Raw genomic sequence first — 144179 nt, 5'->3', positions numbered from 1 at the left:
AGGTCAGTAAAACGAGGACACATATTGTTGGGGTCAATATGCTGACTCTGTAAACCACTTAGAGAAGGCTGTAAAGCACTATGAAGTGGTATTTAAGGGTTAGTGCTAGTGCTAGTGCTAAATGGCTCAAAACCAAGTATATAGTTTAGATTTACTCAGATTCACCTTTCTTACAATCACCTAGCTGGAAATTTTAGGACTTATTAGGCACCTAGACTCTTTAAAACTGCTAATGAAACTGACTGCATATTGTAATTGAAAATATTACCTAGACTTTATGGAATGATGAATTGTGTCTGAAAATCAAAAGCCTTGCAATTTCCTATATGAGTCTCTTACCCTGACTGTTTCCATTTTGCCTCTTTTTATTAAATCCCAGTACCATAAAGGTGAAAATAACAGTACCATCATAGCAGGCCACATTCTCACAAAAATCTGATTTTAAGTAAGATATAAGTCTTTTACTGCAAACCAAAGATTTAATAAAATGATCTATCTGCTATTAATAGTGAACTCTTTTGTAGACTATTCAAAACATTTAACAATTATTTGAAAAACATTTTTTTAAAAAACAAAACTTTACTTTTATTTTTAGGATTCAGATGGTTAGTGAAATCTCATTTCTGTCAATCTCAACAGATGTTACAATTCCTACAGCTGATTTAAGATGGATAAACTATCTAGCTATATCTATCTATCTATCCATCCACCCATCTATTCCTATATCTATATATAGATAGCACTGATGATGTTACCGAGTTAGGATAATGACATGTCTGCAAGAAAACAAGCAAGCTCAGAGAGCACCAAAGACCCCACATATATCTATATCTATCATTATCATCATCATCATCATCAATCAATCAATCAATCATCTATCTACCTCATCTTGAATTAATCCATTGCAGGACTGAAGATTGCATATGCACCATAATCTATATGCTGGTCAAATACAGTTTGTATAAATGTTTTCCAACCTCTCAATCTAAAGCTAAAAGAGGATGACCAGCCCAAAGTAGCCAGACAGCTTTCATCAGTGTTAGAACCTGACTCTTCTGCTGCTAATCCAGCATTTTAAATGCTACATCACATTAAATCAGATTTTGATCTAGCCTTTACCACCCAAGACTGAACTAATGGGCCTACAGATGTTGCTGAATTACAACTTTCATGGCTCCAAATATAATAGTCTACAAGGAGGACAGTGAGATTTGTAGTTTAAGACTTTGGAGGGTCACAGATTCCACACCTAATTCACACTGAGATCTGTTAGTATCGTATGACATCAAAAAACTGGAGGACACCATAAAGTACTTACTTGGAGAATTGGTTCTATGGGTGTATGGATTTGGATAAGGGGCAGGACGGTGATTTCTTAACGATGGATACCTTTCACAACTGTGAGCAGGAGAGAGTGACAGAGATGTGCCAAATTGGGAATGAGGACTGGCAGGAGGACAAAGAGTCCCTGTTCCAGGAATTAGCCAACCGCCTACTGTAAAAATATGAATAATATCATTTCACCAATATATAGCAGGATTATTTGTCCAAGATGACAGCAGCTTGTTTGCACACATCAATCCTGAAATGTCAAACCTATTTTTAACTCACACTGAAACAATACAAATGGATTTCAAGCTCTTCTTGTCTCCCCCAGTAACTTGTGGCTATAAATAGCTTTGTTGTGGTGCCATTACGGTGTATTTACCCATCTCTGCTGATCAATGATGTGCCATAAGTGAAACATTGCAACAATAACATTCCTACACATTAAAGCAAGAAAACTCAAAACGAAAGTACCATCAGGAATAATTTCAAGTCACGAACATAAGATTATTATACCCTCACATCTCTTATTGCTATATCCTAATCTGGGAGATAATCAGAAGAAATAATTAAACTGTAATCTTTTGTATCTAATAGCTTTGAAGAAGCAATGTGAAAACAGCAAAACATCCTAGTAAACTTACATTTGAATAAATGGTAGTCATGGCTCTCTATGGAGAGAAGGGTGGAAGAATGACACAGTCTGTGTCACGGTGGAAACCATCTTAGTTACATTCTGTGTGGAACTTTACTATATTGGTATGAAAGAATGGGAATTAAGCCTGTAATGTCAGACTATCTTCTGTCATTTATTACATCGCTGTAATTACAAGGGAGATATTCAGAAAGCAGCTTGGTAATTCTGGATATTCAGAGTGTGAAACTTCGATAAAGGGAAGGGTTCTGCTAATATTTCTAATTAACCTAATCAAGATTCTGATCTTTTTAAAACTTTGTGCTGTTGTCAACAATCCCTGTCTCAAAGATTATTGAACTCTGTCTGGAAAACATCAGTGAGATTTCAGTGGGGATATTCCAGATTTTGCATGGATTGATACATCTGACCAGTTGATTGATACCTTTGAACAAATTACACCAGCTTTTTTTTTATCCCACTTAATTTCAATAAGAGAGACACAGAAAACAATCTTGTTTCATGGCTAATATTTTAGGTGCTTTAAGAGAATAGCTTTCCTACTTTTATAAGTATAAAATCCTATTTTTTTGAAATGCACATGAGGAAAACAGCAGAGATCGAGTTTCTGCAATTCCAAGTCACACTTTTAGTCCATATCACATGGTATTTTCAACACTGGTTAATGGTGGTTTTCCCAAATTAGCAGGAATCTTTCCAATTCTACTTGAAATGACAGTAATTGAACCAGGGACTTGCAGCACGCAAAGTATATATTCAACTACTGTGCTATAAGTCCATTCAAAATCAGAATACATTTCATTGCTTAATCATCTGATACCCTAAAACAGTGCTTCTCAATTTTGGCAACTTCAAGCTATGTGCTGACTGGGGAATTCTGGGAATTGAAGTCCACCTAGCTTAACGTTGCCAAGGTTCAAAAGCACTGCCCTAAAATATCAAGAGATCCAGGAATGCGGAATCTCCCACAGTCCTTTGTCTCTGATATTTTTTTCTTGGTTCTCAATGTTCAGTAAGAGAAATAGGTTGAGGACATTACAGTATTTACAGTCTTCGGCATCAGGAATGTAAAAGTATAATACCACTTCTCAGGCTGAAGTAAATTGCAGTACACATTTTTTTTAAAAAAAGAAAGCCTTCTAAAAGATACAAATTGTTGGCGAAGATTATATTTTATGAAATATATATTCATGCATTTTATATTCATAACAAAATACAACTGATACTGGAACAAAACTGCTTTGAGAGTTTTCCATATGGCAATGGTATAACAAAAATATAACTTTCAGAAGAGAGTTTAGACATACATTGTGAATATTGTGATTGCTGACTGTCTCCCATTTCATCCATCATGTCTTTGTGATCACTTCTGTCAAAGAAACACAATTTGTTAGCAAAAGTATTAAACAGTCTAATGAAATGCAGTCTGTAAATGCTATTAAAAGCAAACAACGGATCTCACCTTTCTTTTGCATCAAGGAAAGCTTTTGCAAAGGGGTTATATTTTATCTTTAATGCTGTTATCTACAAAAAATGAAGAAAATATTTCAAATTCAGATGTAATTTTAATTATTTCATTGTTAATTGAAAAGATAATTCAGCAGCATTACTGTTAATTCCAGTAAGGTTTTTGCAATTAATTCTGGTGGGAAAAAGCCCAGAATGAAATTATTAAAACTACCAAGGCTGCAAGAGGAGGCTTTGAAATCCTCTACAATGTCTCCTCTTTGCCTTACTAAGATGCCTGGTTTTATTATCCTATTAAGGAAGTACATAAAAGGGACGTAGAGTGGAGGGAGGATACACTAAAAACAGTTATAAAAAGTGTCAGGTTCCGGGTAAAAAGGGGATAATATATTGGAAGAACAAATGATTATTTTATTAAGAAATGAGCTATTGTTTCAGCATGGAGAATTTAAATGCAAAGGATTTATATCATAGTTCTACCCATTGTTCAATGAAATATAGACCCACCCTAAAAATTTGAAACAATTATGTATAAACAATTAAGAGAAGATTAATTAACTACTTGATCTTGCTAGACTTTAGCATGCTATACATTAATATGATTTTTAAAAATTAGGTGGTAATCATTAGCACTTAACTAATTTAAGTGCTTTACCTCATTACAATTCATCATATAGGCTTCAACACGGAAGTTGTGTTTACAGACAAGAACTTTATTTCTCTCTCTGGAGGACCTAAACATTTATTCAGAATCTATTAAAGCATAATGAGTTACTGTATAATCAATGCTGAACCCGCTATGTGTTTTGATGGAATCAAAGTGGGCAGTAATAAATATTAGAAGCTAATGCAGGCACAAAACAGCAGATAGAAAAAAAGTGTTTTACAAAAAAATTAATGGTTATTATTTTTATAGGAGGATCACAACATGACAAAGAATAAGAGTTCAATAAGTGTATCTATGTAGGTTTCCTATTACTTCATTGATATATTAGCTGATTAGGACAATTCAGTTGTATATTTAAAAATGTAGGTTTTAAACAATCTTTCAGTTTGTATATTATGATAAATTGCTTAGTGCTGTCAATAATCAAGGCTGTTTGGATTCAAAGTACTTTTTAAAAAATGATTTGCATAATACAGCTATTTTTTACATTAAATAATGATAGTATGTATTGAGAATCAATACACTTTCATTATCTTTTCATCAGACTCATTGAATAAGCCCATTATGTCTCAGATCCTGGTCCTGTCTAAATCTTCTTGGAAATCAATTCCATATAATCAAGTGGTGTTAAGTTGCAATTAAATTGTGTTTAGTAATATAAACAAAATAAGGAGGTGATTACTGATAAAGTCTTGAGGTTAACTGAAACATTTTCCAAACAAGCAAAAATATCAGAAGACCTCTTTTCTTTTCTTTTTACTCAAAGAGCAGAATGCTTCCAGTTGAAACGATCACTTTATATTCTCCTGAAAGTATAACAAGAGTAGTTCTTTTTTTTAATGGCCAAAATAAACCAATATCGAAGAATTGTATCTACCTTACTTCATTGCTACAATCTTTTTATGCTTAAGACATTTCTCCTACTTTCTAGCAATTCCATTTCTTTAAGTACTCACTGGAAGTGAACAATTACTGCATCTCCTTTGTAGCATCTTTTAAAATTCTTGCAAACAGCCAGCATACCCCTAATTTTAACATCCCCCTTCTCACTCCATGTCCCTTTACTACTTTGAAGGAGAGCAATCCATGCAGGCTCTTCCACACTTTATGCCTACCTCTTCGTTCTGGTAAGCGGTCACAGCTATAAACTGTGTTTCTGGGAAGGAATGGCTGGTGATCATTCGCTGAGGGCCACCAACTCTCACTATGTGAATCCTAGGCTCATACTTGTGCAAGGAGTTCAACATGATCTGTTGGTGTAAAGAACAACAGAAACAAGCATTGAAAGAGTGATAAACAACACTATTCTAAGACAGCAACATCAATTATAGCCAATGGTTTTGGCTTTTTAATAAGAAGAGAACAAATTTGTTGACTTAAATCTAAAAAAAAAAAAGTAAGAGTCCAGACCTCAGTGGCTATTTTACCTTTTGTCTTTCCAGATGAACAATCAAAACAGGAACATTATATCTACGCTTACTTTTCAATTTTATCCCAAGGTAGGAAAGCAACATTAATAGTCTTGAAATAAACTAAGATATTAAATCATTTAAAATTGATTTATTATCTTGGATTATTTCAAAACTGATAATTACATTTTGCCAAACTCTAATTAAATGTTTATAATTTGATTTTCATCTTTCATTATTGAGGGAGGAATGAAAGAATTCCATGCACAGAGCTTTATTCATTTCTCAGAAAGTATTCATTTCTCATAAAAGCTACCACTGCAACATTTTATAAATTGACCATAATACAAAATACCCATAAAACTGATCCGTTGTTTTTTTTATGCAGACAATTTAAGTAATACATTTTCCTAGTAAAGTAAGGGGAAACTTCTTTTTTAGCTGAGTTCCTTAATGACTGTCATAGCAGTCACTAAACATTCACTCAATAAAGGAAATATTAGCTTTGGAATCTCATCAGAACCAAAGTCTTTTTAATAACAACAACAAACTATAACCAACCAAAAGGCCCTTTGGGATCATGTTTGGTGCCTATCACACCCTATAGGATTATTTTTAAAGATTTTTTTAATCCTGCATTTATTATTTTTATAAGTAACTGAAGGCAGCAAACACACCTCTTTCCTCTTCCTATTTCCCCCTATAACAACCCTGTGAAGTGAATTGGGCTGAGAGAAAGTGACTGGCCCAAAGTCAGCCAAATCAGCTTTCATGTCTAAGGCAGAATTAGCATTCAGTCTCCTGGTTAATAGCCTGGTGCCTTAACTTATTTCATTTTTTTTTTCTTTTATAAGAAACTTAAACTACTAAAATGCATAATTAGCTGGTGCTAACAATAATAATAATTGGAGAACAATAATAATGTGTAGTCTTGGTTAAGAGAAGGGAATGGTTCCTCTGTAATTAAAACTATAACTTTTAACTTTGTTTTTTAACTAGCACAGTACATGGCATATTCATGCCCACTACTGGAACAAACATCATACAAACTACACAGGTTACTAGTTAGGCATCTCATTTTACTATCAGATTTAACAATTTCGCTAATATATATTATGGTATCAGAAATACTGTTGAGAATCAGGCTGAAAATGTACATTTGTACTACAATATACAACTAAATCTTTCTAAATATCAGTGATCAGCATGCTACTGTAAGTGACTTGAAAAATGTATCTGAAAATTGATTGAAACTTTCTTGTTGCCAGATTGAATGCTAACCTGTCATCTTTGTCTCTTAAAAAAATACAGGTATTAGCCACTGAAATATTTATATAACAGTTTCACATGACTAACTTTCCATGCCTGGTATACATCTTTATGACGAAAGGACAATGAACAGAAAAATAGCTATTAACATGCCCTATGATCACAATAAGTGAATGTGAATTGTCAATGAAAACATGCTTTGACATTTCCAAAATTTTACTAGCTGTTGGTCCTACAACTAGTTTTTTTCTGTTCACAAAGAGAAACATATTAATAAAATTATCATTAAGATTTTCTCAGCAATCATATATTCTGTTGCTGCCATTATTACATATTGCCATATTACCCCCAAACTCTTAGTAAATTGGCCTTGGATTATCACTTTGGTTAGTCTTTATGTGGCTTGCAAATATGCTGAGAAAGGGGCATGTCACACACCACTTTCTCCAAATTGTCTTTATACTTATTTCGGGATAACACCCTAGGTCTAAGCATGTTGACCCTGACAGAAATATGCAGCACCAGATTTTGGCACCCAACCATTGCATCCATTTTCTGCATTAATATTAAAACTGTGTAAGAAAACACTACAGAAGTTTCCTCTGTGGCTAATTTTGTCCTATAAAAATACAAGTTAAATAGAGCATCCCTCCAGTCCAGAACAGGAGACAATTTTGTTAAAATATTTTCAAGCCATGCCTTTTTTTCTTATGGAGTTCCCAAGAAAATTTGTGCTATATGATCTTGTTTTGCATTACACTGCCACACAGACAACACAAGACTCTGGTTCAAAATTTAATTTGATAGCAATTAGGGTAAGAGTTCCAGGATTCAGGACTGGCGCAAGATACCTGGTTGCTCAAAAAAAAGAATTCTAAATGTCCATGAAAAATAATAAACAATTACAAATCATTGGTTTTAAATCAAATCAATTGCTGAGGGCAGGCTATTTCACTTTTCTTAATTATAGGACTAGAATACCAAGTAATTTCTAGGTACCAGCCTCCAAATTGGTTAAATCAGGTCTCCTTACAAATATACATAAGTGCATCTACAAAAGTGAGTTTTGTAGATGCCAATTCTCTGGGTCTCAAACATACAAATAGCTGAGACTGAGTTTCATTCTAAGAAAGAAATACAAACACACATTGCCAGTACATTATCTTTTGACACACACCCCTCCAAATTTTTATTGTGTCATTGTTGCTGCATGCTGTTTAAGTTCCTAACACACCTGAATCCAGGTTTTAAATGATCTTAAATTTATACATTGTCTCAAAAATTGAGCAACACAGAACACAGAAGCTGAAGAACATTTAAAGTTTTCTTGGATGACAGTCCATTTCAACAGTCAATGCAATATCCTACATTGGCCAATGAATAATATTTAACACCTCTGATGGACATACTTGTTTATAGCTTATGCCTTACTAAAATATGTTCAATTTCTCATTTTTTTCAAGCTTGTAATACTAGTTTTGGATTTCCTTTTCTGCTCAACAGACCCCATCACCCTCTTGCAAATTGCGCACGCACTATATTTGTAAGCATGAATCTATCTTGAGAGCTCCAGATGAAAAGAGAACAGTCAATTTCAGATCCATAAGATTGTGTGCAAAGCACCAGCCTTTCGAGGCAAGTACCCAGATATGACAAATTTACAAAGAGGGTCTATAAATCCAGGCTACAGAACCCAGGACACAAGAACAAAACACATTTCTCCCAATCTCCTTTAGGCCACACATCCCCTTACACAGAATAAAACAGTTGAAGTTGGTTTCCTAGGATGCTTTCGCAGGGAAGGGGACGCTCAGAAAGCAGCCAAAAGGGTTAAGAAGACCACAACCAGGGACCTCTGTAAAATATTTTCCAGATTTCTAAACTGAAAAATAAAAGGCGGCTGAAGCTTTAAGAATGGCTATTTAAAAGGCAACTCTCCCAAAATCTCAGGACTGGCGCTTTACAAGCGCTACACATTCGGCCTTCGTTTCTTCTGCAGCAGCCTAACCCTACGGAGTGAACTGGACCTGCGGCCCTCTCCCCAAAACACCTTGCACCTTCTTCTGCCCCCAGCCCGTGGTTGTTTGGGTGCCCACTCCTGCCCGCAGGAATCCTTCCCTTCCATTTCCACGCGCGCCTTCCTCACCTGGCCTCCCCCGTTGAGCTTATTGGTGAGCTTGACCTTGCTGAAGGACACGGGCGCCTTCATCCAATGGGCGCCAAAGTTGGGCGAATCCGGGTGGATGTAGACGCAGCTCGGGGCCTGCGGTTCAGGCTTACCGCCCGGCACCCATTCGCCGTTTACGTACTTCCAGCGGTGATTGTCTGCAGCCACAAAATCCAGCAGGAAGGAGTACATGGCGTTGGGGTCGAGGCCGGAGACGCTGGCCTTCAACACGGGGAACATTCGCCTGCAGGGAGGAAGACGCAAGGAGCGAGGAAAGGCGGGAGAAGACGCCGGCGGCGCGGCCTTTCGAGCCAGGCCTAGGCGGCTGACGTCGAAGGCCTTTTCTGCCCAAAAAACAGACCCTCCTCCGCCCCAAGTCGAGCAGGCCTCGCCGTGCCTTTGGAATCCAATGTAAAGGGAAACCCGCTTCGGTTTGCAGCCCGCTTTCCGGCTGCTTTCAAACTACCATTACATACGAGCGCAGGCGATTGAACTCCTCCGGTTGGATTCCCAAATGAACACGCATTGGGAGGACTCGGTATAAACGGTGAGGGGATTCCCATCTCACCCTTAGAAAAGAGGCCTTTGAAATCCATGGGACCAGGGCCGGATTTTCCTAAAGGCTAACTAGGCTTCAGCCTAGGGCTTCAAGATCAAGAGGGGCCTACATTCAAATTGTTAGCAAAATTAAAATTACACTTTCACTATAGGTGAAAGGGCCTCATAAGTGGAATAGCCTAGGGCCTCTTTTCATCTAAACCCGGCCCTGCATGGGACATAACTAGTGAATGGCATTAATTTGGAAGGAGGCTCCTCCCTGGCCAAATGACAAGTGAGGGTGTCTTACATGGATTCTATCTTTTTGTTTCTTAGGAATAAACAGTTTTAGGGATGAGATGCAAATGCTGAAAAATGTAGCCCTGTAGGATATGGCCACCAAAGCCACGCTTTGTTCTCAGGTTGTGGAAGTAAATTCCGATTTAAGTCATTTTGAAGGATGCACTTTGATCCTCCCTTTGATTTGGGAGAGTCCTCTCCACTTCGGGGAAATTCACTTGCATATTAGAGGCACAGGTTCGTAGATTTATACTTTGGATTACAAAAAGGGGAAATTTTGGTTTTAATTTCCTTTTTTTTAGTAGTCTTCCATTGGTTGTGATTGCAAGCTTTCAAAAACAGGCTAGAAGGCCCACATAATTTTTTTAAATGGAGACATCGTCAGAGTTCAAATTAATCATGGAATGGTAACGGTAATCTTCAAAAAAGACTGATGGAATCTTACTAGAGCGGAAATTCTGACACCACAATAAAATCCTGTACCCCACTAGGAAAATGAGTGTTGCTGCCTTCGCATGAGGGAGTTTCTCATATCTTGAATGGAAACTCAGGCTGCGGTCCTCCTGCTTTACAAATTGACTGGACAGGATTGCATAGGTTAAGGGCTACAAGAGGAGAGGAAGGGGAAGGGAATAAAGAAGACTGAGAGACTGCAGGATGACTGGTGGACAGATTGTAGAAGAGACCGTGAAGGGGTGCCAATGGTCAAGGGACAAAAGGGAGACATTAAGGGGGTATGTCCCAAGAAAAAAATGGGACTTGGGAAAGATCACTGAGGGGATTTCCTCTATTAGCTACTATAAGCAATTGGGAGCACAAGACTTCCAATGCCTTTGGGTGACTGATTTCCTGAAGTCCAGGGCAACAATTGAATGAACACAGGAGAAAGCAAAGGGGGAAGGGGGAAAGTATCCCCCAGAAGCAACCTGAAAGCATCAATACATTACTGTCTTTCCTCCTACCTGCCATTTTTGGTGACAATCATCTCATTGGTGAGTTCTTTGAAGCGCAACCACAGTTCGCTGTCCTCCAGAGTGACTCGCAGCTCCCTCTCGGTAGGATCCCCCTTTTCTCTGCCAGCCTGTAACTCATTCTCCACGGCGCTCAACAGATGATCCACTTGATACTGCAGACTCTTTCCAGAGCTGTCCGTGGTTGGAGACCCCATCTTACTGACCACCCACCAAGCCCCCTTTAATACCAAGATCCTTCTCCAGTCTTTTGGTACCAGCTCTCCGCCTTGGAAAAATTGTCAGAAGAAGCCCCACAACAGGCTGTAGTGAGGGAGGTCAAAAGCACCCTAAAAGTAGACGGTGGGGCGTGGGACAGGTCTGCAGTTTGGGGGCAGAAGGGTTAATTCCACTTGACCTCTCTGGTCCACGCCACTTGAAACGAAACTAGTTAAACAGGGGAGCAATTAAGCTCCTGGTATAAATATCCTTGTGACATCACAATGCCAGTAGGGGGCTCACCTGATTGGAGGACAGTCCCTTTGATGTGTCTGTCCCGCCCACCTGATTGGCTCCCTGCGGCCATATCAGAACGGAGCCCAGGGAAAGCCTGTGATGTTAATTGCAGCCAGTGGGATTAAACGCAGCTATTTTATGTAAATCTGCCTCCAAATGTTTGCACCTCTATCAAAGCCACCGAGCTGCAGTTTCAGTAGCCAAAGAAGGAAATGGCCCAGGTCAGTAAGAGAGCCATAACCGGTAGGCGCTCCGCATTCCCTTTGCTTATTCCAGTAGCACCATTTACCCATCCAAAGATGTGTCTTACTACTCCTGCAAAGAGCAGGATGGTTTGGATCAAATCCTTGTGGGTAGGGGTATACCATGAGAATGTTAATAGCCATGGATCCATCACCCCAAACTTTGGTCACCAGTGACCGGATCTTATAAGCTCACCTATTTGCATATCAAGGTTGTTCAGATCAGTGGGACTTTGATGTAAAATGAGCTGCATCTGTGGCATGAGGAAAAATGGTTATTTACTGCCAAGAATCCATTTTAAACATGCTGTCCATTTACCAAAGGAGACCAAATCAGGAAAACTTTATGTCCAATTTTTGAGAGCCTTTTAATGATGTATTAACGGGAATCCTCACATATTTTCAAGGTTCATATGCTCAAGGTTGATTCAGCCTTCCATCCTTTCTAAAATAGGTAAAATGAGGACCCGGATTGTGGGGGCAATAAGATGACTTTGTATAAATACACAAAAGTATGAAGGCTATTGCTTAACACATTGTAAGCCGCCCTGAGTCTCCAGAGAAGAGCGGCATATAAATCAAATTTTTTAAAAAATTAAATGTGTAAGAGTGAGGGTTTTTGGTCCCTTTGGTGCTAAAACCCTAATGAAATTAAAACAAACTGCAACAGTGAAAGATTCTTCTCTTTCCATAATACAAAAACAACTCCCTCTTCCAAAGAACTGTAATTATAAATAAAAACTAATTAAAACTTGGTTTTAAAAACCAAGTACAAATATATGGAGAGAAAGCGGCTCCAATTTTGAAAGAAAAACTAAGTGTCAATTAATCTCTGAAAATTTATGGTTGAGTGATATGTTCCAGCTAAACAGAGTTTTGCAGCTTTATGGATGTGGGTATTGGATAGGATAGGCCCTACATCTCAGCACTTTTTAGTTTTTATGGGGGACTTAGTCAGGATTAAAATTACTTCCTCCAACATTCTTTGTTGTTTTATACTCTGAAACAGATTGGGCAACAACTAAGATATATGTGCTCGCCACAACTGGAATAAATAATTGCTGTAAGTTGAATAACTTAGAAGTGTGCTCTGAACTTCAAGTCTGTATGACAAGCAACAGGGCAAGAAAGTTGACAGAGCCTTGGGATCAAAGAGATATAACAATACCTTTTTAATTATTTCAACAAGTAGCATATAAACATGCTCTTACTGCATATAATTTAATTTATGTTGTAAAAAGTAAGGAATCCAACATAAATCCGAAGTCAAGGATGGAAAGTTGTGGAGCTGGTGCTGCTATCTGAAATCCAAGCTGTTTAGACAGAGACATTTCAGTCAGCTAACTCAGATAAAGGATACCGACAGTCTTACAGATCTTAATAGATGACTTTAATGGCCTGGAGGATATAATGTTATGGTAATTTCAGTCCTTTTCAGAGAAAATTGAATCAGTAGGGTTTGGGAACTCTCTTTTGAGGTATCTCCTGTCTCATTTCATATGCTTTTAACAACTATATATGGCACAGAAGAAGAACATTTTATGTCTTAACTGTTGTAAACAAGATGCATTAAGGAAACAAACAGACTTGGGGGAAAGAGTGATATTTCTTCTCCACTTTTGGTCCTTAGCAGCTGGTGTTCAAGGTTGTCTGCCTGTGAATCCAAGGGCTAGAAAACAGACATCAATACTTCCTTTGCAGTTGTCCAGTTCCTTTTTAAAACTCTCCTAATTGGCCATCACCACATCTGATGACAGCAAATTCCACGGGGCCATCTATGCTTTGCGTAATCCCAGGGAGGCTGTGGGCTTTCTGAACAGATGTCCAGAAGCAAATTGGGGATGGATGAGAGCAAACAAGTTGCAGTTTCATCCAAGTAAAATGGCGATGCCCGGGTGTGAAAATGGAGTAATCAGAATGGGGTGCCTTTGAAGATGATTCAGAAACTTCAGCTAGTGCTAAGTGTGGTTGCCCAAATGTTTATGGATGCTAAGCATCAAAACATGCCACTTTGGTATTATATCAATTGTACAACCTACAAATTTGCTTCCATGCCTATTTCACAGCAAGGTGTTTTTTTTTTTTTTTTTTTTGTCTTTTTAATGGTATCACAATTTAAAATCTCATAATTCCTCACACACATTTAAGCTTTCCTGGGACTAAATCAGTAGGTACATTCAAGCTGGTGGGTTGTGAAAGAAGGATTTATTAGAGATGGGCCACTTTTTGGAACTTCCTCCTGAGAATTATGTCTAGACATTGCTGTTAGTGCTGCAGTTTCAGAAATGCCTCTGGCAATATTTGATTGGATGATACTTTAATTTACCTTTTAGTTTCAGAATGTTTTTAACTCTTAGGCTTATGTAAATAATGGTATCTTTAATGTGGTTCTCTAAGTTGTCAGAAGTTTAACTTGTCTGGTTTTTCCATTGGACTTATGTATATCTTGATATTCCTTATTGCTCATTGCTGAGTCATTTTGCAAAAACTCAAACAATGGCATAAAGGACCTTTTCTGTAAAACTGATAATCCCAGAAAGAAAGAACTGAGCTTTTGTATATCATTTTTAAAGAGTTCCCACCGAAAGAAGATTGAGCTATAAAGGATAGGAGATCAAGGGTCCCGGGCATATATTTACTGGAAAAATCCTGTCCTCGGTGGAATTTAGCTTCAGAATGAACTTAGATGGGAGAATTAGCAAGGTTACAATCCTAAACAGGTCTCCTCTCTGGAATGAAGCGGACTTCGTGCCAGAATGCAGAATAATAAGAGCGGCCGATGGCCTTTAGGATAATCATTTTCGAAGATGCTGAGAAGGCCGACCTATTGCATGGCGTTTGAACTGGGAGTCGCTTCTGTTTTGGTCCGACGCTGCTCCCGTTTAACGAGATCTTTATTGTTCTTCCAGAAGCCCAAGCAAACCATTTCCTGTCCATTGTCACCTCTCGCTCCCCCCCACGCCCGGCCTCATCCTCCTTCTGGTCAGAGATTCCCACCGCAAGGTAATAAAGTCGCCCCTACTAAGAACCGAAACGGCGGCGGCGACCCGACAGTTCCCTCGGATTCCTCTTTTGGGACTGCTGCGGCTGAAACTAAGCCTCGGCTTCGGAGGACACCCCCCCCCCCAAATCGTCCTCCGGAGTTGACTTTTATTTTTGAGAAAGAACCCCTAGGGTTGCTTTTGTGGTTCGAAACCCGAGTTCGCGCGACACGCAAATAAATCAGCCCTGCCTTGTTCCCACGTTCAACTTTTAGCCCCGCTTGTAGGAGCTAAAAGATGAGCGTGAAAACAGTTCGTGTTTCACATCACTGGCTCGAATAAATCACAGTCTGCCTTAGGACGTCGTTTCAGAGCAGTTGCGTGTTTGTAGCTATTGTTGTAAATATCATATAGGTGCACGTCACGATGTTTACCAAGGGAAGAGCTAAGGAGTTTCTTATCTAGCCTATGCCGGCGAACAACAGAAGTCTAGACGGGTCTATTCTGACGTAAGCTCTGTTGATTTCAGAGGGACCTATTCCTAAAGAAGATAGGTAAATGATTCCCACTTAAAATTTATCTTCAAAAAGACTTCGCGATTGTCTGGTAGGGGCCACTGTAAGCTGTACTTCACGCTCGATAAGCGCTTCTGCATTTCTCTTACAATGCCTAAAAGATCGCACGCTCTCAATCTTCCCAACTGGGACCGCTCTCATTTTTTCTAGCAAAGGAAAATCAGAGTTAGTGACTGCTAGGAAAAATATGAACCTGTTTAAAATTTAAATTCCCGTGGAGGGGGGGAGTTCACACTGTAACAGCCCTAGGCATGGTTAACCATCTCCCTCCTTCCGGTGTTTGCCCCCCCCCTACCCCCACCAATCACAGTCTTTTCCCAAGAATTCTTTTCACGTAGGATGAAAGAGTGGGAGGTGGGTGTTTCCTCAACAGTTTTGAGGAGGAGAGACTTAACAATCTTCTTAAATAACCCCCCAACAGACTGGTTCCTCATTGTCTTAGCTCAAAGTTCCGCTGAACTCCGTGGCGAATCTCTGCCAACACCTTAAGCCAAACCACGTTTTCATTCAGCAGCCTGTTTTGCGAATCCAGCCCGAACGGTTTCTAAAACATAGCTTTGGGCGGTGTAAGAATCCAGACAGGGGATCTCTGAAGAAACCCCAACGGCTTTAGCCACTTAATCCGGATTCCTTTGGTTGTGTTCATGCCACATGAGTGGCTAATTTAGCCATGACTGAAATCCAGGTTTTAGTAGTGCCTTTACCACAGTAAATGGGTGCACGCTGTCTCTAGCCTCAGATGGGCTCGACTAGTTTGGGTGGGGATGCAAAGGTCACCCACGCGTCCTGGGGACAAGGCAGCTCCTCGGAAAAAAGTAATTTGCTTGTCACTGAGGTTCCATCAGCGTTCAAACACAACTTCCATAATCCACCAGTGCTGCGGATCTCTAGCGGGCTGGGAATGAGGATCCAAAGCTTCGAAAGAGCGCCGCCAGGTTGGGAAAGCTGGTCTCTAGAATCACTGGGGTTTTCATCCAAAAACTTATCGTCCAAAAGGCGACGGTTTTGAGAAAGTGGGAGGTAGACGAAAAAAGGAGGGACCCCTAACTGGCATAAATGTCCCCATTTGCCGGTCCCTGTCCCATCTTTCCTAAACTTCAAGGGAGCACGGCCAACACGGGCGTGCTAGTTTGGAGGGCGCCAGGTTGCCGAACTACGGCTCTGTCCACACTTGCACCTAGCTCGGCCTTAAGGCCCGGAAACCGCTGCGGTGGGTGAAGGATCGGCGCTGTCAGCCTTTTCTTCTCCTGGGTCCCTTATCGATTCTCAGTTGCCTGAGAGATGCTATGCCTGAAGTCTCCTTGCTGAACCAAAATGAAAACATCAATAATTGCCTCCGCACTATTTTACCCTTGTCGAAGCCTCTTTCCGTCGAATGGTTTCCGAATGAAGTCTTTCATTCAGAGGCTTATTTGATGGAAAGAGGCTTCGACAAGAGTTAAAACATGCCTGCCGTTCTCTACCCGCAATTTCTTTCCCTTTTTTGGAAGAAAAGCTCCTTTCCAGTCCTCTGGTAGTTCTCCGGTGCTCCAGGATTTTTGAAAGATGTGGTCCAGTGGTTCTGAGATGACATCTGCCAGCTCCTTTAGAACTCTGGGATGTAATCCGTCAGGTCCCGGTGATTTATATTAATCAAGATCAGACAGGTCTTCTCTTACCTTTTTTATTTTTTTCTTACTTTAACTTTTATTTCTAGTCTATATGTTTTCGGTAGGTTGGCCTTCTCCAAGAGGCCAGGACACGGATCAGGCCTCCAGAGGGACTCGGGGAGATCGTAGGGCAGACATCTAGCTCCCCACACCCAAAATACACTACCGGACACCCAATTCAGCACTCATTGTGAGTGGGTCCTTCCTCAAAGTCTTCTCACTGGGATCAAATACACCGAGTTTAAAGTTCGGAGTGTGTGCTGGAGGGGGGAGCGGAGGGGAGAATAAATATATTTATTTATTTATATATAAATACTGTAGAAGGTCAATTTCTCAGCAGAGCAATACTTAGCACTGCTAACTATTGGAACTTGCACGTAAGGACTCCGATTCCGCCTAGGCTGACTCTTGAAAGTCGAGCGCTGAAATGCAACGGGTGCCTTTCTTCTGAATAAAGAAGATCCGGCAGTAAAATCCCTGCCGGGCGCAGATTCTTCCCGCTGTCGCCTCTGACGTCCATCTTTGCTACCGCAGTCTTAACTGCTCTAAGAAAGCAGGAACGAGCCTAGTATCTCCATTGCCTTTAATTTAGATTTCCAGGGGATTAGCGTCGCGGATCTCCAGATCCTCTTTAATTTAAGCTGGTGAAATCGCGATTGCTAAAAAAGGTGGAAAGTGAATGGGAATAAACTGAGGTTTAGACCCAGGAGAACTACCCGAGCTGGTTGAAACTGAAATAAATCGTCGCATTAATCTTCTATGAAATGGGCTCAGGACTCCGTGAGTTTTAACTAGCTTCTTCAGCTTGGGAGGTCCAGCTACATCTTACTGTCATTCCCCATCCATCACCAGTACACCTGCGCGCAGATGCACCCTTGAAGGACATCAGATTTGGAGAAGGTGGTTTAAACCTTTAGCTCAGTGTTTCTTAATCTTAGCAACTTTAAGATGTGTGGTGTGGATGCTGGTTGGGGAATTCTGGAAGTTGAAGTCCAAAAGTTGCCAAGGTTGAGAAATACTAATTTAGCTCTTTCTAGAACTAGGTTTAAAGTCCCCCCCCCTCCTCCAGCAGTAAGTTCAGTATAGCCCATTGGTATTGCTTCCCCCTCTTTCTTTTTTTTTTTTTTCTGGCCGCACCGCTCACTACGATTGTGGTGCTGTTTTATATTTTACATGGTAATTTCTCTACCTGAACCTACGAGAATTGTTTTGATTGCGATGGACGGAAATAAGTTTAACAGTCCAATAAACAAATAATACCGAACAAACATAGCTGGAAATGTAAATCAAATAGGTGGGAACGCGCCATTGAATAGAATAACAGAGTTGGAAGGGACCTTAGAGGTCTTCTAGTCCAACCCCCTGCTTAGGCAGGAAACCCTACACCACTTCAGACAAATGGTTATCTAATCTCTTCTTTAAAAAGTCCAGTGTTGGAGCATTTACAACTTCTGGAGGCAAGTAGTTACACTGATTAATTGTTCTAACTGTCAGGAAATTTCTCCTTAGTTCTAAGTTGCTTCTCTCTTTCTTCTCTATTGGGTAGATATGATCCTCACTCATCCTAGAACGGACCGAAAATTATACCAGCATCAGCTCTGCTAATCTATTGCCTCTATTGCCTTTCTTGGCAGGCGGTGTCCGGCTCTTAGTTTCTCTTCCACCAACAATGAAGAAAGCCGAACAGGTGTGAGACACCTTGAGGGTCTCCTTAGATGGTTCTGAATAATCGAGGGAGAAAGACGACGGCTTAAAAAGAGCCCTGAAGAAATTGTTCTGTCTCACTCGTGGATTGGAGACAATCCGCAAACCACTTCATGGAGACGCTGCAATAACCACCACCACAAGGAAGTTTGCGCCTACAAAACCGGATCCATCTCGCCCTAACAGTCAGTCAGATAAACGTTTCTGTTTATTGCAATTGAATCGTCTTCCTGGTTTGCATAGAAATGCAGCTTCCCGCAGGAGTCATTCGCCGGGGCCGTAAACAGTCCCATCAATGTGGAAGGTGTCATTAGCGGGTCTTAACAGCATTATTTATTAACCCTTTTGATTTATTTATCTCACCAGAAGTGACTCTGAGCGCCTGGCTCTATGCATAAATGAATAGATGGATGGATGGATGGATGAATGAATGAATAAATGGGGGAAAATGGCGGTAGATTACCCTCCCCTTGCAATTAAATTGCCATCTTTTGAATCGGAGTTTTCCCCAGTTGCCAAATTTACTAAATGGTTGTTCTAGGGTTTGAGGGCAAGGAAAAGACTAAACGCCAGGACAAACTTAATAGAAATGTTGCCAATGGTTACAACCGGACATATTTCATGATATTATATATGACACATAAGATCAACATCTCATGATTATTATACTTTTCCAGCACACTAGCAAGATACGTAATCCGTACTATCGTACTATCCGGATATGTAATTCCTCAGCAAGGCTGACTGGGGAATTCGAGGAGTTGAAGTTCACACGTCTTATAGTTGCCAAGACTGGCCTGGAATGAATATTGAAGGTTTCCATAGCGTTGGCAAGAAAAACCAAAACACCATTCGATCCAGCACGGCTTTGGCTTCCCAATATTTGCTTCTCCCTGCCCTACGCCGATTAATATTCAGCGGCAGACCAGAGACCCAAACTTCCCTTCCCTTCTGCCCCTCGTCGTAGAATACAGCGCTCGCTTTGTTAAATGGCACCGTCAAGAGCTTCCCTCCATAGCCCTCAGCGCATCGGAGTCCGCGCCTGCGCGTTTGGGTTCAGCCGGATTGAAGGGAATGAGAATTGCAGAAGCTACGTGGGAAGAGAAGTGGAAGAAGTCCCGTCTCTTCTTCATCCCCCCCACAGCCACATCAGTTTTTAGGAGAGGAGATTCCCTGCACTTTTCTAGGCCTTTTCCGGGCGATTTTAAATATACTCCGATCCTCAGGAAAAGACAAGCAAAGCCCCCGCGCTTCTCTCCATCTTTTAGCGGGAGCTACTGCGCATGGCAGTTTTTAGCCAAAACGTTCCTTCAAGCCAGAGCTATAAAACTTTCGGACTTGGAGCAAAGCTCCTTTGAGGGACCTGGGATCCGGTTTTTTTTTTTTTTTTTCACCTTCCAGGGCAGGGTTTACCCAAGGAGCCTGAGTGGCGTAGGAGGCTAATGCCTCCTACTAAGGCAGCATTTAACATCCAGCTGCCTGCAATTACTGCGAGTTCAATTGTCACCAGGCTCAAGGTCGACTCAGCCTTCCATCCTTTCTAAGGTGGGTAAAATGAGGACCCGGTTTGTGGGGGCAATAAGCTGACTTTGTATAAAATATACAAAAGTATGAAGGCTATTGCTTAACGCATTGTAAGCCGCCCTGAGTCTCCGGAGAAGGGCAGCATATAAAAATAAATTAAAAAAATAATAATAAACCCTCATGGGGATTGTTTGATTTTGTCTTAGCTCTATTCTACTTTATTCACTAAGCAGATTCTGGCTTCTCTTGGTGGGTGGTTGTATTTGCATAGGAGCCCTGCTTCCAAAAAAAAAAAAAAAGTGAATTAATGTTATGTTTTCTGTCCTGATATTTAGGAACCTTTTTGCAAAGAATCTCTGCATCCCAAGAGGGACTGCATCCACCAAGCATCCACTAAGCTTGTTTGATCTTCAAGGTAGTGGGAGGATTCCCTTGGATTTTTCAACCCCAAACAATGCAGACAAGGATGAATAAAAATAGGTCAGATGATTTTTTTAAAAAAGATACTTTTTAGAAAGATAGCTTTTTTTTTAATTTATTTTTTATATGCCGCCCTTCTCCGGAGACTCAGGGCAGCTTACAATGCGTTAAGCAATAGCCTTCATACTGGGCAGCCACGTCTGAAATGCTATAGGGCCGTGATGGCGAACCTATGGCATGCATGCCACAGGTGGCACACGGAGCCATATCGGTGGGCATGCAAGCATTGCCCTAGCTCAGCCTTCCAGGCCCACTGGAAGTTGGGAAACAGGCTGTTTCCAGCCTCCGGAGGGCCTCCGGGGGGGGGAGGCCCTTTTTTCACTCTCCCCAGGCTCCAGAGGCTTTCTAGGAGCCTGGGGAGGGCGAAAACTGCCTTCCCCTCCCCTCCTGGAGGCCCTCCAGAGGCCAGAAATGGCCCCGCTGGGAGTTGCGTGGACATGCGCAGGGGACACATTGAATTATGGGTGTGGGCACGCCTGCATGTGACGCCCCCATGCTCCCCACGCTTTTGGCACATGACGGCAAAAAGGTTAGCCATCACTGCTATAGGGTATCCTGCTTGAGCAGAGTATTGGACTGGAAGACCTCCAAGGTCTCTTCCACCTCTGTTATTCTCGGACTTGTTTGACGTTACTAATCTTCCCACGGATAAAATATTACTAAAGGACAATCCATGAATATGTAAGAGTTATGTGTGTAGGCCAATAGGCACAGCTTTCTTTGGAATAAGTGAATTTTTTTTTTTTCTGTAATGACAAGAATTATGCAAAGAAAATAATTGCAGTAAGTATTAGGGATGAACAGAAGAGAAGTTGGAAAAAAATTGGGAAAAGCATCATGAGTAAGACTTTTAAAGTGGTTGTCAAGGTGATGTAGGAATGAGAAACCATCTTGCATATTATTATGTAGAAATGTATATTGTATGTTAAAACTTGGAGGTGTCCTGGACAGGAATTTAAAAACTGCTGCCCTGTTACAGTTAATGATGGAAACCTCAACCATGATCCATGCAGTTTAATTTGCCAGTAAATATAATTACATTTATTTATTAACCTGTATGCCTGTATGGATAGATACCTATTATCAATCACTCAATCACTCAACCAATTAATCATTTATTTATCATCCTTGTCTCTCTCCAAGGGACTGATTAAAAATATCATGTCATTCTTCCTAAGTATTATTCCATTGTATTGATGCTTTTTGCAGAATTAAGTTACAAATTGAAGACCAATACAAAGCAGCAAAAGTGAAATTTGATGCAGAAAGGATCCTGAAGTACATATACTCCAATAGGACTGCTTTGTGAAATGAATGATCCAAAATGATAGGAATGTTTTTCATGAAATGAGATTTATTTATTGCATGTTATCTTTTTCAAAACCTATTTTGAAAAGTGCTGATGCATTAAGATACCTAGTTTATTGAATTTTCTAAATGCTTAAAACCAGGTTTAAAAAAACAATATTTTCAAGCATAAAAGATTTGTGACTGAAATTTGTTGGATTTTAAGAGGACATTTTGAAATGGAAAACCTGGAGTTGGTTTGTTTCGATTCTATGGAACTTTGCGGTTTACGCGTATTTGTTTTTCCATTCTGTGAAATGTTGTGATTTTCACTTTTTAAGCAATATAACTTCAGTCTACTGTGTCTTAAGCAGCTGAATTAACTCTATATACAACCTAGATCAATCTTTTTCAATTGGGGTTCTGTGTAACCCTAGGGCTCTGTGGGAGGTCACTAGGGGTTCCACAAGAGAGCATTATTGAGAAAAGAATTGTTTTTGATAGATTAACAGAGTTGGAAGGGACCTTGTTAGTCTTCTAGTCCAACCCCCACCCGCCCAAGCAGGAGACCCTACAACATTTCTGAAAAATGGCAGTCCAGTCTCTTCTTGAACTTTGCACATTAGGCAATGATAGTGCTTGTGAGCTGTAGATATAATAATTGTTTATTTATTTATCAAATTTGCATAGCTGCCCATTTTACAGAAAATAGCTTTGGGTGACATACAACAATTACCTGGGACCTGAATTTTATTTCCTCCTATTAAAAAAGGTTGAGAAAGGCTAATCTAAGTTGAACACATGGATGGGTTGATAAGTACATATGCAGCAGATTACTGTATTTTGTGCTTGGCAAAACAGCAAGCTTCTTCAAGTGCTTGAAACAGTTTAGTTTAGTTTATTAAAGTTTAGTTTATTAAACTTCTATACTGCCCTTCTCCCAAAGGACTCAGGGCGGTGTACAGCCATGTTAAAACACACATAAACTCACAAAATTTAAAAACAATTTAAAATGAATATATAAAATTTGGCCCATAAAATTAAAAATTGACAAACAACCCAATTTAAAATTCATATTCTAAGCCAGCCCCGCCTGTTGAAACAAAAGGGTCTTAAGGGCACAGCAAAAGGTACAAAGGTCGGGGATCATACGAACCTCCAGGGGCAGGTCATTCAAGAGGGCAGGTGCCCCCACAGAGAAGGCTGTCCCCCTGGGTGTCGCCAGTTGGCATTGTTTGGCCGATGGCACCCTGAGGAGTCCCTTTCTGTGGGAGCGTATTGGCCAGTGGGAGGCTACCGGTGGCAGAAGGCGATCTCATACATACCCAGGTCCTAAACCATGGAGCGCTTTAAAGGTGGTAACCAGCACCTTGAATTGCACCCAGAAGATCACCGGGAGCCAGTACAGCTCGCGCAGGAGAGGTGTTACATGGTGCACCGTGTTGCACCCATAATTACCCACATGGCTGCATTCTGGACCAGTTGGAGCCTCCGGGTGCTCTTCAAGGGGAGCCCCATGTAGAGAGCATTACAGTAGTCCAGACGTGACATGACGAGGGCGTGAATGACCATGCGTAAGGCGTCCCGGTCCAGAAAGGGATGCAACTGGTAAATCAGATGAACCTGATAGAAAGCTCCCCTGGCCACAGCTGTCATGTGGTCTTCTAAAGACAGCCGTGCATCCAGGAGAACACCCAAGTTGCGAGCCCTCTCTGAGGGGGTCAGGATCTCGCCCCTAATAGTCAGCGATGGAGCTAGCTGGCTATATCGGGATGCCGGAAACCACAGGCGGCACAATCCGGAAACCACTACCCTTCCACAATCTTGGAAGGGTAACATTAAATCTTACTGAAGCTGGTTGAATGGCCTAGGTTCAAAATCCAGCTCCTTCTTTTTAGTTTTCTGATGGCTCTTGGTGATCTTCCTTAGTCCCACCCCTGTTCATCAAATCAGCTGGAACATAACTTTTTTTTTGCAAAGTTTATTTAATTTCTGAGAGAGAGTTTTAAAACACCTGGGCTTTCTATTTTTGATACTTTTCCCCAAGGCTTTGGGTCACCAGTGCTTTGCAAAACATTTGAAAGAGGAGAGAGAGAAGGGGGGGGTGCGGTGATTAAGGAGAATCTCTGAATCTTCACCTTTTGGCTGTCTCAAGTACTTGTCTGCTTTAAAGCTTAATACAATGCAATTAATGAACAACTATCCTCTACCCTTCCTGCCTTGTCTCGTGACAAATGTGCTGGTAGAATGGCACATCCAAAAAAGATTAAATATCTGATCATTCATATCACTACAGCAGCGAGAATTGTACTTGCACCAACTTTGGAAAATGTCCACTATACCGACAGATTGTGTAATAATCCAGAAAATTTTTGAGTGTGCAGAAATGGACAAACTTACTATAGAATTAAATAATAAGGAAGACTCAGAATATTACTTAACTTGGGAAAACTGGTATCAATGGATAGAAAATAAAAATAGGAAATATATAGATCAAAACAAGACATAAATTGTGTTTACACATACTTGATCAAGTAGGAAAATCTGGGAATGTATGAACAGAGTTAAGATTTGTGTACTGTCAGAACGACGTTGAATTGTACAATTATTACAGACGTATTTTTGTTACAGATGTATTTGTATTTTAATATTTTAAACTTTAATAAAAGTTCTTTGAAAAGAAAAAAGAAAAAAGAGGCAAAATACACATGAAATTATCTGAAAAATTGTTAGCCTCCATTGCAAATGTCTACAAATGTTCATAAGTAGAGACATGGCCAAACATCTGTCAAAATCTAGAGAAGCTAATGATGCTGTTATCTTTTTTTAATATTTGCAATTATTGTTACTCCTGGAACAGAAACAATAATATATAGGAATATGTAAGTATTCTGAAGTATTTATTACTTTTTAACAACCTCCAATAACATTAAATATGTTGCTATCTTATTTTTTCAGCTAAAATGCACACTGTAACTGAAAAGTAACTACAGATACTTTGTTACATTTTTTTGTTTCTATTCTTTTAGAAGCCACATATGTGCAGAATGATTATTATTTTTAGATCATACTATACATTTTGCAACAGAATAGACCAATATAAACTATTGTTCTATGGCATCAGAATGTTTTCAGACATATCAAGATGTTAGAATACTTCTCCCTCTCTAAATACTAACACTACATACTAAAATATTTTTTAAAAAACCCAAACAAATAGTCACAGTGGTGCACTAAAATAATTATATAAACAGATTGAAGGAAAAGTGGATAACAATAAAACTTGGCAATGGTTTAACAATTGAATACTACAAAAAGAAACTGAAGGCTTGATTTTGGCTACTCAAAAACTATTTGAATTATTACAATCAAGACCAGAATTGAAAAATCAAATGATTCAGAGGGAAGTTTGTGCAAAGAAGCAGAAGAAACAATAGATCATATATACTCATTACACGCAAGAAGATCACATAAACTAATTATAAACAACAACAGAACAGTCCCCAAAATGATTCACTAGAATTTCTGTAAGAAATTGTATGTGCCAGTAATGAAAAATTGGTGGAATATACAGTTGAAAAAGTAATTGAAATGAGCAACATGCTGTAGGCTTTCAAAAGGCAAACTGATAAAGTTTGGATAACATACCAATAACTGATACACCAGATCTAATAGTAGAATAGAAAAATTGGAGAAGATCACAAAGTATCAAGAACTGAAAATTGAAGTTAAAAAGTTTACGGCATAAGTTGTGGTGGTCCCAGTGGTTATTGGTGCAGTGGGTGTCATATCAAAAAAATATTGGATGGTGTTTAGAAAACATGCATATGGACAAAATTTCCATCTGTGAATTACAAAAGGCCATATTGTTTAGATCTGCACATATCTAAGGCCAATACATTATGAAATTCTAGGTTCTTGGGAGGATCTTGAAGTGTGAAGGCCAACACCAGCTAAAGAACTGGCAGCTGTGATTTCAGGTTGTTGTGTATATAATAGTAATCATAATAGGTAACAGAATCAATAGCTAAATAGCACATAAAGATCAGCGTAAGTGGCACAAAGAAGTACATTGGCTTGCCATTATCAGGGCTAAGATTTACACACTGTATTAAGCCAGAGCATGATTTGTTTGTAACAGAGCCCATTGTGTGAGTCCAGCCATTGTTGTTTTGTTAACTACAATTGACAGCTTAGCATTATGCATGAATCTTGACTATCACCACTTAGCAAGCTGTGGATAAAGCTTGGTTAAAATGACATCTAAAACCAGGTATTAGGAATTTTAGCTCCATCATTCTTGTTGAATACACCTTGAGATCCTTAAAAGTTTCTACCTTCCATGATCACTGTATATCCTAAGGTTCCAGGAGGGAAGTGGGAATTCTAGCACAGTGACTACCATTTATTGTTTAAACATGCCTGAATTTTTTTGAGGGGGGTGGTGTTCCTTCAAATTGGTATTGATTCCTGGAAACTGCATCAACTAGCTCCTTTCAGGGAGCAAGGTTTCAGAAAGGGTTTGCCCTTGCCTTTTTCTCAGAGCTGAGAGTGACTGGCCCAGATCATCCAACTGGCTTTCTACCTAAGGTGGGATTTGAATTCACATTCTCCAGGTTTGTAGCCTGCTACCCTAACCACTACACCAAATTGGCTCTCTTAGTGTATCTCACTGGTACAGCATACCAAAATAAAAATGCAATGAACCTACTACAAAATATAAAAAAAATAAAATAAGCTAAGAATTGTAATATATTTTGCTTCTCCTATACGTCTGTGTTGTTTGCTATCTGTTCCTGTCTTGGTTAAGTAAGGTTTGGATAATCCAAGTGTCTATGGAGATTCTCAATCATCCAGGCCATGGTTCAGAAGAAGCTTCTTGAATGAGAAGCAAAACATTTTCGGGGGGAAAACCAAAAAAGGCCAGTTGTCTTTTGGAAAAGCATCTTTGGATAATCCAAGGCACATGGTTTTCCCTTGTGCAATGAACGAAACAATACAAATTCTTTGCTACTTTATCATTTTGCCTGTCCAAAGCATTGTCATCTTGCCCGCTATAGAGATATCACATAGCTTCAGATAGCCATTCTCATCCTAGTCACCACAAGATTCTATTACTGCAAGGCTGTCCTTGGAAATGACTCACAAACTTCAGTTAATTAGAATGCAGCAGTGTTGGCAATGATAGTCATGCCTCACAATGCCAATATGACACCCTTACTTCATGAGCTGATTGGCACTATGTTTCTGGGTGCAACTGAAGGTGCTGGTCATCTTACATAAAGCTACATGGCATTAGGCCAAGTATCTGAGGGACTACCAATCTCTCATGCCCTGCTGGTATGTGCTGGCAGAGTTGGTGTGTTCAGGGTTCCTTTATCAAATAGGAGCATGCATCAAGAGTCAGGTAGCACCCGCCCTTTGGCATAAGATTCTCCCTGAAATCCACATGGCTGCCATCCTGATGTTTTTCTGTATGGTTTTGAAGATCTGGCCAGCCTTTGGATTGAGAAGTATGGGGCACCTTGTTGGATATGTTTTCTCTGTGATTTTGTATAAAGCAGTCAGATCCTATTGTGTTTCATTTTCTATTGTATCTTTAAGGTTCATTATATGGCCAGCCACCCAAGTCAGTTTGCAGTGCAGCAGTGTCCAAACTGAATTAAATAAATAGGTCTGGCAGCAGGATTAAGTGTCTGGATTTGCACTGAAAGCTACAGCATGCATGCATCCTATCGAATTAAGTCTCTCAGGTATACCAGTTACATTAAAGTTGATGGAGTGGTATTTCTAGCAATTTTTAATACTGAACTATAACTTCAACTTGGATATTAAGGAGCTAGATATGAAGCAGAGGAAAGTGGGAGTAAATCAGATTTCTCTGCAATGCAGGGAAAAAAAAGGGATTGATTTACACCTTGATAAATTTATACAGGATTGTAGGACAAGAACTTCCAAAGCACTCAAATATCCACATTTCATCCTAGCGGGAGCTCCTCTACCTATTTCCCAGTTATTTCCCTATTTTACAGTGCAGAGCACACACCCAAGGAGAAAGCCATTGTTCTCAGAGAATCCTAGGTATATCTTCAAATAGCCTTGTAAAATTTCAAAGATTACACTTCCATGCTTGACTGAAAAGTGTACTGATTCAAGTTCTATTAATAGAAAGTATTGCTGAGCTAAAGAAGACTGAATATTATGACACACATACACCCACACATCTGCCTTGTACATTTCATTACTTTATGAAGATAATATTTTCAAAGGAAAAGAGCATACAAATGCAAAGAATAGAATCTTTTTGCTGTGGGGAAGGTAAGTCCAGCTGTCCTCCCCTCTTCTTTCTAACAAAGTAGCCACCTACATTTACCACAAGGATGTATGCAGTTGGCTCTAAGGAGCTATTGCTTTAAATACTTTGGACTTTATTAAATATGCCGCTCTCAGTTATTTCAGTGATGTTGACACTGAAACTGTGCTGCTCCTGTACCACAGGTTTAAGCATTTTTATATGCAAGTGGGTAATGGAAAAGCCCAAGAATTTAGAATCAAGAGAACAACTTGGTTGCTCTGGTTCTAAGTTCTCCCAGTTACAGATGATTTGTGAATATGCAAGTTGCATATTCCTTCTGCAAGACCTACATGGTGTGAAGAAGCTTAAGTCTAACTGATCTATGTCACACAACATTTCTCACTTCCTTCGTATCTGAACTCCAGCCATTTACACCCTTCTCTGTCTTTTTAACAATCTGAGCTTAATCTTTATGAATGTTGCTGCAAGCATTTAACCATGTACTCCAAAACATTTCTAACAACTTTAATATCGCCTTTATTCTTCAGACGTTGTGACCCAATTGTGCATATATTCTTTTTGAATTACCCTTTGTTAATTTTGATAAATGCCTTAGGATTGTAGGAACCATTTTTAATCAGCATTCCAAAAATGACTTCTCACTTGCTTTCCAAAGGGTGCCTCATTAATGTTAAGAACTTGAATAGCACCCAGGAGGAAGTTGTCAGTTAAATTCTCTTATAATACTCTAAATCTCTCACATAAATAATTCATTATCATAGTGGGTAGTTGAAAGATTCCACTTCTAAGAACTTTTTCAAAGTGTGAGAACCCCAGAAGTCCCTTCTCCCCACCCCCACCCCAATGTTTAACAACTTGCTGTAGTAGAATGAAACCTTGGTGTGATAAAAGAGGAACAGAATATATGCTGCTTCTAGAAATAATCACATTTTATCTTTGGAAATTTTAAAATTAGCGACATGCATTCCTGAGCTGGAAAATAACTCACAGCTTTAGTACTGAATGATGATGATGATTGCTTATTATGTTGATGCAATTTATCTACATGTGCTCTTTGCTAAATTTTTGTTTGGTGTATTGCTGTTCTATCACTGATGTTGGCATTAGATTCTTAGTTAAATCACATTCACTGCTCCTTCTACCAATGTAAAGCCGAAGGTTGAAAAAAAGTTTGCCTTTTGTTACTGTCAATGAAAATCACATGCTTTTACACCCATGCCTTTTGGGTTTGTCTACCGATATATTTCCATTGTCCTGCTCCAAATGAAGCCAAAATGAACTTGGCTCCCGATTACTGGGTGGTAGAGAGGGAGGGGTGAGCGAAGTTTGGTAGTCTTGGAACAGTGGCAACCTACCAAATTAGATGATGTGGAAACAGGAAAGTCAGGGAGCAAAACAGGGAAAGTGAGGCTTTAATTACAGGAAACAGCCAGGAAGTTTTAAAGTACTTAACATACCCGGAGGGCAATATACTGCCAAACCTTCACACATCTCTAGGATCTAGGGATGGTTTCAGATGTATTCCCGAGAAGGACTTCTTTTTCAAGGGCTACTTAAGAAATATTCATAAAGGAGAGTTTAAGAAAAGTAGGATTCTTTTTCTGCATTTATCAGTGCGTAGTGCAAACAGATGACACCAGTGTTGCTGTTTTGGAAAAAAATAGGTTCACAAACTCTGCTGCATAATAGTTAAAAGGCTTATTTGATGGAAAGATTACGCAAACGTAGATTGGGGAAAAAAAGCTGGGGGAGGAGAAAAGCCAGCAGTCTGAAATAGCTTTCTGGGAGAAGCTTTTCTTTCACATGGGTTTTAATCTCTTAACAAATTTGTTATGTTATATTGCATGTTATTTTATTGGGACTCCTACCTAGTAAATACCATTTGATGCGAGTCAAAAAAAATGAAAGAGGTGCAAAAAGTTTACTATTCAAGATTTTCACTGAGAGAACCATTGAGTCAAAACTTCGGATTATTTTAATCATTGTCACATCATCCTGGGAGATTTGCATGCATATTTTGATTATACGGTTTGAATTAATATTCTGCAATACATCTGACCATCTTGGGTAAGATATCCAAGACTCAGTATGAAGATGAAATTGTTACATAATCCAACAACAAAAATAAAAAACAACTCAATGATACAGCCCTCCAACAGCAGCAATTAGTTATAGCTGGAAAGGCAGTAATTCAATGGAACCAGAACAGCAGCTTGCTGTCTACAAATTTTAGCTGGATTTTAATTTGGCCAAGAAGTGTAAGAAATGATACACACAATTATACTCAAATATAGCCATTTAGCTTTCTAAAACAACTTTTTTCCTTTATTGGAAAATTGGGGTAGAAGCATTAATTAGCCCGAAAGGGGAAAAAAGCATTTAAATAGAATACTCAACTGAACATTAGCAACAAAGGGATGATAGTAGGTGAACAATAGTGGAGTAGATTATAAGTAATAAATGATGGAACACAGTCCCAATAGCAGTGGTTAAGACTCTTAAGTTAAAATATGTAATCTCTAATACTTTCTAATTTTTTTAAACATATAATTTAACAAATATGTAATACTTTTCTAGGCTGAATTGCAGGCAGTGGGAATGGGGTTTCTTAGCCAAATGAATAATTGTTCATTACATAATTTTAAATTGATTTATTTTGTTAATTAAGAAAAATAATTTCTCTTTATTGTGTTCTTTTATAATGCAGAAACAACAGAAGGTAAGGGGGGGGGAATCCCAGAGAGTAGATATTTCTTCCACCCCAGTCATCAAACTTCATTCCCATTAACAAATCAAGAAAGCTTAGCTCGTTTCTTTGTAGCTGGGAGTTGCTATTTATCTATAAAGTTTACAGACGAATAAATTGTGGTGGCAAAAGGAATTTAGATAATGACATGGAACATACATATTAATATAAGTTCCAATACATTGCAATAAAGGTAAAAGTAAAGATTCCCCTCGCACATATGTGCTAGTTGTTCCCGACTCTAGGGGGCGGTGCTCATCTCCGTTTCAAAGCCGAAGAGTCAGAGCTGTCCAAAGACGTCTCCATGGTCATGTGGCCGGCATGACTAAATTCCAAAGGCGCACGGAACGCTGTTACCTTCCCACCAAAGGTGGTCCCTATTTTTCTACTTGTATTTTTACATGCTTTCGAACTGCTAGATTGGCAGAAGCTGGGACAAATAATGGGAGCTCACCCCATTACGCGGCACTAGAGATTTGAACCGCTGAACTGCTGACCTTTCGATCAACAAGCTCAGTGTCTTAGCCACTGAGCCACCATGTCCCATTATACATTGCAATACAAACTCCAATATTGCCATGGTTAGATCTGTATGCTATGGGGATTATAGTATGCATAGACTGAAGAAGACCGGTATATGCCAGCATCAGAATTTTGTAGTTCTCTGGGAAGCTGGACTAAAATTAATTTAGAATCTTGAAACAGTAGCCAGGCAGGGAGAGGCGATTAGTTGCAAGAAGGATATGTACCGAAGATGTCTAATCCATGATCCAAACCCCCTCTTATGTTTATGAATCATAGAAAGGAAAAGTGGAGAATTAGTAAACTGTAAAGTCCTTTTTAGCTCAAATCAGCTTTCAAAAATCCAAGAATAGGGATAGGAGCGAAGAGCTGGCCCCCATCCAACCTCACACATGCTATAGCAACCCAGCAGACCTGAGAACAAGAGCAGATAATCTGGATGGTACTTTTGACCAGTTTGCTGAGTATTAACAACTCTCTGTTCAAAAACTATCAATTTATGTGAAAAAGACCACATGGTACTTATGAGGCATGAATTCAAGCCAACCTGGTTAAGTTTTTCATCACCTCTCACAAAGATGTGGAGAAGGCAATAACATCAGAGCTAATAAAATATCTGAGAGAGAATTCTTAGCATATGGATACACTGGCCAGAAAGTATGTTTAAGAGTAGAGAGTCAATGAAACGCATTCACTCAAGGGTTTTTCGCTTCATTCATGAAAATGAATGAAGAGTATTGAATTAGAGTATCAGCTGGCACAAAATGGAATTTATTTGAAGTATGTTTACTGGAAAATACAAAGAGCTATTGGTGTTCTCGGAGCAATACCATGAGCGCAACAGAACAATTAAAAATGTGAAACTGTTCACAGTTAGTAAGAACGAATGTGTATCAAAAAGTCATATTTAGAGAATTGCAATGAAAGAGTGGCATGAGAAGGATATAGTACACATACAGTCATAAATCATGTTGATCAAAGTATTCATAGCACATTTTCACAGGACCAAATATTTAATTAATATTTTTCATGATTGAAGGAATTTTTGCCAGCATAGTTTGTCCAATATTTGCCTATTTGCTTGGGTTCCTAAAAAATATTAAAAATATTTTAGTACATCAAGAGGTATTTCCTCGATTTAAACAACAGTGAATACATCAGAATATACATAAATAGTATTGCCAGCAATTTAATAAGGCAGTTATCCAATAAAAAATAAATCAAGATTAATCCGATGAACCTCTATTCTTGATATATCCATGCACACTTCTGGTAATTGCTGCCTTGTTTTCAATCCTTTTGTGAAGGATTTAGAATCTTTCCAAATATCAATATCAGACTGATTTGGGTATGGAGGAAAATGCTGACTGGGTTAATGCAGAAGCAGGGGGCTTTTTCCAGCATCTTGGCTCCTTGTCTAACTAGCTATGGCCAGAGAGCAGACAGTGAATATTTACTTATTTAATTATTGCTACATTTATCTCTTGCCTTTACCCCAAGGGCAAAAGAGCATTTCCACCTCTAATTTTTTCCCCCAACAGTTAATTGGTTGGGGCTGAGCTTGGGCTAAGAGAGAGTAAGAGACTCTAAGTCACCCAGTGAGTTTCCAGGAATGAAGCGGAAGTTGTAAGTGGATTTCTCCATTTGTAGTCCAACCTCTTAACCATTATACAACTCTGGGCTCTCACAGATGTTAGCTCAGCTGCCAGTAGATGATGTTTATTTATTTACCATCAATTATTATGTCCCCAACTCAAATACCTGTAGACAGCAGGTACACCTGAAGATATTTTCTTTGGTATCTATCAATCCCCTTGTTCCTTTTATTCTTAGAAAAATAATTTTAAAATGGAATCAAATTTAAAATATTGCCTTTGGGCATTCTTTAAAAAAAACCATTTTAAGGAAGATGGCTGCCTATTGCCCACTATCAGTTTGAAAATAGGCCCCCTCAGGAACCAACACCTCCCCCCCAAAATAAGATGAGGTGATAGAAAGCATTTAAGGATGATACTAAAGCAGGAAGCCACTTTGCCTGTTTCCTATCTTCTAAATGGGTGTTATTTGATTAATGTCCAGCAGGGCAGCCCTGACTTGACAAGTCCTGGAGTAACTATTTATGAGAAGATCCAGTACAGGTAGTCCTCAATTTATGACCACAATTGACCCCATAATTTCTGTTGCTAAGTGAGGCATTAGTTAAGTGAATTTTGTTAAATGAATTATCACCTTCTTTGCCATGATTGTTAAGGGAATTACTGCCGTGGATAGGTTTGTAACATGGTTGTAAAGTGAATCTGGCTTCCCCATTGGTTTTGTTTGTCAGAAGATTGCAAAAGGGGATCACATGACCTTGGGAAACAGCAATGGTGATAAGTATGAACCAGTTGCCAAGCAACTGAATTTTGATTACATGATCATGGGGATGCTACATGGGCTTAAGTGTGAAAAATGGTCATTAAGTCACTTTTTTCAGTGCTGTTTTAACTTTGAACGGTCACTAAATGAACTGTTTTAACTCGAGGACTACTTGTATATGCTTTCAAAATATCTAGGCCACCAGCCTAGAAAAGTTGTCTCACTGGGAGCACTTAGGTGCCCCTGGTAGGCCTGTGAATTATTATAAAATAATGAAAAACAGAAAATAAATTAAAAAAGAAAAAAACCTACTATTACAGGATGGTAAAGGGCTACATCTTCCAGAGATAAAGGCATAGCAATAATGTCCTTCTCACCAACAGCAGATGATTTCTCATCTTCAATCCTGTTGGAAACCAATAGCTGTATTAGTAATTATATCTTCAGTTATCATCCATTTATCATGGCGTCATGATATAAAGCAGCACTGAGATTTTGTGTACTAGACACCCTGTTTTTACATAATAGGCAGTCCTCAATTCACGAACAGAACTAAGACCAGAATTTCTATCGCTATGAGTTGTGGTCATGCAGTGTGATGCAGTGGCGGGTTTCAAAATTTTTTACTACCGGTTCTATGGGTGTGGCTTGGTGGGCGTGGCAGGGGAAGGTTACTGTAAAATCTCCATTCCCTCCCCACTCCAGGGGAAGGATACTGCAAAATCCCCATTTCCTCCCGATCAGCTGGGACTTGGGAGGCAGAGAATAGATGGGGGCACGGCCAGTCAGAATTTTTACTACCAGTTCTCCAAACTACTCAAATTTTCCACTACCGGTTCTCCAGAACTGGTCTGAACCTGCTGAAACCCACCTCTGGCGTGATGTCACATGACTGCATCACTTAGCAATGGCAATCTTGACACACCCCACTGCCATTGTTTAAAAAATTCCACCAGTCATTTGCTGAGGACTCATCCCAATTGAAGCCATTCTGGGCTTGGTTCCTTCTCCAACTCCCCCCACTAACCTTTCTCCTTCCTACCTCTGCCCTTTGGGCCATTCTGCACCTTGCCCTGCAGGATGCCTAGCAGCCTCTGAACCACACAGACTTAGTGCTGCTTGCCATGTTGTGGGCTCAGAGGCATGTTGGCATGCTACAGTTCTGAATCCCAAGCCACAGTGCAAAGCCACAGCCAATCCTGGAAGCCTCAGTCATCTTAACAGCATGGCAAAAAGCCATAGGGCCCCAGGAAGCCCCTGCAGAGCACTGCAAAGCTGCAGCATCCTGAGAAACCTCAGCTATCCTAACCCAGAGTCACCCTTGCCATCCTGGACTGTGAGGCCCTTTCTGTCCTGCGCTCTACAGACCTAGCTGACCTTCACCCATCTTCTTGCTCCCACTCCTGATGACATCTACCTCCCCCTGCCTTTTGCAAGACAGCTATTGATCACGTGAGGCCATCCTTCCCACGAAGCTGTCATGGATGGCCTAGGGAAGAAAGTCTTGTGTGACCAGCAGTTGCTTCACGAAGGGCCACAGCAGGCTTGTTTGATCAACAACAGGAGCAACAGGATGGCAAAAGTCAGGCGGGCAACAGAAGCCATGGAGTATAGAGGACCAAAATGGCATAGACAGGAGGAAAATAGGCAGGTAGGGGGAAATATAGCACTCCTTCAGTCGTAAGTGAAGGTGGACTGTCAAGCACCTGAATTTTCATCACCTGTAACTTATGACCGAATAAATGGTCATAAGTCAAAGACTACCTGTGTGTTGCTGATACATTCAAAAAGCTAAAGTCAATCAGCATACAGTAAATAGATATTGGAGCAAACACAATAGCAAACTTTAGAATTTCCATCCCCAAGTAAATGAGAACTATTAGTCTCAGTCTTACCTATAGTGTGGTTTACTCAAACCATTTCTAATTTAGAAATTACGGTAGGTAATTTTGTTCAGTTTCATAAACAAATCACTAGCATATGAAATCCAGCATCTTCATCAGCAGTGATTCTCTAAAAATGGTAGATGGATATTTTTTGCATTGAGCTTTACAAATAAATTCTATAAAACGATTATTAAATTTTGCCTCTCCCAAATTGGTCCATTAACAGGATGTGGCCAATCAGCAATCTTAAAGCCAAAAAAAAACTTACGTATCAACATGTTTCTCTTGCTTCAACAACATTTTCTTTTCTTTTGGAATTCTGAGCACTTTGGGAGAGTCTTTCTGATGCATTTCTTGCTGCTTTGCATGAATTAAACATGGAATTGTGTTTTCTTCTATTACCATCTTATTGCATTTCAGTCTGGAATGTTCATGACCATTTGGAAACAAATACTCCATCTTCAAATCACAAAAACAAAGGGGTTTCCCCCCCCCAAAAAAAGTCATTTGAAACAATTTTACCCTATTAAATGTGAACTTGAATATTTAACACAATTTTTGTTGTAGCCATTTTATAGGAAATATCTGTGTTTTGATATTCTTTTGTCAATGGGTTTGTGCAATGATGAAAAATATATGAATGCTAAATTTTTATAATATCATCCATAGGAAGATGCAAATCATGAAAAAGTATCATATACAAAAATCAGATAAAGTAGCTTTTAAAATTCATAACAATATGTAAATCATACTAATCATGTTGTTGTTAGCAATATTATGTTCGCCAAAAAATTGAATTTTTAGGGAGGCCTCTATATCTTTCCAGTTTATTTATTGTTGCTAGTACTATATTACAGCCTTCTCTCTAGGCATCTTCAAGTCATACAATTTACCCTTTACCAAACTTTCAAAATATTATTGGCACTGATGTATAGACTATAACTGCCCGCTATCCTGGAATAATTGATCACATTGTCATGATTGGAAAATATAGACATAACCTCAAATTTAAAATATACTGACTTCCAAAAAGCATGGTCAAAGACAGAAAATTGTGAAGACCATCTGGTGGAAGCTTTAGTTTGATGTCTTCATCAGAAATTAGCATTCTTACCTTTCTCTTAGCATATAAATGGTTGACAGGTGAGCTTTTGAATATTCAAAACCAAATTCTGAATATAAAATATCCCCATTAATACACTGTTATTTTATTTCTGGAAATGCTTTTCTAAATCATATTGTTATATTTGTTATATTTCATTTAACATCAAAGACAACAACAACAAAAGTCATTGGGAAGCATGTATATTAATGATAATCTACAATAGGGGTGTCAAAACTGGTGGCCCGTGGGCTGGATGCGTCACGCATAGATCACGCCCACCCCAGCGCCGTAAATGGGAAAAACATTGGGAAACGTCACGTGACGGCAACATGACACCGCGAGTTTGACACCCGTGATCTACAATATGGCTACAGGAAACATGTAAATATAAATCTTAACACAGAGAGAACAAGATTGATACTAACCAGATCATGGACACTTTGCCCTTTCCTGACATCTGAAAACTGATCATTTTGCTTTAGGAGCCTGTTCCAACAGTAACCAAAAACAAAACAAATTAAGAATAGAAACAGCTAGTATCTCCTTAAAGCAGGGATCTCCAACCTTGGCAACTTTAAGACTTGTGGACTTCAACTCTGGGAGTTGAAGTCCACAACTCTTAAAGTTGCCAAGGTTGGAGACCCCTGCCTTAAAGGACAAGATGCTTCCTAACTTGCTTCAGTAGCAATTGTTCCAGGAAAATAAGGACACCAAAGATTGGTGTCAGTACATTTGAAACTGGCCGAGAATCTCAGTGTCATCTGTACAAGGTACCTCTATACATTTTTTAAAATAGCTCATTGGCATCATTTTTTATATTAAAGAATCCTGAAAATATAATTAATGCAATGCAAACAAGTTTTAAATTTTCATTTCACCTTTTTAAAAAGAAATCTAATAATGTTCTTGATAAGCCGAAGGGGGAAAATGTATTACAAGTGAAACAAATCAGAAGAACTATTGATTCTAGCACTGTTACGATGCTGTTTATAATTATTTTCATCTGTTCTTATGCTAAGACATTACTCACTTTCTCCACTGTGAAATATTTTCTTATCTGGGAAGGATGTTTCAAATGGCCCTTTTCATTTCCCGCAGACATAATATTAAATATAGCTGGTATGGTTAAACCAATATGTCATGTAATTTTTTTTCCTTCAGGTTCATGCAAAGAAAACCAAACTCTATAAAATGAGCCTCTCCATAGCTATACTAATAAATAAATGTAGAATAAATCAATTTATAATATGGCATATAGAAAACAAGTGTTGATGTGACATTACATACAAAAATAACTTAATGCTACCATTGTTTCTACTGATTTCAAAGACCACAGTTCTTCTCTAAGCACGATTTGGATATGTCAGGTATGTTTTTAAAAAACAAAGTTTTAATATGTATAATAATAATATTAATACAATCAAATCTTTACTTTCTCCCACTCTCCAAAAGAATAAAATGCATACAAATGCCTCCTTTGATAGTCTTGCAATTCGGCTTTCTTAAATTTGTTAGAGCCAATTTGTAGGCTGCTGTATTCTCATTTATCTGTCTGCTGAATACAATGAGCCCCACATTCTATGGACATGACAAGACACATGTTCCTCTTCCTACCTTTGAAAGTGCAGAAATCTACTTCAATAATCGGGTTACAGTGATCAACTTATCTCTGGTTCCAAAGTGGTGCAAAAGTCTGATGTTACTTGGTCAACTCTTCCTGAGAAACATTTTAGACCAGGGCTAACCAGGTGTGGTTCCAATGAATGCAATTAAGATATTTAAGTACTTTCATCTTGATTATGTGCCACCAGATTATTGATTTTTAGTGACCACATATTTTTTTCCAAGATGACCTGTCCACAAGAACCCCTTCAAGTCTTCCAATGATGCACCTATGGCTACTGTAATTGTGTCTATTCACCTCATCATCTTTTAATCTTTCACTCCAGTAAGCTCTTTCAAAGCTCCAGCTATAATGTTAGAAACTTTGCATGGATTCTAAAAATCAGTAACAAACATTTGTATTAAACAGAGCAAAGCGAAATGCTCTAATAATTATAGAGCCTTGGTGGCGCAGCAGACTAAAGTGCTGTTAACTAGCACCAGCTGCCTGCAATTACTGCAAGTTCAAATCTCACCAGGCTCAAGGTTGACTCAGCCTTCCATCCTTTCGAGGTAAGTAAAATGAGGACCCGGTTTGTGGGGGCAATAAGCTGACTTTGTATAAAAAAGAACACCGCTTGGGGGGGGAGGGGCGAAAGCCCTACTAAGCAGGTATTTACAAAAGTATGAAGGTTATTGCTTAATGCATTGTAAGCCGCCCTGAGTCTCCGGAGTAGGGCGGCATATAAATCGAACCAATAAATAAATAAATAAATAAATAAATAAATAATGCCACATATTATAACTCACCTCTTGGACAGTGCCATTTTGATAAGGGAAAAGTAATACAAATGATCCAGACGATGAAGATGCATTTCATGCTTCCTTCTTTTATCTGATTCCTTCTGTCAAAAAAAAAAAAAAGAGTCAGATTTGCACTAATCGGACTATTTGTTTCTGGAACCCTGGCTTTACCTTAATGCCATTTATTAGAGAGAAGATAGGGCACTGAGAAGAAGCTGACAATTTCAAACCATTTATGTATTCATTTTATTGTCCTGATGACTGCTCAACTCCCCCACGTCCAATTTAGATCTTTTTCCATAATTGGCATGCAGTGCAGAAATTCAGATGAAAGCATCCTAATCCAGCTTCTGCTGGAGCATATTTTATGAATGAAAGTCCCCGCCTACTCTATTGTCAAACTTACTATTTGGAATCTCTTTCTAACATTCCATTGAAATCTACCTTTCCCTAACTTAAAAAGATGATCCCAGGCACTCTAGAATCAAAGGCAGTTTTAATTTTGTTCCAGGTGATGTCCTTTCAGTTACTAGCTCTCTCACATTCCTACCTAGTACCATCATCTTTCCCAAAGGCATTTTTAGCTCTGTCAGTCTCTCTCCACAAGACTAGTCCCCTGATGGTTTCCATTGGTCCAAATTGGTCCAATTTCCCTTAATTGTTCTTAAAGTGTGGGGTCAATAACTGTACTAAAAATTGGGATCTGACTAGAGAAGAATAAAGTGGAATGATTACTTCCTATTATTTGAATTTATAGTTAGAAATATAGAAAACTGACAGCAAAAAAAAAGACCTAGTGGTCCATCAAGTCCGTCCTTTGAGGGGGGTTTGTATGTATGGATATATGTATGTATGTATATGTATGTGCATACACACACACACACACACACACACACACACACACAAAATTATGTTTTTATTTTTGTCAGATGAGTTCTGTTGATACAACAAAAAAGTACATTTAAGTCATATAATACTGCTAGCTCATCATCCATTTGTAATCAGAAACTATTCCAAGATCTTTTCCACAGTTACAATTACTATTACTATTACTAAGCCACTATTTCCCCATCTTATATCTGTGCATTCAATATTATTTTTTTCTAAGTGAAGAAATATGCATATGTCTAAGTTGAATTTCATCCTTGTACTTTCATTCCATTTCTTTAAGCTTATCAATATATTTTGAATATTATTTACATGTTCTAACATAATCAGATTAAGTAATGACTACCGTGATTCCCCGAAAATACGACCCTGTCTTATATTTTTTTGAACCCTGAAATAAGCGCTCAAAAGCCCGATAGGGCTTATTATCAGGGGATGTCTTATTTTGGGGGAAACAGGGTAGTTCAATAAGTTATTTGAGAAAGGCTTTTTTGTATACATTAAATATATAAAGCTAGTTTGTATGGGTTGTAGTATCTCAATATGTTGCTTAATAGATTATCAAAACTTTCAGGAGTTCAGTTGAAATCTTACCTCAATCATAGATTAAGTGGAGAACCAGAAGGAAGCCAACTTTGGCTTCCATGTGCCCTGTGAGAGTAATAAAATATTGACTCTCCTTAAAGTACTATAAGGAATATATGATGTAGCGAATATTCTAAAGTAGTGTTTTAAGTACATGTCTTCCTTTCCCCCCCTCCTCTTCTTTTCACTATTTTGACATAAAGAAGCTATGACAACCATGTTCGAAGCATATTTAGCATATCAGTGACCTAGTAGAAAATTATAGTTTAAAACTTGAAATAGATACTAATCAGAATAGACAGATTTCATGCCACAGCAAACATGTCCTTATGTAACATCTGTTAGGACTATTTCATATTATTATTGATCAGAACCTTTATAAAAAAGGTATGTTATATATTTCCTTCTGGTTCCACCACCTTCCAGGTTCTGCTCTGTCCTTTTTAATGTTAGCTCTAAACACTTTATTGAATAAAAATGATCAGACCATCTAACAGAACTTTCAATAATGAGAAATAAATGTATTTTGCTATTGTCTCTAGCATCACTAATAAACGTAGTGTAAAAATCTATTCCTTCATACATTATGACTGATTCATCCAGACTGTAATATTTTCAATTTTTGGTGCAACAAAACCATATGACCATGCTTCCATAACATTAAATATGATGGTGGGCTCTTACTTTTATGGTAGCAAATTTATCTGCTTTTCCTATTCTATGTGAAAAAAGTGTTCATTTAAAAAAAAAAGCTCTAAAAATCAATGGAACAGATTTCAAAAGAACAGAAAAAGGCAGCCAATGTAAGGCAAGGTTTACAGCTCTAACGGGGAGGTAACCAACAACCTAACTCTGCTGTGCATAATTGATTGGGAAGCTTGATTGTACCGTCCTGCAGCCTAAGGCCATAGAATAAAATGCAAGTGGGAAATGGCATTTTGAATAAAGACAATGTTGACACAAACCTGGAGCCAGCCTCTGTATGATTAAGGTTACCTTCCTAAAAGCACCTTTCTCCAAAATTCAGTGACCTTTGGCCTTCTTTACAAGCAGAGCTATATTTTTCTACTTTAGGTAAGAGCTCAGTAGGATCAATTGCTGTATCCTGTTTTCATCAGTGCTGAAAGACCTGGGTTAAAGGTAGATTTAAGGATGTTTGCAGGACACTATTTTGAGCTGTTCATAGCAAAGTTTTAATGGTACTATGCCCAACTCAAAGATGGCCATCTCAGAGGGAACAGCTAGCTTGAAAAAGCAGTTAAGTCCCAAGAGCTTCAGATAAGAGTGTGAAACCTACCCCTCCCCTTGACTTTGTAGTTCTCTAATCACCTTAAGTAAAGAAGACTTGTGAATCTCTGTGGCAGGGAGGAGCTGATGGCCCAGTAGCCTACCCTTCTTGTGTAGACGCCTTCCACCCAGCCTTCATTACAAAATTATCATAATAAAAGGCAGTGCTTCCTTTCAGTTCTCAGCTTGATCTTGAAACTTCAGAAATTCTTCTTCATACTGTAAAACTTTGGCTTCTCTCCAGGTGAAGAATAAAAATAAATAACCCCGCCCCCACCTGCGTACACATGCATATATACAAACATAGTCACTTCCATCCCACAGTTACAATTTGGGGATAGAAGGATGGGGGGTAGGACAATGCAAACCTGGTGAAGAAGAGCTGGAGAACACACCACCTGCTGAGATTTCAATGGCTCCCCTTGCTTTTTCCCCACATCAGAAAGCAGGAACTGCAGAGGGGGAGAAGGAGAGGTTTTAAAAATTCCTACAAAATTTCAATCAACCTTAAGACATGTTCCTCTGTAACATATAATAAACAAATCATAAAACAGGTTATTCCCTATAACACATAAATATAGCTGTAGATTTTATTGGCATTAATTTATTGCAGTATAAAAATTAATTACATGATACAATAATGATCAAAGGCGTAAAAAACCACTGCCTGGTGATAAATTATCTGGCCGCCTACTGTATTGCATTTAATAATACTTTTAAGTTTTGCTAACTGTATACTAGACTATTGTCTGGTTTGGGAACTGATGTTACTGTACTTGTTTTTGCCGAAATGAAAATTGGCACTTACAATAAATGACAAATCCTGTTTTATTTATTGGATATTTACATAGTGAACATTTTATAAATCTTATGTTACTAAACTTTCTCCTTCTTTGAATATTTTTGGGTTCCAAGATGGAAAGATTCAGGCCATTGACTCAGCGGGACAAATAAGACATATTAATTGGTGTTTTTTGTGAATACAGTATTTAATTCCACCAGTTTAATTTGGGAGAAAAAAGAGATTTAGAGTCCTGATCTAGTTTCCTGATTCAGACTTGGAGCCCTAGTTACAATTAGCTCTTGGAAACTTGGTTTATAGGATATAACATGTTGATCTAAATCAGCCTTCTCCAATCATGCACCTTCCAGACATATTGGGATGCAGCTCCCAAAATTACCACACAAACCAGAGAGGATCAGAGAATGCATAAATTGCTAAATATTATGCTCCTTTGTAAAGATTCAGATAGTCCTTGGTTAATAATGGTAATTGGGACAGGAATTTCTGTTGCTAAGCAATGTGGTCATAAAATTCAGTCTCATGTGATCACATCACTTAGCCACAGCAATCCTAGCAGCCCCCATTGCTGTCATTAAGCGGATCACACTCAGTTGTTAGGTGATGATTCACTTCGATCCAAGCCATTTCCACCTTGGTTCTTGAAGCCTAAAGCCTTGGTAAGACTGCCTCCTCTTGAATTTCTCCCATTCACCTATTACCACATCTCTCTCTTTATGGCTACCCTGCATAGTGGCACTCCTCAGTGAGGGAAGGGCCTAAGACTTAGTGCTGAAGTAAAGCTGGTCTCAGCCAGCTGCTGCCACCCCAAGACCTCTACTTCAGCCCCAACATTGCTGGCACTACCATTGGAATGAATGCTGCCCAGCTTCATGATGCAAAGTCATAGGCACACCAGTGCCAAGCCTAACTTCAGCTGCCTTGCACTCTGCCAGCCTTGTGCTCTGCCAGCCCTGCCACCCCCAGTAGACCTTCGCCAACTTCTTCCATCCTCCCTTTTAGAAGTATCCTTGTTTACTGAACATTTGTTCAGCAACTGCTGAAAGTTGCAACAGTGCTGAACAAGTGGTACCTACAATCTGTTCTTGAAGTTCCAGCTATTGTCACACCTTCATAGTCATGGGATCGCAATTCAGGCACTTGGTAACTGTCTCACAATGATTGTGGTGCCCTGTGGAACTAACAAGCCAGCAGGGAAGGTTGCAAGTCACTCTGATAATTCCCCATCCTTGGCCTCCCTGCGCATTGTGCTGCACCTTCCCTTCCTTGGCTTCTCTACACTCGTACCTTGCCACATCTGTTAGCCCTTCCAGGTAAATTAGACAGGAAACAACTAGATGGGTTAATTCTTCTTTATTATAAGCCTAAATTAATAGAATCTTGCAAGGCTAAATTAACACAATTTGGCAAGGCTAAATTAACACAATCTTGCAAGTCTGAGGACCCAAACTTTCCGCCATCAATAAAATAGTCTTTAATTCTCAACCTATACCTCTTCTGTCTTCTACATATTGATATTCTGATCTTAATCCTAATTTTCTCTGTTCCTGAATTAAACATTCCATAACATCAATGCAGGTTGCAAGAGCTGCAAAGCAAAAAGAAAGAAAGGAACTTTGTCCTATTAAATTCAGTGAGAAAGATTTGGAGCTGTTACACCCTCACCCACTGAAATAAAGGAGCATCACAGTTCATAATAAACTGAAATGTGAATAGAATGCCAATTTTATTCTTTGTTACTTGCACAGACCTGGCATATTTATTTAAGTGGTGCATAAAGTCATAGATTAATAAATACCCCTGGGTTTATAGTTTGCCTTTCTGCTAGAGGACAGGGCTTGCTAACTCAAAGCCAGGGCAAAGTTTGCAGTAAGCTTTTTCAGTCACAGATTCTCAGCTAGTGTAGAGATCCTCACCTTCATGCATTTCTTCCAGAGCACTGGGCTAGGGAGCGATCCCCAGAATTGTGGTAAAATTGAAATTAATGAGCAAGTTAATTTATTACATGCATAGGGAATATTTTAAACTGCATTAAGTACAATTAAAATTGAGCTGTCATTTCCCCTCTTTTATTTTTCTGATCTAGGCAAACTTTTTGGAGTGTGGCCCATTGCATGTCACTCAAGGATGTCCATGGAGGAAGAGAGTGTAAAAAAAGTGACAGCTTTGTGATCAAAGTCCTACCCTGTTTTATGGGCTTCATATGATTGTGGCTATCAAAGTAACTTTTTTAACTCCACTCTCTGATGCCATCCCTTGACATTCAAACATTAGTTTTCTTAAACCATAGGTCTAAATAGTGAACCAGGTCTGTAGGTACCTAGCAAATGTTTTAAATACAATATTTTATTTATTTAGAAGATTTATATGGCTGCCCACTCATTTTCAGTAATTCTGGGCACCTTACAAAGAATAAATGAAATGTGTTTTGTTCCAGCTTAGGGGTGATGTTTTGTATTATAGGAAAGATACTATTGAAGAATTTTATTTTTTTCACCATGTTTCAAACTAGTATGTCATTTCTTTTTAAATATCAGAAACCTCTTTTTGAAGAGAACAGGTACAATTCTTCCTAAATGTTTAACTTTTTGCTGTGTTTTTAAATATGCTCCAAATTGACACCATTGAATTCATTTGCTCTGGTATGAAAGCAAATATTTAATTTTCTTTCTCTAGAATCTACACTAAAGTACTTTGCGGTAGCTCAGTTGTGCCCGTTTTATTTGGATGATTAGTGTCATTATAAAAACTTTTCTCCAGTTACATGTTCAAGTAACTGTTATGATATCTGCAAAAGAAGATATGTATGCTTCAGTGTGCACTGTTTGTATAGTGTTACATCAATTTTAAAAGAGTCTCTAAAGGGCTTTTGGTTTGCAACTGCATTTCATTTTTAAAAAAGATATTTATTTTTTAATCTTAAAAAAATTAGACTGATTTTCTCCATTTCAACACAAAATGTTATTAGCCCATGGACTTTAAAGAAATTTTAAAAATTATACAATTTCCCACATCTTCCTGAATAATTCAAAAGCTTAAATTTGATAGAAAGATCATAGCATAAGAACTAACAATTTATTGCAAAGGCAAAGTATGGAAAGTTATTTGTTGCCTTAGAAACCCTTAACTCTGGATTTCCTGCTTTCTTGGTGAATCCAACTTTACTTGTAAACATTACGTCAATGTTGTCCTTTGCTCATGATTAAATACAGGGTTAGTTTTTAGCTAGGAAAATGCTATTGAAAAGTTTCCCTCAATTTCATTTTCCCTCCATCTCTACTGATATGGAAAAATATTTCCATGGAGGAACAAAAAGAAAGAGGCTGGTGGGACTCTACTGCCATATTTTTTTTCCTGCAAAAAGGCTCCCTCCACGGCAGATATCTTAATGTACCTGAGACAACTAATTAAAGAAGGAAGTGGTCAAAGTCATTCTTCTTTGTAGACTTCAAAGGTGATCCCCTCGCCTTCCTCCTCTTTACATTTTACTGTCTGTCTCTCTGCAGCTGTCAGCTTACCCTGAGAGTTTCATGGCGTCAAACCTGCCTCCTCCTGCTCCATAAAGTGACAGCCTTGGGATGGTGGAATGCAGGTGTAGGAAAGGGAAAAGACCAAGATGAGCCTGCTAATGATTTCTCTGACACCCCATGCTGGGTTGCTAAAGAAAGAAATCTATGCCCACTTCTCTTTGTTTGGTCAGATATTCTAGGCTCTGCTGCCTTTCCCCGCTGCAAAGGAGCTGGGTTTTTTTTTTATAGGGCAAAGGCTCTATGCTAAAATGATGGCATCTTATCCAGGGTTTGAAAACTCTAAGGCTTTAATTAGATACTGAAGTGAAGACAGGCAGCACCAAAGGCTTCTATTTTCTTGATAACTTCACTTGGCAAAAGCTTCATTCAGGGTTAACTCCATTGCAGCTTAGATTGGTTTGAAGAATGGAAGAAGTCAAATGAAAATCTGCTTTCCCGTGGACGTCATATACCTTGCTTCCGGGCTAGCAGAAAATTAGGGTCAAGAGTTTTCATTTCATAACAAAAAATGTTATTTTTATTTATTTATTTCATCAAGCATGTATTTTATGATAGATACAAGTGTAAACATAATTATAAATACATGAAAAGAGTAAGAGTAAAAAGGAATATTACGACGGGGACGGTAGGCACACTGGTGCGCTTATGCACGCCCCTTACAGACCTCTTAGGAATGGGGTGAGGTCTACAGTAGACAATCTAAGGTTAAAGTTTTGGGGATTTGGGGAAGAAACCACAGAGTCAGGTAGTGCATTCCAGGCGTTGACAACTCTGTTACTGAAGTCGTATTTTCTGCAATCTAGTTTGGATTGGTTTACCATGAGTTTGTATCTATTGTGTGCTCTTGTACTGTTTTGGTTGAAGCTCGGTTTACATTTAAGCAAGCACAACGAAGCTAGATATGGGTTGTATGTAGGATAAGAAGATTTGAATTTTCCTCCCTGTCTTCTAGATATGGATTTTTAAAAAGGAAGCAAAACAGCTGTAATTGAAAATCCACTTACTAATCAACTAAGTCATACTGCAGACAAAGTTATCTTGCAAGTAAACGAACGGTTACATTGCATGTGTCCCTGAAACCAATGGAATATATTAGCCATGATTAAGTAGAGTCTTTGCTTTTGAGGAAAGGTAACAACCACCATTCTGCTAGGATGGTTGTATTTTATTCATACTGAAAAATCTAATCTTGCTGTGGATGGCATTCTGAAGTAGACTAAATCAAGAAGAATTAAATTAGCCTGATGTCCCATTGGCAGTACTTTCCTCTAAACTAATAATGAAAAAACCCAGGCATTTAAAATATTTTCAAACATTATTTTAGATCCTATGTTTTTATACAACAAAGCACAGTTGAGTTTGTTTAAAAAGACTAAAGGGCATATATTGCAAATGGTGAAGATTGCTTAATCTTCGTTTACATGTTCTATCTAGAAGTGAACATTTTTAATACTATCTCAATGTAACGCAATTTTAAAAAAAGGTTCTAAAGTAGTTCAAAGCAGAAAATATGTAAAAATTGAAGTGTAAATCCTACAATAAATTTAATTCAATTAACACTGTGTTATTAACACAGCTGCCTGCAATTACTGTAGGTTCGAATCTTACCAGACTCAAGGTTGACTCAGCCTTCCATCCTTTCTAAGGTAGGTAAAATGAGCGCCCAGATTGTGGGGGCAATAAGCTGACTTTGTATAAATATTCAAAAGGATGAAGGCTATTGCTTAACGCATTGTAAGCTGCCCTGAGTCTCCGGAGAAGGGCGGCATATAAATCAAATTAAAAAAAAAAAAAGAAAAAAAAAGAAAAAAAAAAGAAAAAAGAAAAACTATCAGTTTCTTCCCCAGCATCGCCCAAACTGGGTGCAATTTGTATTGTTATCCTACCCACAGTAGTTCTTGCCTTTCCTCAGTATACTGGATGTGACACTTGGTACCAAAAGGTTTTTTTCACAAAATTCCACAACTTACACAGTGCAGATTTACTGGATTTTAGCTCCCATAGTCTCCAGCTAGCATAGCCAAAGGCCATTAGGACTAGGTATTATAGGAACTGATCCAACACATCAGTAAATAGATTGGCTCTATGGAGGCAAAATATAATACACCAAATCCTTTATCAATGGAATAAAATTTTCCTTTACTAAAGGAGTCTGCTTTTAATTCAAAATACATTCCCCACTAAGACTGACCTGTGAGGATTATCCAATTCCTCCTTTCTGCTCCTTGTTCTCCACCACTGATCACATGCTCAGTTGTTTGGTGGGCTGCAGAATTTACATGCGCTGAGCAGCTTACAACATCTTGCCAATGACATAATTACAAGGCTGGGAATTGGGACTTAGATCACACTCATTGCAGTGCGCAACCTGCATAATTGTGATATGGAAGAGTTCATTCTAAAAGCTTAAAGGCAAACAGGTAGACCTCAATTTACAGCCATTTGTTTAGTGGCCATTATAACGGCACTATAAAAAGTGACTTATGGCAATTTTTCACACAACTGTTGCAGCATCCCTGTGATCAGGTGTCAAAGTTCAGACGCTTTGCAACTAACATGTATTTGTGACAGTTGCAGTGACCTGGGATCATGCGATCACCTTTTGTGACCTTCTGACAAGCAAAGTCAATGGGAAAGCCAGATTCACTTAACAATCATATTACTAACTTACCAACTTTCGTGATTCATTTAACAACTGTTGCAAGAAAGTTCATAAAATGGAACAAAACTTGCCTAACAACTGTGTTGCTTGGCAACAGAAATTGTGGTTGTAAGTCGAGGATTTCTGTATTTCTATCAGCTCTGATTCTTTTCAGGTTTTGCACTTGGAAACAGTTACATAAATCACACTAATTTCTGAATCCTTTTTCACACTTACAACTGCTGCAGCATCCCCCATGGCCACGTGATCAAAATTCAGTTGCTGAATTTGGCAACTGGCTCATATCTATGATGGTTGCAGTATTCCAGGATCATGTGATCAACTTTTGTGATCTTCTACAAGCAAAGTCAATGGGAAGCCAGATTCACTTAACAACCATGTTACTAACTTAACAATTGCAGGGTTCCACTTAACAACTGTGGCAAAAAAGTTCATAAAACAGAGCAAAACTCACTTAACAACTGTTTCATTTAACATCAGAAAGTTTGGGCTCAATTGTGGTCATAAATTGAGGATTATATGTATAGCAAACCAGTGGTTCGTTTAACGATCTTTACAACATGCTACTGTACTGGGCAGGCTCCATTACGGTTATATGTTGAGGATTACCTGTATACATATCTTGTCAATGATTAGAACCACTTAATGAGGGTGAAGATATTGCATAATTTATTGCATAATCTGTTTTATAGACTGTGTTTTATATTTATGCACTGCTAGTTACTCAGCAGACAATATAGTTCATTGCATGCCTATGTGGACCACCATCCTATTTAAGTATAAGTGATTTAACTTTTCCACCATTTCTATTATTAGAATTTCTATTAATAGAACTTCAGCATGAATGTTTTCAAAGTATCTGGAATGTTTGCTGCATATTTGAAAGAACCACATTCTTAAATTATTTCTTCTCAATTTCTGTTTGTTAGCTGTCAACTTAGTTATTACAAAACATATTATGTAATTTTGATATACAGTCAGGTCCAGAAATATTGGGACATCGACACAATTCTAACATCTTTGGCTCTATACACCACCACAATGGAGTTAGAATGAAACAAACACAATGTGCGTTAACTGCAGGCTGTCAGCTTTAATTTAAGGGTATGTACATCCAACTCAGGTGAATGGTGTAGGACTTACAGCAGTTTGCATATGTGCCTCCCACTTGTTAAGGGACCAAAAGTAATGGGACAGAATAATAATCATAAATCAAACTTTCCCTTCTTAATACTTGGTTGCAAATCTTTTGCAGTCAATCACAGCCTGAAGTCTGGAACGCATAGACATCACCAGACGCTGGGTTTCATCCCTGGTGATGCTCTGCCAAGCCTCTACTACAACTGTCTTCAGTTCCTGCTTGTTCTTGGGGCATTTTCCCTTCAGTTTTGTCTTCAGCAAGTGAAATGCATGCTCAATGGGATTCAAGTCAGGTGATTGACTTGGCCATTGCATAACATTCCACTTCTGTCCCTTCAAAAACTCTTTGGTTGCTTTTGCAGTATGCTTTGGGTCATTGTCCATCTGCACTGTGAAGTGTCGTCCAATGAGTTCTGCAGCATTTGGCTGAATGTGAGCAGAAAATATTGCCCAAAACACTTCAGAATTCATCCTGCTGCTTTTGTCAGCAGTCACATCATCAATAAATACAAGACAACCAGTTCCATTGGCAGCCATACATGCCCATGCCATGACACTACCACCACCATGCTTCACTGATGAGGTGGTATGCTTAGGATCATGAGCAATTCCTTTCCTTCTCCATACTTTTCTCTTCCCACCACTCTGGTACAAGTTGATCTTGGTCTCATCTGTCCATAGGATCTTGTTCCAGAACTGTGAAGGCTTTGTTAGATGTTGTTTGGCAAACTCTAATCTGGCCTTCCTGTTTTTGAAGCTCACCAATGGTTTACATCTTGTGGTGAACCCTCTGTATTCACTCTGGTGAAGTCTTCTCTTGATTGTTGACTTTGACACACATATAGCTACCTCCTGCAGAGTGTTCTTGATCTGGCCAACTGTTGTGAAGGGTGTTTTCTTCACCAGGGAAAGAATTCTTCAGTCATCCACCACACTTGTTTTCCGTGGTCTCCCAGGTCTTTTGGTGTTGCTGAGCTCACCGGTGCATTCCTTCTTTTTGAGAATGTTTCAAACAGTTGTTTTGGCCATGCCTAATGTTCTTGCTGTCTCTCTGATGGGTTTGTTTTGTTTCTTCAGCCTAATGATGGCTTACTTCACTGATAGTGACAGCTCTTTGGATCTCATCTTGAGAGTTGACAGCAACAGATTCCAAATGCAAATAGCACACTTGAAATGAACTCTGGGCCTTTTATCTGCACATTGTAATTGGGGTAATGAGGGAATATCACACACCTGGCCATGGAACAGCTGAGAAGCCAATTGTCCCATTACTTTTGGTCCCTTAACAAGTGGGAGGCACATATGCAAACTGCTGTAAGTCCTACACCGTTCACCTGAGTTGGATGTACATACCCTCAAATTAAAGCTGACAGTCTGCAGTTAACGCACATTGTGTTTGTTTCATTCCAACTCCATTGTGGTGGTGTATAGAGCCAAAGATGTTAGAATTATGTCAATGTCCCAATATTTCTGGACCTGACTGTATGTCTCATTATTAAGGTATAAACATTCTAGCATTTATATACTAATATGGCTTTATCCTAGCCATTCAAATATTGCAATCTCATATGAATATTATCAGGCAACAACTATTTATTTATTTATTTATTGATTGATTTGATTGATTGATTGATTGATTGATTGAATTTGTATACCGCCCTACTCCCGAAGGACTCAGGACGGTGAACAGCCAGATAAAATACATATAATACAAATGTTAAAAAGCATTAAAATACAATTAAATAATTTGGCCCGGAAAACGAAATTTAAAACACCCCAAATTCTTAAGACAAATTTAAAATTTAAAATTTTTTTAAAATTTAAAAGTTTAAAAGAGAGGGCCGGCCTGCTGAAAAAGAAATGTTTTGATGGCATGGCGAAAAGCGCGCAGGTCCGGGATCCTCCGTATCTCCAGGGGGAGCTCGTTCCAGATGGCGGGTGCCCCCAAAGAGAAGGCTCTCCCCCTGGGGGCTGCCAGTCGACATTGTTTGGCCGACGGCACCCTGAGGAGCCCCTCTCTATGGGAGCGTACTGGTCGGTGAGAGGCTACTGGTGGCAGAAGGCGGTCTTGTAAATACCCCGGTCCTAAGCCATGGAGCGCTCTAAAGGTGGTAACCAAAACCTTGAAGCGCACCCAGAAGACCACCGGGAGCCAGTGCAGCTCGCGCAGGAGGGGGGGTCACATGGGAGCGCCCCGTCGCTCCCATAACCACCCGCGCGGCCGCATTCTGGACCAGCTGGAGCCTCCGGGTACTCCTCAAGGGGAGCCCCATGTAGAGAGCATTGCAGTAGTCCAGGCGGGAAGTGACAAGGGCATGAGTGACCGTATTTAACGAGTCCCGATCCAGAAAGGGACGCAACTGGTGAATCAGGCGAACCTGATAAAACGCCCTCCCGGCCACAGCCGTCAAGTGCTCTTCTAAAGACAGCTGTGAGTCCAGGAGGACTCCCAAGTTGCGAGCCCTCTCCGTGGGGGCCAATGACTCGCCCCCAATAGTCAGTGATGGCACCAACTGACTATATCGGGATGTTGGAAACCACAGCCACTCGGTCTTGGATGGGTTGAGCCCGAGTCTGTTCCTCCCCATCCAGATCCGTACAGTCTCCAGGCACCGGGACATCACTTCAAGGGCATCATCGGGGTGGTCCGGGGTGGAGATGTACAGCTGGGTGTCATCAGCATACTGGTGGTACTTCACCCCGAAACCACGGATGATCTCACCCAGCGGCTTCACATAAATGTTGAACAGAAGGGGCGAGAGAACCGACCCTTGTGGCACCCCACATACAAGGGGCCTCGGGGTCGACCTCTGCCCTCCTGCCAACACTGACTGCGACCGGTTGGAGAGGAAGGAGGAGAACCACCGCAGCACGGTGCCTCCCACCCCTAGCTCTTCCAGCCGGTGCAACATGATACCATGGTCGATGGTATCAAAAGCCGCTGAGAGGTCTAATAGGACCAGGACAGAGGAGCAACCCCTGTCCCGAGCCCTCCAGAGATCATCAACCAATGCGACCAATGCCGTTTCCGTGCTGTACCCAGGCCTGAAGCCTGACTGGAACGGATCCAGATAAGCCGATTCATCCAGGTACTGAGGGAGCTGTCGTGCAACCACACTCTCAACAACCTTCGCAACAAAGCGAAGGTTGGAGACTGGACGGTAGTTCGCCAATATTGCTGGGTCCAGGGAAGGCTTCTTGAGGAGAGGTCTCACCACCGCCTCTTTCAAGGCAGCGGGAAAGACACCTTCACTCAGAGAAGCATTTATAATTCCCTGTAGCCAGCCTCATGTAACCTCCCGAGAGGCCAGCACCAACCAGGAGGGACACGGGTCCAATAAACATGTGGCAGCATTCAGTCTACTCAGTATACCCATATTAACTTGAGAATATCTTGTGAACAGAATCTTGCCCCAGAAATCTTCTGCCTTTTTATTCTTTATGGCGATCAGTTGGAGGCCAAAACATAGCAAAATTGAGAAATTGAAGAATTCTTCTTTGAAAGACAAAAAATGCTAAATTTAAAGAGGAATAGAAAATCTATCTTGGTAGCAGAATAGAAGGCGACAGAATTCTAATCACACGAAAGAAGGGAAGAAACTGGCCCAAATAATTTATAAAATATAATAATATAATTATTAGCTGACCTTGCACATATTTTCAGCATTCAAAGTCCTTCATGCAACTCTGAATTTGTGAACACAGCAAAATCTCTTTTTGAATGGTTAAACAATATTTTATACAGCAGCAAAATGTTAGCTGTCTCATCATCATTCACTAGCATTAAGTCAGTTGTTTCAAATGGTAGAAAGGGCCAATTTTTCTTCCTCTTACCTTGGAAAACATTTGTTCCATTTGCTGTTGGCTCTTCATCTTCATTTTTGTAGGAGTTGATGGGCAGCAAATATCCACAGACTGCAACAAAAGAGTCTGCTGTGAAAATTAGGAGGGGGACAATGTATTATTATTTTTTACTCTTAGAGAAAACTAGAATAAAATTAATTCATCCAGTAGCAAAGACATCATTCATTATGAAAATGCAAATTTGTTTAAGCCCTTCGCTTGAAAAATAATAATTAAAAAATGAATAATCTGTTCACAAATACAACTATTTTAATTTTATGAGCATTAGGATAAAACGTAAGTTTATATAATGCGGTGCACTTCATCAATTTTGTTTGTTCCTACATATTTCTTTCCATAGTATTAAAAACTCAACGTTAACATAAACTTGATTAGCCTCTCTTAACCAAGGGAACTATATACTCTGCTAAGTACTGACTATTTTCTATTAATGGGTTTTGGAAGAGATTTATACAATGGACCTGCACAGATGTAATGTTCAAATATATATTTTCAAGTGGAGGGTTTTTTTTGACAGACTGCATCTAGTGCCACTTAAGCAAGACTTCCATTTTATAATTGCAAATCTTTTTTAGCAATTACCCCACCTAATTGCCCAGGTTAGATGTGAAATGGATATAGGAGAGTGGCATGGGAAGAAAATCTGTTCCATTGGATATATCCATTCATCAGCAAATGCGGAACAGTGCATACGTTCCTCATTTTTAAAATTACTATAATCATTATTTCATTATAGCCAATACAATAATTTATAAAATGCAAAACAAATGGAAGCAAAAATAGGATTGAAATTAACTGTAGCCTTTCTTTTTCACCAAGGAAAATTGTTAACAATAATAAAAGTTATACTTAAATATGTTGATTTACTGAAAACAAACTTTCCTAAACTGAGATATTCCAGCTAAGAGGTTTGGGACTCTAAGGCTACATCCACCCAGTTATTCACAACCCTTAAAAAAACCCAAAAACCCTCAAGTGAGAGTAATTGAAATTTGTACCACAACCTCTGGGAAGTATCAGATTCCCCACTTTTAGTTTATTGCTATATTATTGCTCCAGTTATTGGAGAATATGCTAAATGGAACTTCCCAAAACAAACAAACAAGAAAATCCCTACACAATTCCATTATTCTGTTTTCAGGATTCTGGAAAGATGAAGAAGTGCATGGCAGGCAAACTTGCATGGACTGAGAATGAAACATCATCAGTATTTCAAGAACTGCAGATGTTATGAAGTAGGAACAAGGGAAACAAAAGGGATTTGTATACATGTCATACATTTATGTAAAGAGATAAAGTGCATTTCAATTTTCCTCTTAGACTTTATGAATATAACCTGTGAATCAGTGCTTTTATCCTATGATGCCATCGCACATGGGTGTAAATACAGTTCATTCACTGGCCAACTGAATGGATATTTCAGGCCTTTGGAGAATGCATGGCAAACTAATGTAATCATAAATTAGAAAGGAAGAATAAACCAAACAAGGTTTCAGGAGGACTCATTTTTTCAAAAGAGTGACACCTATGAACATAAGCTTGCTTCTATTTCAGGGGAATGTCACAAAAATTTGTATTAAAACAATATATTGGTATCAAACTTGCAGAAAAGGTACAGCTGTGTAACTATGTTACCGGTAATCCAGTCCAGTAACACATTTTCATAATTTAAAAATTTGTAATTTGGAAGTCCTAAAAGGAAATTACTTTGTTAAAAAAGCAGCAACATTTGCAAAAATTTAAATTAATTGGAGATTGTTTTCCAAACACATTAGTTCACAAATCTAAGATTCCTATTAAATCACAAAGTTGTTGCACCTTGATTTTGCCCAAGTAGAACATCTACTACTATAAACATCTGTGTTACAACAGGCTGTTTAGTTTAAGCACAACCCAGCTGAACAAAGAGAGGACGGCATATTACTCTTCCCAAATCTGTGGCACATGTATTTTACACTTCTATTTTACACTTCCATTGTAAACAATACATTTCTGTTCTTTCTTCTCACATACACACATGGTTTACAAATAGAACTAAACAAAATGCATGTATTTATTGATTCCAATCCCAAAAAGCACATATCTAGTAACAGCCCAAACTTGACTTCAAGTATCTTAACTACAAACAGAATATACTATCAATAGGAAACTTAAGAATATTACAGTCAAGGCATGAAATGCCCAAGTTCTAAATCCTTTAAATGAGAATTTCAGTAACAGAAATTGAAAATTATTCTTGCAGTTTTGAAGAAATGTCAACATCTTATAAGGGAAGCAAGACAACCAGAGACAAAGGGTCTCCAAAGTGTGTACTTAGTGTATTTTCAAAAACAAAAGATTTTGATAAACCAACAGATGAAAAAGTTGGTAAGGCAATGAGGAACAGAGATTTTGGGAACGCTCAATAGTAGAAAAACAGGTTGGGAAGAAGTGTAAAAAGTTGGTGAGCAAAACTGAGTTTCAAGAAACAAAAGTCAAGATGAAAAGCAAACTGCAAACTATAGGCCACAAAGAATCCTTTCAAAGAATGGGAGTGGTGAAGCAATAATATTTTCAGCAGGTACAGAAAAGTAGCAAAGATTTGGGGCTTGGGTATTTGGGTATTAAGAGGCACAAGAAAAATAAAAGAAATTTGCTCCGCACTAAGCTTAGAACGTAATTGGACATTTCTCAAACTCAGACTGGACCAAACCACAATCATGCTTTCTGGAATTCATGAACACATAAGAAGCTGAAGCCAAGGTTGGAGCTGAAGAAAATCTGAAGCAAAGAGTTAAATAAGTTTTTTAAAAAAACTTTAGCTAGAATTTTTTAGGGGCAGGAAGGCAGAATTAAAGTTGAAAAAAGAAGATGGAGATAACAGAATTAAGGGATGAAAGCAAGACAGTGAAAGCAAAGTTAACTAGTTCAGAATGGGAGCCTGGGGGAAGAAAGAGAGAACACTCACGAAATTCATATAAGATCTCACCAGCCTTTTGGTGGAAAATGGAAAAACATTTTTACTATGCTTGTATTGCATCTTTCCACTGAAGCATGAAGTTCGTTAGCCAAAAGAACAGCAAACATCTGAAAGCTAATTAATAAACTGTTAACATCCCTGTTAAAAAATTTTTTTTAAAAAAAAATCATGATCTACATCCTTCCAAAAAGTTAAATAAAAAGAGATCGCTAAACGGGTTCCTCATAAGGAAGGCAGTTCCCTAGATAGTCCTACCCCAACTCATTTGCTATTTTAAAAGATTAAAACACTGGAGACTAGGAGACAATTGCCAGAGACAATTGACCACCAATGCAGTTTCATTACAGGTGTGATTTGATTACCATACTATGCACGAGTGAGCAGCCTAACTACTACAATTTTTACCCAACAAAACTTCTGGATACTCTTATTTTTTTTTAATAGCACATACTGCAGCATTCTACTATCATGATGGAGCCAAATCATGAATAAATGTTGCAGGATCTGACTGATTCATGAATAAGTGTATGACTCTGGGGTATGAAATTGTACTATTGTCTCTCTGGTCCTTGGCACCCCATAAAGATCCTGACTGCTCAGGATCAAGAAGTCTGGATCCACGGCTACAAAACGCATTGCAGCATATTCAAATCACAATCTGACACTAATCCAACATTCTCACTTAAAAACATGAAAGAAATGCCAGTGAGTAAGGCAACATCAATTGCCAGAATAAAACAAAGCACACAATATACCTTGAAACATTATTGGGTCTTTTTCAAAAACACTTGTTCTCTGAGCACACGTGGATTGTATTTCCCCAGTAAGATAAACAACGCTCCTGGGTTTGTCTCTCATCCCTTCAGAATCTTTTTAGTGACAGATTTTTGCACTAAGCAGTCAAAGTGTGCCAGCAATGGAGTGAGCGATACTATTGGTGTTAGCTGCAGCATGCTGATACATCCTTGAGAACTAGCACATCATTAGTAATACCTTCACAACTAAGGTCAGATGGCACACAAAGCAGTATATCCTAAAGGCAAGTGTGTAGAAAACATTTAATTTAAGCTCTTTAGCATTGGTTCTCTTGAATTGTATATACAATATGCACATATGTATGTAAGCATGTATGCGTGTGTGTGTACACATACATATACACATACACACAAATCTACTTTTGATATAGACTAGTCAATTGGAACCATACTCCATCTCACAATGTTACTAGAATCTGTCCATCAGTCCAATTAAGAATTGCATTACAATGAAGTTACTAATAGGCAAAAGGTAAAACATAACATTTGTCCATATACAGTTTTTGTTTACATCTATCACTTTGTCATACAAGCACTATAAAATAAATTTTTAAAAGTTGTCAAGATTCTGCACAGAAACGTGAACTAGAGCTAATATCCTCTGTTCACATTAAACTCATAGACTGGGATGATGAATCTCATAATCTAACTCAAATTTACATTTATATTTAGTTTTGAAACTTGCAGTCCAATTCAATACTTTTCTTGCATCCCTGAGTAATACTTCTTATCATACAAAGAACTAAATATCTTTTGGGAGTCACATTTATAAACTAAAATTTGAGTGTTTGCACTAATAATTGACTTGTCTACATAGTCAATTATTGTTATTGCAAAACAGTTTTTTTCTCCTAATTTTGGCTAGTTGAACCCTTCCTCACCATCATTATCAAACTGTATATTTCTATAGCGTATCTGAGATTACTATTAACAGATTCAGAAACACATCAAAATTGAGAGTTACCGATTTTGTGAAATTTTAACTATATATATTGACTGGGTACTCTTGGAAACACACTGTTACATGTACTTCAGACTCTGATCTATTCTGGTAAATTATCCAATTGTGTTGGAGGCTTGGAGCCATTAGATGAACTGGGTTATTCTAGATTTCTAGTCTCAAAAGCTCTGCAGAAAAATAAACTGGGAAAGACTATATCAAGAGACAAGATATAGCAAATTATAATAAAATAGTCATTAAATGATCTTAAAAAATTACGGCTTCTTTTTAAAAAATGTGCCTTAATTCTGAAAAAAAAGTTGTTTCATGTGTGTGTTTATCAGGCATATTTTTGTCATTTCCCATCTTATCCCATTTCCTTTCCAAAGTAAAAAAAAAAACTCTGCTAACTTGCTTCTTTCTACAATTATGAAATATTATTGAAATACTGTATATAACTAATATACAATATGAAATATGTGGAAGTATGATCTTTAGTTTGCATTTTTATCTATTATTTGCTCTACTGTCTAAAATTACTTATACAAAAGAAATCAACTAGGTTCAAATTCTGTAGGTATAGTAGGTTAATTATCATTAGTTCCGAAAAAATAGTTAAATCTTGGTAGATGAACATATAAAGATGGATCATTAAAAAATTGCCTCATTTCTCTTAATTATTTTCACTAATGCATTGATTAGTTTGAAGAGTTTATCTGTCAGGTGATAACCTGAAATGCATCTGATTTTAGTTCCAAAAGACAGTGGCTATTCAAATGTATGAAAAGGTGCTTTTTCATTCCTCCATTTTATTTTTCTCACATATATGTGAACAATTTCCCTTGATTCACTCTGCCTCACAGTAATAAGGATTCAGCCAAGATATATTTATTTTAGGCCAGGCAAACATGGGTCCATGTGGCCTACCTTTGACTGGGGCGGGATGAAAGGCAAGAAGGGCCTCCTAACGGTTTGGTGACATCTCCACTAATCCTCCCTCCTTTGGGGAACAATTACAGATGTCAACTAGAAGGCATCCACAGGAAAACTTCCAAGGCATATTCTAAAAAGATTTTGCTTGCAAACCCAAAGTAAAGCATTTTGGTATCATTCTGAATGATGAGAGTTCATGGAGTCATCTCAGACAGATGTCCCTATATTGTCACAGAAAATGCTTTCCACGTGCAGATAAATTAGATAAGTTTGTCAAAAGGATTAGACAGGAGTCCCCAACTTCTGCTCAACAACTCCTTCAAAAAGTTTCAAATTGTTCAGTGACTCCAAACATTGGGGTTGATATTGATCACTTTGGAAAACCTTGGACTAGACAAATATGAAAGATTAAGCCTGCAATGCATTACAATGATTGAATAGTAATTTAACAATCTGTAAACTACTCAAATTTCACTACATGCTTATAAACATCAGGTCTAGGGGGGATGACATCTTAAGGCTCTATAACTATGCTCCCCAAATCATGCACATAGCATCAATGTGTTTTTTTTTTCAATTCAGCCATGAAACTCTTTCATAACAGGCTTAAGACCACTCAATTGAACAAGTGCATGCAAAATGAAGGTTTCTAATCATTCTCTGGTTCATACCCTTCTTTTGCCCTGATCAAAGGCCAAGGGTAACTTTCTCAAATCTTACCTTGACCTTACTATGTGGCCTAAAACCTATGGCAATTCTCCAAAACTACCGTACGAGGAATGAAACAGATGATTCGATCCTTTCTTCTTTTATTATTATTAAAGTGTTATTAAATTATTAAAGTGTTGAAATACAATGAGTATTTCAATGTGAAATTGCAATGTGAAGGAGGTAGAAAAAAGAAGAAAAAAGGCAAGATGATAAGAAAAATATCTTATCTATTTAAGGTAAGATTTTAATTTAAATTGTAAAAAATGAAAATATATAGCAATATTATAAACCATACATTATATCTCCCTTTCCTTCCATCGGTACCCCCACTATTGGTCATAGTTACATTTGAACTTTACATCAAATATTAGTGATTTCTATTTAAGATTTAAAAATAGTATGCTAGATATTTAAATTTGCTTTGCTTTGCTCTGTGATACAGTATATGCATGGGAGCCATTTTTGCCTGAATTTCCTTAAATTCCTTAAATTAAATATATCCATTATGGATATGTTCTGCAATTTTAGTCTCCAAGAACGATATTGTAGGCAAGATATATTTTTCCAATATTGCGCTAGGTTTCTTCTTGCTATGATCAACAGGTATTATAGTAAACTAGTATTTTTTACTTAGTTTTTCTGGAATTATGCCTAGCAGAAGTATCTGTGGTTTCAGTTCAATTTTTAAAAAATTGATTGTTTTGATTCACTTCTTTCTAACACTTTTGAGGGGGGGGTTTCCCATTTTTTTTATTTTTTTAGCATAAAACATAAAATACATCTTTTTAGAGCAGGGGTTTGGTCTGGCTTAAAATAAATACAATTATTCACATTCCCTCAATCAATTTTGTTCCAAATTTTAAAATCTTTAAGAAGAAATAATAATAATAATAATAATAATAATAATAATAATAATAATAATAATAATTCTTATTCTAAACATTTATCATTCTACTATAACACCCAAAATTCTAAACAATAAACACCGTTCTAAATCCTTATCATTTTAACAATTAATATTTCATATATATTCCTCAATCCTAAAACCCATTGCCTCAAAACTATATTTTATCTCTCTTAAATGACAACAGATATCCAATTCTTGACAAAAAATATTTTCCTCCTCTCTTAAAATCATTTTGAAATAAATCAACATTTCTTTCTATATTTTATTACTTCCAAAATATTTTACCTTAATATTTAAAATTTATTCTCAAATTCTATTAGACCAGCTGTTTAACTGATTCATGGTTTAAAAATCTATTTCCCAGTTATAATTTCCAGTATTCCTTTCTCCATTTATTTACTGGTTCACAGTTCAATTACTATTCTCCAATAATGTCTCTTCCACTTCCTCCTAGGTTTATTTTTGAGCTGGTTCGCTTCTTAATCAGCTGCTTTCCAGCAATACTTCCTCCACTCCTTACCTTAATTATTTTTGGCTGGTTCACAGTATAATTTTAACTGCATACCAACCTTCTCCTTTACTCCTCCTAAATCTAATGTAAAACTGGTTCACAACTCAGATGGTTGCCTTCCAGCAATGCTTTCCTCCACTCCTCCCCCTATTTTTAACTGGTTCACAACTTTATTTCAATTGATCCCCAGGTATAGTCTCCTCCACGCCTACCTTTTTATTTTTTGCTAATTTATTTATTTATTTATTTATTTATTTATTTATTTATTTTATTGAATTTCTATACCGCCCTACTCCCGAAGGACTCAGGGCAGTGCACAGTCATAAAATAAAACACATAGATATACAAAATTTAAAATAGAATAAAATGAATTAAATAAATTTGGCTGAATTAATACCCATAATTTAAAATACCCATATTTTAAAATACATTAAAAATTTAAAATTTAAAATTTAAAATTTACACTTAGAAGGGAGAAGATTTAGGCGAGGCCAGCTTGATGAAATAAAAGCGTCTTCAGCTCGCGGCAGAAGGTGCGCAGATCCGGAATCCTCCGTATCTCTGGGGGGAGCTCATTCCAGATCGTCGGTGCCCCCACAGAGAAGGCTCTCCCCCTAGGGGCCGACAGCCGACATTGTTTGGCCGACGGCACCTGGAGGAGCCCCTCTCTGTGGGAGCGTACTGGTCGGTGGGAGGCTGTTAATGGTAGTAGGCGGTCCCGTAAGTAACCAGGTCCTAAGCCATGGAGCGCTTTAAAGGTGGTAACCAGAACCTTGAAGCGCACCCGGAAGACCACCGGGAGCCAGTGCAGCTCGCGCAGGAGAGGTGTTACATGGGAGCTCCATGTTGCTCCCATAACCACCCGCGCGGCCGCACTCTGCGCCAGTTGGAGCCTCCGGGTGCACCTCAAGGGGAGCCCCATGTAGAGAGCATTACAATAGTCCAGACGAGAGGTGACGAGGGCATGAGTGACTGTGCGTAACGAGTCCCGATCTAGAAAGGGACGCAACTGGCGAATCAGGCGAACCTGATGAAAAATCCTCCCGGTCACGGCCGTCAAGTGCTCTTCTAAAGACAGCCGTGCGTCCAGGAGGACACCCAAGTTACAAGCCCTTTCCGTGGGGGCCAATGATTCGCCCCCAATAGCCAGCGATGGTGCCAGCTGACTATATCGGGACGTCGGAAACCACAGCCACTCGGTCTTGGATGGGTTGAGCCTGAGCCCGTTTCTCCCCATCCAGATCCGTACGGCCTCCAGGCACTGGGACATCACTTCAAGGGCATCGTTGGGGTGGTCCGGGGTGGAGATGTACAGCTGGGTGTCGTCAGCGTACAGATGGTACTTCACCCCGAAACCACGGATGATCTCGCCCAGCGGCTTTACATAAATGTTGAACAGAAGGGGCGAGAGAACCGATTCCTGCGGCACCCCACATATAAGGGGCCTCGGGGTCGATCTCTGCCCCCCTGTCAACACAAACTGCGACCGGTCAGAGAGAAAGGAGGAGAACCACCGTAAAACGGTGCCTCCCACCCCCAACCCTTCCAGCCGGTGCAGCATGATACCATGGTCGATGGTATCAAAAGCCGCTGAGAGGTCTAACAGGACCAGGACAGAGGAACAACCCCTGTCCCGAGCCCTCCAGAGATCATCAACCAACACGACCAATGCCGTTTCCGTGCTGTACCCAGGTCTGAAGCCCGACTGGAACGGATCTAGATACGACGCTTCATCCAGGTACTGGGGTAGCTGTCGCGCAACCACACTCTCAACAACCTTCGCAACGAAGCAAAGGTTGGAGACTGGACAATAATTAGCCAATACTGCCGGGTCCAGGGAAGGCTTCTTGAGGAGAGGCCTTACCACCTCCTCTTTCAGGGCAGCGGGAAAGACACCCTCACCCAACGAAGCATTTATAATCCCCTGGAGCCAGCCTCGTGTCACCTCTCGGGAAGCCAGCACTAACCAGGAGGGACACGGGTCCAACAAACATGTGGTCGCGTTCAATCTACCCAGAATCCTGTCCACATCATCTGGGGTCACAGGATCAAACTCATCCCAGATAACAGTCTCAAGACCTGTCTCCGTCACCCTCGCTGGATCTATCCCGTCAGAGTCCAGACCTGCCCGAATCTGAGTGATTTTGTCATACAGATACTGAACAAAATCCTCGGCTCTTCCCTCCAAGGGGTCCTCCCGCGCTTCCTGGTGGAGCAGGGAGCGGGTCACCCTAAACAGGGTGGCCGGGCGATTATCTGATGACGCAATAAGAGCAGTAAAATGAGTACGTTTTGCTGCTTTTATCGCCACTAGGTAACTCCTAATATGAGATCTTACCAGTGTTCGGTCAGATTCAGAAAGACTAGCCCTCCAACAGCTCTCTAGGCGTCTTTTCCGGCGCTTCATCTCCCTCAGCTCCTCGGTGAACCAAGGAGCCAGGCGAGATCGGCGCCGGGTCAGAGGCCGCAAAGGCACGACTCGATCCAGGGCTCCAGCAACCGCCCTATCCCAGGCGGCCACTAGGTCCCCAGATGAGGCGTGAGCCAGAACCTCCGGGATTGGCCCAAGCTCCATCTGGAACCTATCAGGTTCCATCAGGCGCCTGGGGCGGTACCATCTTACCGGTTCCGCCTCCCTGCAGCGGGGTGCCGCGGTTCGAAGGTCAAGGCGAAGGAGCGAGTGATCTGACCATGACAAGGGCTCGATGACTATATCCCCTATCTCGAGATCACTCAACCATTGTCCAGAGACAAAAACCAAGTCCAGTGTGTTTCCCCCAGTGTGCGTAGGGCCATGAATTAGTTGGGTCAGGTCCATGGCTGTCATGGAAGCCATGAACTCACGAGCCACCTCAGACGCCTCACCCACGGATGGCAGGTTGAAGTCCCCCATGACCATAAGTCTGGGGGTATCAACCGCCACCGCGGCAATAACGTTGAGTAGCTCGGGCAGGGCTGCCGCCACGTGGCAGGGAGCCAGGTACGTGATCAGCAAACCCATCTGAACCCCGTGGCCCCACTTCACAAGGAGGGACTCACAACCAGCTGTCTGAGGTACAGTGGTCTCCCTCGGCCTAAGGCCTTCTCTAATAATAACCGCTACTCCCCCTCCCCTCCCCTGTGACAGTTTTACAGTTTTGCTTTAACTGTTAGCCAGCGTATGCTTTCCTCCACTCCTAACTGTATTTTGGCCGGTTCACAGCTTTGCTTTAACTGCTTTCCAGCACATATTTCCTCTGCTCCTAACTCCTATTTTTATTTTTAACTGGTTCCCAGTTTGCATTGACTGTTCTCCAGTATGATGCTTTCCTCCACTCCTACCCTATTTGTAAGACTGTGTCTCAGCTTTTCTTTCACTGATCACCAGAATCTTGCTTTATATTTTCCTCCACTCCAAGATCTCTTATTCAATTATTTAGCTTCAAATTACTTCAAAGTGTATCACCAATGGTGTTTTAAATCTATTCTCCTCCGTATCTTTTGCTGATTTAAAAAAAAACAAACATTTCAACAAATATTTTATCTCTTATTTTCTCCTAAATTTTCTCCCGTTAGTGGCTTATTTCATATTTCAATACAAACATCATTTTAAAACATTTTAAATTCATTTTTCTATGCTTATTAAATGTATGAATAATTCTTTTAACATCCAACACCTTAAAGAAAAAAATATTTTCTACCAAATTATTAAATCTATAAATATTACTTGTTAAAGATTTAAAATTCAAAAAGGCATTAGAACATCTAAAATTCATGCTTCTTCCTTCAAACATTTCTTAATCAAGTTATTTATATGTTTATATAAAAGTAATAATAATTATAGAAAATGGGAAATAGTGACAATAATAATGTAATTACCTTAAAATGGTGACAATAATCATAATACAGCAATAATAATAGTGAAAAAAAAATAAGAAAAGGGAAGAGGATAGAAGTATATCAAAACAAAGGAAAAAAGAAAAAAATCAAGTAGATTAAAAAAAGAAATTTAAAGAGGAAAAACAAAAACAAATAAAAAGATAAAAATGGGAAATAGAGAGAGATGGTATAATAAGAGGAAAAAAAGTATCTCCTAACTCTGTTCATTCATCCAAAACTATTATTTCTATTTAAATCAAAATATAATAATTTGTTGTCTTGTTACATAATATGTTCCAATATTCCTTTCTCCAATCTGTCCAAATATATTTCTTCTCCATTTTAATACCATCAAAGTTCCAACTTTTTTTTTTTTTAATTAGTTCTGGGCTATTCCATATATGGTATCATCATGTCCTTCTTGTGCTGCCACACCCTTCTCTTATTGCCAAGTCTGTTAGTTCAGTTTCCATTGTTCCATTTAATTTCTTCCTTCTGATCCCCAATAAATCCTCCAATAAACAAATTTGTCTATCCAGAATCAGGCTCTCTTAATCTGAGTCTTTCTCTTTTTTTCTTTTTTTCCCAAATTAGTCAAGTTTAAAGAAACAAGTAACAAAGTTTCTCCCTTTATGTAACAAGCAGGCAGTCTGTAAATCTGTAACAAGCAGTCAGACTGAAGTTCACACTTTCACTTGCCAATTAGCAGCCATTTTCTCTGCCTCCGTTTGTCTTCTTTCTTTTCTTTATTTTTAAAAGCATAGTTATTTCCTCTTCTCCTTCCTCTCTCTCTAACATACTCTCGGCTTGTCGTTCGTTCAGAACTGCGATAGGAAATAATCACCAGTAACACACAGAGAATCAGGGTTTACTTTGGCAATGATAAGCTTGCAGTCAAAAGTAAAGTACAAGTCGGTGTTTTGGTTCAAAGTCAGCGCTGGGTGTAATCACACCACAGCGCTATTTAACAAAAACTCAGCCCCTTAAACATACATCCGGTGATTATCAATCAAGCACCCCCCACTCCCTTAACAGTAACAGCTGCGAGCAGCGAGGACAGCAGAATCGGAGAGGCCCAGCAACGTCATCAATCATCGCCCTGAATGCTGCTATCCAGGAACTGTTTGTGTGTTTGCTGCGGCTGCTTATCTCCACTCCTTCGTCTCCCACACACCCCATCGATGGCGAGCTCTGGCAGGACTCGACAGGCGGCCCCCCCTACCAGGAGCTCACCTATAAATAGAAAGCATACAGATGTTAGTCACTGTTACGATCCTGCATTAGGTTTGTCTGGGTATTTCCGATGGAACCGTTGTATCAATCGGGCAGCGTGAACATCGGGTGCTGCCACCCACGAGGCCTGTGTTACAGGGTATCCTTTCCACCGCACAAGATATTGTAACATCCCCCTACGAACCCTGGAGTCCAATATTCGGTCTATTTCATATTGGTTGGTATGCACGGGACCCGGTGGAGTAGTTGAGGTACCTGGCCTTTCTATCGTCACTGGTTTCACCAAACTGCTATGGAATACGGGATGTATCCTACTGAACAGAGGGGGAAGTTTAAGAGCTACGGTTACAGGATTGATAACTTGTGTTATGGGAAATGGTCCTATATATTTAGGTCCTAATTTTTTACTGGGCAGTCGGCTGCTCGATGACCAAGGCGATTACATCTGAAGCAACGAAACGCAGGCCGCTGGATCCTTTCCCCCAAGCCGGAGCCAGCATTCGGTTTAGTCTCCTTGGGTGTTTGTGTGCGTTCTGCTGGTCGTTTTCCTTGACTTGCAACCCCTTCACCCCGTATACGGAATTCTCGGAGACCGACGTCCAATTCGATGGCTGCCTTGTACCACACACTCAACTTGGGGGGCAAGCCCCGGTACACGCAGGCTTGCCGTAAATCACGGTCTAGTCCTTTATGGAATTGGTGCACCAGAAGACGTTCTGGCCACCCCACCAACCGAGCCGCAATCTTTCGGAACTCCTGTACATATTCCTTTGCTGGTATGCCCCGTTGCTTAAGCGCAAACAAATCCCCCTCTGCAACCTGGGCGCTTGTTTCGTCTTCAAATCTGGCACGAAGAGCCTCCAGAAATCGTCCCAGGTCCACGAGTTCCCTTGCATGTTTAGCATGGAGGCCTGCCACCCACTCAGCCGCTTCTCCCGTCAGGACCCCCGTAACAGCAACCACCATAGCCCACTGGGAGGGATACCACTGTCCATATTGGTCCATATGGCTTATCACCTGGCTTAAGAAAATAGCCACTCGTTCAGGGTTTCTGTCAAAGGAAGTCTGCAGGGCAGGTGGTCCCCAAACGGCCTGTGGGACCCACAGCCCCGGCGGGGCCCCCGGAGGCCAAGGCATGGGGCCTGGGGTCCTCGCTGCTCCAGTCGCTCTCCTGTCCTGCCTAGGTTGGTCCCTCGTCGCCCCGCGACCCCCAACAGGTAAGCCCCCTGCCAATTGCGTTGGTTGGGGCTCAGGACCGGCTCCAAGGTCTCCCGACGAGGCACCTTGGTCTTGTTCTGGAGGGGGTTGGTCCATGGATCGTCTAGAGGTCCGCTCCATCCTCAATTTAGGACTTGTGAGCCGGAATTGGGTCTCCGAAGTGGTCACCCCTGTATCCTGCCAAGAAGAACCTGGAGGCTCCAGCCCTGCAACCCAGGGCTGCCAGGATGGGGCGTCACGAAATCCAGATTCCCCAAAACGCTCACGTAGCGTATCCATGGTGCTGGGACCGGATGAGGCAGGATACCCCCAATCCCCTTCATCCTCCTCAGTCCATCGTCTTTCCCTCCAGCCCTGGAAAGATGCTCCCAAGCGAGGGGGTGTTGGCATCCGTGGCCCAAGGAGAACAGAGCTGTGCCACCAATCCCCCGTCCGAGCCCGTTGTCCTGGAAAACTCTCCTCCTCCGGTTGGGGCGGGGCGCTCTTGGGTTGCTTGACTTTTGGTTTCACTGCCAACTGTTCCACACTCTCCTTCACCTCCTCTATCAGTGGTTCCTCCCCCTCCACATCTCCACCACACTCCTGCTCTTCCAAGGCCGTCCCTTCTGCCATATCCCCCTTTGCTGCAAAGCCACAGGGACTCCTCACCTCTTGCGAAAAGGAACCAAGCGCTGACTTTCTCTCAGCTTGTCGTTCGTTCAGAACTGCGATAGGAAATAATCACCAGTAACACACAGAGAATCAGGGTTTACTTTGGCAATGATAAGCTTGCAGTCAAAAGTAAAGTACAAGTCGGTGTTTTGGTTCAAAGTCAGCGCTGGGTGTAATCACACCACAGCGCTATTTAACAAAAACTCAGCCTCTTAAACATACATCCGGTGATTATCAATCAAGCACCCCCCACTCCCTTAACAGTAACAGCTGCGAGCAGCGAGGACAGCAGAATCGGAGAGGCCCAGCAACGTCATCAATCATTGCCCTGAATGCTGCTATCCAGAAACTGTTTGTGTGTTCGCTGCGGCTGCTTATCTCCACTCCTTCGTCTCCCACACCCCCCATCGATGGCGAGCTCCGGCAGGACTCGACACATAGTCCAATCTCATTTTTCCATACAAAGGAAAAAAAAAACATATCCAACACTGTAATGCAGCCATTTCCAAAAAATCATTATTTCACATTGTTCTCCAACAGGTCTTTTGCCTTTATGCCCCAATAGTTCACAACCGCTGTTAAGGCTGGGACAAAGACTCCTCTTAATCCAGAGTCCATGGGCAGTTCCCGCCTGGGCTGATGATCACTCACCCGGCAAACAAACTCCCAGCTCTGTTCTCCGCTTCTCCTCCTCTCCTCCTGCGCATTCTTGTGTCAGGGCAGCCGCCATGGCTGCTGCTTTGCTGCCGCCAGTGCAGAGGGCAAGCCTCCGGCCCCGAGGAACCTGCCTGTTCCTCTCGGCCGACCGTGGGGTCCTTCTCCATGCCCCCTGTCACTACAGGACAGGGGAGGTCCGAAGACCTGCTGGCGGGGGCTTAGCAGACGGGTTTTCATGGGGCTCCAAAGAGCCCGCTATTTCCCTGTCTGGATCCCCGCAGCGCCAACCGGAAGTCCCCTCTTTTGAGGGTTTTTTGTATGACCACTATATGTGGTAGCATGTTCCTTCATTGTTTCGGCATTTCCAATGCTTGTTGTTATATGCTTTATCTATTATGGCAACTGTAGATTGAGTTATATACAATCTTATAGAATATTTTATATCTGCATTATGGTTCGTCGCACAGTCAGCTAGATGTTCAGACTGAATTTTGCATTTTTGTCCACCTAATCAAGCCCTTCCAAGAACCTGGGATAGGCAATGTTAATGTTTGATGCTGTATTATTATTATTTATACATTTATTGATGTATGCTATTGATATATCTATCAAATGTAAAAACTCTATAAGCCCATCTCACTTATAGAGTGATCTTGAGTGGTTCTGTTATTAATTTATTAATAATTATTGTTACTGTAATTAAAATGTATATGTTGCCCAACTTCCAACTACTTTTAAATTGTAGCTTGGAATAAATTTAAATAATTTTTTCCCCATAGCTGTTCCCATTGGCTCATTGTAAATTACTTCTCTCAAATTTTGTATCCATTTTATGATACAGTTTTAATATATTAACTCTCTATGTCATATTCAGCAACAGTTTATGTAGGTATCTAAGTAACCATTTCAGGGTCGGTCATATTTTTCACGGTCCCTCATCTTTTTTGAGATCGCTTTTTATTTTTCCAGTTATTTGTAAACACATTAATCATGGTGGTTTGTCCTTTTTCATTGTAACCTACTAATTGTGATTGCTCATAATTTTTTTTTGCACATAAATCAAATTTATACAAGTGTATTATTGTCTTTTTTCTCTTCAGTTTCCCTCAACATAATTTCACTCTACACTTAGTATAGATGTAATGCTAAATAGATTCACAGATCAACTTTTTGGAAAAGGGCTCATTGTCATTTTTGGGTATAAATACCAGCCAATCCTGAATTTGCTGTGATGTCAGAAAATAATTCAGGACAAATTGGTGGGATCCTTAGGTGAGATATAGATTTGTTTTACTTTGTATAATGTGGTCTAAAATGAACAAAACAAATCCTTTACCTACACAAACCAAATTTTACTAGTTAAAACAAATGCACATACTGAAGACAAAAGCCTCATCTTACATTCCAAAATCAATTTAATTTTGCCCAAGTATTTTAATTTTTTTTTTAAAAAAAAAATGCAATACCTTAGTACAGTGGTCCTCAAGCTTTGTATTATCATGACTGGCTTCCTAAAATGAAAAATGAATTTGAATAATCCCTTCATAAAAATTAAGCAGTTGGTATTAGAGTTGGGCAAGAGATAAATATAGCCTATTTAATAATGAAAATATAACCTATATCTATATTTATTTATTGGGCTCTTAAACTTCTGCACCAATTACTGCTATTGTGACCTTGTCCTTGCAACATGTACAAAGCCCAAATGTGAATGTCCACTATATTCTTAATTTGCCTACAGAAACCAGATCAGGTTTAAAAAAAGCTGCCCGACTGTTTGTTTACTGCATTTCTCCATTTGAGCTGTTTGTAATGTTAATTAAAACTTTATATTGGGAGGGGCCTGCTTGTGCTAATAAAATTAAATAAAACTGAACAGTGTATATTATTCCTTTTCACCATTTCTTACTCAGAAACCTAACCATATATCTTTCAGCAGAAGTTATTTCAAAAACCATATACTTTGAAAAATCCCTATACAAAACTGGCTTTAGATGATACCATCTCTCTACTGCAAATTAGTTGCAATTGGTGGCATTTCAGAGATACATAAATATGGAGTACTAAGTCAAGAGCAAATGACTCACTGGATCTTTTTCACAAGAAACATTTTGTAATAGCAATCTTCATTCACCCCTTTATTGCAGCTTTCTCTAAGCAAGGATCTAATAGTATATTAGAAGGGACCAGATTAAAGAAAGCTGCTCATTGTATGAAACTGAATTAAGTAATCGAAAAGCAATTTCACAACTGTTTTGTTACTGAAAACTACAATTTTCCTAAATTAAAGCAGAGAATTTAAAAATAAAAAGGTTTTAAAAAGGTTTTTAAAATGTACTTACTTTTTTCAGCCTGCTATTTGGAAAGCTTTTAACTTGCTGGAGTGGCTTGATTCCAGTTGGAGTAGAGAAAAGTAAAGATTTAGCAGCGGACACTAGAGATTGAAAACAGAAAGTAAATATTGAAGCTCTGATGTAAATAGCATAACTAAATTTATTTTCATCATCTGAAACAAAATTAGCAGCTGAACATTTCCTCTAATAACAGCAGTTTTATTACAAATTTCACTAACTGTTTTTTCCAATGGGACCTAGGATGCATGCATTTTCTGTCACACCACCTGCTTTCTGGAAAACCAGAGATTAGATTAGCCTCAATCTGCTGGCTTTTTGTGAAGTGTTGAAGACCTACATGTGTTCCAGGACTTGGGGCTTAGAAGGCTAGGTGGTTCACAGAAGGATTTTGTTGATTGTTGTCTTCGGGTTTTCTCTTGCTACCAGTGTAAGTTTTTTTTACTCTTTATTACTGTTTCTCTGCTTGTTTGTTTTTATGTGCTGTTAGGTGCACAGAGTTGCAATTGTGAGACAGGTGATCATAAGATTCAATCAATCAATCAAATAAAAAAAATATAAAGTAAATGCATCTAGGGAGGGAAATTTTTGAGAAAATTCTGACAAAGATGAGTGAAATGAACATATTTCAGGGCTTTTCCTCAAGTCTGTGTATAGAGTAAGGAAGATAGCCTTGATGAAAATAAACAAGAAAGCAACAAGGAGTAAAATATTTGTTTTTAAATCCAGAACATCCAAATAATGTTTCGAAGTGGCTCTAACTGACACTTTCCTACTTCACTGAACTATAAAGAGGAGGAAAACAAACAATCAGACTTACAAGATTTTGCTATTATACCCAATCTCAATAAAAGTAGTTTTAGCATTATGGAGAGTTAGAGTTCTTGGTTTGTTCTACCTAGAGGAACTGACTGTTCCTCCTGTTATTGACTTGGAAAAAAAATGTATGCCACATAATTTGTGTTGCCCCCCCCCCCCAATAGCCCAAGCTCTATTCTGCCTTAGTAAGGAGATTGGTAATTTTATAGTTGTGGTTGTTTGTAATAAAGAGAATTAAGCACCTTTAGGTTATCTGAATAACAAGTTCTTGATCAGCTCCCACTTTATCCCGTGCCCCCTTCACCCTGATTTGTTGCTAGATGGACTATTTTGGATAGAACTTTAGCAGACTTCCAGAAAATAGCTAAATTTGCATTTATGAAGAAACTTAGTAACTAGCATGCTGGAAGAATTGTGAGGGACATTGGGTCATCTCCTTCCCATTTTCCACTCCTTCCCAGTTGTTCTGTGATAGCTATAACCTCTTACAACATAGCTAAAAGAAGAAATGGAACCCAAATTTTATATATCTCAAATTAGTAGCATTCAAGGAAATATTAATGCTGGTGACAAGTCATTCCTTGGAGACATTCAAAGGAGTAAGAAAAATGACTTCAGAATGGGGAAAACAGTACTGTCTTCACCCTAAATAAACCGAATAAACAAAAATAGTAAAAAATAAGTGCATGTGAAAATATATTAGCAGAAGCAGCAGAAAGCCTATATTGGAGTCACTGATGGAAAAATCAATAACTGGGACAACCTACCTCTTTCTCACTTTAAACTGTCTGGCATGCCAGTCTTTTTTTTTTTTTTAATAGAAGAAAAATAGGTCTGGTGTTTTTCCAAGTAAAAGAGAGAAAACATTTTTGGAGAAGCACAAGACCTGTATATATGTATGTAGCTCATGTAATATCCCACCTGGCATGATTTGGACAAATGAAATTGCTAGTATCTATAATCCATCCCATATTTCTCATCTCCTAGGTGCCACTTTGCCGGTGAGAGTATGTGCATTTCAAATTAATTATTTATTTAATTTGGCTTTAATCTTGCCTTTTAACGATTGTAAACGTTCACAAGATCCTCTAGGGAGCAATTTCCTTATTTAAAATATTGGTCAGTAAAAGAATAAATAAAATAGGTGTCTGCTTTTCCTATACGGATGAATTTTATTTCAATCTCCAGAAATAATGAAGATACTCAGCTTCTTGCTTTTATATCAGGAAGCTTCTCCTTGATCTTTGAGCCAGGAACATCCTCCCAAGCAACTTTCCAAAAGTTTTCATAATCTTGCTGGTTCTTTATGATTCCAAGTTTAGTTAGTTCATTCTGCAATCCAGTAACCTTAAACAAAGGAATGGAAGAAAAACATTCCTTTAAAATGTGTGATTAGTTAAGGAGCATCCACATGAAATATAAGATTTACTCTATCAAGCACCAATGTCTTTATAAATGAGGCAATGCATGCCAAGTGGAAATGGAGGTTCTGGAGTTGTTGGAGTACTATCTTGAGACAAGAGCATATAGTCACTGTGATTTCTGCAGAAACTACATAGTTTTTCAAAAGTAATATTGAACACCTAACCCATAATATATCTGGTTTTTCCAAAAGATCCTGCCATAAAACAACTGCAATCATATTAGAACTGCATTAGTAGAATATATTTATTGCCAAATAAAATCAATCCAACTAACTATATATTGTTCAATGATTCTCAGACCTGATCTATATGGACCACCACCAGTGGTCTATTGAAGCCTCTCTTATTTAAGTCCCCTTGTCACCTCTTTCCCTCACCTCCCTGATAGTCAGCTAGTTTGCAAGCATGGATTAGGAGCTGAGAACTGGTTCACTGAAGTATACAAGTGATAATACAAATAGTAAGGTGAGTGCTAACATTCAGAGGACTGATGGTAAACAGATCTACCCACCTCGCACCCCGAATAGTACTTACAGCAACATTTCAAAAAGAAAAGTGAATATGAAACACGATGAGTTCCTAAAAATGGGGTTTTATTGTGTTGGCTACCACCATTGTGTTGGGGCCTGAAACTCAAGGAATTTCTTTTGAAGAACACTCTTGACCAGAAAATGTGTGCTATGAATTGTTATGATGGCATGGGATATATAAAATAATTCAAGTGATAACTACTTTTTTGGATTAAATGTTTTTATAGAAAATGTAGTTCTCAAAGATACTTTAAAAAATAGGAGCGTGAGAAGACATACAGAAATGCAGCCAAAATCATTATTTTATTCTCAAAAAAGTGAAGTAATGTTTATTCTCTAAAAATGTGAACTAGCATAGACACAAAAAGAGAGAATTGGTTTAACTGGGTGGTCCTTCTTGTTTTTGAGTGTTGATTTAGCAGTCCAAGGCCAAAGTTTAAGAGAGAAATGTTCTAGTAGAATTAACTGTTTTTTCCTATAAGTACATAACCCAGGACTTGCTAAATAAAAGCAGTAATCAGTCTTCATGGATGTAAACTTTTCAAGAAGTATCCAAAATGCCAGATGCCAACAATGACTGAATAAATGAAAAAAATAAATAAAATAAGACGCTGAGCTTGTCGATTGAAAGGTTGGCAGTTCAGCAGTTCGAATCCCTAGTGCCGCATAACTGAGTGAACTCCTGTTACTTGTCCCAGTTTCTGCCAACCTAGCAGTTCGAAAGCACATAAAAAATGCAAGTAGAAAAATAGGGACCATCTTTGGTGGGAAGATAACAGCATTCTGTGCGCCTTTGGCATTTAGTCATGCCGGCCACATGACCACGGAGATGTCTTCGGACAGCACTGGCTCTTCGGCTTTGAAACGGAGATGAACACTGTCCCCTAGAGTTGGGAACGACTAGCACATATGTGCAAGGGGAACCTTTACTTTTACCTTTTTATCTATAAATAAATTTTGCCCATTGTTGGTAGTTCACTTTACGGAAAAATTAATACTATCATACAACTATATCCTATCGGTACCCAGACTGAAATATGTTCTTCATGGTTATGAGTGTTTTTCTATTCTAAAGGTAAGATCTGCATTTGAAAAAGATCTTAAAGTTATGCAGATTATGAGACAGGTCCTGAAGATAAAATGCATTTTCACAAAGTGCTGTGAGTGACTACTTAGGATCTATTTGTAATTCAGAATACAACACATTTCCATACAGACAGACCACTAAGAAGATCAGCATAAAACCCAAAGACTTGTTTATTTCTTCTGTTAATTCCATAGTTGTTTGTATTATAATTTAAAGATTAATTTTCATAGTACTAATACAGGGTAAAATTATAGCATCTTATAATTACTTCTTTGTGATTACATAAGTGTCTAACTTACTAATTGTTAACTAACAATTTGGAGGAAGAGGATGACATGCTCAGAATATGGCAGGGAGATTAAGGCTGGTGTAGATGGGAACCCTTTAGGCCATGCATTTCTAATGAGAAGAATAGGAAAATTGTAATCATTGGAAACTTATACTGGTAGTATGATTATTAGCTGAGTAAACAATTGGTTTTAATGCCCAAGGCTTGTCAGTCTACATTGAACTGCTTTTCAAATTAGAGCTTCTAGAACAAGGTTTAGAAGTTGCTTTTGGAATGGATAACCAAGTCTTCAAGATAGATTGACAAGGTGCTTTTACCTCATATGGCTGCTAGTGATATGGACAGAATGAACTGTTAGAGAGTAAAGGAAAAAGGGAAGAGGGCCAAGACTCTTCAAAGCTGACTCCTTAAACAACCATTTGACTGTCCTGGAGGAAAAAGCCAACTCTTTTGTCCTAGGGTACACATTTGACATTTTCTAAAACACTTCAGTGACAACCACAAAAGTAAATGGAGAAGGGCGTCTTACCCAGTAGCTGTTTGACTGTGACAGGGACTCCATGTACTTCGTATCATGAGACAGCTTGCAGAAAGGAAGTTTACGACGAAGGGTACACTTTTATCAAAGAAGATTTTAAAAAATGGTTAATTTCTCTCCAAATAGCTGGGAAACAAGGCTCAAAATAAATGACAAGTAAACATTCAGCCACAGGAAGCCATTAACCACAGTGGGCACCAATTAGAACTCAGCAGGCATTCTTAAGACCGCCTGGTGCTCCTCCCCACCCCTCCCGCCGCACTCCCAGCTTTGACCAAAAACTCGCAAATACAGCCTTAGGAAGCATCCTCTTTCATTCACTCAGCAATTTGTATTCTGGCTGATAGGCTTATAAATTTGTTTGTAGTCTTGTTCAATCTCCTTTCAAGTCTTCAGAAGTCACAAACTACTGTCTGGCCAAAAATTAATTAATTAATTTCTATCTAGTCTTTAAAGAAAATATCATCTAAGTTGTAGCAGTTCCTTTCTCTTATTTTATTTATTTGGCACTCAATGGTGAATTCTTTAATACAATATTTTAAAATAAACCAATTATTTGTTTTAGAGAATCCTCTTTTCTTTCAAAGGCTAATCCAAGTTCCGAAATGGTGGTATGACACAGTTCTCATAATTCAGATTACAAGCTACTGTCTGGAAATTAGAGGAGTTGTATAGAAAAATTAGTTTCCTTGCTGCTGCTAACTGATTGTTTGGATTTTTAAGTTTGCCAGTATATTGTAATTCCTGAAGGCATTTTAATTTACTTTAATTATGATTATGAAGAACAAACCAGGTTCAAACTATGATTTCATCAACTAAACATGCATCCAACTACAGGCAAGAACTTTTGTCCCATTTTTCCAGCTCTGAGTGTCATGAAGGCCGTTGAGGTGATGATAGCAGGGTGGATTAATTTGAAATGTGCAATCCTACTTTCTTCTACTTTTAAAAAAATATGTCTAAGTTTAGGATAAACAAATTGCAGACCCCCAGTTTCAGTCACCAGAAAAAAACTGATTAATTCAAATTAAAAACCAATATTTTGAAACTTCCAGAAGAACTGAGGAGAGGTCCATGTGAATCTGAGATTCATCAAGACACATGGATATACAGTAACAGGAAGCCATGTTTTGCTTTAAAGTGAACCCAGTCTCAACTGGGTTGAGACTGATGTCTGGTCTAACCAGTCCATTGTCAGTTACAGTGATGGGCGGGAACAAATCAGAATCACCTCCAACCATCTCTTTTTGACATTTCATTTGCAATCTATCATGTTTTCAAGCTACTATTCACATGGCGTCAGCACCTTTCTAACCACAATAAAGGAACAATACTGTCCTCCCATACTCTATTCCAGTAAACACCCTAGGCTGCAAAATGTTCATGGGGATGATACATATAAAAGCAATACACTTCATATTTATATCATGTTTCACATATTTCATTTCATATGTATGTTACAAAAACATGAACAACAATCATCTTAATTTCATATGAAACTTCATATGAAAGTAGCGCAAACACTATCAAAACTAGACACTTCTTAATTCAGATTCTGCAATTAGCTATTTCAAGTCTTTCTATTTATTAAAATAAGCATTTGGTTCAGTTTATCATTTCATAACCTTCCTTATTTTTTAATTGAGAATTCTACAAATCGTGCTAATTATTATTTTTTAAATAACTAAAGTGGCCTTTAAATTTAGGCATTGATTTAGTGGCATTAAAAAGGAAACCCCTATTATCTTATTAAAGATAGTTCCTTTTGAGATAGGTCACTGTTAAGAATACAGCAGATTATAAAGCATAAAGTAAACCCTTATAGGGAACATGACAGCCTTTTACTACTGCTTGATTGTTTTAGCTATCTTCACCCTTTAAACCTTTATAGTACCAATAAAATTACTGAAATTCAAATATAAAGAACAGTTGCATTTCCTTATCATTTCAGGTCAACGTAGCTCAGCTTTATTGTGACAACAGATATCCTCTTCTTCCGACAAGACAAACAGATAATTTTTTTAAAAAAGCAGTATAGATACTACTATGAAGTATTTTGCTTTCTTAGTTTACATAGCTTCTGACAGCAGATTTAATAAGCTTTCTAACAGAATTCCATTCTCAAAGAATGAGAGTCCTATGTATTTCCTAGTGGCATATTTAACCAATTTTTCAGCTTCTAACACACGTGCTGTGGAACCTTCCCTGTTGAGTAGCTGACATCTGTTCTTCATCATTTTAAAATAATTCCATAAACAGATCCGTCCCTTTTCTGGAAAGGTAGTTTCAATCCTTCAAAATCTGTCCAAATCTGAACTTAGTATAAGTTACATATATGTGCACCCAAACAGACATACAACTTTGTGGGGTTGTATGAAAACCTACTTCAAAATCTTAAATTGTGAAGACACAGAAATGGACATACCACAAAGCATGACAGATGGGATCCAGTGCTGTAATGCGATTTGCCTGGTTTTGATTTAAGAGGCACAAACCTAATCACCTGGGGTTTATTCAGTAAAACATACTTAAAGGAACCAGATTAAGTCTTTGTGTAATGTGTGGATCCAGATAATTTTATGTGATGAACCGACAGGGAAGAACTATACTTATCACAGTTATTATTAACAATACTTCTATCCTGCTCTTCCATATTGTAGACCATTTAAACTAGGATTGTAATAATGAAATGTTCGGCATTATAAAAGAATTAAAATAAGCAATAGTCAAGCAAAGTTAAAAGTGGAGAAGCATAATTATCTCTCTCTCTATATATATAAAACCCTTCCGAATTTAAACATGATTTGATTTCTGTTGCAAAGACAATGTTGACATAGCCACACAAATCTCAGCTGGGTTAATATTCCAGAGCTGCAATCTAGAGCTAAATTTCTTTCACCTTTGAAGTTAACCTCAGGGACAGCAATGGACCAGTAGGAGATTTACAATCCTACACCTTTGTTTTTTCTTTTTTTCAATCATGTCCAATTCTCAGAGACTGCTTGGATAAGGTTCTACAGTTTCCTAGACAAGGTTTTTCAGAAGTGGTTTGCCGTTGCTCCCATCCTAGGACTGAGAGAAAGTGTCTGGCTTAAAGTCACTCACTGGCTTTGTGCCTATGTTGGGGTAGAATTCACAGTCTCTCATTTTCTAGCCCGGTGACTTAACCACCATATACCAAACTGACTCTCACCCTATGCTTTAGCACAGCGTAAAAGAAGTGGTAGGTTTATTTCCTGATGACGTTGGGTTCGGTGGGCGGAGCTTCCCGCCGGTTATACTACCAGTTCTATATAACCAGCCCGAACTGGGGGCAACCCACCAATGCCCAAAATATATTCCATTCATATCAGTTATACTTAGCTACAAATGATTGACGTTATCTGAGGTATATGAGCAGTAGTGGGTTTCAATTTAGTTTGCTACCGGTTCGCTCGTGTGTCCGAGTGGGTGGGCGGAGCCTCCCGCCGCTATTACCGGTTCGCCCGATCCAGGGCAAACCGGTAGCAACCCACCACTGTATATGGGCTTTAAAATGTTTTCTGTTGTCCACAATTCTACATAAATAAGTTTATAGCTTCCCCAAATGTGAAGCTACATTCACATTCTGAAAATTAAGGTGAGCCATCTATTTGTGAAGGCTATGCATTCAGTTTCACTATGTGTGGAATAGTGGAGTGTCAGAAGTTTTGAAGGGCAGGATAGCAATCCTACATACAGGTAAAAAGGAAAGTTTTTGACACTAATGAGGAAGCTGATTTGATTACAAGTTTTGCAGTCCTTCCTAATATAGTAGTCTTTACATACACGGGGGGTATTTCAGTAAAACTGTGTAAGGCTACATAGCAAGCAATTGCATAATACAAGTAGTCCTCAACTTACAACAGTTTGCTTAGTGACCATTCAAAGTTCTGCAGCACTGAAAAAAAGTGACTTATGACTGTTTTTCACACTTATGATTGTTGTAGCATCCCCATGATCATCCCCATGATCACGTGATCAAAATTCAGATGCTTGGGAACTGACTCATATTTATGGGATCATGTGATTACCTTTTGCAATCTTCTGACAAGCGAAGTCAATGGGTAAACCAGGTTCACTTAAGAACCGTGTTACTAACATAACAACTGCAGTGATTCACTTAACAACTGTGGCAAGAAACATCATAAAATGGGGCAAAATTCACTTAAAAAATGTCTCGCCTACCAACATAAATTTTGGGCTCAATTGTGGTCGAAAGTCAAGGACTGCCTGTAGTTCATAACTGAAAACTCTCCTCTCTCCTTTCTTTCTAATAGCAGTTGCCTCAAACACAATGATGCATTTTTTATTTCTATATTGTGAGTTCGATGTTTATTGTTAGTTTGCTGCACAATACTTGCAAAATCTTCTTTCTTAAAAACACAATTTAATTAAAGCTATACACTGAATCCTCATGAGTCAGCTTACATAGGGACTATTAACAGAAAGAAAAGGTGAACCATTAGAGTACAAAGAAAAATTTAAAACACAAGCATATTGGCATAAATTGACAAAACAAATTTTCTTTGAAGTTCAAAGACTGTGGGCCTTTGATATTGGGCAGCCTGATTCTTGCATATTCATTTAGATTTCTACAAGTAATTGAAGTGTATCCTTTTATTGGAGCAAAACATTATTTCGTAAAGTGACATTTTATTTTTAAAATGATGTACTCTAGTTATTTTTTGAAACAAGTCTGGAATGTTAAATGTTGTTTCAGTTATTTTTCTCTGGGCATGAACTTTAATTAAACAAACAATATTAAAGGCGCTTCTTCATGAGTCATATGGTCGTAAAGAGACTTCATTGATGGACTTGTTTGTTAAATATGGAGAACTGTCCTTTAGAAGAGGAAATTCTTTTAAGGAAGTTGTTCAGAGAGAGAAAAAAAATTCAGGATGAAGCCAGCAAAAGGTGTGAAGGATTTCCCTTTGATTTCCCAATGTGTGTATTTGGGTTGAGACACAGACTATATTTCATGCACATATTAATAGCATGCTAATAAGACAACGATCTCTACTTTAACATTGGTTTGAGGGTCAGTCTGATATTTTGAGTCTTAAGACAGAAAGTGTCTTGCTTTCTTATAGGATCAGAATGAGAAATCTGAAAGAAGAAATCTTCTGAAAAAGAAGAATTATTTATTTAGATCCCTGTCTAATTCCTTACCCAACACGAATTTTTACTACAAACAGATAAAGCCATGTTAGATTCCAAATGTTTGTGTGTGTGTGTGTGTGTGTGTGTGTGTGTGTTTATATTTGTTTGTTTGTTTGTTTATTTTCCTTCTTTGGACTTATTTGTTGTACAAATAAGTTAGCTTCTCCAAAGTTTATTTCCCCAACCCTTCTGTGATTCACAATGGCATACTTGAACATCATCTTTCTATTTTTTTTAACATCAGATATTAAAAACTCCAAAACAGTACTTCAGACCAATTTGTCTGCTTTTCTTTATTTAAATTTTTGAGAATTTGGTGTATTAAATCCACAAGCTGTGATTTCCAATTATTTTTTCTAACTAATATTAAGGAAACATATTAACTGAGATAAACAGAGTTTGTAGTGTCACCAAACTAAATATGCCTACAAAATAGGGCAGATAGAAGTAAAAAGAAAGAACTAGAACAAACAATTTTATCTCTTTGTTAGAAACTGTATTCTGCAAAAATCACTGTTTTCTTAAAGAAAAGTAAAACTCAAGTTCTATAAAATTCATTTCAGATCCACATACACATTGTTGAGTGCAGATTCACAACCACTGCTTAAAATATATTCTCTTAAACTTTAATCATGTGATTATTTAGATTTATCTTCTGCTATACAAAATATGAATATTCAAATTCAAAATATTTTAAAAATAGTTTTCATATGTGTATTTTTTTTTCTTTCCCTGAGTTTGAATTTCTTTTAAAATAATTTAATTATTTTAAAATTACTTTAAACATGTTGAGGAAATGATAATTATTCAGACATTAAAAAAACCCCTATCCACTAAATGCATATACTACCCCTTTTTCAGACTGATATTAAATTTTTGGGAACCTAAATTGAGATGAACTGTGATATGTATTTATGTTTGATCTTTATACATTTTAAATGTATGTCTTATTCATTGTTTGGGGCCTATTATTATAATACTAAACCGTTCCAAAGATTTTATATCAAATTTTGATTCCCAAAACACAAAGGAATCAGTGGGAAAAGCAAAGATAGCAAACCTATTAGAACTAAAAATCTGTAGAAATTCTGAATTAAGAGCAATGTATTATTGCAGGTTCATAAAGGACTCAAACCAGAGCTATAAGATGTTCCTATGCAATCATAGCCTTGTTCTCCCATAGAATTTATTTAAAGTAGCTGTTTGAAACTGCCCATTAAAAATTCAATGTATTTTCAATAAAGCAATGCAAATGCCAATTAAAATGATAAAAGCATATATGAAAACACTGTTTCAAACTAAAACCAGCAATTAAAGAAACAATTGTTTGCTAAACCTCATATACTTTACAGGTATTTTAAGCACATTCAAAACTATTAAAATAGTTATTTATTTCAAGAAAGACTACAATGTTAATTTGGACATGAAATATTATACTGCACAGGGAAATTGGTGAAGAACAACTTAGATAATAAATTAAACTACAATTAGGAGAGAAATGGTGGCAATCTGTATCCTCTAGGGCATTCAAGGACATCAGAAGATTGTAACAACATCAACACAGATAATGCAATATATCTGTGAATTAGAGGGTACCACAGCAATTTATACATAGACTATAATACCTATCTAATATATCCAGAAATATAACATAAGTCATAAAGTATTTTTCCTGCACTGCTGGAATCCTAAAAGCCAATTTAACATATGTCCAAACACATGTACTGTATATGTCAATGGAATTTCTGAACTCCAGAAATGTTTGATTCCTGTTCTTAGACTTTACACATCCTATTGTCTACTTAGAATTCAATCTTTGCACATAACTTGAAGTTTCAGAAAATCTTTGAGATGAGTGTTTCCATGCATGGAATCGACAACACCATGTTTCTCAAAAAATTAATTTTCTGTTGGAAATCAGCTAACTGTTCAGCAAACTATTACGGCTATGCATCATACACATTATTCTAGTTTGCAAAATTGTAGATATTGTACTCACACATAAAATATAAATTTTAATGTAAGTTCTAAACATATGCATGATTAAATTATGAATTTTCTAGTTTCCTTCTTGATTTGGCCATTCCCCCCCTCCCCGAACACATACCTTTTGTTCTTTGTGCTTAAGTTGTTGTTGTTTCAGATCAAATGCCTTGATCTGAATTCGTTGCTTTGACACTTTCTCATTCAGTAAAGTCTTGTAGCGTTCATATAAGATATTTCTTATCTTATAAAGATTCTTGTAGGTTTCAAGATGATGCTTGATTAAAAGGATAGGAGGCATTATAATTGGAAATTCTTGCAGGAAAAACAAACACTGTGAATGTTCAACTTATACCAATACCATAAAGTTTTCTTAAGAGATTACCTAAAAATTTCTTTAGCAAATTCAGAAACTGTTTTCTGAATTTCCAAAGTAGGTTCTATAAAGTTGTTTTTTGAATATAATCTTTTTTCTAAGAACATTTCATTTTTATAAGAACATTCTTGTTAATGACATCATTCCAGAGATACCATTTTTCTCAGCAAAATGTAACTTATTGCAAATATATTCTTACTAAGTCTCTGTACACTTGGAAAATGATTTGGAAAATGTGTATTGAACCTCCCATAATCACAGCACATTCTTTAAAACAACTCAATACTTTTCAGTATAAAAGAAAAGAATCTACTCATCAAATGTCAACACAAACCTTACCACCCTGACATCTTTTTTCAGCCTTTCCTAAAAACCACAATAGTACAGGTGCTGGGTTTACACAAATTTCTTCCAAGAAGGATCTCAGTGGTAATTTTTCCAAAAGGCAACTGGATTTTCTTGTGGGTTTTGGTGTTGTTGTTTGTTTTCAAAGAAAAAAACCCCCCAAGAAAGTTCAGTTAGCTTTGGAAAACCATTAGCCCAATGATTGAGAATCTCCATAGATTTTCCAAGAGATATAGACAACCCTAATTCTTATTCTGTTACACTTAAGAGTGCTTGGCTGCACAGTGCAATTCAGCAGTGCCACCTTGTGTTGTATCATTTAATTACATTTTGACTAGCCCTAATGTGTAAATGTGTAAATTTCACAGCAATATAATTTCTATCATGCTCACTTTATGCTACAGCAATAATTCAACTTAGCCCAGCTAACTTGAACTCATAGTCAAGCTACATGCTAAATACATTGCAAAATCACAACATATATATTTAAACAGTATTATTATACCAATATTTCAACAGACACAATATTTCCTTGTAAAACTTGCTATTACAAGTACCTATATCCATTAGGTTTATAAGGCAACATTCACTTTTCAAAAGATATTATTAATTCAGTAGGATTAATATCATACTTTCAACACATAATAGCATACATTGATTTCTAATTCCATATTACTGATGCATTATCTATCATTATGCTAGTAAATTAACTTGTTTATTACACAGTGAATTCATGTGCATTATGCTTAACACTTGCAGAATGAAAAGACACTCTTCTTGTACTGGAAGTAATAAGCACTGAGTACTATGAAGATCCACCAACAGATGGTGCTATTGAGAGCCATTTCAATAGAGAGAATTAAAAAAAAACAATCCCCAACTCAGTGTATAAAAATGTAAAATCTTGGAATTAAATCTCACTATCACTGACTTCATAAACTCTTCACTTTCCCCAGCAACATTATAAGTGTTTTCTCTTTATTTCTGAAATGAAGCCCTTGCTTTTTAATAGTACTATCAGTACTATTTTCCAGGGATACGAAATAACTCTAGTACAAGAAGATTGGAGAAAAAATTATGGTATTTGTACAGTATTTCACAATCAAATATTTAAAATCTCGATTCCTTAGTTCCATCTTGGGTATGTAACTCTAATCCTTATACATACAGTATATAAGCAAAATGTGTAGAGCAGGGGTCGCAAGTTTGACAACCCTGCATTACATCAGTTACACTTCAAGTAGCACAGTGATTGTTGGCCAAAAACAGGTAAAATGCATGGCTAATGTGTAATAGCATTTATTGAAACCACGTTCAGAGCAGGGGTGGGTTTCAAAACCCATTGCTACCGGTTCACTTGTGGGCGCATGTGCAGAAGCGTCTGGGTGGGTGGGGTGGAGCCTCCTGCTGCTGCCGTTACCGGTTTGCCTAATCCGGGGTGAACCGGTAGCAACCCACCACTGGTTCAGAGTTCTTTAGATATTTTAGATAGGAGCAGTGCTGGCAAAGTGGTTAGAATGCAGTATTGCAGGCTAATTCTGCTGACTGCCGACTGCCAGCAGTTCTGCAGTTCAATTCTCACCAGCTCAAGGTTGACTCAGCCTTCTGTCCTTCTGAGGTCGATAAAATGAGGACCCAGATTGTTGGGGGCAATATGCTGACTCTGTAAACCACTTAGAGAGGTCTGTAAAGCACTGTGAAGCAGTATGTAAGTCTAAGTTCTATTGCTATTGTTATTTTCCAAGGCATGTAATATCAGCTTATCAGCAAGCAGCTCCCATAAATGAGGGGATGTTGGAACAAAATGATATGTGATGGATTTTATAAGCCATCCAGGAAAAATGTATTTTTTTTAAGAAACAGCTGGTTGAGTCGCCTTGTGAGTTTGGATAGGACATTAAAGCATTTTCTCAGCAATGTACAGCAGGCTTTTTAAAAATATGAAGCACTTTATTTTGACAACCTGATGCCTTCCAGATATTCTGGATCCCAATTTCCATCATCTCCAATCAATATATAAAAAAGCTACTCTAAAACATGAGCCAAGCAAGCGAAGTTTGAAAATTGATCTAAGGTAAACACTGAGATAATAAAGCAAAGTTATTTGTGGAATCAGCCACTCAAGGAAATATTTATTTATGAATTTATTTATCAATCAATCATATTTAAAATGCCAAAATATACTTAGTGGAGAAAAAACATCATTTGCATTATCCAAGCACATTACCTTTTCCAGCAGTGCTTGTTTGATGAGTTCATCCTTTTCTTCCTCACTTAAAATGCGGCTGTTGTTCCTTACATGCTCCTTTTTGCTTTTTTCTGTTTTTTGCCAATTTGCTCTGTTCTGAGCAAAACAAAATAAAATCCCGTAAGAACAGTAGGGTATCATTAATTGCTGTTTTAAAGATCCTTTTAATCTATATGTGGCTGCCAGTTGCATTTGATCACACTAAAGAGGGATAGAGTCAAGATCATGAGAAGTATTAGTACAGCTTTATAAAACCTTAGTAAGACCACATCAAAATATTGCATGCAATTTTGATCACCACATTACAAAAAAGATGTTCATACTTTGGAAAGAGTGCACAGAAGAGCAACGAAGATGATTAGGGGCCTAGAGACTAAAACTTATGAAGAATGGTTGCAGGAATTGGATATATCTAGTCCAGTGAAAAGAAGGACTAGGGGTGACATGATAGCAGTGTTCCAACATTTGAGGAGCTGCCACAAAGAAGAGAAGGCCAACCTATTCTCCAAAACACCAGAAGGCAAGATGAAACAAAATGGATGGAAACTAATCAAGGAGAGAAGCAACCTAGAACTAAGGAGAAATTTCCTAACAGTGAGAACAATTAACATGTGGAACGGCTTGCCTTCAGATGCTGTAGGTGCTGGAAGTTTTTAAGAAGAGTTTGGACAGTCACCAAACTCAGCAGGAGGTTGGACTAGAAGACCTTCAAGATCCCTTCCAACTCTATTATTCTGTATTTGAAATAAGCAGGAAGGCTAGTGGCATAATTAAATAGTGCCTATACAAATTGTAATGCTGGCAGCCTAACTTGGCTTGTGACACTAAGAAGTAGTGATTGCAAAGGACTTCATTTTTTCCTCCCAAAATCTGTTGAATGGAAAATAACAAAACACGTAAAATATCTGGAATATAAATGAGTCAGCAGGGAGCCAGGTGAATTTTGCATATAACTCTAATGACACCAATACCATTTTTAAGGCATTGGGTTCAAATAAAATATATTTTAAAGGGAATGATTAATTCTGGGGCAATTCCTTTAAATTATGAAACTTTTTTAATCTGACAAGCAAAACAGTTTGCTAAACTAGAAATTAAACCACATCAAAGTAAATGTCTTCTCAGTATGTGCAAAGATTATGCAATAACGTATAGCCAAATGTAAGTATTTACGGCAAGCAGAAAGAAAATGCTATCAAGACAAATTATTGTGTTATGTTCTTCCAAATGTGTTAATTTTCCTGTGTTTATAAAGTACTGCTTTTTGGATGAGAACCAACCTGCTTAAAAAGAACATTGGTCAAGCTGGCAAAAACATCTTGCACATTGTGTGCAATTCTTTGCTACCTAGGACACACTGCAAACATGCGTAATCCTGGCAATTCCAGAAAAATCTACTTGTGGAAAGCCTCAGAGTTTTAAAAGCCACCAAAATACCAAGCAGCCTCAGACGCAACAAAAGCAACAGGGATATGTGTGTGTGCGTAGAAATCTTTAGGCAACTAAGACATTCACTTACTTCACTACAACAAATATACACTGGAATTATAAACTGTCTATAATTCACTGTATCTAATCCTTATTAGGTAAGGGAACAGGCTCGTAAATCCAAACCAGATGGGTGAATATTCTTAAAACAAAACGACATCAAAACGACAAATAGTGTTGCTGCAGCTTAAATAATATTTAGATGTAGAACTGTATACTGCCAGGAGCAAGATTTTTCCAGAGGGAGAATAAAACTGCAATATCTCAACCTATTCGCTGAGTGTGTGTCCTTAGATGTTTAGTTGTGTTGTCTGTGATAAATGTACAGATCGTGCTCAACTTACAACTTTAATGGAGCATTGAATGATGTTCACAAGTCATGGCAGTCATTAAGCTGTTTACAACCTTTGTTGAGGCAGTTGTTAAGTGAACTTTGCAGGAAACCAGAAGTAAATAAATCATGATCATGAGTCTGCAGGACACTGCAAATGGTCGCATAGATAGGCCGGTTTCCCCAAATGCAATCACCTGATTTTATTTATTTATTTTATTTATTTATTGGTTCGATTTATATACCACCCTTCTCTGGAAACTCAGGGCGGCTTACAATGTGTTAATCAATAGCCTTCATACTTTTTGTATATACCTGCTTAGTAGGGCTTTCGGCCCATCCTAAGCGGTGTTCTTTTTAATACAAAGTCAGCTTATTGCCCCCACAATCCAGGTCCTCATTTTATCTACCTCGGAAGGATGGAAGTCTGAGTCAACCTTGAACCTGGTGAGATTTGAATTTGCAGTAATTGCAGGCAGCTGGCAGCTAAGTGCTACTTAACAGCACTTTAGTCTGCTGCACCACCAAGGCTCCTTATTGGGGGACTGTTGTCAAAACTTTGAAACCAGATTGTATGTGGCTTTGGGGAGATCTCTTGTAAATTTGAAGGGTTGCTAAGTGACTGGTCAGAAGTCAAGGTCTACCTATATTGTTGAAAAATCTTAAGAATCTGCTGTTTATTTTCTGGCTGTTATCATCCCCCACATCCCAATACATTTGATCATACAGTACTGCACCATCTTTGGAGAACATACTCTTCTGAATAATCATGGTGGGTTCCTCCTGGTTCAGCCGAGCAAGTAGTGGTAACCATATGACGTCACCGAACTGGTTCTCTTTGTTCGGGAGCTGGGGCCCCCTGTGTTATTCTTATTTTTTATTTGGCCCCACCCCCAATCTATTCGCTGTCTCCCGAGTCCCAGCTGATCAGCTAGAAGGAAAAAAACTGTTTAAACTCTTGCTGCGGGGCTTCAAAGGGCCGCCCTACAGCTGATCAGTGTTAAAAGGCAGTGTGGTGGTAGACCAGTGCACTCGAAAAATAAATGGGTAGACTGGTGTGCTCCAAAAACAAATGGGTACACCGGAACACTCCAAGAACAAATGGGTAGATAGGTACAGCTCTGCAAGCAGTTAAAAGCCTCGTAGACCAGGCTAAATCTTAAAGAATTGTCACATGACCATCAAACCACACCCACAAAATAAGCCATGCCCACAGAACCATAGTAAAAAATTTTAGAACCCACTCCTGGCTGAGCACTATGTGTATCAAGATAGAAAGACCTGACCTTGAGAAATTCACATTTCATGTCTCAAAGAGCAAAAGGATTAAGCCTGATCTGTATAGCATTAATTTCTTAGTCTTGCATACTTTGTTGGGCTGACAGAAAGTTGCAGGATTTCATTAGCAGTTGTAATGGAAATGTTTGTGTTTGCACACATGGGCTCCTTCTAAATGGTTTACTTACACAGATCTAGTATATAATGTGTCAAGACTCAGGACTCCTTTATCGATATTATACTAATGTAGAACCTGAACAGGTTCTATTTTTGCAGGCACTGATATACTCATGTATTTTTGCAGGCACTGGTCTATCCATTTATTTTTGCAGGCACTGGTCTACTCATTTGTTTTCTTTTAACACTGATCAGCTGTAGGGCGGCCCTTTGAAGCCCTGCAGCAAGAGTTTAAACAGTTTTTTTTCCTCTAGCCATCAGCTGGGACTCAGGAGGCAGCAATAGATTGGGGGTGGGGCCAAATAAAAGGTAAGAATAACGCGGGGGGTAGGGGGGGCAGAACCGGTTTGGTGACATCATATCGTCACCGCTACCGGCTCAGCGGAACCGGGAGGAACCGGGAGGAATCCACCAATGTGACTGATTGTTTTGAGAAAGTGAAAAACTTTTACTTTTAATTAGGTGAAAATTGTGGATTTAGTTGATTTTCATCAGATCTGTGCCAATATGATATATCTGATAAAGCTATTCTTGAGGAATCTCCCTGCCTCGGAGTTTTGCTTGCTATGGGTCTATTACTTGGAACCCTGATACCGAGACATTTCCTCAAGTTATTTTATTGGCAAGGACTCAAATCCACTTATCTGACTGTTGCCTCAATAGCAGCTCTTCTTCCTCCTCACCTTAAAGGCCATTCCCTATGTTCTCTACACCATGCATGCATAGACTTACACAAACAACCTGTGATAGTTTTCAAAGCAGCTACAACAAACTTTTCAAATAACATGACTGTTTTAAACTTCAAGGAGAGGTGCTTTGCATATGTGAATGCATTTTGGGAAAAATCTCTTGCAAATGTTTTGCATATCTGTAGTATATACCTTGCCTCTATATTAGTAAAGTTAACCACCATGCTCTTTCCTTTTCTCAATTCCTTCCATTCCATCAAAACACCTGAAAAGTTTTTATTTGTACTCATATCTGAACTTGTGTCCAAACCTATTGAGATTTTGTGAGTGAGTATGAAGTCAAAGAAAAAGGAATAGGATATCAGATATAGATCACTGCCCTCTTAACCATTTTAGGTCTAGAATATAAAACAAAAGGTTGTTCTCTCATGGATTCTTCAAATCTCAACACACAATGTTCATAATTCATTAGCGAAGTAATAAAATTGATTTTTTTTTTCAAAAATGCAATTATTTGCAAAGACTTTACAAATTTTACTATTGTACAAATCAAACATGGTTCTATGTGGAATGGCAAGCTGTTATATTAATATCTGTAATATAGCAAAGAGGTATAGAAGAATTCATGTCTAATAATTTAATGTAATTAGATGCCAGATCATAGTTATTGCTACTGCACTCATACATCTGCTATATCTTTATTATTCATAAACAGGATCTGAATCCATCCTTCCTCCACACTTTGCAATGAATGGCTATATTTATCACCTTGTTACTATGGGAATATTATATATGACATATGCTGACATCTTGGTATTTTAATTTTCATACAATGTGTACTTCCAGCAAATCTTTTTTTGCTTCCAAGATGATCTGCCTCTAAAAGACATTCATTAATTACTTCAAAGTGCTCACCAAGGATCACTTTCCTGTCTCCATGCACATCAAAACTTTCCAAAGGTTACTTTAATGGTTCTGAGAAGTCAGGAAAGATAATATTAATATCATTCACTTCAAGATTGATTGATACCATTAGCTTCTACTCTCATGGTATTGCAGCCCACAGGTTGGGGACCAGAGGTGGGTTTCAGCAGGTTCTGACCAGTTCCAGAGAACTGATAACGGAAGTTTTGAGTAGTTCAAAGAACCGGTAGTAAAAATTCTGACTGGCCCCGCCCCCATCTATTCTCTGCCTCCCAAGTCCCAGCTGATCGGGAGGAAATGGGGATTTTGCAGTAACCTTCCCCTGGATTGGGGAAGGAATGGAGATTTTCAGTATCTTTCCCCTGGAGTGGGGTGAGAATGGAGATTTTACATGCCATGCCCACAGAACCGGTAGTAAAAAAATTTAAAACCCACCACTGTTGGGGACCCCTGCTCTAGAGCATGGGTGCCCAATCTTTTCGCTTTCCTGTGCTACACTGAGTGAAGAGGAATTGTTTTGGGCAGCATATAAAATATATAATATATTTAATGTATATAAATCACATAATAATATTAAAAGTTTATGATCTTGTGGGGCCACATTAATAGCTGACCAGGGCCACAGGCAGCCTGCAGGCCATGGGTTGGATACGCCTGGTCTAGAGTATAAATACTAACATTTTGTTACATCACCAAATTTCTCTACATGAATTTTGTACTACACGACCTGAGTATCGGAAGTTCCCTTTCCCCATCCTATGTTTTCCCAGGTTACTCGTAATATTTAGAATAATGTTTACTTTGCTTATTTAATTTTAGTGCATACTTAATGCATCATGCTTCAGAAGTGCTTTCAACTGAGCCTTTTACACGACAGCTGATCCAGTTAAACTACAGAATTTTACTGAGGTCCCAATGTTATTATATTATTAATAAAGCCACCTGTAATAGCAGGTGGGAAGCTCAGCAGACAGGATGCAGAACTATAGATTGGACAGCTGACATGTAAAAGATATATCTCGGCCCACAGAAGAAACAGGAAACACGCTCCCTAGTTTTCTGGAAAATAAAAGGAAAAGGAGGGGGGAAATACTTTCAGTATTTCTGAAAGAGTCTGTTAATGTAACCTTACAATCAACAAAGAGCTTAGACACCTGGTTGAGCTACCATGCAGAGCTACCATGCCTTCAACTGTTTATTGCATAAAATTCAGTGAGACATAGAACAAGTTTCTTGTTGGTGTAGCTTCAAAGATATGTGGCTAAAGCAGTAGGAAGGGTTGTCCCAAGAAAAGGAAATTAGATTTGGGGTCTGCCCGTCCCTAAGCAAGGTTTTTTTAGAACAAGCTGGCAAGTTTTCATTTTCCAGCCTGAAATCAAATAAATTGCTACTTCTCCCTGCATTTTCAAAACATGGTATACATTTCTCTGGCTATTTGCAACAACAACAACAAAAAAAACAACAACCAACAAGAGGTTGTCTGAACACCAGCTGTAAAGAAGCCATTGTAACTGTAAAACTGCATACCCCTGTTGCATTTAAATACCGATTGCTAGTGTGAGGGTCCAAAGATAGCATGCTGACAATTTTACAACCAGGCACTTTTCCCAGTAGCTGTAACCATGGGTGCATGTTGCTGTGGTGGCTGGAAGGCATGAGAGGGACGTGAGTTTTCTAAACAATACCAACAGGCAGGCCCCATGAGTAGGGGTCTGAAGATAATGTGTATGGGGATGGGAGAGGGAGATGAGCCTACTCTAGCAAAATACCCTTTCCCATTACCCACACAAAAGAGGAAGAAAATAAATTCCTAGCTTTTCTTTCTCCACATCATCCACAAAGCGATTAAAAAGAAAACAAAAACACAAGCTTGCACTTTGCAGACAAGCAGCAAGGGGGGGGGGGGACACAGAAGAATTCTGATTATTTTTACCTCAGCTCTCTTTGCCCATATGGCTGCTATAAAGGGGTGAAAGATATTCTAACTTCCCTTAGGAGTTAGAAATTGCCCTGATCAATCCTGGCTGCTTTTTAAAGGTTCCTTTGTATTTACCTAGTCATATGCATTAATTAATTATTAAAACTAGAGCGATGGCTGAAGAGAGGGACCTGCAAAATCATCAAGCTGCTTTTCCCCTTCAAGGACCTGCAATGATTCCCAATGGCCAGGAGGGCTAGTGAAGAAAAAAAAAATCTGTTAATGGGGAAACAGACTGCCCACAAACTCTGCAGAATTTAACAATTATAAAAGGAAAAATCTTGCTTTCTGCAATTTTGCCTACATTAAAGCCGAGCCAGAACTAGACAACAAGAGACACAAAGTCCCAGAACTTATAGTTATTGGAATACCCTAAATTCAGAGGTGAAATCCAGCAGGTTCTGACAGGTTCTGGAGAACCGGTAGCGGAAATTTTGAGCAGTTTGGACAACTGGCAAATACCACCTCTGGCTGGCCCCAGAATGGGGCGGGAATGGAGATTTTGCAATATCCTTCCCCCAAGAGTGGGGAGGGAATGGGGATTTTGCAGTATCCTTCCCCTGGAGTGGGGTAGGAATGGATATTTTGCAGTATCTTTTCCCAGCCATGCCACCAAGCCACGCCACACCCACCAAGCCACGCCCACAGAACCGGTAGTAAAAAAAATTGGATTTCACCTCTGCCTAAATTGACTAGAAAGTGAAGCTGCTTCAAGACATCAAGAGGAGAGGAGGGAATATATGTTAACCATGAGGATTGTGGTGGTGGAAAAACCACATTGGGTACTTGATGGTGAACATTAGCACATCACAGAAAATTATAATCTTGGAAAGGAACTTTTAGGTTATCTTGTCCTACCTTCTGCTCAGTACAGGAATCCGGTTCTCTTAATGGCTGTCCAGTCTCTTTAATTTAATTTAATCATTTAATTTAATTTTAAATTCCTGCTTGAGTCCATAATGTGAACTCTGACCTGGTGAAGAAGGCTTTCAGTTAAGAGCAATTTGACACTTGGTGACTACAGGTAGTCCTCGATGTATAACCATTTGTTTACCCACCATTTCAAGTTATGACGCATGGAAAAAGGTTATTTACAATAGCTCCTCTCAGCTATGACTGTCACAGCATCCCCATGGTCATTTGATGAAAATTTGGGTGCTTGGTGACTAGCAAGTATTTACAATAATTGCATCATCGGGGGTCACCTGTTCACCATTTGCAACCTTCCTGGGGGTCCTCCAACAAGCAAAATCAATGGGGGAAACCTAATTTGTTAACAACAGTGTGATTTGCTTAATGACCATGGTGATTGGCTTAACAACGTCAGCAATAGAGATTGTAAGATCAGGCACAATTCACAAACAACCACATCACTTGGTGACAGAAGCTCCAGTCCCGATTATTGTCATAAATCAAGGCCTGTGTATCTAATAAGCAGTACATGGATGAAAGAACTAGCAGCTTAGTTTCCAAGCCCAGCAAGCACTACTCTCTCCTAAAATATTTAGATCGTTATTTTTCACAGTATTTCTCCTTCCATCAGGGTCACTGATTCTAGTGAGATCAGCGAATTCACTTTAACATTTACAGGAAGATTATGTAATGAAGTTCGCCATGCAAATTCACAATGGAAAAAATACTACTACACATGCTATGGAATGTTATTATAAATAAAAAAAAAAGAACTCAAAATTTGAAATACAATTGTTCAATGGTCACACTGCAAAACCTGTATTACCTGATTCTGGCAATTAAGAGGTAAGTAAGAGTCCAGAAGTGGAGGAAATGTACTTTTCTTATAAAGCTGAGAGGAGCCTGCCATACTACACTGACGTTTCTCTTGAGAGCTGTTACGAGAAGAACCTGCAAAGAAATGTAAACATGGAAAACACAATATTACTACATAAATTAGATTACAACACTGCTGACCTCTTAAATCAACATTAGGCATTTGTCTAAACACTTTGTTCCTGACCAACACATTGTTCACCTAAGCAACGTATTACCTGAGCAACTCAACTTTCTAAGATCTGCACAAGCACCACCTTAGATGAAACAAAGCAAGGCTTTATTGCTAGATTTTATTGAATAATTATAATTCATTAGATATTCCATATCAATCCCCTTTAGAGTAGAATAGAATTCTTTATTGGCCAAGTGTGATTGGACACACAAGGAATTTGTCTTTGATGCATGTGCTCTCAGTGTACATAAAAAGAGAAGATAACATTCGTCAAGAATCATAAGGTACAACACTTAATGATAGTCATAGGGTACAAATAAAATCGAATCAAACAATCAATATAAATCGTAAGGATATAGCAACAAGTTGCAGTCATACAGTCATAGTGGGAGGAGATGGGTGTTAGGAACGATGAGAAGTTTAACAGTAATAGTAATACAGACTTAGTGAATAGTTTGACAGTGTTGAGGGAATTATTTGTTTAGCAGAGTGATGGTGTTCGGGAAAAAACTGTTCTTGTGTCTAGTTGTTCTGGTGTGCAGTGCTCTATTGCGTGGTTTTGAGGGTAGGACTTGAAACAATTTATGTCCAGGATGCAAGGGGTCTTATGTAATTATGTTTTCCATATAATAAATATTAAATTTGTTTCAGGCTGTAGGATTTGTTGTAGGATTCTTCCATCAAAGAAGAGTTTAAAAAAAACCAGGACCAACTGAAGTATGATTACACAATGGACAATTGTCTATTTTTCTAAACTTAGTTCATTTAGTTTGCTTCAGGTATTTTACTGGGCCATAGTTTGTCCAGGTTCCATGAACAAACCACAATTGTTTAGAATTATATACTGCATTAAGGCATAATCCTAAATGAAAACACATAACCTCAGCTGATGACCGCTGAATAGCAGGAAAGAGATGCAAAAACCTCTAATGAACTTTTGCAGTGCAGAAATAATATAGTAGCAGCATGCTATGACAAATTAAACAGAGCAAAACAAATTATACCTTTGTTTGTAGGAAGAACTTGTCCTCTGTCTCTGTACCAGCTTTTTTGTTTAGGCTTTAACATCATACAATTACAAACACTTGCTGAAAACCTTAAAGCTGTGATATTTCTAAATTATGTTTCACCACTCGATTTTGTCACCTCCTTCTCTTTTCTCAAACAGCTCTACATTCTGCACCTTCAAACTATCTGTTGATTTACAACACAAAACATTTATACAATATAGAAAAATTAATTGAATTCATTTTTAGAAGATCACTGAGCAAGTATTTTCTGTTCTGTGTAAATACATTAGTTATTGCTCTCATTAAACAGCTATCTTTCAAAAATAAGTCCAACTTAATTAATTGTTTGGTAGGAATGAAATCAGGAATAAGCCAAAATGCAATTTACTTGTGTCTGAGCTTAGTGGCTTATGCAACAAGGTATTGTTAAGGCAAAGCAGGTGACTTAGTGTGATGTATAAACCCAGCCTACATCTCAGAGCAGGATAGATAAAGGGCATTTGATTTCTTTGATTGAAAGAAATGAAATGTATTTTCAGTACTTGGTGCTCAGTTATGTTCACTCGCCCACCCTTATTTCCAAATTTTAAAGATATTCAGTGTAAGGAAAAGAAAAATGAAAAAGAAAATGTAAATAGGGCTTGGCATAGCTCCTCTGGTTGAGTTTGACATTTTTCCAGGAGCTGCTCAATAGATGGGACTACCACCCAACATATAGGTCTTCATCACTGCTCACAGGGCAAGGCTCTTATGATGTAGCTTCTCCAAACATGGATGCAGCACAAGTGAGCAGAGTAGGGAGCTTCTGAGTCCTTAGTACACTGGACAAAAGCATGCCATTATGCCATAGGAAGACGCTCAACTCAAGTTCTACTCTATGCTCGAGCAGAGGAAATGGGTGGTAGGACATCTAGGCAAGCAGAACCAGCAACCCTGTCCAGGTTCAGCACGGCTCGTGCTAGCAAGGGCACTTCAATAATATCTAGCACACTACTAAGACATGGTAGCTATAGCTTATTGAATATGCCACCGCTATCTGCAATTGCACAACATGCTAAACCATATAAACCATAAAACATAATTTATTTAATAATAGTGCAGAGCAACATGTCCTTGAATTCTTTCAAGGTTTTGAGTTTTCAATGAGGCTTCTGTTTCGCGGAATTCAATAAAGGTCAAGTTTGAAATGAGAGAGTAGACAGTTCAAGAAGATTAATGACCATGATGAATAGGCACAAAACAATGTAACATTCATAGAATGTTACCTTGATTTCTTAAGGTATTTCTGAACTCCAAAGGGATCTCTTGGGTCATAGTGAACCACTGATGTTTTTTTAAAAAATGGTGAAAGACAACAAAAAAATATACTGACTATCCAATAAAAGAATGAAATATATTAACAGTGATCAAAGTAAGGTGAAAGTAAAACAAGAAACTAATAAAGAAAAAATAAGAACTCTGTAAAATCAATATAAGATTAATCCAATCTTCCAATTTAGTATTAAATTTAGCCTTATAGAAATCTAATTCTCCATTCTCCCATTTTTAGATTATAAAGAGAGTTCAAAAATGGATACCACATATCTTGAATCTATCCCTTAACACCAGGAGCATACATTTCTTTCAATTTACATAAAATTATTATTATTTATGCTGACCTCCAATATCTGCAAGTCTAAAGCTCTGTGAACTTTTACAAACAGGTTGCTGTTGACCAAAGCAGTGTTCATGTCTCAATCCCCAATGGGACCAAGAGAGCATTTTTCAGGCCACCTCCCACTGATGGAACTCAGTTCAGTGAATCCCTAAATTCAAATTAAAAGGGCTCAACAATTTTCAGTCGGCCATACCAACCACCTGGTGCTTTAAAAATCTTATATAACCCTAAGCAAACCCAATGTCTAGCCCAAAGAGAATGGTTTATAATCCATGAAGTCTCAGATGCTATCTTCCAGGACTTCATGATCCTTGAAGAATGGTGTTCTCAAAACACACTGCCAGAACCTAGAAGGGGCCATGCAAAATGAAGAAAGTCCAGTTTCCTTCTGAAAGTCAACATCCTTCTGATCTTGGCTGTCTCAACTCAGCCCTTGAGAGTATTGATGAGCTCAGGTGTACCTTGTGGAATTTTCTCTATTATTCACCTCCCTGCATAATATGACACCAGGCTGGACAGGTTGTTGACTATGAAGGATGAAATATCATCATCCCCCCCAAAACCTTTGTCACAAAAATGCCCAAGAGTTTCCTTGTTAGCTACCTTTGGCATGGATCAGGGGTGCTATTCAGCAGGTTCTGACAAGTCTGAAGAACCGGTAGTGGAAATTTTGAGTAGTTTGGAGAACCGGCAAATACTACCTCTGGCTGGCCCCAGAGTGGGATGGGAATGGAGATTTTGCAATATCCTTCCCCAGGAGTGTGGAAGGAATGGAGATTTTGCAGTATTCTTCCCCTGCCATGCCCACTAAGCTACACCACGCCCACCAAGCCACGCCCACAGAACCGGTAGTAAAAAAAACTGAATCCCACCATTAGCATGGATCACTCAGTATACCCACGCCTGTGAAGAAACAGTAGCTACTGATTTCAAAAACACTAGGTTTTGCAACCTCTCTGACTATAAGTGGGCGAAATGCATATTTTGGTTTAGCCCTGTTGTGTGACCCCCAATGCTCCAAGTAAAGCATCCACAACAATCCTGCCTCATCGGCGGTTGACTTTGGCTTTTCTTCCCCGCCTTTCCTTAAAAAAAAGTTAACCGCGCCCGTGATCCTCTCGCTTGTAAAGCCTGTGCGCTTCCAGCGAGTCCTTCTAAAGACGGACCCCACCCCTATCCCCACGCGGTGCGGCTTACCCCTCGCAACGGAGCACGGCGTCCCTCGGTGCACGGGGGAAAGCGCCCTCGCTTCCGTTTTGGGAGCCGCAAGGGCGGGTCAGCTTTGAGCGCCACCCTTGTGTCCTCCCCACCCGCGGTCCTGCGGAGCCGATGGCGACCCTTCCTCTGACTTTTAAGGGCCGGAGAGAGATTGCTTTTCTGTGTCTTCCCTATAAAAAGACGGCCTGGAATTACTGTGCGGGGAAAACAAACAATGGCGAGAATGACTATTCATATGCACAAGTGTTCTTAGAAAAGGTACCCTGGGGGGGGAATTAAAAAAAAGTTTTTCACCACGTCCTCGGGGCGTCACACCGGTTCGTGTTGATTTTATTATTTTAGAATGTTAATGTCTTTGTAACAATGTACAAGAACGGAGCATTTATTTTATTTATTTCAATGATATCTGAAATTCATAACTCCGGTTAACCATCAATAGAATTGAAGAAAGATTCTGTTTTCTGCAACTTCTTGTTGGTTAATTCTAAATGCTCACATCCCAATCCCATAAATTACAAAAGATTAAATAATGGACATTCCCAAAATTTGAGCTGCAAACAGAGAGATAGTTTAACAGTAGGGATTTAATATCTCCTTCGTTTTATTGGAGAATGCATCTCAATATTTCTAATAAGACTAACAGTAATTAAGTAAATAGCAAGAGTAGTAGCTGCAAGGGAATATCCAAGCAGCTTTAAGAATTTTCTTCAAGCATTGTGTTTTCTCCATGCATATGGGTATAAAAGAGGAGTAAATCACTCCTAGTGGTAACCTAGTGGTTTTTATTTTACTTCCTACTAATAGCTATATATATTTCCATGGAGACACCCCACCACCACCCCCAAAGTCCTGCTGAGCTGCTTCATTGTGGCAGGGAGTGCTCCTGGGGGCAACAGAGTTTGTGCCAACAGTATATATTTCCCAACTGGATCACTCAATATATAAAGGTCATTCCAGCTGCCTGCTAAGGCAAGTGGGCACCTATATTGGAAGATGCCAGAGGCCATGATAATGGTAAAGGCATAAATTCATACTGTGTGGGAGAAAGCAATGGTATTTTATACTCCTGTATTTTTTATCAAAACAAAAAAAACCAATGGGTAGAAAATATAGAATGATTGCTTAGTGATGGGCTCCTCCTGCATGCTACTAAGGAAGAGCTGATGATCTCTTAGAGTGCTGATGGTGCTTATGACAGAGCTAAAATCTTCAGTATCTCAAGTTGCTGATGTTGCCATATAAGAAAATAAAATTCAAAGCTGCAAAGATAGAATTGCAATAGGGACATGGAACATAAGAACCATAAACACAGGAAAGCTCAACCCTGTAAAAGATGAAATGAAACAACTACAAATTGACATCTTAGGCATTACCGAATTGAGATGGATGGGATAGGACACATTCTGTCAGACAGTCATACTATTTATTACTCAAAACATGAAAAAACTAAAAAACAGCATTGCTTTTATAGTTAGGAAGGGTATAGCAGGAACAGTACTTGGCTACAATGGAATCAATGCCTGAATAATATAAATTATACTTCATGGACAACCCTTTAATGTGATGGTCATTTAAATTTATGTTTCAACCACCAGTGCAGAAGCAAAGGTTGAAAAAGGAACTTGTCATCGAGTCCCACCCTAGAAGTGAAATCATTTCTGAATTTGGACACTGGACTACCCAATCAGAAAACTAATCCTCAGAATAATCCCACATACAATTGCTCTGATCAATCTGTCTGTATGAGGGTAGATTTACACTGTTTAGAAGGAAACCTAAAGGACCACCTTTTAAACTAACAAAATTTGGAGAGAGAACTGAGGTGCAGAGCTCTCTCCTTGATGAAGTTGTTTAAAATTGACAGAACATACAAGATGTGCTGCTTGTGGTTGGAGACTGGAATGCCAAAACTGGAAACACAAGAAGAAAATGTAGTTGGATGGTAGCAAATGAAAAGGGAGACCAACTGATCAATTTCTCCCACACCAATGGGAGCTACACTGATGACACTAACCTGATTCTTTCGGGTAAATATGATATGTACTTTTGAACATAAATGCTGTGTTCAAAGCCAAATCTATAATAGGAATATATATTGTATATAAATAATTGCATCAATATGAATATATACTACTACAAAAATACTTTAAGACTTTGTTTATAAGAGCAATACCACACTAAAGTGATGCCAGCGGCAACGTATTTATGTGTTGTGATGTCACATACATATGAAAGGCGCAGAACTTGTCTTGCAATGGTGTGATGCTTTTATCATTTTGACAAAAGCAGCAGATTCTATACATTTCTCTGGTTTTAAGTGAGGCTGTCAGCCTGATGTAGGCTGCAAATGGCAATCACATGACCATGGGAAACTGACTGTTGTAAATGTGTGCCAGTTGCCAAGTGCTTTGAGGATGCTGCCCCACATGACCCAGGGGATGCTGTGTCTGTCCTAAGCTTGAGGACCAGTTGTAAATCTACTTTTTCAGTTTGAATGGTCGCTAAACAGGACAGTTAACCATGTGCAGTTTCCACAATTATAATTTTGACAAGGAGTATCTCAGGCAGGGGCATGTTAGTTTCTGCCTATATACCCATGAAACACTATAACTGCAAATTTTGGAGAAATTGTTCATTGAAAAAGGAGTACCAGTCTTTTCTGGGTAGGCTGGAGCAGGTAAGGAAAACAATGAACTGAGAAGTTCCAAAAAGCAGTCCTCAATAAACTGATAGCTTGTTTTGGTGTCTTTAATCCTATGTAGCCAGTAGATCTAATTTCAGCCCTAAAAATTCATTTTACTTGAGGATACCCACTACTGTAATCTATTTCATGCATCAGTCATTAGAGAAATCTAGGTTTTACAATTTCTGATTCTCCTGAGGGGCCACTGATTTCAAATTCAGTAATGTTTAACTTCCTCTCCCCCACTGAAAGAACAGCAAAGTTGTGGAGGGGACTTAATTCTCTCGATTTTTGAAAATAAATCCCAGTTAGTGGGCCTCTGTATTAGTTCTTCTATTTGTAAGCATCAATAAACTCCCCACTGCTACCTTATAACTTGAGCCATTCCATCTAATCTCTACAAGAATAATCTGGCAAATGATCACCTAATTATCCCACCATGTACAATTGACAAGCTCTATACAAAATGTTTTTGTAATAAACTTGCAGAGTGCATAATCCCAGCGTGCACCTTCCACAGAATAAGTAACTTTCAGATTAGCTCACTTGACTGTTGATCAATGTAAAAATCTCAACATCACGTGGCTGAGAAATATTTAAGTTCTTTAAGAAGTTCCCTTTATTATCAACTAGAGGCTGGGGAAGAATTTAGTTTTTTTTTTTTTTTAATTTGATTTATATGCCACCCTTCTCCGGAGACTCAGGGCGGCTTACAATGTGCTCAGCAATAGCCTTCATCCTTTTGTATATTTATACAGTCAGCTTATTGTCCCCACAACTGGGTCTTCAATTTACCTACCTTAGAAAGGATGGAAGGCTGATTCAACCTTGAGCCTGGCGAGATTCGAACCTGCAGTAATTGCAGGCAGGTCTTAATAACAGGGTGCTTTAGACCATTGTACTACCAAGGCTTTTTATTGACTCATGGCCTTCTCAAGCTGATAATGCTTCCGCATGGAGCATTTTTATGCAAATCAGATGTCAAAAATGTCAAATCAAAACAATGAAGAATTTATCTCTCACATTTCCCTGTCAAAAGAAATCCAAGCAGAAGTCCTGTCTGGGTTCCTGCAATTAATTTTTTTATTAATCATTCTGGCTCCTGCCATTTGAAATTTTATCCCTCGGTTCTCACCCATGTCTATTTAACTCTATTCCAGGCTGGTCAACTGGGGAATTGTGGGAGTTTAAGTCCACACATCTTCAAGTGACCAAGGTTGGGAAACACTATTCAGATGGTAACATTATTTTAGCATATCCCAAGTTGGCCTTTGCAGATGAGTAGGAACAGTAGTGTCCCTTTCCCCCCCCCTCAAGAATGACCTAGAGATTAAGTATACTAAAATAAAGCTGCTAGTTTTCATTAAAAATTATTTTATTCTTTCTGGTATTTGGCAAATAAATGGTAAACCTATTGAAAAAATATTTCCAACCACCTACTTTCTGGATAAATTGAACTCGTGAAAGTATAAACTCCAATGAAATTAACATATTGATTTAAAGCTAATATAAGCCTCTTGCTGAAATAAAAATATATATGCAATTTTAACATCTGACTTGCCAATAGTGAAACCACTAGTTAATTTTCTGTGAAAATGTAGGATATTAAACAAAAGCACATACAATGTCTCACAAAATTTTGCTGTTTATTCAAATAAATAGAAATGTTGCAGGTTTACAAAATCACTGTGCTATTCTATATTTACAAAGTACTAATAAAATATTTTTGTTCAGAACACTTTGAATAGAGACAGCATATTTCTTCTTGTCTCTGTTGTGAGAATGAAAGTTAATTCATAAACTTCAGAGTCATCCTCAGAGCACATCCAGAAAGTTGAAATAAACCACGGAAAAAGTTTTTTTTTCCCAGCCTTCCTTTAACTCCTCTGGATTCTCAGCATGCATTCAGGTGTTTTCCCCTTTTCCAGTAAGGTGAACCTGTTTGGAACAGATTCAAATTACACAAGAGTCCTCAATCTTTACAAAGGTTAACAAAATAAATCACTGTGTTATAACAAATTGAACAGACACGATAAAAATTGAACACTCATATTTGGCTGGTTTTAGTAAAACCTATATACACTTGAGGCATTAAATTTACTTCACCATTCTCATCTTTCACGTTCAAACATTTATACTACCTTAGCAATGAATAACACACAAATGAGTTGCATTCCTGTGTCTTTTTCCTCAACACTATGCAATGACATTTTTTTTTAAAAAAAAATGCTGGATAGATAACACTACTAATCCATTTAAGAAGTGAAGCAGATTTCCAGAAGCAGAGGTGAAGGAGGATGCTCTTTTGGCAGACATATTTGACACACATCTTGGGAGACAATGGTTAAGCACCTTTCTGATGCGCTATCAAGCAAAGAGATGGTGTTGACTGGGGAGTAACAAACCCTTCAAAGTGCATTTTACATAAAGCTACCGTTGTACAACGTGAGGCCACTTTGCTGCCTTAGCAACCGCTGGTTATTAGAACGGCAGGGCTTTCCGCCTGGGTGTTTCCGAAGAAAAGGCACAAAAAAGAAAACCACACCCACCTCCCCAGGAAAGACGAGAGGCCGAAATCCAACCCAGTGCTCTACAGTACGACCCATAAGTAGAAAGTGAGATTTTTTTTTCCTCGCAGGAATAAGCTAGAAAGCAACCGGAAAACGGAACGGTAAGCATTTGTATTCGCAAACGGTGCTTTTTTTTTTTTCGGAAGAGCGCCTGGCCGAAGGACCACACCGTTTGTAAAAGGCTGAGGAACCACAAACCCGGCCGCTCAAAGGGTGCTCAAGTGAGGCAGGGTGTCCATCTTGCCCGCTCGGTCCCGGGCGGCGGCGCTTTCCACACCGCGGAGCCATTCGGTGCATTTGCGCACCAGCCCTTCGTCGGCCGCGAAGGCTCCGGGGTCGCCCGCCGCCTCGTCTTCCTCGTACTCCACGTCGTCGTAGCGGTGGCGCTCGTTGAGCAGCGACACCTGCAGCAAGGCGCGCAAGTCCCCCTCGGGCGACGAGGTTCCCGCCAGAGGACACCTGGAGGCGTCGGGGGAAGCGAAGCGGGCCACCCGCCCTCGAGGCCGCTGCTTCTCCAGGCTCCGCCGCTGCAAGACCCGGATCGCCTCCGGGGGAAGGCTGAGCGAGAAGCGGAGCGAAGCTTCCCCGCGGCCTCCCGGCGCCGCGCAGAGGCTCTCGCAGGAGCGCGTGCCAGCGGCCGGCGGCCCCGACCGACCCCGGCTGCGAGACAAGGCAGCGCTTAAGGCAGCCGCCGCCCCTCCTTCGGTCGGCGGGGCGTTCCTGCCGCCTTGGGCCGCTTTTCCGCGCGGCAGCTGCTTCTGCAGGGAGCCGCTGGGCCAGGAACTGGAGAAGCCGGCGGGTCGCTCGGAAGCCACGCCGCGCCCTTTCCGAGGAGGCTTGCCTGGAGCGAGAGGGGCCGTCGCCAGCACCGCCATCGGCTTTCGAGGAGCCGCCACTGGTGGCGACGGCTGATGTTGCTTCCTCGATTGCAGTCGCGGAGCGGCCGAAGGTGGCGGCGCGATAGGAGGCGAGGACATGGCGGGGGAGACCTTTTCTCCTCCTCCTCCTCCTCCTCCTCTCCTGTGTCCGCGCTCAGCTGGGCATCTCTTCAAAGACTCGCCCGCTCCAGCGGAGTTCCTTCCCAGCCTTCGGCGAAGCAGCTCGGCGACTCCGCGTGCTGCCGAGGCTCTGATGCTGCCGGTGAATGAGACACGCGCCGGGTTGGACTCTAGAGGAGGAGCCGAGCGAGCGGCGACGGGCAGGCGAGGCTGGAGGGCTTTGATTAGGGCTGGCCGCAGAGCCAACCCGCTTCCTCAGGACTGAAATTCGCCCCCTATCTGGCGAAGAGAGAAGAGCCGAGGCGGCTCTATCTAGAAGCCCTCCCCTTTTAATCCCCCCCCCTCTCAAAAGGCAAAGCAGTGATCTACTGGGAATCTGCCCCAAGTGGATTCTGCTGTGGGCTTAAATAGTCACTTCCCGCTCTGAAAAAAGTGGGACTTCTCGATTACTTGATGTTGCTAGACTCCCTACAACTTTCTATTCAAATTTCTTACTGTACAAAAAATATTTACCAATTTCATTGCAACACGAATCTGGTTGACAATAGTCTATAACAGCCCTATTTGCTTTTAGATTGCGTGCTAGTAGCCTAGACCGCTGCTATAGTGAGACATGTTTCCCAAACAGAGTGGATTCACACAATCTGAGTCATTGAAGCCTAACCAAAGTTAAGGTTAACCACATTTAGCCAATGCAGTCCTTTAATGCTGCTTAGTTAAGTGTGCTATGTAAGCAGACCAGGTTTATACATCCTGAGGTTCCAGTGGGACGGCCTTAGAATGGCCCCATGTGCTATACAAATATATCTTAAGTTCAACATATGTCACTGTTATTTCCTTAAACTGGTTTTGCATTGTTTTCCTAGTCACCACTGACAACAAAAAAATTCCATGCAAACTATGAGGTTTCCTGTAAGAAATCAAAACCTCTTCCTTATCAGCATAGAAACCAAGAATGCTAGATAGATGAAGGAAGTATCCATCACCCATTCCTAGAAGGCAAATATTGCCAGGCTACAACTTTTATCTTCCAAACTAAAGTCTATTTTAAAGAAACAGCCTAAGGTTAATTTTTTTTCATTGTTAAGTGTTTGCAGGCTCAGGATTGGCTAAGCTTTAAAGCTGTTCTGCCAAAAGAACAGGTGTGGAGGTTGGAGGCAGCTGAGGAAGAGAGCAGGTACCAGAGCATGGGGGACAAAGGGAGGATGTGCTGGAAATTACCCTTATCAAGGTCAGTATAAACAGACTCCCCCATCTGTCTGTGCTGCCTGGTTAGGACCTGGCTCATTTGTCAGGCACTAAATAGATCTGGTTCTTCTCTTGAAATTCCTCAGGTGAGGAAAGAAAGGGCCAGAGTCTTTTCAAGTAGGGAATTGCCTGTGTGCTGAGGCTGGGCTGCCCATTGAATCTGCTGGTGTGAAGGAGAGTAACAAGCCCCACTCTGCTGCTGCCTGACCCATCTTTCTCCCTTGGTTTGATATTTTATTTTGAGAATTTACTTTTTAGTTCTTGAATTGAACTGTTGACACTCCAAAGAGACTGTGTTTGTTTTCAACTTCTGACCTGGAATGCTTAAGGGTCTGGGAAGAATAAGTTCCAGCAGGTTTTCTACATCCTTGGGAGTCCAGTGTTAGTTTGCTCTTACAGCTGCCTGCCTCTTTTTTTATAAGATATTTTGCCACAATGGTCTATCATTCACTACTAGTGTGTATAATCCCTCTGAAAGCAGAACAAGGAAATGGGAGTTTTAGCGCTATTGATCTTCATAATACATGGTGGGAGGGAATTAAATTACTAGATAACAAATTATTCATTTTGTAGTTTAAATCATCGTTTAAACTGCTAAATTGCTGAAGCAAACCTTCAGTTCCATCCAGGCATTAGCCACATAATTAAACATAAGGGCTTGAACATATAGATTTTACTTGAATATTTCCTCTCCCAAGAGCATTAATGGTATTGGAAGGTGTGTGTATGGGACATTAATTCTAAAGTTACAGAAAAGAGAGTGGGCATGCTATGGATAAGTTGTGAGAGTATATAGACACTCATTATTTAAAATAAGCAAAATGTAAGCATTAACCCATGTTTGAGTCCTACGAAGTAATTTAATGGTAGTTCTATCAGCACTAACATAATCTACAGAACATCTCAACCATAAATACCATTACACTGTATAATTTTAAATATTTATTTTAATCATTGATTTAATATATTACTCAAATTAAATGTGTTTTAAGTATCACAGTATAAAAAGTTCGCTTTTAAAATAAAGGACTAACACCAAGTTTTTGAATTTGAAAAAAACATTTCTTATATAGTCTCATTTTTTTCTCCATGCTGTCTCCACCGTTAATCATTTCTGAAGAGGCACAGTAGGTATAACATAGTGTAATTCTTCATTTTACAATTTAATAGGATTTTGGAAAATAAAACATAATAGACAAATTGGAAAGAAAAATATAAAAAAATGAGGCAGATTTATTTACATGCATTTTACCTGAAACTCAAAGACCATATCATTTTGAGATTAAATCATGTTAGCAGACTTTCATCCAGCAATTTTAAGACCACTGAGTGAAAAATATTTTTAGAATACGCATGGATTGAGGGGTCTTGTGATGATGGTATCATTGCCCTAGTTCTGTACTTTTTTAAAAAAAGGTTCTTCTGCTAATACAATTTAATCCCCATTGTGAAGAAGGATGTCACTGTTTCAGGACCTGAACCACTTGTAGTAAATCTAGGAAAAATGATGTAGGTTTCCAAGCACTGGAAATAGTTCTGCTTCTCTTTAACTTAGGCAAGAAGTGAAGCATTTCAATATAGCATCCCTTTAAAAGAAAAAGAAAAATCACTATGTACAGCTTATAGATATGATGCATCATTTTTAAGGCTTTACCAAGTGGTAGACAAGTTAACTTCTAATTAAAAAAACCCCTCCTTTTCCTCCATCTTTGATGCATGCAGAATGATGCAATTCCAGACAACCATTGTGCAATTTTATAGCCAAGCATTCATTTTAATAAAGGTCAACATTTTACAGCAATTGTAATGGCAATTTTAATTTGCTTTTGACTTCAAATATGTTAAATTTATTCAAGGAATTTAATAAAATCAACTGAAGTTTGAAGCTTGGCAGGCCTCATACTGAAAACCAATGTACTAGATACAGGTAGTCCTCAACTTACAAGCACAATTGAGCCCAAAAATTATGTTGCTAAGCAAGACATTTGTTAAGTGAGTTTTGCCCCATTTTACAACCTGTCTTCCCACAAGTGAATCACTGCATTTGTTAAGTTAGGAACACAACAGCTGTTAAGTGAATGACTACAGTTTTTATTTGGTAACACAGTTCTTAAGTGAACCTGGCTTCCCCATTGACTTTGCTTGTCAGGAGGTCACAAAAAGGGGAAACTGGTTGGCGTCGTGGCAAGAACAGCTGGAAATAGCGGGGCTCTGTCAAGCTCCATGAATATCAGATGGTATCTGCTTGCCGGGAGATCCTACGGGTCAAAGCCGCCCTGGAGGGGTGGTGAAGGAAGGAGAAGTGCTTTGTCAACCACAAGGAAACCACGATTTCCTTGTTAGGTCCGAAGAAAGCTCTCCTGAACGGCAGCAGGGACGACAGCTATTTTTGGTAAGTCACAAGCTGTGACAACTGGGACAATAAGATTTGTGCTGGAGCAGTTCGTGGACAGAGCATTGAAACTGGGTGAGACAACTTCCAACTTTTATTCTAGAGACCTAACCCAAGGAAAAGAATTTTAAAAAATAATATCCAAACGTTAAGAAAGCAGTGATTGGATACATTGAGAGAGAGAAAGATTGAAGACCCAGATGTGAAAGAAATATCTAATAGAAACTTAAAAATATAGAAAGCCTGGAAAAGATTTAACAATACTTTGAAAAGTGGTTATTGGGAGAAACTTTTTATTTTTTATTTTTACTTTAAACCCCCCCCCATTGGTTGACAATCAGATGTTGTTTTTTGCACGCTGTTTAATGGATTTGGAGAGCCATCTACTGGAGGAAGATTACTGCAACGTGGGAAAGTGATAATTGTTTAAGATACACAAAAGGAGTGAAAGTAAATAACACTTGACCACTTGACCACAATTCTATTTTAGTAGATGACTTGGATATTTGGAAGGTGTAAATTGGAAATATAAAGATTATAAATTATCAATTTATAGCTTTTAAGGAATAGAAATTTAGGGGACTTGGAGGAATAATTCTGGGATTGACTACATTTTATTAATAATTGACTTCTTTGGAGTTTTTAGATATTGGGATACTGGAATATTAGAGGTATATTGAATAATTTAATATATTAAACTGGTACAAAATGACTCAACAGGAGACAATAAAGTTCTATGAAGAAATGTTAGTGATGCTTAAAAGTATAAAAATGTGACGACAGAATCATACGGAGATGATGGGATTGTTCAAAGATAAAAATGAGAGTGTGGGAAATGGTGGGAAAAGATGAACATAATATTCAGAAGACAGATGAGAAACTCGGAGCGGTGGAAGAGACAAATCAAAATAAGTTACAAGAAGACAAAAACACTGAAGAGACAATAACAAGTACTAAGAATCAAATAGGTAATTCCTTAAGTGTCTACAATAGAACAGAGGAAAAAAAGGAACATTTTCCAAAAACAATAAAAGGGTTATGGATGGGTATCCAAAGGATGCAGCAGAAGGAGACTGAGGGAACATTCAGTTTGTGCAAAAATGCTAGAAAGAAATATAGATCCCAAGAGAAAAATATTAAAAAGTTACCAAAAAGTCAATAAATGATGAAATTCTAAAAAGGCTAAGAGATGATGGATAGAGATAAAATATCTTGCAAAATGGTGACTGTATTAAAAACTAGTAGAAAAAAGTAGAAAGTATAAATTAGGAAAATAGTAGCACGTATATGGATATATAATAGAGTTTATTATAACCACAATTATACCAAGGCTAAGAGGTGGAACACTATGATTTAAATTTATTATTATTAACTGTGTAAAAATATATATTGAAATTTATAGCTTTCAAGGACTATAAAATCAGGGAATTTAGAGATATAACCCCGGGACTGATTAAACTTTATTAATAATTGGTTTTATTGGTGTTTATAAAAAATTGATATACTGGAAGTATGGTGGAACATTGAGTAATATCCAGTGGTGGGCTGCAACTGGTTTAACAACCGGTTCTGTGAGCACGTGCTTTGCGCACGGACACAGCGTTCAAAATACAGCAATTTGAAGCTCAGCTGCTTAACTTCTACGGCAGCCCCGGTAAGTAGAACAGCGGAGGCGTGCAAATCAGCTGAGCCAGAAAGAAGGAAATATAGGACAGGATAGGATGGGGCGGGTGGGCAGGGCCAGCTGATCGTCGGAACTACCAGTTCGCTAGAACCGGTCTGAACCAGCAGCAGCCCACCACTGGTAATATCTAAAATATTAATTATTAGTCATTCAGCAGGGGTCAACAAATACATTGTATGGAGAAATGTTATTGATGTTTAAATATACTTATGGAGAAAGTGATAAAGAATCATAAAGAGAGAATGGTATTTTTAAAGGTAAAGATGTGAATGTGAACCCCAACAAATGGGGAAAAAATAAGTACAAATTGGGAAAATAATATATATATTGATACATAAAAGAATCTATTATAATTAAAATGAGCATATTAAGATTAGACATTGGAAGATAAAGATTATGTATACTTAATTGTATTATTATTGTTAGCACTGTGTAAAAAATATATTGATCCAGTCAATACACTGTCCACAAAACATGTTGGTTGTTAAAGGAAAATCTTAAATAAAACATATACAAAAAAAAGAAAGATCACAAAAAGGAATCGCATGACCCTGAGACACTGCAACTGTTATAAACCAGTTGACAAGCATTCAAATTTTGATGACATGACCATGGGGATTCTGCAACGGTCATAAGTGTGAAAAATGGTCATAAATCACTTTTTTTCAGTACTGTTGTAACTTTAAAGTCAAGGATTACCTGTACCTGCCTACTCAGATCCGATTACCCCCAATATAAGATAACTGCACAAACTTTTTTTTTTAATATGGTAACACTTACCTTGCATATGGGATGTATGACAGACTATACCTAAGAGAGGAAGAAGAGAAATTATGTTTTAGCATACTTTTGCAGCCATCCACAGAGAAATCAGTCTATTGTAATAATTTCATATAATTAGCTATTCAGATTATACTTCAAAATAAAACAAGATATATACTTCTACAAGATTCCTAATTCTACCTTCCATTTCAGATTTTGTTGTAAGAGTAGAAACTCAAAACAATAAACAAAAGTTATGCTATTGAGATACATTTCCTAGAAGGAAGGCTTAGTAAATAAAGATTTACGCCTCCCTATCAATTACGGTAATTCAAAATTCAGTATGCATATAAACAAGAAATTGAAGTTGCCCATTGAGCCAGGGGACAGGTCTTGTAAGAGATTGCATCCCTTCAAAGTAGGATATGGACGGCTCCTACTCTATAGGTAGTCCAAAAACAAGGCAAAGCAGATCTGTTCCAGAGAACATTTGGCCCTTCAGTTAAATGAAAAGTGACACTGATGCATTAGGGTTTTTTTTCTTGCTGATTTTTATTTTCTCTATATATTTCTAATGAATTATTTTGGGATTTCTTACACCCTGACACCCATTTGGATTGGATGGGCTAGAAATATTATACAATGAATAATAATTACTGTTAATAAATAAAGAATTGATCTATGGTCAATATCTGAAATGCCAAGTTTTTATACTATGATCAATACTTGTTCATAATATGCTATGATATTTGTTTCAGCATGTTTTAATAAATGTATCCTTTTCAAAAGAAATATAAGCTATAGTTATATACACCAGCTAGAAATGGTAAGACAGCCTGCTTAGCGTGAAATGTTCCACAAGATCCAACAACCCCAATGTAAATATGTACTGAAGAAATATATCAGTAATAGAAAGAGTATCCTTTAATCACTTTCTTGTTAGGGAATTTCTCTTTATTTGTTAAATTTATTTGCTGCCCCTCTTGTCATGGGGCTACTCTGGGTGGCTTAGTACACTTAGTACAATGGAAAAAACGATAAAAAATGTAAACATAATTGCAAAGCAATGAAACAATAAAAATAAGAGCTGTGGTGGTGCAGTTGTTAGAATGCAATATTGCAAGCTAACTCACTGCTCACTGTCAAGGAGTTCAATCCTGACTGGCTCAAGGTTGACTCAGCCTTCCATCCTTCCGAGGTCAGTAAAATGAAGACCCAGATGGTTGGGGGCAGTGTGTTGACTCTGTAAACAGCTTAGAGAGGGCTGTAAAGCACTATGAAGCAGTATGTAAGTCTAAGTGCTATTGCTATTACTAAAAATAAAGTACAACTATATGAATTAAAAAATGGGGGGGGAGGGGAAAGAAGGAAGCATAGGTGGAAGATGGGATCAGCTAATTAGTCTGGTAGCCACCTCCAGACTTTCTAGAGACTGTTATACTTTCAAAGCAATTCCAGAGTTACCCAAAACAATTTGAAAACCATTTTTATACATCCTTTAGTTCTAATAAGAATCCACAATGTTTCAAGTCACAACCATAAATCAAGGTGACTACACTATCGGATTTGCATAGTTTGTAATAATAGAGTTGCATGACTGTAATAAATGATAGGAATTCAAAGAAAGCCTTACCAGGTCATTGCCAGAAACTGCAAAATGCAGAACAGCAGGGCTAACCCTTTCTTTTGCCACTAAGAAAGTGAGAAAAAGAACATGTGTTGAATTTGATGGTATTTTAAGAACAAAATGTGTTACATGGACCTTCTATTTCTGATTGAAAATTAAGTGAAGCAGAAGGCCACATAATTTCACTTTTCTATTAGAGGGAATAAACAATATTAAATCTCCCATGCATGCAGACTTAAATGACATAGTATCACTCAATCTACGCTTATTTAATAGAATAAAAAACTGGGCAAAATTTACATGGGTATAATATATTAAGCTAGACAAAATAAATCTTAAATAAGACTAACTATAGCACCCAAAGCAAGTAAATTCATGCTGAAAAGTACAAAAAGTTTGATTAATACTACTTACCCAAAAAGCAGCAAATAACGTGAGGATCAAAGAAAGCTGCCCAAGACAAAACAAGAACAAGATCAATGCATATATAAGTAGGATAGGGTTTGCAGTACTGGTAGTCTTCGAGTTACAACTGCAGTTGGGATCAGAATTTCTGTTGCTAAGTGATATAGTCATAAATCGTTAACATCCCATGACTGCGTCGCTTAGCAATGGCAATCCCTGTAGTTTCCATTGCCCCTGTTAAGTGAGGATAATGGGGCATTAAGTGAACACCTCCTTGCAGCTTCTTGCTGGCTTTCAACAATCAAAATCTGTGGGAAAGCTGGCAGGAATTTCCAAATCCCTGGCAGCTTGCAAGGAAGCCAGCAGGCAGGCAAGTGACTTTGCTCGTGGGGAGCTGCCAGGGAAAGTCACAAATCATGATCATGTGACCGCAGGTTGCTGCAACCATCGTAAGTGCAAGCCAGTTGCCATCATGTAACCACAGGTGTCATAGAATGGCCAGAAAATTGACAATCAATCATAACCCCTGCTCATTCAATGCCATTGTAACTCTGAACATGGTTGTGGTTCAAGTGGTTGTTAAACATGTGTTCTTGTATTGTCCTAGAACCTAGAAAAGATTCACTGCAATTCTCAGAAAGTTTTGCTACTGATCAGTAACTCTGTCTCATCACCGGGAGAAATTTCATGAAAGGGCAAATATATATCTGCCACAAAAGATATCACTTAACAAATCAAATAAGTCCAGTCATTCTGCTAATAAGGTAATGGAACTGATAAACACTTTCTAATCATCAATATGCAACCAGAAGCATCGGGGGAGAAGGGACAAGTGACAAAACATGCAATGCAGTCCACTGCTTATGTATTTGAGTGCAACATGTTTTTTTAATTTTGGTGTCATTGTATTTATGAATGGACACCGATATCTGGAATTTATAAAGTTTCTTTTCTTGATTTCAAACAAGCATAACTTACCAGCATAATAATTGTTACAATTAACCTTGTTGGTTCAAACATCTTTTTCAGCTGTTTCACGGGGCCCATCAAGAAGCAAGTACTAGTTTGGAAAAAAAAAAAAGATTTAAAAAAAAATCTTCTCAGTCATAGCTATAGGTTAGGGTCACCCAGTCCCTTTTTGTCCATTTATGACTATGACAATTGATAGAATTCAACGTTTCTCCTCCATTCCACTCTATATAGCCTGTCCAGCTCTGGATGAAAATGATAGAGCAAATTTTGAGGATGTACTCAGGAGATGGGAAACTGTTCCCACCCAATATATGAGTTGAAATTACATTTATTAGTTAAAACCTACAGTTGTGTCCCATCTGCTATTTTTTTTTCCATCTGGTAATTGTACAGAATAAATTTCAAAATAGCCCAGTTCTATATACAGAGAATTATTTGTAGTTTGCAAGTAATGTGGAAACACATCAATTTCATAAAAAAGAGAAGACCACAAAAAGATCATACCTGGCTAAAGCAACAATATTTCCCAAGGTATAGAACACTGCAAAGAGTTTTATTCCACCTGGAAGCCAGAGCAATCCTGTCCCCTGCATATACAATTAAGAAAGCCAACCGTGAGATCATCTATAGTTTTATCAAACCAAAAATCAAGACATTATTATTATTATTATTATATAATTATTGGAGCATTATACTTTTCTGACAACTGAACATCCTGGGGTCACCAAGAGCTGTTAAGTCTTAGTGGGCAACAAATGAAATCAAACTTTATTGAAAAGAACTAAAAAAAAATTAATGTATCAAGTCCAATTTACAAAAAACAGGTAGTCCTCAATTTATGACCACAACTGAGCCCAAAATTTCCATTTTTAAAGCCAATTTCCATTTTTAAATAAGCCAATTTTACAACCCTTCTTGCCACAGTTATTAAGTGAATTACTGCAGTTGTTAAATTAGTAATATATTTGTTAACATCAGGTTTCCCCACTGATTTTGCTTGTCAGAAGTTTGCAAAAGATGATCACATAATGATCACATAACCCCAGGATGCTGCAACCATCATAAATACATGCCAGTTGCCAAGTGACTGAATTTTGATCACATGGCCATGGGCATCCTACAATGGTAAATGTGGAAAATGATCATGTCACTTTTTTCAGTGCCATTGCAAGTTCGAAGGGTCACTAAATGAATGGTTTTAAGTTGGGGACTACCTGTACATACAAATTATTCTCATTGTAATTTATGATTTTGGGAGAGATGGATTTCAATAGATTTGAAACAGGAATATTGTAAAGAACAAGGTTTCTAACACACACATCCACAATAAATTAAATCTTAAAACTATGTCTGACTGAAGTTGATTCTTGTGCCTTAAAGATAACCTGAATCCTGAAGCAAAGTCCTCTGCTCCTTTGTCCCTGAACCTCTCTCTGTCAGCCTCTGTGGATAATTCCAGCCGCTAATCAGAGCTGTTAGATTAAAGTACACCCAAACTCAAGCACTGTTATCTTTCTCCTCCACTTCCCCAGAGTTTGCTTTAGTTGTAAAAAAAACCAAAACAAAGCTTTTTCCCAGCTGCAGGGAGAGCAGGAACATTGGCCTTTGGTTAATGGCATAGAAGCCAGTGTCCCCCAATGGTGCATCTGATTAAGATGAAGGAATATATTAGCCAAACTTACAAACTGTTTGGCTTTAGACTGGAAAGAAAACTGTAGCATGATGACTGGATTAAAAACATTGCATAAACATTGCACCACCATTCTGAAAAAGTCTGTTATTCAGTATTATATGAAACACTAATTAATAAGAAGTGATCAAAGCAGTTTCTATGGTTTGACAGATGAAATCCCTAGTATCTACCAGCACTTTTTCTGGTAGCCTGAAAAGCTTTCTCTCAACCCAATGCCTTACAAAGATGGTGCAGATTATCTGCTGCAGATAATTCTATTTAAGAATAATTTGGAGCTATAGTATATATACAAAAGTTATATATTTTAAAAAAAGGAAAAAATCTTGTTCTCTGTAATTTTTGCATCTGCTTTCCCTAACCCAGTGCTCTTCAAACAAAGCCTATAATCTTTGACACCCTCAAGCCACCATAAATAGCATTATGTAAGATTGAATTTGTGATCTAATACATGCAGAGATCTTGAAGGCTGCCCTGTAAAGTTACAAATGTTCTCTTCTGACTGCTTTTTACATATATTTTTTTTTTAATTTGATTTATATGCCACCCTTCTCCGGAGACTCAGGGCGGCTTACAATGCATTAAGCAATAGCCTTCATTCTTTTGTATATTTTATACAAAGTCAGCTTATTGCCCCCACAAACTGGGTCCTCATTTCACCTACCTTAGAAAGGATGGAAGGCTGAGTCAACCTTGAGCCTTGGAGAGATTCGAACCAGCAGAAATTGCAGGCAGCTGTGTTAATAACAGGGTGCACTAAACCACTGTACTACCAAGGCTCTGATAAATGATATCTGGCACATAGAAAATCTGCATCCTAGGAGAAGCTAGTATTTTGATATTGTAAAGTAATAGAGGCTACACTGTACACTTTTTCCTAATGTATTGACCAATCATTCTATACCAACTCCATATATCAATGCAACATTAGCCCAAGAACAGAGATGGAAAATAATTAAAACATTATTAATACATAAAGATTTTTTTTCTGTGTTTCGTGAAATATTTACTTACAAGGAGAGAACACAAAACGCCGCTTATAAAACATATTGCAAACCATTTCACACGAGTACTAAAGCTCAGGGATGATCCATCAAGGACCTATGGATGAAGAAAGAAATCAGATTTTAATAGAAGGAAAGAAATCTTTACTAATAAAACATCTTTATCAATGCAAAAATCAAAATGCTCAAATAAAAACAACTGTAAAATGTAGATGTTCTTAAAGACACAAGTATTCTTCCACTTCACAAATTGATCTTAAACGTATACACTAACTTTATATGTAGGTATTATTTTTTCCAAAGACAAGCTTGCATACTCACTTTAAATGCCTAAAAAAATTAAATGAAGAATGGATTCTGGCAAACTAACAAACTTCTTAATTATGTAAAATTATTGAAGTAATCAAAACAACCAGTAGAGATTATATATTTCTATTTGATTTACATGGTACAATAAACAAAATACAGACCAGCAGAATTAGAATGTTATTTATTGGTGATAAAAGTGCTTTTTTCACAATTCCATTTCTAAAAATGATTCATTACAAACGTTGGGAATAAATGGATGACAACATAATATTTAGGCAGGGATCACTTTCAAATATGTAAATTGTTTTTCAAATAATTTAAATCAAACTTAAATTAAATCAAACTTCTTTTGATATGTTTAAGAGTATGCATACTCTTATAGAAATTAAATAGGAAAAAATGACATTCTAAAATTATATAGACACCATATATGTATATATCCCAATCAAGTCAGTTATTCACTTGATAAGTGTATACATAAAATACAAATCAGAACAAAAATTTAATTTCATTATTAAACTAAGTGCAAATGGTCAAAATTTAATTTTTGTCACTTATTGAACACATGGGAATGTCATTAGTTGAGTGAATACATTGTATATTATGATTATGATTATTAGTAGTAGTAGTATTTGGACACTATAAAATCTCTACGGACTTTAAAAGAAAAAATACACAAGAAATAATATACATTAAACAAAAGCATACAAATAAATGATCCACAACATAATAAAAAGTAATTAAATTCATCAAACAATAACCAAATTAATATTGAATCAAGTCTCTCAGTCAAGTTCTGCTTATAGCAGCTTCTGGAAAGCAATCAGAATTGGAGCCAATTAAATATCCACTGGGAGCTGTTCCAAAGGATTTGTGCAACCACTGAAAAGCAAACACCAATTTGCCTTGGTCCCCCTCACTAGTCATCATTAATAGTTTCTCCTGGGTAGGTCAAACTGGTTGGACCACTACCAATGGGAGAATGCAGTCGTGCAATTAGAGGTGCAAAGCCATTCACTGCACCCGGAAGCTTGTTAGAAACCAGTGCAGGGCCCAAATATTGATCGAATATGATCCCTGGGCTCCTATATTCTAACTCAACTGCAGCTTCTGAAAGATCTTCAAAGAAGCCCTATGCAGAGCATGTAACAGTAGTCCAAGTGAGTGGTGGTGAGGGCATGAGTTGTTTTAACATGATCCTTCCACTTAATAGGATCAACAGGTGGTCTAGTAGCTTAAGCTGGGAATCCACTCCATCCCCAGCCATGCCCCCCACCTGTTGTTTCACCGGAGCTGTGGGTTCAGAGGAACCTCCAAGTTGCAGATGTACTCCTTCCAGGTAATGCCATGACAATCAAGAAAAGTCACCTGTTCTCTCCCATTCAGAACTTCATAACCTCCAGGTACCAAACAGGATTCAATATCACCATCTGGCCTGGGATAGCAATGTAAAACTGGAAATGAAACCTTTGGACAACCTCCCATAGGCTTCATATAAATATAAATTTTGTGGTATCCCAAAGGATGCAGCAATTACACTGATCCCCCCTACCTTCCTCATGCCCAACTAGACCCATTCTCATAACTTGCAACACAACCCAAACCCTAAAAGCAGTCCAGAAGGGTAGAATGATCCATAATCATGAAGGTAATAGAGAGATCTAAAAGGATCAAAATGACACAGTTCTGCTAGTAGATCCTACCAAAGGTTAACTATTTATGCAATCAATGCCAATTTTTTTCAAGAGTTCAGAATTTTCCATAAACATGTTTTAAAAATTACAAGGCAGAACAGATTTGTGTTCATTTCCATTTATTTGTTTGGGTCTTACTAGTTATTATATATGCACATAGAAATAATTCTATTATATCAAGTATATAATATCAATTCAATATTAAAAGTGGTATGCAGTTTAATTATCACACAGAGAACAATTAAACAATTAATTAAAACCAAGAAACAATCAGGTAGGTGCAATTAATACAACTTCTTTGTGATTTGCAAGGCGGCAATTTCTAAAACCAGATCTTAATGCTCAAGAAGACAGTTCACACAAGCAGGCACATACATACAATTTTCAAAACTGTCACAGTGACTAAAGGCAAATGATTAGACATGGTTCCCATTATCCATAGTAATGAATGGGAAGTTTCAAACTGTAATAGTATACAACTTACCTTTTCCAGTCCAAATCTTTATCCTTATATAGGCAGCCCAGAGAAAAGAATATTAAAAATTTAACAAATGTACATGTAGGAAAGCTGTTCTTCCCTGAATAAGATCTACACATTTCTTAATGTTTAGATATTAAATATATATTTAAATAAATAAAGTAAATAAAGCTAACAAACTTGTCCATTTTAAATGCATCAAACAAATCTCCCCCCAATGCAAATCAGGAGAATATGGACTGAGGAAAGAAATATTTACTTAATTGTAGGAGGGAAGATAATTGCTATAAGATAGTTTAGAGTACAGTACGTTAGGATCTATTACTAAAAATGGCCAGCTCTGGACTCACATGACATCCTGGAGTTCAAGAACGACCTGGTTAAACAATACTGTGCAATCAAACTAACAACAAAAACCACACGCTGTGGTTGCTCTGAAAAAAAGATCCATCCATGCTGGAATAATTAAGAAAGAATTGAATACAAAACTGATATTACCAAAATGCCTTTGTAAAAATTTTTATTGTACCCATACGTTTGGAATATTATGCCATATGAAGTTCTGGTCAAAGCAACTCAAAAGCAATATTGCAGAATTTTAAAAGGGACAGAAAACAGGAAAGAAGTGATAGAAATACAACAGTTCCCTGAAGGAAAATTGAAACTGATCCAGCTTAAAAAAATACAAGAGGGGCATGGTAGAAATGTATAAAATATTCATGATATGAAGGACTTCCCCCCCCTTTTTTTTTTCAGTATTGGACCACAAAGCTTTCCAGTACAATTGAATGATGGCAATTAGGAAAGATAAATGAAAGTTCTTTGCATTGCACTTAAAACTAAAGATCTCATGATCATAAGATAATGCTGATAACATTTATCGACAGCAAGATTTTTAATTGATATAAAATATCTGTCAATATGAATTACTGAGGAATGTGAATATCAGGATACTATTACCTTCATATTTAAGAGGATGGCCCCAAATGAATTAATTTTATGTTTACATTATGCCTTTCTTCCATGACACTCAATTCTCCCATCAACACATGTAAAGGATTCCCACGTTCGATCTCTCTGATGCCATTTTTGAATATTTTAATATTTTAATTCAATCAGCCCTGTTTAATTCTAGAGGCCTCTAGGGGGAAAGGACACTTACATTAAAGTTACTAATTCTTGGTAAACACTATGCATCATTTATATTATTGTTTATACTTTAATTCAGAAATAGGCAGAAAGGCAGGAGGGTGCATGCTACTAGGAAAAGATGTTGGGCATTGATAGGTGGCAGGGAAAATGTTATTTGAAGCTGTTCTTATCTTCAAAAGGATGGAAAAGGCTACCTACAGATCCAATAAGGTTGACAATGGACAAAACTATGTAACAGATTAAGCAATCAATTTGTGAATATTTAGAAAGCAATATATGACAGGAGGAAGCATTAATTTATCAAAAATAAATAACGCCAATTCACTTGATCTCCATTTTTGATGAACAGTCAGTTGATCATAGGAATGCAGTAGACATGTTTGTCTGAAAGAATTCTCATGGAATTTTAATAGAGAAAATATCAAAATATGGTTGGACCATGCTATCTTATTTTCCCATTCAGCTGTGTCTGATTCTTGGAGATTGCCTGGACAAATCCTGCAATTTTCTTGGCAAGATTTTTCAGAAGTGGTTTTCCCTTACCTCCCTAAGACTGAGAAAAAGTGATTAGCCCAAGGTTGCCCAGATGGCTTTGTGTCTAAACAAGGATTAAAACTCAGTCTCCTGGTTTCTAGCCTGATGTCTTAACAAGTCCACCATACTGGCTCCTTATGTTATCATTAGGTGGGTACAAAGCTGTTTGAACAACCCCATTAAGTGCTTGTGAATGGCTTGCGTCAACCTGGAAGTGATGATTGCATGCTTATAATCTGTACAATATCAAAGAGCATATGTTGAACATATGTCAGGTAGCATATGTTGTGTGGAGCTATGTGAGGTAGCAGCACATGTGCAATGGATAGATCAAAAGATGAACAGGAACCAGCAGTTGCAAAAAATGCAATCCATATCTACATTAAATAAGTACAGTGGCAAGACCAAGATAAGCTATTGTTCTTCTATTTGTGACGGCCATGCTGCACCTAGAACATTGCATCAAACTCTGGGTACTGTATTTAGGAAAAATGATAGCAAATAGCTATGCATCCAAGAGATAACAGTCCAGATGATAAGGGGCCTGAAAGGAAAGCTTATCAGAAATGGTGGGGAGTATTTGGTACTTTTAGATAGAAGAAGAGAAATATCTACTGAAACTTGACAGTTAACTTGGAAGGCAGGGCGGAGGATTTCGGACAATACCTGTATGACAAAATCGCTCAGATCCGGGGGGATTTGGACTCTGACTGGGTAGATCAGGGCAGGGTGACGAGGAATAGTCTTGAGAATGTTACCTGGGAGGAGTTTGATGCTGTGACTCCGGATGATGTGGACAGGATTTTGGGGAGACTTAGTGCGGCCACATGTTTACTGGACCCGTGTCCCTCCTGGTTGGTACTGGCCTCCCGGGAGGTTACACGAGGCTGGCTCCAGGGTGTTATCAACGCTTCGTTGAGTGAGGGTCACTTCCCCGCCGCTTTGAAAGAAGCGGTGGTGAGGCCTCTCCTCAAGAAGCCGTCCCTGGATCCGGCAATATTGGCCAACTATCGTCCTGTCTCCAACCTTCGCTTCCTGGCGAAGGTTGTTGAGAGTGTGGTCGCGCGACAGTTTCCACAATTCTTGGAGGAAACATCCTATCTGGATCCGTTCCAGTCTGGTTTCAGGCCTGGGCACAGCACGGAAACGGCATTGGTCGCGTTGGTTGATGATCTCTGGAGGGCTCGGGACAGGGGTTGTTCCTCTGTTCTGGTCCTGTTAGACCTCTCAGCGGCTTTTGATACCATCGACCATGGTATCATGCTGCACCGGCTGGAAGAGTTGGGGATGGGGGGCACCGTATTACGGTGGTTCTCCTCCTTTCTCTCCGACCGGTCGCAGTTCGTGTTGGCAGGTGGGCAGAGGTCGACCTCAGGGCCTCTTATATGTGGAGTGCCTCAGGGGTCGGTCCTCTCGCCCCTCCTGTTCAACATTTATGTGAAGCCGCTGGGCGAGATCATCCGTGGCTTTGGGGTGAGATACCACCAGTACGCTGATGACACCCAGCTGTACATCTCCACCCCAGGCCACCCCAACGATGCCCTTGAAGTGATGTCCCAGTGCCTGGAGGCTGTGCGGATCTGGATGGGGAGGAACAGGCTCAGGCTCAACCCTTCCAAGACTGAGTGGCTGTGGCTCCCGGCATCCCGATATAGTCAGTTGACTCCATCACTGACTATTGGGGGCGAGTCGTTGGCCCCCACAGAGAGGGCTCGCAATCTGGGAGTCCTCCTGGATAGGCAGCTGTCCTTGGAGGAACATCTGACAGCTGTAACCAGGGGGACCTTTTGTCAGGTTCGCCTGATCCGCCAGTTGCGGCCCTTTCTTGATCGGGATTCCCTGTGCACAGTCACTCATGCCCTCGTCACCTCTCGCCTTGACTACTGCAACGCTCTCTACATGGGGCTCCCCTTGAGGAGCACCCGGAGGCTCCAACTGGTCCAGAATGCAGCAGCGCGGGTAGTGACGGGAGCAGCCTGGCGCTCCCATGTAACACCGCTCCTGCGCGAGCTGCACTGGCTCCCAGTGGTCTTCCGGGTGCGCTTCAAGGTGTTGGTTATCACCTTTAAAGCGCTCCATGGCATAGGGCCTAGCTATCTTCGAGACCGCCTGCTGCCACCGACAATCTCCCATCGACCCGTGCGCTCCCACAGAGAGGGCCTCCTCGGGGTGCCATCAGCCAAACAGTGCAGGCTGGTGACCCCCAGGGGGAGGGCCTTCTCTGTGGGGGCACCTACCCTCTGGAATCAATTGCCTCCAGAGATAAGGAGAATCCAAGACCTCGGTGCCTTCCGCCGTGCCCTTAAAACCTTCTTTTTCCAGCAAGCCGGGCTGGCCTAATTTTTTTAAGTGTTTTTAAGTGTTTTGTTTATTGTTTTTAATTAATGGGGCCAAATTTATATATGTATATTTTAACTGTATTTTAATATTTGTACTTGATGTTTTTACTTGGCTGTTCACCGCCCTGAGTCCTCAGGGAGAAGGGCGGTATACAAATTCAAAATAAAATAAAATAAATAAACTTCAGGTACTGGAAGAACTAACATGTGAAATATGGGTAACATTGTTCAGAGTCGTCCCAGGTACCAGGACAAAAAACAATGTATTTACAGTACAAGGAAGTACATTTCATTACAATATCAATAAAAAAATGTTTTTGGCCAGCAATAGAACAGATTGCCTTGTGATTAAACAGAAGCTGTACTGCACTTTCTGAAGCATTTCATTTCAGCTCCATATATCACAGCAGAAACTCGTCAGACTGACAACAGCTTTCCAAGGTTTCCGATGGCAGCCTTTCCCAAACATGCTTGGGAGGACTAACATCTGATAAGCCCTGACGCCAAAGCAGAGATCTACCATTCTGCTCATGGCCTTCTCAACAGAACAAAAAGCTGACAACAGAATCACCACCGTCTGTGTCTGCCATAATGGAAAGAACATTTTTTTTTTGAAGATGAACACAAAAACTGTTACAATTTACAGATCCTTTCCCTCTTGTCTGCTAAAATAATACCAGTTCTCATTTTCATTCAGTAGGCAGTAACTTCCCTAAAACACCTCCGACTTCGTTTTAATCAAACTTTTTTTTTTTAGCCCTAGTTGTGGCAGGAGGAGCAGAGACGCTTTTATCCAGCTAATTCAGAGCAACCAAGATTGAACTTTCCTAGCCTAGCGTTTCCCCCGTGTACGAACACCGCAGTCCGCACTGACACGACCTCGCCGGCAGGGAATGATGGTGCCTATGATCCAGGGCCAGGCCGCAGGGGTCTCCAACCTTGGGAACTTTACGACTTGTGGACTTCAACTCCCAGAATTCCTCAGCCAGCGCATGCTGGCTGAGGAATTCTGGGAGTTGAAGTCCACAAGTCGTAAAGTTCCCAAGGTTGGAGACCCCTGATCCAGGGACTGTAGAGGCGGCCAGTCTGGCTAAGAGGACAGACTCCATATACAGCGGTGCCATCAGTATTGCTCAGAACAGATCTTCCATTTGCGTTCGCGAGTCGCTTGGTTTCTAGGCAGGAATAGCAACGCCGCCTTAGTCCTGAGGAAGCGGGGCAATCCCGTCAGGGCGCCCCGAAAACCCAGTCAGAAACCCTCGGAGGTAAAGCGGGAAACACGAAGGGAGTCTCTCTCGCCTTTCCCCACCACCCCACCCCTCCCCGACCCCCAAGCCACACCTGCGCTGTCAGGCCCTGCTCCTCGTCGTCTTCTCCTCTCAGCACCCGCCGCAGCTTCTCCATCGCAACCTCCGCGCCTCTGATCCCTTCCGAAAAACAACCCCTCCCCCAAACCCCGCCGAGGCTGAGCGCTTCGGTTGGAACGGCTCCTCTTCCCTCTAAGGAAGCGCCAAAACGGAAGCTGGGAGAACGGAACCGGAAGGGGAGGAGCCGGGAAAAATTCCTGCGAATGGACTGGCTCGCCTCCTTTCTGATTGCTGACGAATGCGGTTTCTAGGATAAACTGCTAGTCCCGCTCCCCGTATATGCTGGCTGAAGAGCGGCCTCAGAATTCTTCTCCACGAATAAGTGCTCGGTTATTCGACTCTTTGTGTTACAGTCAGTGCTTCTGAAGCCGCCACTATTCCAATATTTACGGTCCACCACTGTCAATCCGGCTACTGCCCAAAGTGATCCAAGCAAAAAGAGTAACTCGCTGAGGCAAGCTACGTTACAGAGCTGCTCTATGGAAGGGCTGCTGTTTCATAAGGTTGGGGACGAGGCTTGAAAGGTGCTGTTTGTAACAGTGTAACAGAGTTGGAAGGGACCTTGGAGGTCATCTAGTCCAGCCCCCTGCAGGAGTTTTGTCAGGCGACCCAAACTATGTAACAAAAATGGGATTGTCTATGGAGATTCTCAGTCATCCAGGTCATGGTTTTCCCAAAGGTGCTTTTTCAAGAAGGCAACTGGGCTTGCTGTTTTTTCTTTGAAGACGTTTTGCTTCTCATCGGAAACGAAATGTCTTCAAAGAAAAAACCAGAAAGTCCAGTTGCCTTCTTGAAAAAGCACCTTTGGGACAAAAATGGGATTTCAATCCTGCTCATTATTGATGGGGCAAAGGGCCACCCTGTTTTTCTTTAAGTATGTGATATAAACATAGTACCTACTGTGTAAAGAGTCAGAATCTGGCGTCTAAAAATAAACAGAATAAACAAATGCCTTCAATAGGACTGTCACAGAATAGGCAGAATGTAACAATAGATAATGTATTATCAAGTCAAGATGACAACTTGCAACCCTAGATTTTTTGCATGAGCAACAATATAAGCTAAGCTTATATTTCACATTGACACTGCCCCATATTCAGAACCTCACATCATCTTTATCTTTCACTAATTCACCTAATCTGTCATAAGCAGCAAAATCAGTGTCTTTTCTATGTGAATAGAATATTTATAAATATATGAATTGACAGCCTGAAACCATTTATTTAATGGTCCAATCAGTTTTCTCTATTGTTTCATCTTATGCCAAAGGTACTTTTTCAAGAGGCAACTGGACTTTTTCTTTGAAGATGTTTCGCTTCTCATCCAAGAAGCTTCTTCAACTCTCATCTTGACTCAACCTACCCTTTCATGAATCCTAACCAAATATTATCACCCCCACCACATTCATTCAGAGCATTGTATAGTTTCTCCTTACATTTCTCTGGTTCTTTCATTCCATTGCACTCTGGAGCATAATTCGTATTAATCACCAACCCATGAATTCATATGCTCATATGACAAAATGTAGATCAACATTTCTCAATCTTGAAATCTTAAATTTGCCAAGGTTATGAGTCACTGATTGTGGTAATAGCAATTCATAATTTCTAATTTTTATGCCTTTAAATCAATTTTTGATTCCTAGCAATTGCTTGGACTGGTTTCTGCAGTTTTCTTGGCACTTTTTCAAAAGTGGTTTGCCCTAGTATTGTTCCTAGATTTGGGAGATGGTGACTTAAGGTCACTCAGTTAGCTTTTTTGCCTATCATGGGACTAGAATTCATGGTCTCCCACTTTCTAGCCTGATGCCTTAACCACTATGAAAAACTGGCTCTCTAATTTCTGACATATCAGTTGTCTTTTTCATTCATAATTAAACCTACATCTTTGCTTTCCTAAACACATTCCACAATATCTGGCAATTTCATTGGAATTTATGGCATCCTTTTGCTTCCTATTGGTTTTCCCTTTTTCCTGTCAGTCCTTGATTTATATTTTTTACTATTTACTCTTATATTCTCTTCAAATTTTCCCTATTCCATCATCATAAATATTGATCTCTCTGCCATCATAGAGTTGTACAATTGATAATTCATATGCCTTTTTTTTTTTTTTTTTGAAAGATAGAAAAGCCTTAGTCACACCCATTCCACATGTAACTTTCCTCATTGGGGAGATGGAGCTTGTCACTCTGAGCATATTTTGCTGGCATGCCGCAAGTGCAAGCAGAGTACCAAGAACTTTATCCATAGGGGAAGAAGATATATGCGGTATGCAGCTTTGTGTGTTTTTTTTAAGACAAAAGGAGTAAAGTTTGATAAATTTGCCTATTTTTGCAACCCATTAGTATTAATAGGAGGAACCAAATCACATTATGGATGAACAACTTTATTTCAGAAAATTTTCAGGAAATTAGTTTTCTATATTAAGGCCATTCCACAGCTATATAAAATCTGGAGGCAATCACCATCACATATTGCTGTGCTTCACAACATATAGGAATAGTCGCAACATCTTGTAATGTGAATTAATCCATAAATATATTTGGGGGTGCATTTAATTATCTGTATAATAAAACTGAACAAAATTTCTGTACAACCAGACATCACAGGAGCTAGTTTTCTGTAATTCAGAAATCACCTCGTTTTTACATAATCAAATATCTAGAATTGATTATCTTGTTTTCCTTAAAGTATGTAAAAGTAGCAACTAATATATTTTATATGTTAAAATATAATTAAAATGCACTTTCGCCATATCCTAATGATGCAAAGCTTTTTATTATAGATGTGGAATTTGATCCAAGGATGCCTATAGTGAATTAATAGATTATTTTTGAAACCTCCATTTTGTGAAGAGAATTCTGCTTACCTGTCTTTTTTATAGAGAAATATATGCAGTTTTCCATCATTAAAAACATTTAATTATCCTGAAAAGTCTGATAAAGTTTAGGGAATAGTAATAGCTTATTATTTTTATATCCATATTCTTTTCTATTAACCAACAGAACCCACATCAACATAAGTAAATAATAGTACAAAAGAAAATACGTTTCTATTTTCTCTGTTATGTTGGTATGATAATTGAAACATTGTATTGAGAAAGGAAAATGGATCTCATTTTTAAGAAGTTCTACCTTAAGAAGTACCGTTTTCTAAATTGACACCATTAAAACTATAAATTGTTTCAAAGTGGTTTATTGCCATTAGAACATTCATGTTGTAATTTCTCCCCATAGGGAAGGTTTACTGCCCCAAAGTTGTTGAAGTAAAATAATATTATTAAAGACAATCTATATATTGTTCATTACAATTGTTGATAAAAATCACAACAAAAAGGTCAAATTAAACCAATAATCTTTCAAAAGTATTCATTCCTATATGCAGGGTGGGTTTTTTTTTGGTGTTAATAATATGGCACCTGCAGATGAATGCAAAAATAGAATCATACTATTTATTTTATTTTTACAAATAAGAGAGTTCAATTGGGCTCTTAAAGGAGATGCTACTTACACCACAATGGGATGTAGCACTGTACCTACTTTGCTCACAGGTATGTATGCTTATAAAACAACTGGGCACTGAATGTATCATTTGCAGAATACTTACATACAAAGATACAATGGTATATTTTGCCAAACCATGTAGTTGGTACAGCTTAATCTTGTATTCTAATGTAAAATATACAATAAGTATGAATCAGGATATAGTTTGTTCGAATCCACTCATAAATTAATTGGCACTTCACTGCCTTTTTTATTTCTTGGTAAAAATAATTTTAGCTACAAATGTCAAATATACACATTAGCAAACATAACATATTTAAACTATTAACCTCACAAGAGTTAATTGAGGAATTCATTTTCAATTGCTTATATGGAAAATTGATAACCGATCTTGACTTTGTAATTTTTAAAGAATGATGCTCTTGAATAGTTTACTTTGCTCCAGTGTAAAGAGGCAGAATTACAATTTCAATATATTTGTACATTTGACTGCAAAATAATCAACATTCAGTTTCAAAATCACATATTAATCAATTATGCCTTTTCTTGTTTTTCTTAAATTAGCAGGTTTTTTATTTCAGAAAAGTTGGTACATATTTGAGTTGAGTTGAATAATTTTGTAAATATTAAAAAATTCTTTTAAGGCAGGAAAGTGATCTAATTTTTGAACAGCTGTGCAGTACTGTGTATAAGGGAAGCTAAAAAAGTTAACAAATGATACTGAATGCTAGTATAAATATTTCCATGATGGTGGTGATGCAAAAAAAAAAAAAAGATGATGACTAAGTCCTTCCTTGCTTATATTTTGTGAAGAGCAGCACCTTTTCAATTTTTCTCCATGAATCAAATATTCAATTATTTTTTTTTCATACTGTCAGGAGGAATAAAAATGGAAGGAGAAGAAAAGGATTAATTCATTGACATAGAAGTTAGAGTCCAGAGCATGTAAGAAATATAAAAAATATTTGAGTTTTAGTTATACCCTTAATGTAAAATAATCACAGTATACTCACTTATGTTTGATCAACCTTCCTCCTTGAATAAGTTGTGCAATTTCATTAGTGAAATGACAAGCAAACAACAACCAGTTCCTGGGTTGCACCTTATATGCAAACCTCATAAAAGTCAAAGAATAGCAAGTAAGTGCTGTAAAAGCAAAGTTAAAGATTAAATGACTTCATGTTCTTAGATTTAGAGCAACATTCACTTTTAGTTCTGCAAGTACTGTGTTATTGCATACCCAAAGAATTTCATTTTACATATATTTTACTATCTTAAAACAACATTATTAATAAAAGCTAAAACTATAACAGGTGTCTGTTATAGCCCTGGCTATAACAACTATAACCCTGGCATCTAAAAGAAATATGAAAGGCTCACAATGGGCCTCCTTGATGTAAAAATGGAAGCTCCATATTTTAGGAGGTAAAGAACTAGATAATGGAAAATTTTATCTCTTAGTGGACAAATAAGCTGGATGTTGACTAGAGTGCTCCACCATAGACAACTGTGTTGTTTTACATGATATCAAGTAATTAAAGACAATAAACTGTTCTCTGCTTTCATAGATCTCAGTGTGGTGCTTGATTCTTTAAACAGAAACATGCTGTGAAAGAAATTGATCATCTTAAACATGGAACCTAGACTCTTACTCCTGGTTAAGGCCCTCTACTCACTCACTCACTTGAAAGTGTGTACAGATGCAAATAATTCTGTAACTCACAGTATACCTATCTGTAAGATATTAGATAGGGTTGTATTCTAACTCAAATGCTTTTTAACCTCTATGTCAATTATATTCCAGGATTCGTATATGCTTCAGACACTTATATGCTAAAAATCCATGAGAAATGTATTAATATCCTTTTATATGCTGACGTGGTTGTCACTGAGTATTCCCAAGTAAGTCTGAAAAGACTGTTGCAAAAGCTAAATACCTGCGATCTTAATTCTCTAAACATCAATAAAACCGAATCTAAAGTATTCCTTTTTGCTAAAGTATTTAGCAAAAAAAGTGTGAAATATAATTGGCAGCTAGATATGGATCAAAACTTGTATCAAAACATTATATAAATTGCTTAATTACAGTTAACCAGGGACCTTGGCCCCCATAATGAAACTAATTAGGGCAAAAATAATCTCAGTGCTGACCTTATAGCACGGAACTGTGGGTCTTACAAAAACCACTTCACTTCAATTTCCAATCCGTTTTATAAGAAGCATATTGGCAATAGACAAGAAAATGCTAGCGCTCAGAGCTGAAATAGGTATCCATTCCATACACAGCCACTCAACTATTAAGAGTTTTTATCTACTGGCAAAGGATCCACTCACTGGATTTCGATAGGCTACCCAAAATATGCTTAGCTGAACAAATAGTATGGGTCAGCCCATCTCCTAGGTAAGCTGATTTACTGAAGTTATTTTACAGCATGGCTTTTCTATCTAATATTTATTTTCCGTTGCCTTCCAGGCAAAGTAAAATTTTTTAAACAGGGAGTCCTAGATATGGTATCAGTACCCAAACAGACATGAAGCTTTTGACAAAAATAGATCTTTGAATTGGTTGGCTAAGAACAAAAATACTTTCAAAACCAAAAACATACCTGTCAATGAGTTTAAAGCCATGCTTAAGAAACCTATTCTAGAGCAAATTTTGAGCTGTTGGATTCGGTGGCCAAATATGGGCACTGCTATCATTGGCCATATCATGAGAGGATATATGTATGTGCAGTGCCCCAGCCAATAAAGATTTTGCTTATGTTTTGTTTAATTGTTAACTGAATATCCATTTTGGGCTTAGTTATTTGAAATCCTTACTTGAAAGAACAGCCCACTGGGATTTAAATTGCACGCTGTTGTATTTCTTCCTGGTCTCTAATGTATGCATTGTTAGCAGAAATGCTAAATTAATAGACAATGCAATTTAACTAAGAATTCATTAGTATTATATTTTCTTTTTTATCTATTTTATCCTGGAAACAGATCTTGTATTTTACCTTTATTTTCTTTGATAAGATTGTAATACTAATCAATAAACATTGCAACTTCTGCACATCTAGATAGCTTGTTAGCAATTTATAAAAATTCTGTTTAAAACTGAAGTTAATTTCACCACTTGCCAAATGTCATTCGGCCACTGATGATTTCTGGTGATTTCTTCATATCACTGATGGCAGCAATGGGAAGTCCCCAGTTGGCAACAGGTCCCCAGAAGTGCTATAATAAAGGCACACAATAAGAAAAGGAACTTTCCCTTTTGCCAGTTCAAAAATATTTTAAATCAGATTTTTTAAAAAATCAGGACTACATGATTGTTGTTTCTGATTAATGCAGTCCCATTTGGAAGCAATGGCTAAGGATACATTTTGTTCCTTAATCTAAAACATATATAATATCACTGCTATTTGCAATTCCAAAGAAACACACAAGTACCAAACATTCCATAAGCCATTACACCAGAAGAGAACTGGAAAGCCTTCATGGCACTACTAGCTTCTTCTCCACTGGCTAAGCAGCCAAGAGTAAGCATAGTTTGGCTACCATAGCCTCAGTGTCTAGAAGAAATTCTGTGTTGCCAAGTGTTGATAATTCAATTTTGTAATGGAGACATTTGCTTTCCTATAACTCTTTTTCTCTAGCTTTTTTTTTTGGAGGACTAGGTATGCAAAATGTTCAACTAATGGGGTAGATCCTTAGGAATCTTAGGATACAGGTAGTATGTAAATAAATGGTATAAATACATGTGTACTCCCATGATATTTATTTATTTATTTATTTATTTGATTTGATTTCTATACCGCCCTACTCCCAAAGGACTCAGGGCGGTGCACAGCCAAACAATAAAATACATACATACAAAATTTAAAAGTGGAATTAAAATCAAATTAAATAGTTTTGGCCCAGACAAATTAAAACCCCAATCAATTTAAAACCTATTTTAAAATTTGAATATGTAAAATACTAAAAACTTAAAAACTTAAAAATCTTTTATAAAAGATGGAGAAAATTAGGCCAGGCCCGCCTGGTGAAATAAAAAGGTCTTTAAGGCGCGGCGGAAGGTGCGCAGATCCGGGATCCTCCATATCTCTGGGGGGAGCTCGTTCCAGATAGTTGGTGCCCCCACAGAGAAGGCTCTCCCCCTGGGGGCCACCAGTCGGCATTGTTTGGCCGACGGCACCCGGAGGAGCCCCTCTCTATGGGAGCGTACCGGCTGGTGGGCAGCTATTGGTGGTAGTAGGCGTTCCCGCAAGTACCCAGGTCCTGAGCCATGGAGCGCTTTAAAGGTGGTAACCAAAACCTTAAAGCGCACCCGGAAGACCACCGGGAGCCAGTGCAGCTCGCGCAGGAGGGGTGTTACATGGGAACGCCATGTCGCTCCCATTACCACCCACGCGGCCGCACTCTGCGCCAGTTGGAGCCTCCGGGTGCTCCTCAAGGGGAGCCCCATGTAGAGAGCGTTACAATAGTCCAGGCGGGAGGTGACGAGGGCATGAGTGACTGTGCGTAAGGAGTCCCAATCAAGAAAGGGACGCAACTGGCGGATCAGGCGAACCTGATGAAAAATCCTCCCGGTCACGGCCGTCAAGTGCTCTTCTAAAGACAGCCGTGAATCCAGGAGGACGCCCAAGTTGCGCGCCCTCTCCGTGGGGGCCAATGATTTGCCCCCAATAGTCAGTGATGGCACCAACTGACTATATCGGGACATCGGAAACCACAGCCACTCGGTCTTGGATGGGTTGAGCCTGAGCCTATTCCTCCCCATCCAGATCCGCATGGCCTCCAGGCACCGGGACATCACTTCAAGGGCATCGTTGGGGTGGTCTGGGGTGGAGATGTACAGCTGGGTGTCATCAGCGTACTGATGGTACTTCACCCCAAAACCACGGATGATCTCACCCAGCGGCTTCACATAAATGTTGAACAGGAGGGGCGAGAGGACCGACCCTTGCGGCACCCCGCATATGAGGAGTCAACCTCTGCCCCCCTGTCAACACAGACTGCAACCGGTCAGAGAGAAAGGAGGAGAACCACTGCAACACAGTGCCTCCCACCCCTAACTCTTCTAACCGGTGCAGCATGATACCATGGTCAATGGTATCAAAAGCCGCTGAGAGATCTAACAGGACCAAGACAGAGGAGCACCCCTTGTCCCGAGCCCTCCAGAGATCATCTACCAACGCGACCAATGCCGTTTCCGTGCTGTACCCGGGCCTGAAGCCCGACTGGAACGGATCCAAATACGACGTTTCATCCAGGTGCTGGGGGAGCTGGGCAATATGACTGATTGGCAGCAAGTATAACTCTGAATGCCCTTTTTGATTAGAACTACATTTAGCCCCCTGACAAAAAGCAGAGTGGGTCAATTTAGCATTTGTGTTTCCATAAACATACTAACTTCTCTTGATCCAGGAAAGCAGGTACAAACATGTGGTACAGATTAACTTGAAGGAATTTTACTGAACACATTTCTACAGGTTTATAATCAACATACATAGCAAACTACTTTGTCATCAATTAGACTAATGAATTAATTATATTCACTATCACTTTTAAATGAGGTACTATGAAAGGAGTAACCATATAGAATGTTTTTTTCACAAAAAAAAAAAAAAGACTTGGGAAGCCTTCTGTCACAATTTCAAGTTTTATTTTGGGGCATTTCCCAGGATAGCTATTAATTGGAAATAATTTTATTGTACTATAAATGAAAGGAACCTATCCTTGGGAACAGCTGGACTTGATCTTAAAGAATACTAAGACTGGCACAATTATAAGTGGCTAAAAGGAAGCAGAAATAATACCTTACCGTACTGTTTGATGAGCAGTCATAATGGTTCATCATTTAAGAGATGTGAAAGAGAAAAAAAGGCAATAGCCTCCATGAAATAGAACTCCATATATAAATATGTTTTTATTTGTATGTATCTAGCCCACTTTATTACTAAATGCAATTAAAAGTAAAATACAATTCATTTAAAACTGTTAATGACAAAATTATACCATGTTAAAACTCTAAAACAAAGGACAACAGTAGATCAGACTGATACCACCAGTTTTAGGCAAATGCCTATATAAATATAAGAGATTTGTACCATCCAGATCTGTGTACCTCTGATAAATATACTTCTTTAAGAATACTTTCCCTAATCTTAATTGACAGATATGAGAGAAAGCACTATTGTATATCCAGGTCCTGTACTGTAGGACCTATTTATCAGAGTTGTAGTACAAAATTTTAACTAAACTGATTTAGTGGGTTGGGTTGATTCTGAAGGAAAAAGAAGCATAGAAATTTTAGATGTTACCTCCTCTGCACTCTGGACTCAGTTTTACTGTCATCACAACTATTCCCAAATTACAGAACTAGAGGATTATGAAATGTTCCAAAGTAGCATGGTTAATAGTACAATAAACTGGAACTGGGTAAGAGGAAAATCAACACTTGACACTTCCAAGCTTAATCAATTTAGGTACAATATGTATAGCTAAGATATAAAGTTTATTCTAAATTTAATGCTAATTGCTATACCATACCTATATAGCTTTCCCATTATAAATATACTCACACATAATTTGAGATTTCAAGGATTTATTTTTAACTGAATTTCTACATTTACCAGTCACGTAATAATACAAATTATGTTCTCTGTATCTCTACATTACTAAAATAATTATGCTAAAATAAATAATAACCATAGAAATATTGATTAAATACTTTTAATTTACCAACATTCCATAGCGTTGATATAGTTTAGAAGCATACTATTTCTGCCTTTTTTGTTTAAAAATGGCTCAGTTATACTCACACATATCTGATTTATCAATTAAGCATGACTACCATCTCTGCTTTGCAATATTATGAATTTTGGGGCCTGGTGGGATGGGGGTATTGCATCCATACTGTATTGATATAAATATAGTGGATCCCATAAATGTGAAAATCATTAGCCAGCACCTTGAACAAAAGTTCATTAGTCATGCCCTGAAACAAATTAAAAGAAAAACTGGGAAAAATGTGACCTGCAAACTGATGACAGGGATCATATGATATCAATGCCGAAAGAGTTATACTGGCAAAACCACCACCGCATCAGACACGCTGAGTCAGAAGCAACTTGTATAAGGAATGTAAAAAAAAAGTAAATAATCAAAGATTCCTATGTTATGTTTATGTAATAGATGTCTAGTATTAACTGCTAAAAGTTTCCTGTTATAGTTTATATAGGTTTCACTTTTCTGTATGCCCTACAATCCTAATATATGCCCCAAATTGCTTCTAAAGGCCAATGGATTCTTTGCAAAGGCTCTGAATAAGTTCTGATCATTGCAGCTAGATACAAAAGCCATGGGAATTTGACAGGGCTCCCTTGCCAAAGCTGGAATACTTTCCTATCTATACAAAATACTGTTGAATTCCAGCCTTAAACTATTACCAATGTACTAGAATAAAGTGTCATGCAGATTTTAATCTTCATATGTAATAATGTAAATTTGTAAATATTTTAAAAAAATATTTTAAGATATATAAAAACGTAAAACTCTCAGATGTATAACAAAAGCTGAAATTAAAATGTTACATTATATTGGCAGTATTTTAATAATAGTACAATTTTCAAATGGCACTTATGCATAATTAACCATATTGACATCAATATTTTCCCTAAAAATCTTACCTGAGCACGCTTGAAACATAATTATATCATAACTAATAGAACAAACGTTTTAATTTTAGAAGTTTTTAGCAGTAAATTGAATTGCCATTTCAATTACATATATTTCTCTCGCAATAAAGTAATAATCTTAACCAGTGTGCAGTTTTTAATACTAAGTTTTTTTTTAGTTAAGAACATATCATGCTGTGTTAAATATCTTTCTTTTTCAAAATAATAATTTAGTGGTCAGGCAAGTATTGCAAGGTTTCTTCACTTCAGATTTGCTCAATCTCCTAAGTAATGAGCATTTTGGACAGATTCATCAGGAACATTCTTAGGCAATGCTATCCCTATTTACTTTTGAGAAAGCGCCACTGAACTAAATGTTTATTTGTATACTTATTGCAGGTGTAATTATCAGTTACTTTATTGCACTAGCATATTAAACCTTAATCTTAGATAGACAGCTCTGTTGCAAGGCTTAACATATTGGCACTTCAGCTCCTTCAGTTAGTATAGCCATTAATGTAGGGGGTCCAGCTAGATGATCACTGAAGTGCCCTCTTTGTTCATAGTATTGTAGGAAAGAAAATGTGCTTGTTTGAGAAAAGCAAATGTATCCAGTTGAAGTAATACAAAGGCAGACAAATTCCTTTGAAGAGGGGCCCCTCAGTTGTCAGAGATAGAGGCATTTGGTGATATACTGTTTGAAGGTTAAAAGACCAAGGATGACCACATGAAGTATCAACAAGAGATAATTTGAATCTATGCTTCGGTGATTTACAAGAAGAATTATAACTGTTTTGCAAAGATAATGTAACAAACTTAGTAATTAGAAAAATGTCATTTGGTGTAACAAATGTCTGCAATGATAAAACTGCTGAGTTAACAGAATTCTTTGTTTGAAAATGTATAAAGACTGAGGTCTCAAATTCATACTTTGTTCAGATCTTGAGGTATCAATACCTATCTGATCCTTATTGCAATAATAAACTGACTCTGTCTGCCCGAAGGGATGTCTCTTAATTCCTTCCTTCCATAACACCATCATCTAGGAAAAACTTCGAAAGGAATTTCACATGCTTACTAGATCCCTGAAACTGATATTGCTTGTTAATACCTTTTAACAGCAATGTGACAAATTATAATGGCTTTCCAGAAACCTTAATCCCCCTTCACAATCAAGAAGTGGGACAATCATTATTGACAGAGATTATAGCTCACTCTCATGGCCTACTATTAGAGAGGCACTTGAAAATTTGGTGTTTGTAAATGAATGATTCGGTATTATTTAGTTTTCTGCCTATTTAAAAAGCTTATTTTTAATTCCTGAAATAACATCAAGGACAAGTTGTCATTTTCTTGTTAGGAATTAACTTATGTTTGTTCAACAAACCAAGTACTACATAGATGGTTAACTTTCTATACAGAAGCAAAAGTATTCATACAAATAGTGAATCTACTCCAAGACAATGCCTATAGTTCTGAAATCAAAAATAGTTATATATATTTTCAGTAAAGTATGTTATTTTTGTGGATAAAAATCATTTGATATGGAAAACAAAAAACAAATTTACTTCAATGTCTTGTGTATTCTCAAAATAGAAACTGCCAGTTCTTAAGAAATATATAAATAATAACAGAGATGAACAACAGCAACAAATCACAACATAATACATTGCAAGTTTATTCAGAAGCATATCCCAGCATTTAACAAAATATTTAATCCAAGCAATCATATAGCCTTAATACAGCATTTAGCAGATGCATCTTCCATCACCTTGCCACGCTTGTGTCAAATGACTTAAAAGAGCAGGAGCCTTGTCCTTCAAACAGTTCCTACCTTCCCTCAAACTCATTTTCAAAACAATCTTCATGTATTCCTGGGGAGAGGTATCGTTTTCGCCTATGCTGTTGGCTTTGCTTTTCTATTTTAGAAATCCCTTGAGAGCATTTCTCAGTTGAGAAGCCTAATAAGCACATTTTAAAAACTACAGCCTATGCACTACACATCTTGTCACAAACTAGTTTATGCCTCCTGGCTTTTCATATTAAGAGAGCAGGTCAATTATTTCAAGGAGAAGAAAACTCTTGTGTGTGGTGAAGCCCGTCTTTGCTTCCTGAGAATTACAATCTTGCTATAATCCTTTTGGCTTGTCCCAATCCTCTGCAAGGGGAATTATAAGTTGTTCAGTCACTACATCGTGTCTGACTCTTCGCGACCCCATGGACCACAGCTTGCCAGCCCCCCTGCTGACCTCCCCTGTCTTGCCCAAATCCATGTTCATTATGTCAATTACACTATCTAACCAATCTCACCCTTCTTTTACCTCCAATCTTTCCCAGCATTAGGGTCTTTTCCAAAACTTGTCACTGCAAATATCCAAATATGGGAGCCAAACCCTTTTCTCCACTTGTGCTTCTCTGGGACACAAACATGGCATCTTTCTTCTGGCTATAACCTGGCCTTCCTTTTCATCCCAGTCCTTGACCAAGACAGATATATATATATCCTTGACCACGACACACATCTATATATATATATGTATGTATGTATGTATATGTATATGTATATGTGTGTGTGTGTATATATATATATGTGTGTGTGTGTGTGGGTGTGTGTGTATATGTGTGTGTGTGTGTATAGATATATATATATATGCAAAAAATTAAAATCTCGGGTGTTTTCCTGCGTCATTGTAAATAAATTAGTTAAAATATTTAAAATTCTGGTTAAAATCCCAGCTTAAAATCTACTAAAAATCCTTACAGAGCACTCTGCAGAGTCCTTTAAAACCTTAGCTATAATCCTACCAGTATCTTAAAAGTTTTTCTATTCTAGCAACGTTTCGACAGGCTCACAACCCTGTCATCTTCAGGCTTTTGTTTCGTTTGGAAGCTATGGATTCTGTGTTGCGAGGTCAGAGCTGTCGCTTATCTATATTTGCTGCTCCAACAATATAGCTATAGCTATAGCAATATAGCTAAGGTTTTAAAGGACCCTGAAGAGTGCTCTGTAAGGATTTTTAGTAGATTTTAAGCTGGGATTTTAATCAGAATTTTAAATATTTTAACTAACTTATTTACAATGACGCGGGAAAACACCCGAGATTTTAATTTTTTGCATATGCACACCCGCGAAAACTTAAGAAGACATATATATGTGTGTGTGTGTGTGTGTGTGTGTGTGTATGTATGCATGTATGTATGTGTGTATGTATGTATGTATATCCTGTTTCCCCCAAAATAAGACTTTTATTTAATCGGTTTTGAGTGCATGGCAATAAGGGTTCAAAAAAATATAAGACAGGGTCTTATTTTCAGGGAAACAGGGTATATATATATATATATGTGTGTGTGTGTGTGTGTGTGTGTGTGTATGTGTATGTATACACACACACACATATATTTATATAAATAAATAAATAATAAATAAATATTTTACAGGGTTTCTATGGCCGCCTAAATCATATACAGTGACTCTAGGAGGCTCAGAATACAGTACAGGCAGGAAGACGGAGCACTTCGGTTCGACAGGGAGCAGCGTCCGAAGCCCAATTCGGGGGGGGGGAGATGACCTTGACCCATTTCCAAACGGCCCAGCAGGGTCGGCTCTGACAAGGAGCTTAGACGGAAGGACCGGCAGAAAATACCGGGGCTATAGCAAAGCCGGGGGGAAGCGCTGCACCTGAAGTACCCCGGAGGGTCTTCCAGCTTCGGGGCACCGCAAAAGGAGGAAGCGGTGGAGAGCAGGAAACGGGCAAAAGAGACGAACCGCCCTCTCCCTTACCTCATGAGGTAATCCCTGAAATCCTTGCTGCGCACATAGTCCGCGGCTTTCCGGGCCAGGGCCGCCGCCATGGCGAACGACAGGAATAAGGCAGCCGAGCTCTCACTGGCACCGCCGACGCGGCTAACAATGACAACCTTCTCCGCGGCCGGGAACGAGCCTCCTTTTTACGACCGGCCCGCCCCCTGCCTTACGATAGCGCTCGCGTTTCCATAACAACCCCCATCGTCGCTAGGCGCCGGTTCTTCCTTCTCTCTCTCCCCCTTCCCCCCCGCTTTCAATTGACTCGTTCAAGGGCGGGGAAGAAAAGGAGGCTTGCCGTAAAGCACGGACGACGCCGGTTCTCAAGCCGCGTTTCTGTTGGCTGCGGGAGGGATCGGATGGGTTCTTATTGGTCGGTTGCGGTAGCCTGACGTATCGCTTACATGAGGCAACCTCTGCCGCCTTCAGTTTGCTGGTCAAGGGCAAGATGAATGGTTATGGGCGAGAGGCGGAGCTGAGTTTATTTCTTCCTTGGCTATTGGTGGCTGGGTTCCGGGCTGCCAGTAGTGGAGGGAGCGCTCTCTTCTTTCGGGTTTCTGTATGAAATAATTAAACTCCCAGCTCTTCAGATGGTGCTTTTAGCGTCGTACTGTATTTTGGGCAGCCTGGTCCACCTTCTGCAGTGCTCTTGGATGATCCAGAACACTTGATAGTCAAACACGGAATCCCTTCTACTTAGTTTGTTTTAGCCTTTCTTCCTAGGAAAAATACTTCAAGTTCATATTAAGATCATTTGAGTTGCCCGTTTCTGCATCTTTTGAAGGATTATATTTTCCACATTACCAAAACTAAAGATAGTATTTCAAAAGTGGATGCATCATACAATAATTCGTACAGTAACGATTTGATATTCCGTTTGTTTCCTAAACAAAACTAGTACAGAATCCCCAGCCCCTGTCATTTTACATTGCTCTCCATTATAATCCCAAGAATAGGTCTTTCCACATATTAAAAGTTAAAATTAGAAGTTCAAAACTACAGTTCTAAACCGAGAAAAAAGCCCCTATTAAAACAATACCTCTCTATGTCCAGATTATGGTGGTTTTTAAATGTTTTATATTTGATAACATAAGTTTTTGAGAAGCCAAAAATTGGAACAGGAAAATAGTTTTCCTACATTGCACTGGAAAATTTGGCATGGGGACTATAGAAAAATATTTGCCTCCCATCTGGTGGCTCTTAGAAAGAGCTTTCGTTTCTAAACTTGATCTTCTCTATATGCCATAACGTCCATCATGAAGCCCTTAATTCTTTCAATTTCACCAGTATGACTGAAATGATGCTCAAAAGAAAATGGATTTTTGCATTGAAGTTGGGAAAGCCTTTTTAAAATGAAAAAAAATATTTGAAGAAAATTTTAAATTTGGAAATGAACAGCTTCTCTTGTTTCTGGTTATTTATGCATTTCTGCAAATAGTAAAGCAATTGCAGAGAAATCTAGGTTAGAGTTGATTTCTCCATCTGCAGTTTATACCATTATCAGTACAGTGTTTTATCCAAAATCACTGGTGTCTGTCATGACTGAATCATGTAGCTTCTCATTGGAAAATTCATACAGAATTGCTCAGTTTTGATTCTCTTATGATTTCCTCTGCTTGCTTTTTGAATTATATGAGAAATTAGGTGCCCGTGGTTTTTCCATTTCTAGATGGATAAAAGTGTTCTGTTGGTTTCATACATTTAATATGGTGATTGAAAGATTTTTAAAAGCTTTCCATTTCATAATGGAAAGGGGGGGGGAAGCCCTACTAAGCAGGTATATACAAAAGTATGAAGGCTATTGCTTAACGCATTGTAAGCCACCCTGAGTCTTTGGAGAAGGGCAGCATATAAATTGAACTAAAAATAAATAAATAAATAAATAAATAAAGAATAAATAAATAAATAAATAAATAAATAAATAAATAAATAAATAAATAATAAATAAATAAATAAATAAATAAATAAATAAATAAATAAATAAATAAATAAATAAATAAATAAATAAATAATAAATAAATAAATAAATAAATAAATAAATAAATAAATAAATGTAAAGAACCTATCTTGAATAGATTACTTCTAATCCAGGCAAGGCTGGGTTTGTTTTTTTCTACATGACTTTTAGCCTTTTCGGCAAATAAATGGGATAACAACTCTTATCTTTGCTTAGAAGGATAATGAAACTGTTTATTACTCTCTTAGCTCTGGAGATTACTTTCCTTCTCTGTTAGTTTAAACTTGGTTCATATACGGTAACTCTAGAGCTCTTATCCTTGACAAAAATTGTAAGAGACATCTGCCTACTATTAATAGGGATTTTTTAAAAAAAAGAGAGAGTGTAATAACAACTAGTTATCTTATCTATTGGGCCTCATTCATACCCCACAATAATGATACAAGTAGGATATCTGATGTAGTTTGCCCTTTAACCGAATTTTGATTCAGTTCCTTTGACTTGCACACTAAAAAGCTGATCTAAATTAATATGTAACAAAAAAATTAAACTGTAACTTGCTTGGGAAATCAGTCTGAAAACTCTAAACACTTTCCAAAATAACTGGGATCAAAGGGTAAGTGATGGTTGTTCACTATGAAGTCAGAACTGCTGATCTTTTAAGAAGGCGTGTGAATTAATATGCAGGCTTTACTTCCATAGGCAAATCTTTCTATTATTATTAGATTTATGCACATACATGTTATGCACATCTTTAAGAATAATATCACCCAGAAACATGTAGGAAGTGTTCATCAACATCCTAGCCAGATGTTTGGGGTTCATTTATTTATTCAGTTTATGTTTCACCTTTCTATTTGCTGTATTTGGATAAAGTGGTTAACAGGAAGTAAAATACAAAAAGAAATGTTAACATTATTAACAATTGCATTATTGTTTGAAATGCTTGGTACGGTGGAAATTTTCAGCAACCGGGAACCACACTTTTAAGGATATTATTGTCCCGACAAGAGAACTGCAGTGAAGGAGGTTGTTATATTGTACAATCACATCAGTAATAAATGCATTATTTGGAGGCCTTTGAAAGCTTTAACACAACGGGGGTGGGGGGGGTGGCAGGGGGCGGGGAGGTACAGTCTAAAGTGGGCAAGGGCACTGCTTCCCTTTTAGTCTTTACTCACTGGACACACACTCTCTCTGTACCATAGCAGTTGTTTATTGGTTGGATGTGTCTTAAACTCCGCAGAAATTAATTCAAATAACAGCTGATAACAATGAAATAAGGAACTCTTGTCTTTGTTTACATAACTACACCTATGAAAGCCTGGGCTTTCAAACGCACGGGAAGAAGTTCCTGAAGCCGAGTCCTGGATCCAGCCACAAGTGAAAACAGGTTTTTACTTAATGTTAAGATATGCAGGATATACAGTCTATAAAGCAAGTTTTTCTGGCTTAGCAATGTTCATTATTGCAATAGTATACTGCTGCTGAAAGGCAATACAATTAAGCTCCATGGTTTCAATGTAAAATGATATGTAAGAATGAGACCATCCTGCTCTGTTGAAATCATTGGCACTGATGCTGTGTACAGATTTGAATGGAATTTGGACTGTGACTTTGAGATGTAAACTTTTACCTAATGTGCTCACCAAAACAGAACATTTCAGTTGATGTGACAGTAAGGCTGGGATCATTACTTCCAAGCCCTAATATGACTGATTTTGGCACAGCCTACTTGGTGACCTTAGACATAGTAGTTTATAAATTATGCTTTCTATTTTAGTATTAGCTATGAACCCAGTTTGATCAACACACACTTAGCACATGGGAAACTCAGCTATGAGCACATGTGATTAAGAGCTAATTTATACATATGAACACATCCCTTTTTATTCTGGATTTATTCACAGAATATAGAATAGCTTTTGCCAATTTACAAGTAATCCTTGATTTATACCCCTTCATTTAAAGGGGGTATAAATGAGGGTTCAAAGTTATGACAGTGCTGAAAAAGTGATTTATGACCCATCCTTGAAGTTACAACCATTATGTGACTCCTGTAGTCACATAATCACAATTTGGCAACTGGCTTGCATTTATGACAGTTGCAATGTCTTGTGATCACATGATCTCTTAAAAATGATAGCTTCCAGTGATTGCTTCTTTCTAGTGCAGTCAAATATAAAATGCTTGACTAAAATTACCTCATCGAAATATTTTCAAGACCTATTACAGCCTCTCCATATACTTGACTGCTTTTTTTT

The 144179-nt window shown here is 38.6% G+C and overlaps 5 protein-coding genes across 7 annotated transcripts in view; all 5 read right to left on the bottom strand.

The window, feature by feature from the left end:
• TBXT (T-box transcription factor T) overlaps positions 1-10965 on the bottom strand; it is a 15085-nt gene extending 4120 nt beyond the window's left edge. Inside the window, exons 1-6 of one of the 3 annotated variants that reach the window (XM_070951375.1) lie at positions 10760-10965; positions 8940-9204; positions 5231-5365; positions 3444-3505; positions 3289-3350; positions 1319-1495 (exon numbers count right to left, since the gene is read on the bottom strand). In XM_070951375.1, the coding sequence (XP_070807476.1) occupies positions 1319-1495; positions 3289-3350; positions 3444-3505; positions 5231-5365; positions 8940-9204; positions 10760-10965 (907 nt within the window). The remainder of the gene's footprint in view (positions 1-1318; positions 1496-3288; positions 3351-3443; positions 3506-5230; positions 5366-8939; positions 9205-10759) is intronic. The other 2 variants (XM_070951384.1, XM_070951393.1) reach the window with 2 other exon arrangements.
• Positions 10966-32131: 21166 nt separating this feature from the next.
• Positions 32132-97518, bottom strand: LOC139308058 (uncharacterized). The gene is made up of 15 exons (XM_070931467.1): positions 97470-97518; positions 94970-95094; positions 86346-86462; positions 83522-83674; positions 76225-76311; positions 73581-73712; positions 71538-71732; positions 70662-70706; positions 53773-53871; positions 42173-42256; positions 39051-39145; positions 37064-37124; positions 35802-35992; positions 33960-34053; positions 32132-32378 (listed from the first exon to the last, which is right to left on the bottom strand). The coding sequence occupies exons 1-15, from the start codon at positions 97516-97518 to the stop codon at positions 32307-32309; spliced, it is 1599 nt and encodes a 532-aa protein (XP_070787568.1). The 3' UTR covers positions 32132-32306.
• A 6389-nt stretch (positions 97519-103907) lies between these two features.
• Positions 103908-105407, bottom strand: PRR18 (proline rich 18). Its single transcript, XM_070951363.1, has one exon. The coding sequence runs from the start codon at positions 105307-105309 to the stop codon at positions 104539-104541; it is 771 nt and encodes a 256-aa protein (XP_070807464.1). The 5' UTR covers positions 105310-105407; the 3' UTR covers positions 103908-104538.
• Positions 105408-107507: 2100 nt separating this feature from the next.
• On the bottom strand, positions 107508-125124 carry SFT2D1 (SFT2 domain containing 1). Its single transcript, XM_070951349.1, has 8 exons — positions 124962-125124; positions 117125-117211; positions 114925-115007; positions 114427-114508; positions 113458-113493; positions 113050-113108; positions 111435-111464; positions 107508-108164 (listed from the first exon to the last, which is right to left on the bottom strand). Exons 1-8 carry the CDS (start codon positions 125022-125024, stop codon positions 108125-108127), a joined length of 480 nt encoding a protein of 159 aa, XP_070807450.1. The 5' UTR covers positions 125025-125124; the 3' UTR covers positions 107508-108124.
• Positions 125125-128168: 3044 nt separating this feature from the next.
• Positions 128169-140173, bottom strand: MPC1 (mitochondrial pyruvate carrier 1). The gene is made up of 5 exons (XM_070932603.1): positions 139938-140173; positions 134302-134305; positions 131615-131711; positions 129506-129638; positions 128169-129363 (listed from the first exon to the last, which is right to left on the bottom strand). Exons 1-5 carry the CDS (start codon positions 140006-140008, stop codon positions 129348-129350), a joined length of 321 nt encoding a protein of 106 aa, XP_070788704.1. The 5' UTR covers positions 140009-140173; the 3' UTR covers positions 128169-129347.
• Between the last annotated feature and the right edge of the window lie 4006 nt (positions 140174-144179).

The sequence above is a fragment of the Pituophis catenifer genome, unplaced genomic scaffold (genome assembly GCF_029215685.1).
Source record: "Pituophis catenifer annectens isolate HBS135680 unplaced genomic scaffold, rPitCat1.0.hap2 SCAF_1, whole genome shotgun sequence".
Taxonomy (NCBI): domain Eukaryota; kingdom Metazoa; phylum Chordata; class Lepidosauria; order Squamata; family Colubridae; genus Pituophis; species Pituophis catenifer.
The sequence above is the reverse complement of the archived record's forward strand: the minus strand, read 5'-3'. Positions and strand labels throughout refer to the sequence as shown.

Excerpts from the sequence above, each read along its gene's own strand:
- LOC139308058 (XM_070931467.1), bottom strand. The coding sequence starts at position 97,518 with ATGACCCAAGAGATCCCTTTGGAGTTCAGAAATACCTTAAGAAATCAA. Across the intron at positions 73,713-76,224 it reads CACAGTCAAACAGCTACTGG|GTTACTGGATTGCAGAATGA; the intron begins GTAAGACGCCCT and ends CCTTTGTTTAAG. Across the intron at positions 42,257-53,772 it reads TGGAACAAATGTTTTCCAAG|TTCCTGCTTTCTGATGTGGG; the intron begins GTAAGAGGAAGA and ends CCCCCTCTGCAG.
- SFT2D1 (XM_070951349.1), bottom strand. The coding sequence starts at position 125,024 with ATGGAGAAGCTGCGGCGGGTGCTGAGAGGAGAAGACGACGAGGAGCAG. Across the intron at positions 113,494-114,426 it reads TTGTAACAATTATTATGCTG|CTTTCTTTGATCCTCACGTT; the intron begins GTAAGTTATGCT and ends TGTCTTGGGCAG. Across the intron at positions 113,109-113,457 it reads CGTTATTTGCTGCTTTTTGG|TGGCAAAAGAAAGGGTTAGC; the intron begins GTAAGTAGTATT and ends TCACTTTCTTAG.
- MPC1 (XM_070932603.1), bottom strand. The coding sequence starts at position 140,008 with ATGGCGGCGGCCCTGGCCCGGAAAGCCGCGGACTATGTGCGCAGCAAG. Across the intron at positions 129,639-131,614 it reads CAGTGGCCGAATGACATTTG|CACTTACTTGCTATTCTTTG; the intron begins GCAAGTGGTGAA and ends TTGCTTTTACAG.
- PRR18 (XM_070951363.1), bottom strand. The coding sequence starts at position 105,309 with ATGTCCTCGCCTCCTATCGCGCCGCCACCTTCGGCCGCTCCGCGACTG.